The sequence below is a fragment of the Pteropus medius genome, unplaced genomic scaffold, assembly GCF_902729225.1.
Source record: "Pteropus medius unplaced genomic scaffold, Ma_sr-lr_union100, whole genome shotgun sequence".
In the NCBI taxonomy this organism is placed as follows: Eukaryota; Metazoa; Chordata; class Mammalia; order Chiroptera; family Pteropodidae; genus Pteropus; species Pteropus medius.
In genome coordinates, this window is record NW_024350921.1 from 2,994,282 (window position 1) to 3,122,165 (window position 127,884).

The 127,884-nt window shown below is 37.8% G+C and overlaps 1 protein-coding gene and 1 long non-coding RNA gene across 4 annotated transcripts in view; one reads left to right on the forward strand and one right to left on the reverse strand.

Moving 5' to 3' along the window:
* Positions 1-3,138, reverse strand: part of LOC120584421 (uncharacterized) — an 8,365-nt gene extending 5,227 nt beyond the window's left edge. The window contains exon 1 of the long non-coding RNA XR_005648029.1: positions 3,060-3,138. This is a non-coding gene — a long non-coding RNA (uncharacterized LOC120584421). The remainder of the gene's footprint in view (positions 1-3,059) is intronic.
* Positions 3,139-54,774: 51,636 nt separating this feature from the next.
* Positions 54,775-113,045, forward strand: MRPS9 (mitochondrial ribosomal protein S9). Of its 3 annotated transcripts, XM_039840128.1 has the most exons (12): positions 54,775-54,946; positions 63,106-63,285; positions 82,460-82,522; positions 82,607-82,637; positions 92,417-92,496; positions 101,527-101,612; positions 102,415-102,490; positions 104,882-105,050; positions 105,985-106,093; positions 107,575-107,649; positions 109,964-110,133; positions 111,989-113,045. In XM_039840128.1, the coding sequence occupies exons 1-12, from the start codon at positions 54,812-54,814 to the stop codon at positions 112,078-112,080; spliced, it is 1,266 nt and encodes a 421-aa protein (XP_039696062.1). In that variant the 5' UTR covers positions 54,775-54,811; the 3' UTR covers positions 112,081-113,045. The 3 variants fall into 3 exon arrangements, with proteins under 3 accessions (XP_039696062.1, XP_039696063.1, XP_039696064.1); XM_039840129.1 differs by lacking the exon at positions 107,575-107,649 and having other exon boundaries at positions 54,812-54,946; XM_039840130.1 differs by lacking the exons at positions 107,575-107,649; positions 109,964-110,133 and having other exon boundaries at positions 54,812-54,946.
* Positions 113,046-127,884: the final 14,839 nt, after the last annotated feature.

Genomic DNA, 127,884 nt, shown 5'->3' on the forward strand with positions numbered 1-127,884 from the left:
GCTTGTCTTTTTTTTTTATTATTTAAATAATAAGCCCAGATATTTGTATGAGGCAGTGTGTTACAGTAGGAAGTACACTAGACCATGAGACAGGCCAGCCTCTCTGCTGGTCCAGTCAGCAGCTGGACAAACTCGGGCAAGTTACAAGCTCCGGACCGCCTGCGGAGGAGGGCGCCACTCTTGGCTTCTCAGGCACTAGGATTCGCTGTGTAGAGTGAGCCCCGAGCGCACTGTGGGGAACCCCGTTTACGGCGGCAGAAGGGACTCACATCCACACCCACAGCCCACACAGAATTGGTCTAAGCTGAGATGAGTGCTGTACCAGAGCCAGGAATTACATGGGCCAGAGGATTTATAAGGCCCATCCAGCCCCATAATTTTGTGATTTCATGTGAATCAAGGATTTACCAACAACTAGGCTAGTGTTCAGTCACCCACCCTACTCACCAAATGTTGACTCTGCTGTGTTCACTCCTGTCCAGCCTGGCCTTTTTAATGCAATCTACAGGGGAATTGGTGGTGTTAGGTAATTTGGAAGGTTCCACCAGTGGATATGCAGGTGCCATAAAAAAAAAATAATAATAATAATGAAGAAGGAAGGGAAGGAAAGAAGAAGGAAGGAAGGAAGGAAGGAAAAGGAAGGAAGGAAGGAAGGGAAGGGGAAGGAAGGAAGGAAGGAAAGGAAGGAAGGAAGGAAGGAAGGAAGGAAGGAAAGAAAAAGGTGATGCCCTGGCTAAAAGAGTGGACATTCAGCTTGATTCTGTTTCCCAAGAGCAAGTGTATTCTATTCAAAATTTACCCACATGAGTTTAAAATATTTTGTCAGAAATTCATGGGTAAAAGAGAGGACCTGAAGAAAATGCTACGACCTCTTTTCTACCAATCTCCCTTTTTGTGACCCTCCCTCCCCGTGGTTTGCGAGATGGCCTATTTTGTGTTGAGGCTGAGTGTGGGCCCTGGAGTCTGACAGGGCAGGATTAGTCATCTCAGTTCTCTCTTCTGGAAAGTGCGGGTAACAACTTCAGACAGTTGCCTCGATGGTTTACATACATTCGTTGACATATGGAAATATCCCGAAGAAAACACAGCACTTCCCAAATCCTCAGTTGGTGACAGCCATTTTTATTAAGCTAGAAGTGGCATTTAAGCATATAACCAAGGAACCTGTGATTAGTACTAAATAACAAGTATTAGCAAGCTGATCTATTTTAGCCTCTATATTAGTTTTCTAGGGCTGATAGGACAAATTACTACAGATTGGGTGGCTTGAATAACAGAATTTTACTTCCTCACAAATCCAGAGGCTGTAAGTCTGAGATCAAGGTGTCAGAAGGGTTGGTTTCTTCTGAGGCCGCTGTTCTTGCCTTGTAGAAAGCCGTGTCCTCACAGGGTCCTCCCTCTGTGTGTGTGTCTGTGTCTCGATCTCCTCTTAAAAGGACACCGGTCGTATTGGATTTAGGTACACCCATTTGACCTCATTTTAATTTAAGTACCTTTTTCAAGACCCGATCTCTAAATATAGTCACCTTCTGAAGCATCAAGGGTCAGAAATATAACACATGAATTTGGGGTTGGAAGAACTCAATTCAGCACATAACAGCCTCCATACTGATAAAAGCATCGTTTACATTCAATTAAAAAACAGATATACAAATGAAAGAACTCTTGATACACCGCTCCTAAAACAAAGCCATGTGGGCTCTCTTACTGTTTTTCTTGTAAAGAATAGACCCCCAGTGGCTAGATACATTACAATCAAGCAAAGGTGAGGAATTTGACACCACTAGTTGAATTGATAAGGGTAATAATAGACTAGTTGACTCAACTCACAAAGTTTTGCTAACATAAACCAACAGGAATCCTCTTGAACCAGGTATATCCGGGCCAGAAAGGAAGCTGGAAAATTGCCTTGGTCTTTGGCTGGCTCAGCCCACCACCCCCAGTCATCTATATGTCTTTCATAGAGAACTCTGTGACCTATCAATTCATGAAGAGACAGAAGAAATGTTTCACAAATGCAGTCTCACACTTTGTCTCCATAATTTTCAGTGACCGATGGATCCTTGGCTTCCCACTGTGCTCTCCTCTGGAGTTGGTCCCTTAAACACCTTATCCATCACTGCCTTTTTGTACCATGGCTGTGTCACCCTGTCTCAGCACCAGAGAAGTCTTGGCTCATTATTTAACTAATTTTTATTTTTAAATTTCTTCCCTTAATAAGTTTAGATGTCTATTCACTCTCTTTCCAAAAAAATTTTTTTTCTGGGCTCTTTGAGATTCTTGTTTGGGGATTTACTGAATATCCAAGTGCAAAGAAGGTATTTGAGCAGCATATGATTCTGTTAGATATTGGTTACCACATTGCTTGAGCATGAAGCTTTCAAAGAAAATTAAAGTGAAAAAAAAAGTCAGATCTGGTATTGGTTATTAACTTCACCTCAGGGTGACTTTTCTTTAGGGGCAATTAAATAGCAGCTCTGGGCTGTTAAGTTTAGTGGCTTTACCTGTATGTGGCACCTCTTCTTCAAGGACAACCTCAGTTCAGATCTGCTCTGATTTTACGTGATGAAGCTGAGCCCATCCATGGAAAACTGGATTTTACTTGAAATTGTAGGAGTGACCGTATATATGAGCTTCGACCTTACTTCTTTAAGAAACAGGTTTTGCATTACCAGGTAAATGCCCTTTCAGTAGAATTTTCATGGAACACTGGTGACATCCTGTGGTCAGTTTGGTTTAAGGCAGCCGGTCCTTTTCAGCAACTATCTCAGGAAATAAAGAAGTGTCCCACATAAATCCTAGTATGCTTTGCAAAGCCAAAGGGGAAAAAAAAGAAAAAGAAAAAAAGAAAAACATTCTTATTCCTAATCATTTTTACAGAGTGAATACCTCCTTTCTTGAGCTATGCAATTTCTCAACAAATGTGGAAAAAGCAAGTTCTGGTAAGGAGAACTGGTAAGCAAGTTTTGGTAAGAACAGATGTTTCGTAGAAACAAAAGACAGCTTCATCAAAACCAGGGATGAGTGTCATGATATCATTCATCACTCTGTGATCATACCTGGTTTTTACCATCTGCTGTTGTAAGTTCCCCGTACCTTGGCTCAGTGTCTACTCTTCACAGGAGAAACAGCCTTCTGCAAAAGAGCACACAGCATGGCTTAAAGGGAAAACAGTGGGTGTTTTGCATTTTTACACCAGTGACGATAAATTGAAGCCATTTAGTTGTAAATGTGATATTACACTTGACGGTTTCCCCTGGCAAAGCACTAAGTGGCCCACACTGAACAGAGCCAAAGAGATGGAACTGTGTGTCTATGTGTGTGTGTCGGGGGGGTGGGGCGGGGAGCAAAATCAGTCACCAGCGTAACCGACCACAGGGGCTCGTAAAAGCATTTGTCAGTCGTTTGGAATCATAACTCAGCTCGGCACTCATGGTACCAGGAGCGACTGGCTCGGTGAAAGCTGAGGAGAGCAGGCAATGGAGTTTATGTTATTCTTCTGTTTATTAAAAACGGATGGGAGCACTTGACAGAAAAATCAAACTTCTGGTCATGCCTCATTAACCCCGGTTGTATCTGTCAGGGATTTGTGTGTGTGGTGTTCCAAAGAGCCTCTAGAAGTAAGATCACTGCTGAGCTTTGGTGTTTTCTCTCATTTTGGATGGAAAAAGAGATGCCAATCACCTCCAAGGGGAGAGAATAGGAAGTTATTTTTAACCCATCTACTTGGAGGACATTAAATGTGAGTTGGTTTAAGACAAAAATGATTTGGTGAAGAATTTTATTGCCAATATTTCTCATAGGGTTTTCTTCGGAAGAGGCAGAAAGGTAAAGATGAGTGTGGAATAAAGTTTAATATTTCAGCTCTTTTATGAAAAGCACAGCTCTTGGAGATAGATCCTTGGGGAACTTTGCAGGCTCCTTATATCTGCATATAGTCATTGAAGTATAGCCCTCTATTGAATAATTTGCTGGGATCAACCTGCTCCCCTGAGATGGAGATAAGTCCCAGAAGAAAGAACCAACAGAATTCCAGCCCCTCTATTGGAAAAAACGATCCTGTAAGCAAATGCATGTTCAAAGCCTTCGCTCTGTGCCTGACACATCCTTACAGTTGGGAAAGACCACGGGACCAGTAGAAACGCTGTTTTTCCTGCTGATTTGGAGCTTGGGCTCTGAAGTCACGTTTCTGAATCTCCCAGAGGCTCAGCTTCCTTGTATGTAAAAGGTGTATGAGGACAATTATTTAGTATCTGCCCCAAAGGATTTCATAAGAATTAGATGAGATAAGGCAAGTAAATCACTTAAACACAGAACCTGGCCCATAGGAAGCACACAGTAAAAGTTGTTCTGAAATTATTATTAGTGACACCACCATCATCATTGATATGGATAGCATTGTTTGTCTAAGTTATGCTCTCTCCATGCTGCATTCTCAAATGACATGCCAGGAGCATATGAAATAGAGTAGGGTGAGGTCGGAGAAAAGTCCTGCGGGGTCAACTTAGTCTACCGGTTGGGGCGATTATTAAACTAATAATTTTGAATTTTATTCTGGCCTAAACGCTGTGAATGATACAGAGAAGTTTTAAATGGAGTTTCCTCATTCAGTAAACTTAAATCTAATCCATGTTCTTAGATGCAGGAAGTTTTCTGTGTAGGAAACCTTAAGTCAATAGCTTTAAAGCAAGGTAGGCGAATCCCCTGAAGTGATACCAGGGCTGAGTGGAGTGAGAATTCAGGAGGGACTGGAGATCGGACTTGGCCCCTGCTACACACTTGGGTTTACCCCGAGGAGCTAAACTGGAACCATGCCTTCGAGGGTCCTCAGTAGGACCCAGCACCTCTTGTGTATTCCTGTTTTGTTTTATTTTTTAATTCAATTTTTGTTTAGAGACATATATAGTGGATTCCTTTCTTTGCCTAATATTCTCTGTCCATGGATAATTGAAACTGAATCGCCTGAGCATAGAGCAAGTCTGAGATAGAGTAGACCCTCTTATCCACAGGGGATATGTCCCGAGACCCCCAGTGGATGACTAAAGCCTCAGATAGTACTGAATCCTACACATACTATGTTTGTTTCCTGTACATACACACCTTTTCACTTAAAGGAAACAGTTGACGGCCTCTCTTTAGCATAGCCTAATGCCAGTATCACTGCTCTGGCACTTTGGGGCCATTATCAAGTAAAACAAGGGCGACTTGAACACAAACAGTGTGGCACCATGACAGTTGATCTAATAACCGAGTCGGCTACTGAGTAACTAATGGGCAGGGGTATATACAGTGTGGAGATGCTGGACGAAGTGATGATTCACGTACCGAACAGATTTCATCACACTCCTGACAATGGCACACAATTGAAAACTTATGAATTGTTTAGTTTGAGAATTCTCCATTTAATATTTTTGGACTGCAGTTATTCACAGATAACCAAAACCCTGTCAAGCAAAACCACAGATAAGGCGGGGGTAGGGGAGGGCGCTACTCTAGAATTTAGAAGCTTTGATAACTTTTAGCATTATGGCCCTTTCTTCATCTACGTAAGCTCTAAGTAAATCCTTCTAAAAATAGCTACTGAACACCTAGGGTGGTGAATACAATAAACTATATGCCATATCTGGCAGGAAAGACTCATGGCTTTCTGTCAGAGAACCTACATCCCAGGCAGAAAGGAGCTTCATGTACACAAAAGAATATGACATAAGACAGCAAATGTTAGTGACACCCGTGAAGAGCCAGCAAAACAGGACAGAGTTCAGAGCAGAGAGGGAAGATGTCTCTTGAAAGCCATCAAGAAGCTTCTGAATGGGGAGATTTTGTCTTAATGGGGTCTTAGAAGGTGCCAGTTAGGATCTGGACAGGTCTTACTGAGGACTCGAAAGGATGATCCAAGTAGAGGAACTAGCAGAGCAGAGGCCTGAGGCCAAGATTTCATGGTGTCTATACAAGAAGAATATTAGGAAAACTACAAGGTGTCCACTAGAAATCTGTGCTTGGTAAAGGCAAGCAAAAATATTACAAGGAATGTGTTGCATGGGAAACTTAATCCTGCTAATCTTTTCGGAAACAGTTCATTCCACCAAAAGAGGTGAATCAAGATTTGGGAATCTAATTAACCCTGGTTTTTATTTACGTTATGACTCAAACCCATTTACTGCTCCCTTGCTCACTCGGCCAGAGCACACACATATAAGGACAGTGGACAGCAGTGTCATAAAGGAGCATCGCGGCTGAGTCGTATTTTCAATTTTTATTAGCATTTCTTATTTGCCCACAGCCTGATTTCTTTTAGGCTTGACATAATCTGTATGATTGAGTTAATCCAAGTGTGAAATACAGTAGGGACCCAATTCAATGGGTGGCCGGAAAGGCAGCATTATTAGGACATAAAAGAGATGCAGCAGGGCACTGCCTCCCAACTGCAGGTGCAAATAGACTATAATAGGACTCTCAAACTGATCCGCAAAATGGAGACCACTCCAGGGGAATAAACTGTGTGCACTCAGCATCTGACATGCATTTTACAAGACCTGTCTTCACAAAATATCTTTACAGGCTAGGTGTGATATTTGGGGTGGGCAGATACTCTCCATGTGGCATCAAAAGCTCTCAGCCTAACTCCTCTCGCACCCCTTATAAAAGGAGCATTTTCGACATTTTATTTATTTTTAACCTTTTATTTAAAAACAATTTTGGATTTACAGAAAGGTATTACAGAGAGCCCCCATATTCCCTTCACCTACATTCCCCTTGTGTTCACGACTTATGTTACTTCAGCACATTTGTCAAAACTAAGAAATTAAAATTAACATAGTCCTATTAACTAAACTATAGATTTCATTCAGACTTCCCCAGTTTTTCCATTAATATCACTTTATTCATTTTGAAAGAGAAATATCACCCCTCCTCATTTGGGTAGTTATTGTTAATCAACAGAGAAAGTCTCTTGATTCTATTTTCAACCTGATGGCTCTGCTTGACCTTTGGACTGATCAGGTGCAAAGCACACTTCCCACAATGCCGAGCAAAGCCTTGGAACTCCGACGTGCACTTTCATCCCTCCCAGACTCTCAGCCCTTCCCGGAGCATTGAGAAGCCAGGGAGTCAGCTCCAAGGAGCAGCTGTTAATCCAACAGCAAGCAGAGATCTTCAGACCCAAGAGAAAATCTGGAAGGGCTAGCACAAGGAACTCGAAGGAATATCATTCTATGGAAATCTTACCAACCAGCGGTTCTATAGATCTATAGATTTATAGATTTTAATCTAAAAGTTTAAATCAAGATATAAATGACATGGGATGTTTCATTCACTTTAACAATTTAAGAAAAAGCATACTTTGCTGTTGAATTAATTTTATGATGATATATTGTCTCATCCTTGGAGACTGAATGTATATTAAAATACCAGTTGAGATTTAACCACACAGTACTTTATCAAGTGTACTAAAAATCCATATCATGGCCCAATATTTAGAAATCTTGTATATTACCATTTAAAAATTAAATGGCTCATTTTTATAATTTTTGCTTATTTTTTTCTCAATAACAAGATGAGGGAGAACTTGTCACATGGATATCTGTAAAAACATTGTAAATAACGCAGTGAGTGTGTAATAGTTTTAGATTTTTATTTTCTAGTCAATTAAAAACCAAACTGGAGATAGTTTTATCTAACATTGAATTTTTGAGTACTAGTGACATGGTTGTGTGCAACATAAGACATTCAGGAGATCGATGCAGATAATCTTAAGAGGTATTTGCAGACTCAGTATTATTTTATGCTTCTTATTAATAACTCTTTTGCAACATCAACATTCTTTATGTTTCTCTTTCTAGCCAAATTGCCAAATATAAGTTTAAACTGTGCAACATGTGACTAAGAAAAAAAGTCAGTTTAACCCTGCAAGGTCGTGAAAACCAGTCTGGAGTGAGCTGTGTTCAGGTAGGCAACAAATCAGCTGTCATTAGCATGCCCATACAACCCAGAGTTATCCCCAGGCATGCTCGCTTCGTACCTGTGAGAAGACTCACAAATCATTTAAACAGTAAAGTATCCTTAGTTCTTTTATCTGTTAAATCCATTGAACAACATGATGCCCTGGGACACTTGCACATATGTCAAGTCACAGGTGTTGGAAAGGCCCAGAAACAGAGACCTCAAGCTCTGGATGTTTGGGGACAGGGAAGAGAGGAAAGCAGGAGGGAAGAGGAATGGGTTGGATGTTCAATTTCTTGCTGTTGATGGCCTCCCTTCAATCTCATCATCTCTGACCTTCTCTCTTTTGCTTCCTGTATCTGAACATCCTTATTCCCCTGATTCACAAGACATTCCTATCAAAACTCTCTGACAGCTCACTCCACATGGGGAGAGACAGGTGGCCAGATAGGAAGAAAAAAGAGCAGAGAGAAACAAAGTGCTGAAGAAAAACTTACTATAGTCGCTAGACTAGAAAAAAAATGTATAACCTACTTAATCTGGTGGTAAAGCCATTAATGATCAGAATGGCTGAATGCATTCTTTTGTTTAGGGTTTTTAGTGATATTCTATTTCTACTATTTCTTGCAAAAGCACATTTCTTAAAAACAAGGTACTATTCTATGAGCCTCTGTTATCTCAGATATAAAATGGGAATAATAATACCTGCCTTACCTACACCATAGAAGTGTTGTTGGATAGATACAAAAAGTATTTGGTAGCTGAAGTTACCATACAAAAATGTGCAGACAGCACGATCAGTTCCTCCAAATCCATTTTACTTCAGAGGACACACAAAAAGCAATCTCACTAGTAACACACTTGGGGGTGGGCTTGTGACTCAGCCCTCATGGGTGAGTCGTGGTAGTGGGAGGAGGAAGCTTCCAGAGAAGCTTCTGGGGAAAGATTCTTTCTCCTCAGATAGAGCCATAGGAAGAATCAGTAACTCTCCTTTCTTCTAAACAATGTCGTATCTGGGACATCACCAGGAATGGGAGCCATTACTCACTACCAGCTGTGCCACTCCACTGAGAAGAGGTGGGGCTGACATGGGTCCTTAATGACACTATTAATCTGCTGAATCTCCCAACTCTGCAGGCCATCTTTCCCATGAATCTCCAAGTTTGGAAGGTAAAATATTTATTACTTATAGCCTGTTGGATTTGGAGTTTCTATTGCGATTGAAACCATCCTAACTGGTACAGAAGATCAGCAACGATCATGGTGGTGATAGTGATGAATATAGCATTCTAAAAAACGTGCCAAGACAGTCAGAAGTCAGTATTAGAGGTGTTAAGTAGAATCTGAACACGTAAACATTCATTCTTAGTCAACACTTATTATGCATACACACTGTATAAAGCTCTGTACAAACTACCAATGAAATTTTACAGAGAGAGGTTTCCAGGAATGGTCTGCACGTGATTTCTAGCTAAAAGACGTCGGCTCTGATTTCTCTTCTGGGAAATGGTACGAGCCTATGACTTCATGGTCCTTCTTGAATTTGGTTTTCTCTTTAATGTGAAACCATCTTGAAATCTCATTGAAGGGTAATAACACTTATGACTGGAGGAAGCACTGAATTCAGCTGTGCCTCAGGAAAGATTTAGATGACTTCCGAAAATTGTGACATGCCACCCATGGCTCGTAAGACACTGTCAAAAGCACTTTAAGATATACAATGTCTTTCTCATTTGAAAAATAGTTTCTTTTCAGAACACCAAGTAATATAATTCCTCCTAAAAGATATTTTTAAATCCCTGAAATATTCCATATGCACACAATCTTGCATCTAACTTAAATGAACAATCTCTTCATCTTAGATTGCAATAAAAATTACATGTTTTGGAAAATGTAAGAGAATGAAACTAAAAGTCCTTCAGAAAATTCATCAATCTCCAAGATGCTCGTTGGATGTGTGGGTGTGGGGAGTGGGGGTGGAAACAACTACCTACCAGAAAATAGTGAAATTTGTCTCCTTATCTGGGAAGGGAAATACCAGAGACCTAGTCCAAGTAAAGAGAAAGGGCCGAACCAGAAAGAGTAATGGATATGACTGTTAAAAAAGGAGAAAAAAAGGAGGGAGTGGGAACCAGGGCTTAGCTCCAGAGAGTGCCACATTTCAGGTTTTAGAAACATAAATGAGATACATCTGACAAGGGGTTAATAGTCAACATTATAAAGAACTCATACAACTCAACAACAACAAAAAACAAACAACCCAATTTAAAAATGAGCAGAAAACCTTAATAGGTATTTCTCCAAAGAGGAAATACAGATGGGCAATAGACATATTAAAAGATGTTCAAGATCACTAATCATCAGAGAAATGCAAAGTAAATATTACCTCACACCTGTCATATTGGCTATCATCAATAAATCAAAAAATAGCAAGTGTTGGCAAGGATGTGGAGAAGAAAACCCTCGTACACTGTTGGGATTGCAAATTGGTACAGCCACTGAGGAAAACAGTTTGGAGGTTCCTCAAAAAAATAAAAATATAACTACCTTTTGACTCAGCAATTGCACTTCTGGGTATTTATCTAAAGAAAAACAAAATACTAGTTTGTAAAGATCTATGCACCCCCATGTTCATGGCAGCGCTATTCACAATAGCCAAGATATGGAAGCAACCTAAATGCCTATCAACAGACGATTGGATAAAGAAGTTATGGTACATAGATACGATAGAATAATACTGAGCTACTAAAAAATAAAATCTTATCATTTGCAATACCTAGAGGGTATTATGCTGAGTGAAATAAGTCAGACAGAAAAAGATAAGTACCATATTATTTCACTTATAGGCGGAATCTAAGGAATGAAAGAAAGGAACAAATAAAGTGAAAACAGACTCACAGATACAGGGAACAAACTTGTGATTGCCAGAGCGAGGGTGGATTGTGGGGCTGGGTGCAAATGGTGAAGGGAGGAAGAAGTACAAATTAGTAATTACAAAACAGTCACGGGGATTTAGAGTATAGCATAGGTATATTATCAATATTAGTGTAATGGTTGTGTGTAGTGCCAGATGGGTGCTGGAGTAATCGTGGAGATAACTTCATGGATTACATAAATGTCTAACTTTTTAAAATTTATAAAAAGAAAAAAACATAGATGAAGCATAAATGGACACTAGGATCCCTAGAACAAATCAAAAACTAAATGCAGGACACATTATCCAAGATGTCTCAAAAGAGACAGAAGTGCTCATATTTGGTCCAGGAGATAGAGGCTCGTGGAGTTAACCAAGTTACCTAGAAAAGGAAACAGGGAGGCCCAGATGAGAAAAGGAAGAGACTCTAAGATTGATATCGATTTTACTTTAAACCGGTGTGGTATTCTTGGACACCTAGGATATGGCCTTACTTTCAGAGCCCAGGCCCAGCATGACATACAGAAGGTGATAAGTACAGGAATGAGAGAAGCCTAGGATGAATCAAGGCTCTGAAAACATAAAGCCTATGAATAGAAAGGTCCTGTCTTATTGTTTATTGGGATCAAACCATTTAAGGGATGATGGGGGTACTGAAGTCAGATACCAGGAGAGCAAGATATCAGATCAAGGTTCAATGACAGAAAAGATGCAAGCAAGGTCAAGGACTCGGGAGCCAAATCTCTGTGAGAAGAATCTTAAGACAGAGTTTAGGGGAAAGCTCAAGTAACGGTCGGGGGCTCTAAGCAGAAAGAGCAGCTGCTGTGGACGCCTATCTGCCAGAGGACCTCCTCTGAAGACATGGCAGCTCAAGCTGACCAACGCCTTTCTCTCAATCGTAAAGTCCTTGGCATTGGGAAGAACAGATACTGTTTTTGACCCCAAATCCTTATGGTAAAGAACATAAATGGGATTGGCCTATGAAAATCCTGATAAAAATGACAAATTATATGTCTGGATTCAGGCTGAAAATCTTCCATTTGTCCCTCCAGATCCACCCCTCAGCCTTCTCAATCCACTCAGTGACCAGGGAGGTTGATCTGTATGGGCTGCATTAATGAGCTCCATTGTCCTTTGGGTTCTGGTTAGCTTAGCCATCAGAAGACACCAAGAAGTCAGAAGGAGAGCAAAGAGTAAAGGAAGAGCTTTTACTCCCTAACCACCTTCCCTCCTAAGTCACTGTCTTCTGCAAAAGACCCCAAGTCCCATCAGATGATTCACTCCATTAAGCTAATCACACTCATACTTTCTGTGGTCACCCCCGACCCTCTCTCACCCCCCACCCTCTCTCTCTCTCTCTCTCACACACACACACACACACACACACACACACACACACAATACATGCACACACAACCTGGCAAGTGCCCTCCTCTTTTCTCTATTCAAGCTCAGATGTGGTAAAGCTGTTGTTAGTAGCTACAGATACTGTACCATGCCTTACTGCTTTTCTGAAACTTTGCCCGCATCTTTGTAGAGAATCTCTGTATTAAGCTCTGCTCAGTTATCCAGTTCTGAATGTACCCTGAGACAGTATTCTTACTGATACAAGGACTAAACTAACATTGTCAATTTTTTGTTGTTTTTTTTACTTGCAGGATGGATTTTTAAGAGAATTGGTAAAGCCATCTCTTCGCTTGTGAAGAAAAAGAAAGGGCAAGACGACCCCCTTGTGGGAGTCAGTGGGTGGCCGTGATTGAAGGCTGAGCAGATGAGCAGACAGCCAGGCCCCCTGCTTCCACACCGTGCCACAGTGATAACAAGAAAAGTCAGCCTGGAGATAGGGCAGCCCAGTCCAGAGACTGCCACAACCAGTATACACTCTAGTGACTAGGCAAGTCCATTCCTGCCCTAAAGTCTGGCTCAGTGGGACAGCAAGAGCCAGGCCACCAGAGCCCAGTTTTGCAGGAAGTGTGGGTAGAGCAGCTACAGTCTGAAGTGAACGGAAGGATGATCTGTTGCTACTTTTCCGGGACTCGTTGGACCTGTATAAGCTGCTCTTTGGCAAAGCTCTCTCCTTTTCTGGAAGGGATAGTCCCCCTGCTGCCAGCAATCAATTGCATTTAGGAAGTCAACTCAGTGAAAAGGGACAGGAGGCCAGGATACACACCCTCCTCTGACAACCTGCTTCATCTTTACATTATAGAATGTGCATTTCTGCAGGAGGCTGGCACACCCTGACTCCCTGACATTCAACAAGACTCTTGAGTGCCTCTCCAGTGACTTCCAGAAGAAACCTCGGTGCTCTTCGATGAGCTCCATAACTCAGTGGTGAACATCCATCAACAAACGCTCCCTTGCCTTTCTTATAAGCGACATACTGCAGATGGTTCTTCAGGCAATTTAGTTCTCAGAGGTTGGGTCCAAAGAATCCAGTCCACTCTTCCTAACCTAAATTAGTCCATCTCTTTGGGTAGCCCAAATCCACCAGGTGACTGCAGGTATTATTTTAATTTGTGCTGTATAGACCATTCTTCCTTTCATTCACTCATTCGACAGATATTTATGGTTCTCTACGTACTAGAACTCTATCTGGTTATAAGAATAAATAAAGCCTTGGTCCCTCCCTGAAAGAGCTCCAACTCCATCCAGGAAACAGAAACATCAAGAACTGCCTGGAACACAATGTTTCCAGGACCCAGGGAGCCTGTGAACAAAGAGTAATGGAAGAACAGAAAAGGGGCCACTGATTCTGCTGTGGTGGGAATGAGGCCAGCAAAGTCAAATGAGGCTCTCAGAAGTGGCAATATTTCAACCTGGTCCTGAAAGATAAATGGGATTTTACAAGGCCAAAAAAAAAAAGAAGAAGAAGAAGAAGAAGAAGGGAAGGACATTCCAGACCAAGGCAGTAGCAACAACAAGGGTATAAAGTTGTACCTCAGTCAATCCCTTCTAGTCCTTCTCTTCCATACAAACTTCAAACATTGCAGGCCCTTGGGCCTTGGCCCTGAGTTCTCGTCTCTCTTCTCTCATGCATTCTTGTGCATAGCTAATCTCATGCATTTAAATCTCTATGCTGGTATCTTCAGATACTCATAGCCAACTGTTGACTTGACATTTCCATCTGGGTGACTGGCTGTCAATAAAGTGCTACACAGTTCTGAAGAAATCTGAGAGTCTTCTTTTGCTCCTCCCTCACCCCATTCAATCTATCAGTGGGGCTGCCAAAATCTACCTTAAATTTGTCTTCATCCCCATCATCACTCTTTGTGCCTAAGCCACCTATATTTTGTCTGGACCACTGGAATAGTCTGACAACTGGTCTCCCCAATCCTATTCCATTCTCCATATGCATTCAAGCTGATGTTTTAAAAGCATAATTATTTTACTCCCTGGCTTAAAAACCTTAAATGATTTCCTATTGCATTTAAAATAGAAGCCCACACTGTCCAATCTTTTAAGGGCTGCAGAATCTGGCCATGCCCACCTCCATCCGGTTCTTGTAACCTACAGGGCTCTTTCTGGATTCAGGGCCTCTGGGCTGTGTCTCCTCCTCCCAGAGCTTTGTAACTTACTCCCATACTTCATGTGTGAACTGAAATGTTTCCTTTTTAGAAGGGTTCTCCTTGACCATCTTGCCTCAGATGCTGCCCCCTCCACTTATTATTCATCGTACTCCCTCGTTGATTTCTTTTTACAGAACTCACCACAACACAAGCACTGTATGGATTTTTAACTTAACACTTACCATGTGTCTCCCTCACTGGAATGCAGGTCCCTGGGGGGTGGAAAGCTGGCTGGCTTGTGCTCCATCCAATTCCTAGGGTCTGGCTCAGTGCCTTGCACAGAACAGTCCGTATATAAAAAACTGTTACTAAAAGAATGAATGAGTGAATGAATAATGGCTTTCTTTCCTTCATTGTTGAACCCTTACCCCTTCCAAGAGCATCCTCCTGGAAATTCAATCCTGCACCAGTCCTGCACCGACTGATTGAGGCAAGGATGAGTTCCCTTCCAGATTGCAGATGTGGGGCTGACATCACAACATTTGAAGTTCAAAACTTGTTGCCTTTACTGCCACCTTAGTAAAGCCCCAGTGCCGATGAAAACATCTCCTGGGTTGTGTTTTGTTAATTTTTCATCTAAATCAAAGCTTTGCCCCCTCCTCTGCTCCATGCATTCCTCCCCGTTTCCATGATGGCTCAGAGCCTGCACTGACATACCGCCTTGGTCATACGTCCAGCATGTTGGATCGAAGCGCTTTTGATGAGAGATACAGAAGGCCAAAGGAGCTTATTGCATAAGGTCGCACCAGGCGACTAGAACTTCCTGACTCCTGCTCGCACCCTAGCCCAGCCCAGTAGAAAAGGAGGGCAAAAATAAAGATGAAACGCAAGCAGGTGAGACAAGATAGTGACTATTAATATAATTATTTGCTTCCCTAACAAGACTTAAGAGCAGCCTTCTGCTGGTTTCATTTCTACTTCCAAATTTTTTCAAATTTATTTTTAATTTTCAAGGTGATCATAATGAGAAGATGGAGCTATCTGTTTGGGAAATATGTAATTAAATACACTGTTTAACGTAAGCATTAGCTGATAGTCTCCTTTCTCCATTTATGTTGATTATAATCCATTTACTATATGTGTATACAGTACAATTTATAGTGGTTCAACCTTATACATTATATGCTGGGTAATAAGCATATCAGCCATGAAGGATCCAAAAATGAATTAGACGCTCTATGTGTCTTGAAGGAAGTTCAGGGGGCAGGCAGATATGTCAGTAATTAATTAAAACAGTGTGATGCTTGCAATGGTAGGAATGCATTCAAGAGAGGAAGAGGGGAGAACATTTTGCACATGAGAGAAATATAAATAATCTGTGGCCAGAGATCAGACTCTGGCAGTGTTAACCTAAAAATAAAAGGCCTTTCAAAACGAGAGGCAACAAGCATTTATTTGAGATCAAAAAGAAGAGCTATTTGGGAAGCACTGATTCAGGCAGATGTCCAAACAATGTTCCAGTTAGGAGACAGAAACAAGGAGTATTTATGAGAAAGGGAAAGGGAATAATTGCATCAACAGAAGGAAGGTATTTCTGTTGGCGCAGGTAACACAGCAGAGTGATGTCAATTCTAAACAATGTTTTTAATTTTCAGTCTAGTGGTCATCAGTCTGATAGTCATACAGTGTTACTTTAGGCCCTATCTAAAGTTCATTTTGTCCTGTTTTAATATTCCAAAGGTTTGAGGCATACGACCCACAAGGCAGTTCCTCTGTGCTACAGACTACATGGTTTTTACAAGCTCCTCTTCAGCATTTTGTTGTCAGGGTGTTTACAAATGAATGAAAGAATTTTACAGCAGTCCCCTGAGTTCTCTGGTATAACTCCGGCCACAGGAAGTATAATCATGGCTTCTGAAAGGTAACCTAGAGCTTGGAGCTACATTCACTCAAACCCAAAGCTTAAAATTATTTTATATTATCAGCACCTTTAGGAAAAGAAATCCCTCTATATTCACACTAATAAATTCTTAGAAGTGTCCAGCTGAAAAAATTGGCAAATGCAACTTTTCTGGCTTCTCTTTCTATCATTTCTATAGTGCTTCTTTTACTGGACTTTTTCAGCCTATTAAAAATAAAGCAAAGTTTGGCAGGGCGAGAAGAGTCAGCCAGCACCAACTGCGCTAGGCTGCATTGTGGCTTCCTCGTCATGGAAGTGACAAGTTTCCATCTCAGGAACCCCAGGTCCTGATCAATGTGGTCCGGGCTGAAACCTCAAAGCCCTCAAACATCAGTTACTCCTAGCAGCTTCTCCATACTTTACGTGTCACTCAGTGTCCAGCCAGGAGATGGAAACCACATCAGCTATTTTAACAGAGACAATTTAACACAAAGAACTGTTAATTAGATATTGAAGAACTAATAAAGTAAAAAGAGAACATTAAGATATCATAGAGGTAGCAAGTTTGGGAAGTATCTCCCTCCCCCAGGACTGGAGATTGAGATTATTTAAATGTAGGAGCTTGAAGAAGAGACTCCCCACAGAGTTGGGACCCAGACTTCTGGGAAGGGAGTGCGGGCCCTCCGGTGCTGGAGTCTCTGATGGGGTGCGATGAAACTGGTTCCATGAGTGTTGGAAAAACTACAAGCTAGATTCAATAGCTACTACTTGAATGAACTGCTGCTGTGTGAGTGACAAGATGAGGCCAGGGTGACACCACAGAAACAGGTAGCAAATGGGAAGGAACCAGCAGCCTCTTCCACCTCCCTCTAGTACCCCATATTGGCTACTGGGGAAACAGCTGGATTTGAGAGGAGTGGGTCAAGAGACTTTAGCTTAATAACTGGCACATTTAGTAAGAGTTTGAAAATAAAGTTGACACCAGAAACAAACAAACAAAAAATCATAACACTAAAGACACTCATTTGGGAAAATGCTTTGAATTTAACCACTTACTTTTTATATTAAGCCATTGCTTTGGTGCTAGAAGGGGGGGAAAAAGTGTTATGTTATTATTGGAAAGCCTGCATTCCAGTAATGCAAATCTATCTTCAAGTTCATTTAACAAAGTGACATTTAAATTACTAAGAAGAATGGGATAAACTCTATGTTATTTGCACTCTCCCAATACACTGGGATGAAATTGTCCTGGGATCAGCAACTGATTAAGCTGATTATATACCTCATATGTGTAGGATGTGGTTTTCAACCGGCCACAATCAAAATACAATTTACTTCTCTTAGTATAATAATGTCAATGCTATAAAAGGCATCTCTTGGTGAGTGTTCGTATTTACATTTTCCCTACTACTAGCAGGGTATTTCCACAGCCTCCCTCTTTCTCTCCATGTTCTTACTGTGGAATTTCGGGGACTTCTCTGGTCACTATTGTAAGGCGGCCCTGGTTCATGATGGGAAGGCTGCTGAGACACCACACAACACACGCTAGTCTGGAAAATGGTAGCAAAAGGTGAGTGGTTCTTGAAAAGGTGTTGAGTATAAAGGTGTAGACCATAAGGACAGCTCAAACATAGCAAAGTGTAAATGGAAATACCAAGCAAAGAGAAGGCACCCGCTGTGTGCATCTGTTGTCAAGGGAACATGGGCATGGGAGTGGGATCCCCATGGGCAGCGGGCCATCAAAAAGGAAGGAAACTGTGCTCACGTCCATTTGGATGCCTGGTGTAACGCTTATCGTCTCTTCTCTAATCAGCATGATTGGTGTACTGCGTACCTCCTATGATCACCCAGCAGAAAAACTGCAGGGGGTTATAAGCTGTGGGACAACTCTTATGATTTGCTTTTAGTCAGTCCCGGAGGACCACATGTGTACTCTTAAGCCTCTCTGTCTTCATTGCCACAACCCAATCCACGTGTCGCCATTCTTGTCCCTTTCAATTATTCCTCATAAAGTAGCCAGAGTGAGCTTTTAGAAACTCAAATGGGAACACATCCCTCCCTTATTTAAAAGCTTTCAGAAATTTCTATTTCGCTTAGACTAGAAAATAAAAAAAATAGAACTTACAAGGCCTCTCATGACCTCATCCCTGTTTAACTCAATGACCATTCAGTGCCATTATCGTCCCTCCTCACTGTTCTAGCTGCCTGCGGGTTGCTCTAACTCACTCCCATGTCTCTGAAATGTCCTTCCCTCCATGTCTTGTACATGTAACTCTTACTCATTCTTTATCTTTGAGCTCAGAAGTCACTTCCTCGGAAAAGCTCCCTATGTCCCACTATTTCCCCAATTTAGGGACGGTCCCTACCTTGTTCATTTTCTTGCTGATCCTAATAATAACTCATATCCAAGTGCATTTGTTGAGCTAATATCCCATTCTCTGCTAGAAGTTAAGTCCCAGGAAGGTAAGGATTTTTTCTTTTTGAAAATAATGGTTGTATTTCTGGTGCCTAACATAGAGCCTGACATGCAATAAGTACTCAATAAATAGCTGCTGAATGAATTATTGATACAGTAACATTTTGCCTGACACAACTGAGTTCAAAAACTATTGTCATCCTCTGACATGCAGAAGGCCAAGTTTATCCCTTTGAGCCCAACCTATTGGTATCTTTTCAATCCAGCTTTCCCTCTTGGGCATCCTTGCTGCCTTTGCTTTCCTCATCACCTAATATCCAACGTCATACTAATTTATTCTCTGCTTCAGATAAGCTTTGGACTTAGGACCCTAAACTAAGTGCCAGACCTGTCCTTCTACATTCAAAAATTTATTAGGATGATTTGCTCAATTAATAGCTCAGTCTTTTGGTCTCCATCCTTTAACACTACTGTGAGAACCCCTAAACTGAGAGTTGTCCTTTAGCTGGGGTTCCTCGACACTATTTCTGGAAATAAAGAGGAAATCATTTTTTTAAATTAAGTTCTTTTTCTTTATCAAACTCCAGAGCAACCTCATGGAGTCATGAAAAATTTTACTTCCCATTATATATGTGGTCTGTGGGTGGTACCTGAACCCAGTCAGCTAGATGCTTGTTGCAGGACAGGGATTTTGTCCCAAAATTGAGAAAAGCTTAGCCATTTTAAGATAGAGCCTGGATTCACTCATTCAAAATGCCAGGTACAATTCTGGTAAACAGACAGACTCGGCGGCTGCCATCTGGGGCATGCTTTCCAGTGGACGATGGGATAATAGGCAGGGCTTCCCTTTTCCAGGGATTTGGTGAAAATGGAAATTCTGATTTTTAGCAAGGACTTGCCCTCATTGTTAAAATTTCCTAAAATATGCCCAAATATTTTAAAATTCAAGGCTGTATGCTTTATGTCATGAATATTTCACTTCTTATTTTTAAATATTCTAGTTAACATAGGTGTCGTGGCGAATATTTTACCCTAGATAAGGAATGATTACATTTGCATGCACATGCAGAAAGAAAATCCACCCAACAGAGCCTTTATCACATTAATAACGATAACAGTCTTTCTAGTTCCATGGGTAACCAGCAGGATGACTAAACTTCCAAAAAGAAGAGTTTAAGGTGCATAAGTTCAAGGTTTTATAAATGAATGGCCAAGGCAGAAGTAACACTTCGGTATTAACTAATACTAAACTAGTAATAATCTCTTCATTAGAATCGGATGTGCTTTCATCTGCTGACTACAATCCTATTCTAACTTCTCAAATGGAATGCAATCCAGTATTCACAGTGTTATGAGCAAGCCTCTCCGTGAGAAATCCATTGGTGCGACTGCTGTGGCCCTGAATCCTAAATGTAGCAAGGACAATAACAGAATTAATCAGACCTAAAAACAGAGAAAATATGCCATTCTTTTGAAGCCACTGTAAAATGGAAATGTTTGATACAGCAGTGTCAAAAAGGCTTGGGACCGCTATGCTGTGCACATGAAACTAACGTAAAATAATATTGAATGCCAACTGTAATTGAAAATTAAAAATAATTTTAAAAAAGAAAAGACAAGGTCTGGGCGTGTTCACTGTGACTACTCTAAGTGGTTTGGCTTTTTTTTTTAGTTTAAATGCTTAAAAAAGAGATATAGAATCTGAACGGGACAATCACACTTGGAACTTCCATAAGCCCCTTTCTTTCAAAGCCTTTTCCTCTTTTTATACTATTGTGAGCCCCGGGTAGCAAACATGAGCGGAGAGAAAAACAGTGGTCCCTCCCAGGTCACCTGGCCATCAGTGATGTTGGAGGCAGAACCATAGCTCCTCGGCTTTAAGTAAACACTGCACCTGCCCTCCCCAATTCCACTACATTCCGGGAGAAAAAAGGGGGCATTTCAAAACTGAGCCCAGGAGAGGCCTGGTTCATTCCACATTCTGCAATTTAAGAGAATTTTTTAAAGATTTGATTTTTGTATTAGAATTCTTGATTTAAAGAGGTACTTCAAGAAGTAATCAACTGTTTCACTGTCAAATTGAGATAATGGCTACTTCTCAGCTTATATAAACTCAAATAATATTCATATCTTGGCCTAAGCACAGGAGAATGAAGCATTTTAGAACATTTAGAAAGGGTCTTTACAGCTACAAACTCACAAGACCCACTGATCAAGAGAGGACACATACTGATCAAGGAGATGAGATAAGAGGCAAATTTTATCGACATCGGTTTATTTCTGAGTAGTCCATAAACGAGAACGAGAAAAGGAGAATGAGTAAAAGGAAGCAAGAGTGGTGGGGAGGGGGTTGCGTGGTGGGGTGGGGAGAGAGAGAAAGCGAGAGGGAAAGAGAGAGAGAGGAGGAATAAGAAGAGAATAAGGGGTTGTAAAAAAAAAAAATACCCAGCCTACTGGTGTCAAATATAAACATGTCTTTCCTGTTCAGAAAACTCCAGGTTAATTTAGCCAATTTAGTCCATTTTAAAAATTTATTTCAAAATACTTTTGTCAGTATGTTTCCTTTACTGGTGATTTAATTTTCTACTTATTTCTAAAATATGTCCGAATTTTGAGACCAGGAATTTGGGCCCTTATGATGTGTCCTCATTCCCTGAAAGCCGTCCTCCTGGGACAGAGCCAGATCACCCCGGTGAACCGTCAGGGCCTTAAGAGACCCTCCGCTACCAGCATTGCCACCAGTGCTTTTGGTAAGTCGAAATTAAAGAAAGCAATATTTCTTTTGTCTTGGCAAAATGTCATTTAGGTTTGTTTCCTCTGGGAAGGAGACAGTTTCCATGCAAATGAGCAGAATGTCTCACAACGATGGACTCACACCACTGGTGTCTGACAGCTGCTGTGATAAGAGGGACGCCATTCACATGGTGACAGCCAGGATGGTTTATAGAAGTTACACAGGTCAGGCTGACTGTGAAAGGGTTATAACCCAAAACAAGCAGCAATCCGTATGTAACCTGAATGACGGCAAGTTTTCTAGCCCACTACATATTTATCTCCTTTAATGTGTAGATAAAATGACTGGAACCCCCATCATGTCCGTGGATTCTGCAGGGAAGAGAAGGAGTCCAGATTTCCACTTGCATTTCAGTTCTCAAGCCTTCCCACTAGCTCATACTTTATGTCTCAGAAACTCCCTCGGGGTCTCTTCACTCATAGATGCAGACTCCTTTCTCCTTTACTCTCTAAAACTAGTTTATGTAATATTCCCTGCTTAAGGTCTGGGACCACCTAAGGGTGAATTGCATTGCAGGGTGGAATAGTAAACAAGGACAGAGCAGTGTTCCTGCCAGCAAGAAAGGGAGACAGGATATACACGATGCAAAGGCTAACACATTGAAAAGATACATCTCTGCAAATGATAGATACAGAATACCTGTGTTTTTTTCATTTGTACATTCAAAAACAGTCATGGAGTGCCATTATTTACCAGGCAATGGGAGATTGGAAGAGACACAGTATCAGAAAATTTGTAGCAAAATCATGCTTTCTATTAACAGTCATAATGACCAGGCGATTTTAACACATTTTAGTTGGAATTTGCACAATTTCTGTAATAAGATCCACGTTTGCTTCTTTTGAAGAGTTTGAAGAGGTGGTTTATTCTGAGAACGTCTATGAGCGATTACTAATTCAGCAGGTTTCTTTTCTTGAAATATTTAATTTCTGATAGAAAAAAAAAAACCAGTGGGATAATATTTATCAGTACGTATAGTATCATAAATATGTCCCACTGTCAGCCACCTGAACCATCCTGCACAAGTAATGGGACACAGTGGAAAAGGAGCCAAGAGGGCCAATTTGCAATCTCTATTCTTTCACTTACCAGCTATGTGACCTCGGGCAAATCTGATCTTGTGGATCCGTCTGTAACATATGAGAAGAGAAATACCATTGCATTATAAGAACATCTTAAACATGTGTAAATTTCACAGTTAAAAATGCTGTCACAATATTTAGACCACTAGATTTGTTCAAACCCTTGTTCCTCCCAACTACAGATAATACATTAGAAAGTGCTTTGTTAATTTTCAGGTACATTAAACTCTCAAGGAGTTCTAAAGTAAAGAGAATAACATATTTAATTTAATAATGATGTACTATCTTGTATTTGTATAACAAAGTTCTCAGAATGTACACATATGGGCTTCAATCACTGCGCTCATGACAGCCTGCCCGCCCTGCCTCTACACGTGGAATACATAACAGCACTTTACATTCATTTGTAAATTTTTTCCCCAGATTTTAAAGTGTTTTTACCTTTGCCAACATTAGTTTATAAAATCTGCTTATAAAAGAGCAGCCATTTTTCTTCTTCATATTTTGCAGCCTGAAAACAGAAGAGTAATGGGAGTTCCTTGAAATCTCTGATCGAATTATTGGCACAGGCAGAAGAGAGAAAAAAAACAAACTAAACAAACGAAAATTCCACCAGAACACATGGCCTCCAACCCTAATAACATCATTGAAATTCCATTCGGAACTCAAATTAACATAAAATTAAGAATTCTATACTTACAGAGAGCTTTGAAAAATTAAGATGCATTTCTTACTTGATTAAAAAACTTCCTAAATGCAAAGAATTGTATAAAATGTTTCGGCTCATTTTTCATTCATTGAGTAACAAGAGTGGAAGGATGACAAATTGATAAAATCAAGCCGTAGACTCAAAAATAAGACTTATCGTGCCTTTCAGGCTCTATAAAAACACTACGTGTGCCCCTTTAGTTACTCTTCCACACCTGGGTGAGCAAAGCTTAATGCAAATAACTACCTTTCTTTCTGATGAAAATAATGTTTACTTTACATTTCAAGCTGTAGCATAATATGTTGGTTATATTTACAGCAATAATCATTCTAGAAATTTTGACTTAAATTTTTTAGCATTGGAAACGTGTTCAAGAGCACAGTTACATACTTACCGCTCATTTGCATGAGGAAAGGTTATCACTTTAGTCAAAGGAAATGGATGCATTCGTTCACTGATTCATTCACTCATATATTAATTGAGTGCCTACTATGTGTTCTAGGCATTAAGGATCCTGCAGTTGGGGGCGGGGGCGGGAATCATATACATTTACAAATCTCATGTCCTACGTTCTAGCTACGAGAGACAGGTGACAAAATAAATATGTAAGAAGAAGTTAATAAGTGCTTTGGGATAAAAATGAAGTGAAGAAGGAGGATAAGAGCTGGGGGTTACACTTTAAATAGGGTGGTCAAGGAAAGCCTCATTGAAAAGGGTCTTTTTGAAAATATTCCTGAGGAAGGAGGGGGCCATATAGATGCATAGGGGCCAAGGGTTGAGCATCTGGGGCAAGAGGGACCCGGTAAGAGGGAGGAGAAAGGCCCTAAGTGAGAGCGTATTTGGCATATTTGAGAAATGGCAAAAAAATGAGTGTGGCCAGAGAGGCAAATGCAGTTCGGTAGGGTTTGGGGTGGGGGCAGGCAGATCCTATAAAGCCTCTGTAGATCGCTGTAAAGACTTTCCATTTACTCTGAGTGAGGCGAGAACCATTGGAAGATTTTGAGCTAAAGAGATGACGTGATCCTACTGATGCTTTAAGACAGCAGGAGCAGAAGTGGGGAGGTCACTTGGGAGGTTATTGGAACAACCTAGGTGAGATAAGTGAGTGGCCTGAACCAGGTTAGGAGCAGTGAAGGTGATGGGACATAAGTCAGTTCTAGAAATATTTTTAAGGTAGACTAAACAGAATCGGATGTGAGACAAGGAGAAGTCAAGGATGACTCCAGGGTTTTGGTCTGAATGCTGGAAAGGCAGGGAAGATGGAACTGGAGCAGGGCTGGGGAGGGGACCAAAATCGCTGGTTGTTTGGGGGTATGGTAAGTTAGAGACACTCAGGTGGAAAGGCCAAGGAGGCAGTTGGATTTGCCAGTCTGTATTTCAGAGGGGATGTTCCGAGCTGGAGATTTAAATTTGAAATGTGAAGCCTTACAACTACATGAGATTATCAAGGGAAGTAAGTGCAGGTTGAAAAGCATAGAGGTCCCAGGACTGTGCTTGGAACACTCCAACATGAAGATGCAGGGAAATGAGGAGGAACTGGCAAAAGTAGGAGGGAATCCAGGAACGTGTGGTGAGCTGAAGCAAAATGAAGGAAGTGTTTCAAGGACGAGAAGATCGGCTGTGACAGATGCTGCTACTTGTAACAAAGAAGATAATCACTGAAAATCAATCATGCATTTAGCCAGGTGGAAGTCACTATTGGCCTTGCCATTCGAACGAATTTAAGGAGAAGAGCATTCGGCAAATTATACTTATGAAAGAGAGGAGAACTATGGCACAGTGGCTCAGAGGGAAGTGGGGCCAAGGAAGGGGACCGTACCTATAATATTGCCTACATTAGGCCTCCTTGAGAACTTAGAGTTCAATAAGATACTCTGACACAAGTGGAACCAAGGAATTGATGTACTAATAACATTTTTAAAATACAGACTTTATTTGTTAGAGCAGTTTTAGGTTCAGAACAAAATTGGCAGAAAGCACAGAATTTTCTCCATATCACTGCCCCCCACCACACATGCGCAGCCTGTCCACTGCTGACATCCGGCACCGCGCACTACATTTGTTACAGCCAGTGAACCCACACTGACGTGTCATTACCACCCAAAGTCTGTAGTCTACGTTAAGGTTTGCCCTTCTTATTGTACATTCCATGGTATTTTGAAATCATACAAACATTTTTAAAAATGTAAAATAAGTTGATGTGATAAGAACACTTAACAGGAGATCTACCCTCTTAACAAAATTTTAAGTGCACAACACAGTATCGTTAACTACAGGTGCTGTGCCATGCAGAAGCTCCCTAGGATGTCTTCGTCCTGTGTGACTGAACCTGTATACACTGTACAACTTCCCATTTCTCTTCCTCTTGGTTCCCGGCAACCACCATTTTACTCTTTTTCTGTGAGTTTGACTATTATCCAAAAAACAAAAGATAATAAGTATTGATGAGTATGCGGAGAAATTGAAACCCCTGTCACTGTTGGTGGGAATGTAAAATGGTGCTGCCGCTGTGGAAAAGAGTATGGAGAGCTCTCAAAAAATTAAGTATAACTAACACACGATCCAGCAATCCCACTTCTGGGTATATATCCTCCCAAATGAAATCAGGATCGTGAAGAGATTTTAGCACTCTTATATTTACATACCTCGTCACTAATTATCAACAACAACCTGCGTAGTCCAGGCTATTGTCCTGATTATTCAGATGCTGAGACTGAGGTTCAAGGAGGTTTGTAACTAAATGGTTAGAAAGAGGCCATGGTAGACTGAACCAAATTATTGGTGTCTGACAGCAAAGCCCATGTTTCTTCCTTTGCACCTCAATAACACACACACACACACACACACACACACACACACACACACACACACACACACACACCCCAGAAACAAGTAACTTCATTACTCACAAAAAATCTTCCTTGGAAAAATGAAAAATCATGCATCTAAAGGATACTATGTTACTCAAAGGAAAATAGGTGAAGGTATCAGTCTGTATCATCGAATGCATTCTCTTCTTTCCAGAAAATATAAGACAGCTCTAAGGAAGTCCCAGACACAGTGGTGGATAAGAGGACATGTTCAAATACTTTATGAACTCAGCTGGGAAGATCGTAGGTATTTGAACAGTTCTCTACTAAGATTTCTATGAAATGTTACTATGTTGTGGCCAAATGAACAAAGTACAGGCTATCTTTTTTGTTTTAACAATTTGCACTATTCCAGTCACTTACCCAGAGAAACAAGAATAAATAACATTCAGTAGAGTACCAAAATCTGGATAAAATGGATCAAGTTTTCATCATCATATTACACCATATTAAATTGCTATTTTAGCAATAATGTCAGTGATTATATATTGGCGACATACCTAAATGCTGGTTTGCATCTATCATTTAAATACATACCATACTAAATAGTATCATTGTGCAAAAGCCAAAAGGCATTCAGTGGTTGGTGTTTTCTCTCTTCCAGAGATACAAAGAAGCTTATTCTGTTCTCCAGTATCCAGGTGTGACCTTGGAAAATACCTTGAAAATTCCGCCCTTGCGTTTGCTTGGGAAATTAACTGATTTATTAAGTTATAAAAATATACTGGCTTTTCCATCTGAGTGAGTGAATGAAAATGGGTAGAAATGTACCATTTCTAGCTGATATGTTTATATTATTGAAACCCTGAAAACATTTCCAAATAAACAGCCCTAAATAGGCTAATAAACTAAAATATTTGCCATACTTTTTTTGTATTGAACCTTCACTTGTACATATGAAAATTAAATTAAGACTAACCTTTTCATGACATTTGGAACTCATCTTTTCAAAAAGTCACTTGCTATGAATGCAAGGTCAGGAAAACTCAAATATCTTCTTAAACCTAAAGGAAATGTGTTTATGGCAACAAAAGAATTTCCAAAAACATGAATGGGAGATGGTAAGCATGCTAAGTACACCTTCTCTACATACACTGAGTGTCAGACAAATGAGAAGTATTACATAGCATCTGCATACAGTATCGGGAGTTGAACTTGAACTTCATTGCAAAATGGCCTTGGTAGCTGGGGCTGCTTACAGAAAGCCTATTTCAAGTCTCCTGAGCCCAAATTAAACAATCTTAGAAAGTGGTACTTATAAGGAAACAAAAGGTCTATTTGTTTTATATCCTGAACTCAAAAGAAAAGATATGAGTGGCACTAATTATCCATCTTTCCATTTTCTCTCCCCTGGTCTGAAGCAGCACTGTCTCATTAACTAGGTACTCTTACTCAGGATGGTTGTTAAGTGGTCAAAGACGGGGCCTTAATAACTTCTCTTATAGACTAGCTGGGCTGCTGCTGGTCCCCTAGTTTCTGTTACTTGGCTTATTCACAGAGTAGTTGAGAAGAAGGCGTATAGATCTTAAGGCATTGTGAAAAATTGCTAAATGTAGCCACAAATTATTTGTAACTCCAGTTGTCAACAAGCGGAATTTATTCCCTACCTGTTGAATTTGAGATGCTTATGACCTGCTTTGAACAACAGACTGCAGTGGAAGTGAGGTTGTGTGTTTCAAAGCCCAGTTTTCAAAAGGCTCTGCTGCTGCTTCTCTTGCTGCTGGGAACCCCTCTGCCACTATGTGGACAAGCCCAGGCTGGCCTGCTGATCAAGGAAACACCCTGTGGAGACAGGTTCTAGCATCACAGCTGTCTCAGCCTTCCTTGATGAGGCCCCAGTCATGTGAGTGAGCCTGGCCAAGAAAAGCCAAGCTGGGAACAAACCAGAAAGGCTCCCCAATGAGCGCAGTCCAAATTGCCTAAATTCGGGGTAGTTTGTTACACAGCAATAGATAATTGTTACAAGCGCTAGATGAAAAAGCAGCTATGTCCAATACAGCCCTCTTATAATTCCTTCTCCTCTCTCTTTTCCACTGATGGGATGTTGTTTCTTTTTTTTTTTTTTTATTAAATGTGTTGAGGTAACATTGGTTAATAACATTATATAAGTTTCAGGTGTACGATTTTATAATACATCATCTGTATATTTCATAGCATACTCACCACCACCCAAAGTCTAGTTTCTTTCCATCACCATATATTTGACCCCCTTTACCTTCTTCATCTAACTCCCTTCGTCTTTTGAAACCACAATACTGTTGTCTGTATCTATAAGTCTGTTCGTTTGTTTGTCGTTTCAATTTTACATCCCACGAATGAGTAAAATCATACGGTTCTCAACTTCCTCCTTCCTCTGTCTGACTTATTTCACTTAGCATGATACTCTCAAGATCCAACCACATTGTTGCAAATGGCAGTATTTCATCTTTTTTTATGGTTGAGTAGTATTTCACTGTATAAATAAATAAATAAATAAATTGTGTGTGTGTGTGTGTGTGTGTGTGTGTGTGTGTGTGTGTGTCTCACATCTTCCTTATTCAATCAGCCACTGAAGGACATTTAGGTTGTTTCCATGTCTTAGCCACTGTGAGTAGTGCTGCAATGTTTTTAAATCTTTTGGGTAGATAACCAAAAGAGGAATTGCTGGGTCATATGGTAATTCAATTCTTAATTTTGTGAGGAATCTCAATACAAGGCATGCTGGCCAACAAAAAAGAAAAAATTAACTTTAGTCTATTATACACTTTTAACCAAAAGAAAAGTATTCTTCTGAGTTGAAAGTACTACAGATTAAGGTCCTTGGTGACAATAATCTCCAAAGAATCAACAAAAATGCCCCACAAAACAAAGACTGAATTTTAAAACTCTTCCAGGATCAGAGAGCATAACACTGTCCTAGGAAAGTACCAGGAAGGCTTTTCTCCTCCCTCCTCACTCTCCTGCTCTGTTCCACTCTGCTTTGACGAGCAAGTGGAGAACGGAGCTGAGGCGAGAAAGAAAGGATCGTGATCCATTTCCTTGGCCCCCTGTAGAAGACAGCAGCTGGGTGGGGGAGCAATTTTCAATTAATTCAATTTTAAAGACGATTATTGTAGATAGGTGGCTCATCGGAGGGATCTAATCCTTAACTTGATCAGAGGGATCTAATCCTTAACCTCCATTTTCCTGTAGAAGGCCAGGATTAGTGCAGGGCATAACTAGATACAGTTTTGGTATTGCATTTGAAAGGGAAAAACCGGTGTGCTAACCACTTTGACTCAAATTTTGTTTTTGGTGTCCTAAAAATGCAACTAAAATAGAATCCAATAATCACTTGTCTCAGAGATGGCAAATTATTTCTGAGCTTAGTGGTTTCTATAATGTTTCTCGGAACTTCTGTTTTCATATACCCCATCAGTCTTACATGTCAGAGAATGAAGCAGTAAGAAGAAGGAGAAGATATTATGAATGACACCCAATAGAGTCTGCTTGGAACAACAGTCGCGGATTGGTATTGATGATATAACTTATGAGACACATGGGCTTCGCTCAGCACCAAATTTACTCACTTTTTGTAAGTAAATCACAGACTTAAATGTAAAATGCAAAACTATAAAATTTGAGAAAAAATATAGGAAAAAAATGTTCAAGTTTTATATTTGACACCAAAAGTGTGATGTACAAAAGAAAAATTTAATATATGAGACCTCGACAAAATTAAAAACACATGCTCTGTGAAAGATCCTATTAAGAGGATGCAAAAACAAGCTATATAGTAAGAGAAAATATTTCAAAACCACATATCCAATAAAGGACTTATTTCTGGAATATATAAAGGACTAGGAGTGGTGGCTGCCTCCTGCAGTTGCTATTTCTAGGTTAAGCCCGTTGTCTCTTTCTCCATTTTTTATCTTCTAGCATCTGTTTAATCAAGTTCTTATATTAAATTCACTCTGTTAAAATAAATGGTGGAGTTCTGTTTCCCCATGGAACCCTGATAAAAAATCACCATCCTCAGAAGTAAGTAATACACTCCACAGGGCAAAATTAATAATTCCTGGGAGCTAGTTGATGGAACATCCTGGGCTTTAGTTTGATGTGAAGCTTCCAGAAACAGGGAAAGTGATGCTGGATACACCATCATGCAGATCAAAATTGGTGAAGTAGGAGGGAGGGAGGAGGCTCAGCCTTATAAACCGACTGCATTGTTGATATCCCTGGTCCAGTCACAACTAAGAAAACATCCACACAGGTTCTGTTGGAGGAATTCTTGCCAACCTGGAGCATGACTCTGCCTGCTCTCTGACATACACCTTCCATAGGTAACTGGTCCAGGAAGAGCTCATCTCATTTGAAGGGGAGCAATTATCCAAAATTAACCTGACATGTTATATGTAGATATATACTATGCCCATTATGAGAAAACAATAGCGTAAGAAGGAATAAGCAAAAATCTAAGAAAAATATTAGCATATCCAGTCAAGCAGTAAATTTTTAAATGATATAAAATAACTAAATAAAATTTATTTTTAGATTGATGAGATGCTTTGGCATTAAAAAACTAAAAGTGTTACATTAATAAACCAAAAATAAAAGTCAAATAACTAGAGGTGATTTTGTTTTTTCAATAGATACAAAATATTTTATAAAATTCTGCACCCACTTTTTAAAGTGTTTAATAAAAGAATTCTTTTAAAGTATTTTAAGTAGTATTTATAAGAAATCAACAATAAATAATTTTGAAAATTTAAAGGCATTCTAACTAGCATCAGGAAAAAGACAAGTGTGCTCACTATATTATTCAGTGCTACCTTGTTTTTATGAGTTAATAAGTTTTTATGAGTTAATTGCTTTGCTTCCAATTAGCCACAGCTAGTTGGAAAATTAAGATCTTGTTGTGGAAAAATCAGACCAGCAAGAGACCAAGCACCACTTGGAGAGTTAGAGAACTCAGGTTTATTATGCCGACGGTCCCAGAAGAGCTAGCGCTCTGAGGATCTGGGCTGCGAGCTCAGAGGCAACCTTGCTTTTACAGGGCTTATCTGTGCAATTATAGTTGGCATGGGCCGATTGATTAATTTGTCCTCAGGTGGTTACAGACCGCGGGAGTTGTTGTGGGTTACAGGTACCCCAGGAGTTGCTATGAGTTACAGGTAGTCACAGAGTGCGAGATTTTCAGACAGGGACTCAGGCAATACATCTGTTATCCAGACATAACAAGCAAAAGGGAGGATGAGTCTTTAGTTAATTTTGAAGTCACCCTGCCTTTTGGCCTATGCGGCAAGCATATTTACAGAAGCAGAACAAAGAGCTGATTATAAAATTAGCCTTTTGAGTGGAAAATTCTTCTTCAGTCTCATTCACAAAAATGACAACTAAAATAAGTCAACAAGAAAAAATATATAAAAATATAAAGAAAACAATGCAAATTTACTAACAAACATAAAATGAGGCTACAATTCAATGAGAAAACACATTATACTCCCAAATAGGAAGAATCAAATAGCTGTCATTCTTCCAAAAGCAGTACATAAACATAATGCTTTTTCAATCAGAATATCAAAATAGTTTTGAAAGAACTTAATCAATTGATTCTAAATTTCATCTGAAACAATAATTACATAAGAATTACCAATAAATGTTTAAAAAACAGAATAATGAATGAGATATGTCTTATCATTAAGATGTCCTTAAAAACTATTATAGTTAAAGTAGTATATTACTATATCGAGAATAGACAAATAGTTCATGACACCAGAATATAATCTAGAAATATATCCATTTAATACATGGAAATGTGACATTTTAAATCAGTAGGTAAAGAATGGATTATTCAATATATGGATATGGAACAACTGAATATTCATTTTGAGTAAATTAAAGTTAGATTCTTGCCTTGTGAGATGTATAAATATGAGTCATGTTTTATAAAACTGTTACATAATTTTTTGTAATTTTTTAAAAATTTTTTAGAGAATGACTTTCTTCATAAAGTCCAGAAGACAAAAGAAATTGAACATAATTCTTAGGTTTTAAATTTTAATTTTCTCTATGTTGGGAAAGTGCAAGAGACAAAGTAAAAAGGTAAATGGCAGATTAAGAAGAGAATGTTTGCAACTCAGGGGACACAGAGGGGTGAGCAGGGTGCTGCAACCTGCTTTCAACTTGAGGGCATTTGTTGAACTTGGTGGACCTACCCTTCAGTTTTTAACAGTTCAACAGAGCAGGGGTAGAAGAAAAGGCTAGAAGAGGCAGTTAGGTAGGACACTGTTCCCCACCTCATGGAACACCAAAGAGCTACACTCTCCCTGAAGAGTTAAGCTAGAACTGGCACTGGCCCTACTCCATTGGACTATAAAGATATTGCCAGTCTCAAAATGGGTTGTCAAGTAGCATAACTACAACTCATCCTTAATGTGATCATACAGCCTGGATTCATCTAAATTAGGGTTTTCAAAAAGCCTCATGCCAAGAATTTAATTTGGAATGATCCTGGGCTGATAGTGTCCTCAGAAAACTGGCAAAAGAAAACAAAATCTTTCCCAAGAATTTCCCTCCCCTTGCTCTCAAAAAAAAAAAAAAAAAAAATTTCTAAGGAAAATGAGGGACTCTCAGTTAAAATAAAACAGAACAACAAAAACACAAGCACTGTGAGTGAGCGCATCAACAATGGCTAGATAAAACTGACCTACAAATACTTGAGATCAGTTGTCGTCAGAATGTAGACCCTAAACTAATCTCATCAGCATTACGTGGAAACTTGTTGGAAATATGAATTCCTGGCCTCCACTCCAGACCTATTGAATCAGAAACTCAAGAGGCAAGGCCCATCAATCTGTGTTTTAGCAAGTAATTTTGATACACACTCAAGTTTAGAAACCGTTGCCTAGATGTTAAATTAAAAACTCCAATACATAGTGTAAAGAAGTTTGATGTGTTTCTCAAAAGATGCTTGAAAATGTGACAAAAGTGCCAACAACGTTGAATAAAACCAAGCAGAAAGTACGATATCTGGACTTTAAAATTTAATTGATGCATTTAGCAGTAGAGCAGAATATAGTCAAAGAAAGAATGAGTTTCCTGAAAGATAGAACCAAAAAAATGATATAGAATGAAGTATAGAGATAAAGAATAGGAATATGAAAGTGAGGCTAAAAGATATGAAACATAGAGTGAATACGTATTCTGTATTTTACAATATAAAGCAAAATTTAAAATGCTTGTGTGATATAATTAATGCAACTAAATTAATGTGCACACATTGAACTCTCCACCCCTAAAACAGAGAATTCCAAAGACATAGGGGCCTCTTCCTGCACACAGAGTTGGGGAGATTGCAGTCTCTGAGAGAACTCTAGTCTTTAAGCCACTGTCATCCACCAAAGGATAAGAGTCACAGCAAGGGTGATAGTAAAAAGGTAAATAGGTGAGCCTGTGGCAGCATTCCTAGAGAGGAACAGGGAAGAGCACACAGTAGAAAGTCGACAGATTTTTACCCACACCAGACAAGCAGGGGTCTAAACAAGTGGTTTAAAATATTGGGCTAGACTAACGTCACTAGGCTGGAATAATCTTATATTTGCATCGTTTTTAAGAAATGAGTGTGAGAACCATCAAATTTCAATTGGACTTAAAGGGGAAAAGCCAGACTAAGCATCTTGGCACTTTCCTGCAAGAGAATTCGAGACTTGTATTCATTAGTAAATTGAAGAACGTGGATTAGAAGCTGCTCGTGACAAGGAATCAGTACCAACGGTACTCACGGGTAGTTTACAATATGTAGGTTTTATATGTTTTGGAAAGTATATGACTGAAAATTAGTATCAATTATAATGAAAAAAATAAAAACTCTTAGCATACTGTTCTTGGTTTTCTATCTCCTGGACATGATAAAGGATATCTAATTTAAAACAATAGCCAACATCATACTTTCACAAGTTACTCAAAGATTATCATTAAAGAATAGGTCGCAGATGATTGCTATCTACAAAATTACTCTCATCTGAGAGCAAAATAAGAAAATATACTAAACAACTCTACCAAATTAATTTATAGGCCATAAGAATCTAAAATAAGTACAGTTGAATCAGTACATAAGTTTTCTCTTTGTCTTTGAAATGCCTTAATTTTACTATCCTGTGCTTAGATGTAGGATTTTATTACCTATCCTGTGAACTTTTTCAACTGTTTTATCCTGTTTTTTTTAGAATGAGAGAAGATCTTTCATACTTCTCTCATTCTAAAAAAAAAAGGAATATTAAGTTCTATGTAACAATAGGGAGTTATTTTTTAAAAAGAAACCAAGTGGAAATAATGATTGAAAACTATAATTGCCGACATAAAGAACTGGGTGGATGGTATGAATGTCAAAGTGAATTCCACTGAAAGACAATTTTGGAAGCAGAAGATCAGGTCAAGGAGTCATTCTGGAAAACACCAGGAAGTAGTTTAGGGTCGACACTGATATAAGAGTGCCAAAAGGAGAGGAGAAAACAAACAGAGGAGAGGGTGCATTTGAAAAAATTGATAAGGACTGAACATTTTTAAAACTTGCAGAGAGAAAAAGCAAATCATATACGAAGAACCAAAATATATCAGACTTCTTGACAGTATCATTGGCATTAAGAAGACAGTGGTGAGTCTTTAAAGAGACCCAAAGAAGAAAGTCAAATGGGTCTGCACGAAGCATGGCAAGGAATTTCTTTTTTGCTTCAGAGAGACAGGAAGAGAAGAGAGGAAAGATGTGGAGAGAAAAGGCAGTGGTGGAGAGAGAGGTGGTCTGAGTCTGGAGCGGATGTGGTGAAACGCAGCCAGAAGAAATTTATCAGTTGGTAAAGTAGCCAAAGAATATTTAAGGACAACAATTTTTGAGATTCAACTTAAGGTGATTTACAATGTTTTATGGAAACTACTCTCCAATGCCCACCTCCTTGCTTCAGAAACTTATAGTAAGGTATTCTATTCTCTTGAATGATGTGTGTGTGTGTGTGTGTGTGTGTGTAGAAGTAACTCATGGAAGAGTTTGAATGTAATATCTGGACCGATGTGTAATGGCTAAGACAGTCTCGGTGAAATGAAGAGCTTGGAGATCAGGTGACCAAAAAGATATAAGCCCCCAGGAATTTTTAGAAATCTTGGAAGAGAATGAGAGTAGGACTTCTACAAAGTTTTGAGCCAAGCCTATCTGGATAGCCAGTGTAACCACACAAAAATTTCATTTCTTTTATATATATATTTTTTTCTCTGATTCAAGCTGTTTTTGCCCAGATAATGGCATTGTAACTCCCTTGCTTTTTCTGCCCTTATCTTTCTGTGTGTCACCTCTGTATGCCGCTCCTTTAATCATTAAGCCTTAGGACATAAAATTAACTGAGCCTCAGGTCTATAAACATGAGGACTAAAGATAGCATCTTGGCTGTAGATGTGTTTCAGCCCCGGACCCATCGAGGCAAAATAGCCCCATTGGTCACAGGACCAGATGACATGGCACCATGGCTGATTCCAGAACTGGGCACATTGACCAATTAACCCAACCCCGTCCAATCAGTGTGCCCATGATCCCAACTCCCTTGGTTTCCATGACTGATGATTTTCCCTATATAATCTGTCCTCTCAAGACACCTGCGTAGCCGAGTCATTGAGTAATAGCTTGCCTGTGTCTCCGAGACTTGCAATTCTCTAAAATCCTCACTCTCTTTGCTGTGAAACCTGTATGTATCTCATTGACTTAGATGTGCGCAGGCAGACAGACCTCTTTTGCTCTGGCAACACCAGGGCCTGGGAGACTTCGTTTTAGCTGAAATTCGGGTTATGTAGTACTTCCACTTCCAGAACAAATCTTCTCTCTCCAGAGTAGCTCTGCGCCTTGAGTTCCTTCTGTAGGAATCTCCTGATACATGTTTTTTTAGTTCTCAGATCTTACTCAATTGCCTTGTACTCAGCCTTTTATCTTCATTAGCATGTCTTTATTCCCTTCTTTTTGTCAAAACTCAGCATTTTGCCAAAGTTCCCCAAGCACTTCTCTCCTAATTTTCCCAGCTCGTTGATTGATGAGGTCACCTCAGAAACCACCGCTCACATAGTTTCATTTTAAACATACGTGAATTGTCCTGAACTCGAGGGGCCTGAATGTCTGCAAATCCATTGTATGTTTAGAAAAAAAGGTTACTTTTTTATATAACATTGACTCCATGTCAAACTTTTCAAACTTTTTCTGTAAAAGTTTAGTAACTATTTTAGATCTTACAGGCCATATGGCCTCCGTCGCAGTTGTTCAGTTCTGCCATTTTGTGTGAAAGCGGCCGTAGACAACATGTAAACAAATAGTTGTGGCTGTGTTCCAGTAGTATTTTATTTACAAAAGCAGGCAGTAGGAAGGATTTGGCAACCAGCCTGTTTGCTCTACACAAGCACTTGCCAAAATGAATACTAGTCCCCTAGGATATCAAGTACAGTGAAGGCCTATGGATGGCTGGATGCGGGTAATGCTGGCCCAAGCTTCCTGTGAATATTCAGTTCCTCCCCAAACTGTTCACAGATTTCCGAAGGTGAATTTTAGTTCTAGATTTTTGCTTTTGCATAGGTTGCCTCTGGTCTTTACCTGATCTGCCCCAATTTATGCATAAAACCACTCACTGATTTATGTACTTTCTAAACTATTCATACCATATTATGGGGAAAGTATCAGTTTACTAGGGCTACCATAACAAAGTACCACAGACTGGGTGACTTAAATGATATGAGTTTATTTTCTCAAAATTCTGGAGTCTAGAAATCCAAGATCAAGGAGTCCCCAGGGTTGGCTTCTTCTGAGGCCTCTCTCCTTGGCATGAAGATGGCCATCTTCTTTCTGTGTCTTCATATGGTCTTCCCTCTGTGTGTCTGTGTCCCAGTCTCTTCTTCTTGTACAGACAGCGGTCATATTGGACTAGACGCCACCAAAATTACTCTCTTTTAACTGAATTATTTTTTAAAAATGCCGTCTTCAAATATAGTCACATGCTGAGGTAATAGAGGGTGAGGACTTCCACCTCCTTTCAATGTGAAATTGGGAGTAACACAATTCAGCCCATGTTTACGATAATATAAACTTTTAGAGAGTAGTGTGGTCATAGGAAGGGGTCACTATAGGTATTCCATAGCAAAATATTCAATTAATTAGCCATTTCTATTGTTAAAAGTCTTTTTTGACTACTCTGCCATCATGGATTTTAACCAGTTTCTGTGTTCCAAGTGGTATCCATATTTCCACCTTCTTCCCAGCTCCCTTTTTATCCACCCCCTTCACAAATCTTTGCCTCCTTCCTTCTGGATTGTGTTCACACAATTACAGTTCACCCGAAGACTATGGTCAACCACATGGGCAATGACCCAATCATGCCTGTGTGATGAAGACCCAAGAAAGACTGGTCACTGACACTCAGGTGAGTGTCCTGGAGTTAACTGTAGTAGAGTAACTAAAATTACATTGAAAAGAAGAACAAAGGCGAAGGATGCAAACTATCTGTTTTTAGCCTATAATAAAGCCATAGTAATCAAGACAGTGTAATCAAGATTTCGGTGCTGGACAAAGAGATCAATGGAATATAGATTCTAGAAATAGAATTACACATACATGGTAAATTTATTTTCAATAAAAGTGCCAAGCAATTCATCAGGGAAAAAAAGAATCTTTTCACCAAACGGTGCTAAAATAATTGGATAGCCATATGCAAAAAATAACCTCGACTTTTGATTCCCACCAAATAAAAACATTAACTTGAAATGGATTCTATATCTACATATAAGAATAAAAACTAAAAAACAACAAAAATAAAAAAATAAGAGAAAACTTAGTGACCTTAGATTCAACTAAGTGTTCTTAAATATAACACCAAAAATATAAACTATAAAACATCAAAACAATTGGACTTTATCAAAATTAAAAACGTTGCTCTTCAGAAAATAATGTTAAGAAAGGAAACAAAAAAACAAGCCACATACTAAAAGAAATATTTGCAAAACATATATCCCACAAAGGACTTGGCTGTAGAACATATAAAAAACTCTTACAATTCAAGAATAAGACAACCAATTTTTTAAATGGGCAAAAGATTTGAACAGATACTTAGAGAAATAAGATATACAAATGGCAAATAAGTACATGAAAAGAGGCTCGGCATCATTAGTTATTGTGGAACTGCAAATTTAAACCATGAGACACACCCATATACCCACTAGAATGGTTAAATGTAAAAAGACCGACTATACTAAGTGTCAGCAAGGATCCAGGGCAACTGGCACGCACTGCTGGTAGAGTTATGATATGTCAGAACTATTTTGCTAAACAGTTTAACAGTTTCTTAAAGAGTTAAACATACCATGAGACCCAGCTATTCCACTCTTAGGTATTTATCTAGACAGGGGAAATGAAAGCACATGTCTGCACGAGAACTTACACCTACATGTTTACAGCGGCTTTATTTATAATAACCCGAAACTAGAAGCAGCCCAACTGCCCACTAACTAGTGAATGGATAAATCGATTATGATTAACTATCCCAAGGAATCTTACTCAAAATAAAAACAGATAAATTATTGATGCAAAATTGTATGGATGAATGTCTAAATAATTGCCTGAGTTAAAGCACGAAGACCTCTACCCCCTAGAATACATACTGCATAATTCCATATATATAAAATTCTAGAAAATTCATACTCATCTGTAGTGACAGAAAACAGCTCAGTGGTTGTCTGAACTAGGGCTGGATGGTGGGATGACAAAGGGGCACAAGGAAATTTTGGTATCGATGGATGTGTTCATATTATGATTATGGTGATGGTTTCAGAGGTGTATATATATATATATATATGTCAATATTTATCAAACTGTACACCATAAAGATGTGCAGTTTATGTATGTCAATTATACTTCAGTATAGCTGTCAAAAAGAGAACTATTTGTAACATCAAGTAAAAAATCAAAATAAATACATGCATCACGCACAAAAATTTAAAAGGTTATAGCCTGTTGTGCGGGGTGATGAAGAGACTAATTTTCCCTGAGAAGATGCCTTGTCCTTGAGGACAGGGTTTTAGTGAGAGAGTTCTTTGTGACCCAGAGGACAGGAGAAGGTGGTCAGATCAGTGTACTGCATAAGTCAAAGGAAGACAGTGGGGTCAGGGAGGGGAATACACACCTTTCCAGGGCTGAGGGCAGAGGCAGCATCCAAAACAAACCCTGAATAAATCAAACGGAATGGGAACAAAGCATCTGAACAAATACGTGGATTTGGATATGGTTTTGGGTGGGATTTGCAAGCAGTGTCCCCTTCCTTAAACAGCATAAGTTTTGCTCTAAGGATAGTCATATCTGTTGTCATATTATTAATCAAATACTATAGTTTATTTTTCAATGTGAGCCTACATTTGCGAGTCAACATGCTTTGTAGGACACTCATCTTTTTATTGGTACTGCGATGTTTTTATTGCACGTGTTTTTCACAGGAATCTAGTTCCTGGAGAAATTATTTTGTTATTTTAAATATTTTTTTAATTTAAAATTTTATTTTATTTTTTGGGGGGAGTAGGGGAGTTATTTTTAAACTGAAGTTCCCTTCAAGGAAGTTAAATAATACCAGTGGTCTCGAGTGATTCCGAAGGTACACTTGTAGCTTCCTTTAAGTATTCAAAGCATTTTAATATAAAATTACATTTTTCAATTGTATAAGAACTGTATATTTAAATAAAACATTTACAGTACACAGGAAGAAGGAAAAATCTCCCACAGTCATGCTATATTAAACGCCCACTGTTAACTTTCTTGTGTTTACTTCAAAATTTTAATGCACTTCTTAACACAGTGGTGGTGACTATAATACATATACATTATTGTTTCTTGAAAAGAATATTTTTATCTTCGGAAAGGCAATTAATTAGGTTACTGGGTTTATTTCCACTTTATATCTGGGAATTACATCTTGTCAAGTACAAGGGATTTATCAGTGCTTTATATCATTAAGAGGTAGCCTACCTAGAGCCAGAGGAGAGAAAGAGCAATCAGGGGCATTATTTCATAAACTATGTAAATGTCTAACCAATGTACTGTATACATGAAACTAAATAAATAAATACATAATAAATAAATAAATAGAAATTTAAAAAAGAGATAGCCTACCATTCTCACATGGCTCCTTGTCTGATGAGTAAAGGACAAAAATTAAAACAGAATTAGTTACAGATAGCATTTGCTAATAACTTATTCAATAGTAACTATATTCATATGCTTCATTTTAAATCGGCTAATGGAGAGTTAACCATAACCAGACCTGTTTTGAGACTTAGCAAGAATCATCAGCTTTCTGATAAACTTTTAGGTTGAAGAGGTTTTTCAATGAAAATATTTGCATTTGATGAATGCTAATTACACAGTTCCAAATCTTCTTTAGCCAATGCATTTGCAGCCGTTATCCAAGTTATTTTATAAACATCTAAAACAGCTGTCAACAATCTGAGGGGGAAGCTCTTCAATCAATGAATTGACAGAAATGCAATACTTAGATTTTTCTGAGCAGAAGGCAAGAGAACATAATATACATCTATTTAGGGATGTAGCCAACAATGAAAGGGAACGACTGATACTGCCATTGTGTTTTAAAGTGTTGAAAATTTTCATGCTCATGGGCATGGAAAAGACATTATAAGAGCACATTACTGCGGGGCGGCGGGCCACAAAGTCAAATGGGACGTTTGAGTGTCCTAAGGATACAAGCAGTGCAATCTTATTTCCCATCAATAAGAGTGCTTCTAGTGGTATACAGCAACATTGTAAATCATATTTTAATTAAAATTTTAGTACTTGTTGATGTTATTTGTTTATTGTCTCAATAAAACATTTTTAACAGATGACATCTGGACATTTTGCTTAATTTCTCTCTCTCTTTTTTTTCTGTAAAATTCTTTCGTCAATCTAATTGTTGAGAAAGGCATCAAATTGACAGCTCTGGAAAATGAAGCCTTTTTATTCAGTCTTAAAATCTGTGTGTTCAGAGAAGAACTGCCTTCATGCTGTTCTTGGCCTCAGTTCTGCATTAGAGAGACAACTTCTTAAGAGAAGTCTCGGGTCACTTTTAACTTTGATCTAGCATTTATTTCTTTGCTAAAGTTGCAGCTTTGAGTGTAAAAATGAGCAACTCTTATAGCAGTGTTTTCTGGATCCTCATGTGTTAGAAATTAAATTGAACCCACTATGTCTTTCCATCAAGCATTGCTAAATAAATTTGTTTGTTTGTTTGTTTCCAATTAATGGTTTACTCCTTATTATTTTCTCTTTCCTCTTTTGACTAACCAGCTTCTAGGGTTACTTACTCAATGTGAAGAGGAATTTTTACTCAAAAGGCTAATCAGCTATTCTGCTTCTGTAGATATGCTTGCTGCATAAGCTGTACTCAAAATTAACTACTCATCTCCCCTTTTGCTTGTTCTGTCTAAGCAATAAATGTAACTGCCTGTACCCCTAGCAACATCCACACTTTGTAACTCTTTATAACTGCCTGCAACCTATAGCAACTTCCACGCTTTGTAACCATCTGAGGATAAATGAACCAATCAGCCCATGCCAAATAAGTTCTGTATAAGGAATGTCGAAGCTGAGCTCTGGGCCCAGATCTTCAGAACACTAGCTCCTCTGGGACCACCGGCATAATAAACCTGAGTTTTCCAACTCTCCGAGTGCTGCTTGGTTTCTCGCCAGTCTGATTTTTGCAACTTGTCTGCAACAAATGGGTCCAAAAAATGGGTCTAGTTTGGGTTCCCTAGAAGCAGATTCTGAGACACAGATATGTGTGCAAATGATTTATTCAAGAAGTGCTCACAAAAGAAACCAATAAGGGACAGGGGAAGCAAGACAAGGAAGGGGAAAAGGCAAGCGAGGATATGATCTTAGAAAAGTTTGCTGGAGAGGACCAATCTGGTCTGGCAGGGGAACTGGATTATTTAATTTTCCCTCAGTTTATCCTAATTGGAGGCAAGAGAACTGGGCTTTCCTTGGCTGCAGCAGTCAGCCATTGACCAAGGGCTTCCTCAAAGAGACTTGAACTCCCAGGCATTTCCTGTTCTATGTACTTGTGCCCAAAGTGGCTTCAGTAGATGTTGGGCAGACCTCCAAAGAAAGACATAGGTGTGGTACAGAAGAAAAAGCATACAGAAGCCAGGGGAGAGGTGCATAAGAATAAAAGCAAACCAGTTGAATCTGGCCAAGCCTGAACAGTGTCCAATACATGTAGGAATGTTAGACAACATGCCCGGAATTGTGAAGTGAAGATAAATGCTCACTCAGAAACCATGAGCTCTGTCCTAGAAGGATACGAAAATGTCCAAGCAGTCATATCTTGAGTAACACGCTCATTACCATGAGAAAAAGAAGGCATAGAGCAGAGATTCCCATGCTCATTAGAATCACCTGTGGAGCATTTAGAAATCCCAAAGCCCAGGTCATCCAATACCTTTGACCATTCAATCAGAGTTTTTGGGCTTGGGGCCAGACATCAGTGCTTTTTCAACATGTAGCCAATGTTAAGAGCCTTTGGCATAGAATATGGACTCAATGTTGATGGCACTTCCAAAAGGATGGATTTGTTTTTATTAAATGGCTTTTGTTTGTAAACAGAACATTCTGCTCCTTGATATAATAACATTTTAATGGGTAAATGTCTTGCTTTTCGTAAAAACATCAGCCATTTTTCCTATTAACATATTATTTAGTATTTATTTTTAAAATTGTTTAACTGGTACAGGAACAAGCTATTAAGAGTTTTGCAGAAATATAAAGGGAAACTTTTAATTATTTTTAAAATACAAAACAAAGAGGACTATTCCAAGGAATAATAAGAAATCTACCTTTTGTCTTATAAAAATGAAGGAGGGATTCTTGAAAGATGGCAGAACAGAAACCAGTAGGACTCCATCTCCCCACCTAGACAACAATTGTACTGGCAGGATCTGTATCACATAACAATTTTGTAACTCTTGAGTCAACTGAAGGATAGCAAATTTCCAGGGAAAGACTTGGATGGTAAATTGCACTTAATTTCAGTCAATTTCATGGCAGCAACTATGCATCTCCCATCCCCGGCTCCACAATAGGCAGCTGTGCACGTATTTCAGGAGCAGCTTGCATACAGCTTGAAGGAGCCAGGGTAGATAATAAGGACCCTGCCTCCTAATATCAGGGATCTGTACTCTAATTCCTGATTGCTACTTCTGATCACAGAGGTACAGATGCACAGTATGGACACAGACAGTCATTGTTGCACTCTCTCCACTGTTAACCTCTCTTTTTCAGGCCAAAATGACTATCAGGGGTTTTAAAGAGCCAGTGTCTTTTTAAATTTTCTTTTGTTTTTCTTTCTTTTCTCCTTTTCTTCTTTTTTTTCCCCTCTTTTGGAAGCCAGGTATTTAAGGTGTCAGACATTCAAAAGCATATATATATATAATTTAGAAAGTCATCGTGCCTGTCCAGAAAAAGGCACAAGTTCAGAAAAGACCTGAGAAGACCTTAAGTTTATACCTCAAGCTGATCCCCAGCACAGAGATAGCATACAACAATCAAAAAATAAAAACAACAACAAAAATGAAAATCAGCAAACCCTGGAGAAGAGAAAGAATCTGATTTCCAGAGGTACCACATTATTAGTTTTAAATGCCCATTTTTCAACAAAAAATTTGCAGTGCATGCAATAAAACATAAAGGTATGGCTCAAAGGGAAAAAAATAATCCCAACAGAACTGTCCTTGAGAGAGACCACTTACAGGACTTCCTAAACAAATATTTGAAAATATTTATTTTAAAGATGCTCAGAGAACTAAAGGAAGATGTGTAGAAAATCAAGAAAATGATGTACAAACAAAAAGAAAACATTAAAGAGATGGAAAACCAAGAGAAAAAGAAAAAAAAGAAATTCTGGATCTGAAAATTACAATAACTAAAATTAAAATTTCACTAGTGGGATTTAAATGCAGATTTGAGCAAGAGGAAGAAAAAAAGTGAACTTTAAAGGGGGGCAATTGAAAATATTGAGTCTGAGGAAAGAAACAATATTGAAGAAAAGTGAACGACTTAAGAAACCTGTGGGGCACATCAGGCAGATCAACATATGCATTGTGGGAGTCCCAGAAGAAGAGAAAAAGGGGCAGAGAGATAATTTAATGAAACAATGCCCCAAAACTTCCCAAATTTGGTGAAAGACATGATTAATGAACTCCAAGCAGAAGGAAATCATAGAGAATTACACATTATAATTAAATTTGAAAGACAAAGAAAGAATCTTGAAAGCAATAAGAGAGAAGTGACTCTTCACAAATAAGGATCCTCAATAAAATAATCGGCAGATTTCTTATCGGAAACTTTAGAGCCAGAAGGCAGTAGGCTGATATAGTCAAAGTGCTAAAAGAAAAAAGAACCGTGAATCAAGAATCCTATATTCAGCAAAAATGACTTTCACAAGTGAGGGAGAAATTAAGACATTCCCAGATAAACAAGAGCTGAGGGAGTTTGTCACACTAGACCAATACTGCAAGAAATGCTACAAGAAGTCCTGCAGGTTTAAATGAAGGACCCTAGACAGTAACTCAAAGCCATATAAAGAAATAAAGAGCTCAGTGAAGTTAAATACATAGGCAATTATACAAGCTATTACTAATGTAACTTCAGTTTGTAATTCCACTTTCAGTTTTCAACATGATTTGAAAGACTCATACTTTAAAAAATTATTAGTCTAAAAGCTAGCATTGCTTTAAATTTGGTTTGTTACCAAATTCTTTCCACCTAACTTAAGAGACTAATGCGTAAAAAATCATTAGTTTATGTTTTTGGACACAATGTATAAAAATTAATTTTGTGACATCAATAACTGAAAGGGGGTAGGGATGGAGCAGAGTTTTGTACATTATTGAACTTAAGCTGGTATAATTTTAAATTAGAGTGTTAAAATTTTAGAATATAGAATGTAATCACCATGATAACCACAAAGAAAATATCTATAGAACATACACAAAAGTAAATGTGAAGGGCATTTAAGAATTTTACTGCAAAAAATCAACTGAACACAAGAAAGACAGTAATATGGGAAATGAGGGACAAAAAAACTATAAGGCAAATAGAAAACAAATAGCAAAATGACAGAAGTAAGTCCCTTCTTATCAGTAATTAAGTATAAATGTATTAAACTCTCTATTCAAAAGACAGAGATTGGCAGAATAGATTTAAAAACATGATCTAACTGTATGCTGTCTATAAGAGATTCACTTAGGATCAAAGACACAATTAGATTAAAAGAAAAAATAGTAACTACATATCAACATCTTTCACGATAGTTAAAATGTGGAAGCAATACAAATGTCACTGACAGATGAATGGATAAGCAAGAAGTGGTATGTGCATATAATGGAATACTATTTGGCCCTAAAAAGGAAGGGAATTCTGACATATGCTACGATAGAGATGAACCTTGAGGATATTATGCTAAGTAAGATAAGCCAGTCACAAAAAGACATATCATGTGTAATTCTACTTATATAAGTTTCCTTGAGTAGTCAAATTCATAAGGACAGAAAATACAATAGTGGATATCAGGGTTTGGGGAAAGGGAGGAATGGAGAGCTATTATTTTGTGAGTTCAGAGTTTCAATTTAGCAAGATGAGTATCTGAGATAAGAATGGTGGTGATGGTAGCCCAATAATATGAATGTACTTAATGCCACAAGCTGTAGATTTAAAATAAAGAAAAAAAAATATGTTATATGTATTTTACCACAATAAGGAAAAAAGAGACATTGCTATAAAGCTAAAGGAGAGAAAGTTTATGTGGAGAGTGTAAAGTCAATGAAGGAAAATAGCAAGAATATGATAGAAGGAATATCTTAGTAAACTGTTTCTCTAAATCCTCATTTTTACTCATTCTTACTCTGCATTTGGAGAATAAGCTTCAGCCCCTGGCCAAAGGAGCATTTCATAAAACATGGATATAAATAATTAGGGCAAGTTAGTGTTTGTAATGATGAAATTGTTTCAAAAGTCATTAAGGAATTTTTTTCATATTATGCACGGTAATTTTTATTTACTATGTGTGCGTGTGCATGTGTGTGTGAAGAAATTAAGAACATCTAAGAAATTTAAGAGGTGATTCTGTTTTCAAAATCAATCTACCTGGATCGTGTTTTATTTTTCCTTTGAGTATTTCATTTTCATGGTATTAATAGTTTTTTTCTTTCTAAAGATAAAGTAACACTTTTCTATTGTTAATATGTGCTTTTAGTATTCAAAATATGCAAAAGCCAGGGTATCCAAATGTGACACAGTTTCTAGTATGCTTAAAAATCTAATTAGGTTGTTGTGAGAATCGAATGAGGTAAAATATGTAAAAATGTTTTGAAAAATCTAAATTATTGAATAAATACAAGGTATACATTTTGTTCTAGATTTGGTTGTAAATCTAATTTTGGATAAAAACAAGTCTTACAAAATGGAAATTTGTAAAATAAAACATGGAGTTGTGTATAATGTGCAATAAATTCACTCTGATTAATTCCAAAAGCTGCTGGACTTTGGTACTTCAATTAAATTAATCTTGACCACTGAAGAAAGGCAGGTAGGAAAAAAGACAACTAGTGTTTTATATAATCATTCATTCAACCAACAAGCATTTATTAATTGTCTAGTATTGTGTCATGCACAGTTTAGCTGGGGATACAATATAAACAGAACAGACGTGGACCCTGCTCTCAAAAGATTTGAAAAGATGCTTAAGCTCCCTTTTAAAATATCCCCATTAAGTGGTTGTTGCAAAAACCATAGCTTAGCTTGATCAACATCCCTCCCAATTTCTTTCCTTCAATAAACACTTATATTCCAAGTTCTAGGTACTGGTACTGTTTGGAAAACTGTTAGGACTAGAAGAGTAAGCAAAACAGTTTTTAAAAATTACTTCCGTGCTGTACTACTAAAGCTGGAAAGTGAAAGCCTCCCTTGCAGCTAGAGTTCCATATATGTTTTAGCTTCTGCCAATCAGAGGCACCCATGTGAGACTTAAATTTGTAACTAGATTAAATGGGAATAGATGGGCAGAGCATGAGGCATCCATTTGTTCCTCCAACTTCAACTACAGCTTTACCTTCTCTTTCAATACTTTTGTAAATTAGTTAATACATGGTTTAAAAAAAAATCCCACCCACAATTGAGCACAAACTGATAGTGTTACTAACCCAGGGCTTGAGTCTATTGTTTAGCAGACATCCCTCTTTGCTACTAGGAAGATGTGAATCTACAATTCTGATTATGTACGTACAAAAGACAAAAGACGAAAACCAAAACCCCGTTTCTTTTATGTTCTCTCTGTCTAACAATAGGCCAATGTATTTTTTAAAAATCTGGAAGTCATGCTAATTCTACTATTAATTTTCTTTCCCCTGCTGTAAACTGCATGAGTTATTAAATTCTTAAACTGAACTCTTGATTCTGACATAAAGAAACACATTGCTCTGATTAGATAAGTTATAAAAATATGAACATTTGACAAGTGCATGCCATGAGGTCAGCAACCTATATTTAAGAGTGCCAGACATATAAATACGATGACAGGAAAACATGGATTTACCACATAAGCATAAATATTTCTGAGCTTCAGTGGCCATTAAGAATGTAACTGTAATAGTCTTCATTTGAAAACTGAAATGCTTACTTCAGGAATCTGCATTTCCCAGGATGAAATGTTCCTTTGAGTCTCAAGTTAAAATAATATCATGCAGGTGTTTCCAATCTAATTATAGCAAACTTTATTCATCAAGAAATGAGGTAGTTCAATCACACACTAGGCTGTGATATGCTTGTTGAAATTGGACACAATTTCAGGTTTCAGATATGATACTTGATTTTGGTAAACACTTGGAAAATGGGCCAGGAAAGTTTCTTCAATGGAAATAGGAAAGGTGGCATGCAAATATTCAAGAGTCATTTTAAGGATATTGAAGAATAATTTTTTAATCACCCAATTTGATAAATTGAGATAGAAAATTCTACTTTGTAGATATAAAATGGGGTAGGTTAATTGCTCTCAGAGAGAGTTTAGAAGTGGTTCTGCATAATGGTAAAATGAGTTAGATGATTCCCTTATTTTGATTTGCGGCTCTATAAAACATTTAGGAAATAAAACTATCTTGATCCATTTGGCAGGAAGTAGTGTTTTCCTTCTCAAACTCCCAAATTACTTTACAATTCTTTCATGACTATATCACAGTCTTTCTAGAATAATCATATTCGCGTAAATATCTCTTTCCCCCTATAAGTTTATAAGCCGCTGAAAGACAGGTACCATCTTAATACCCAGGTGGTTCCTATCACAGAGATTTGCAAAGTATGTATTAATGAGTATTGGGTAATAGAGATAAAATAGAGTAGTGGTGTTAGGTGTATGTGCTCCACAGCTCTGTCTCCTGGCTCCATTACTTCCTAGATAGGGGACCTTATGAAAGTTATTTAACATCTCCATCTCTCAGCTTCCTATGTCTAATAAGAAGATGATAATAGGGTCTCACTCACTGGGGTCTTGTTATGATTAAATGAGAAAACTTAGAACAGTTATATAATTCTCTCTAAAAATGTTAATGTTTTATATGTGTATTTCTGTGTATATGTATGTAGAATTTATATAATTCTTTTATATTTCTTAGAATTATATCCCATGGTCCATCTAAATCCATATGCTTCTTCTGATAGAGACACTATAGAAATGTTGAGTAAGAATAAAAATTACACTTCAGAACATTTCTCATTTTTCAGATATGGACAATAATCTTCCACCTATTTGCATTTTCAGGCTGCATCAACTTCTTAGGAGCAGTGCACTTTTTAAGTTGCTTCCCTACTGTGTAAAGTGGTACTTCCTCTATTTGTCCTAAAATAGTCTCTTTTATGCCTCGAGAAGTTTACTTTGGTCTGGTTTTCTGAAACTGATTTTTAAGTCTGTATTTATTTTAGTTATGCTTTTAATGATTTTATTGATTTCGATTGTATTCTTTCTTAATGTTTTTCATTCCCAAAGACCTAGTGTCTTGACTATATTCAGTCTATAATCTTGGCCACTGAGTTCCCTTTTTCTAGATCTTCTTTATCTCCACTCAGCATCTATCACAGGGGAGTTCTATATTGAGCTCGAATCCATACTTAGGACATGGGTGAAAGAAACAGCCATATGGTCACAGAACATTTTCTATACATTATGATTGCAAATAGGAGATCCACTCATAATCTGACCACCCTATTGGAATAATTACTTTCACTGTCTACATGCACTTTTTTAAAAATGACATAATCTATGCCAAACAATTATAAACATAGTCAAGGAGATACTGGCCTTAAACACACTGGCCCTGAATTTGTGTGTGCTCCAAGTCATTTTTAATGCATAGCAAATGGTGTGATCAATTTATCTTTATGTTCCATGTAAATTTGTTTTATTTTTGATAACGAAGCCTGGAGAAATGATTCTTGAAGCATCATAACAGCATTGACTGACAGCTCCCTAAGTGCTGTGTCTTTCACAGCAAACATAACTGACAGCTCGTAGGTAAAGAGCATATGTAGATGGATTAGGTACATATTGAACACAGTGGGGAAAAAACAAAGAAGATATTTGTTCTATTTGTTATTTATTAAAATTCAATTAATATGTTAAAATATATGCATCTTGGGATAATAGATTTAGTTTGTAGGCAGAGACAGTGAGTTGTTTTTTTTTTTTTTACTGTTATGGAAGCTTGATAAATAGCAATTACATACTAAAATTACCTCTCTTATAAATATTTTTAAACTCTACATTACTCATTTTTATATCCCATGCATATAGTTTATTTATCTGGGAGTGGTCAAGATCATTAGACTTTTCAAGTTGTAGATTTAAATTCCATTCAAGTTATCTTTTGAGGGCACCTGACAGTATAGGTTAAGTTAAATATCCAGCCATATTAAAAACAAGAATCCTGCAATGCCACTTCTAGGTATAGACCCAAAAGAATTGAAAGCAAGGACTTGAATAGATATTTGTACACTCACATTCATAGCAGCATTATTCACAACAGCCCAAAGGTAGAAACAACTCAGCTGTCACTTGACAGATGGATAAACAAAATATGGTATATACATACAATGAAATATCATTTAGCTTTAAAAAGGAATAAAATTCTGATACATTCTACAACATGGATAAACCTTGAAAACATTATGCTAAGTAAAAAAATACAGGCACAAAAATACAAATACTGTATGATTGCACTTATATGAGGTCCCTAGAATAGTCTGATAAGTAGAGACGAAGTAGAATGGTGGTTACAAGGGGTTGAGGAGAGGGAGAACGGGACTCGTTTAATGTGTTCAGAGTTTTAGTTTGGGAAGATGACCCATTTCTGGAGATGGAGGGTAGTGATGGCTGCACAACGATGTGAATGTATTTAATATATGATGGAAAAGAGAATTGCCACTGGACTAAATGTGGTGTAATTAATCTGACCTACTGTGAAATAAGAGAATAAACTCAAAGATTAAAACAAGAATTCTGACTCATTTGGAGGACTTTATGCTGGGCCTCACGTGCAGATGTAACAGTCTGGACTGGGACCCAAGAATTTGCATTTCTAACAAATTCTCTGGTGCGTTAGTTATCTATTGCAGCATAACATATTATCTCATGTTTTAGTGGCTTAAAACACACATGCGCACGTGCGTGAGCACGCACACGTGCACACACACACACACACACACACACACATTCTTATAACTTCTACAGCCCAGGAATCTGAGATCAGCAGTCCTGGCTCAGGAGCTCTCATGAGGCGGCAGTCAAAGCTGATGAAGGCTGCAGTCACACAAAGACTTGACTGGAAGATCCACTACTAGGACAGCTCACTCTCGTGGTGGTTAGCAAGAGGCCGACTTCTCTATAGGGCCATCCCATTACATGATGCCTGAGTTCCCCAGTGGGTATCTTGAGAGAGAGAGAGGGAAGCAGGAAGCCACAGTGCCTTCTGTGACTAGTATCCAAAGTCGTACATCATGACTTCCACTTTGTTTTGCTCTTCAGAAGCAAGTCATCAAATCCAGCTCATGTTCAGGGAGTGGGGCCCTACCTCTTAAAGGAAAGAGTATCAAAAAATGGTGGACATTTAAACACCAATACATTAGGTATATTCCTTGGAGTGCTGTAAGAAAATCCAATAAACTGAAGGCAGGGGGCCTTAAACAACAGAAATTTGCCTCACGATTCTAGAGGCTAGAAGTCCAAGATCCAGATATCAGTAGGGCTGGTTTCTCCTGAGGTCCACGAGAGAGGATTTGTTCCAGATCTCTTTCCTTGCTTCTGGTGGCCTCAGGTGGTCTGTGGCGTGTAGATGGCTATCTTCTCCCCATGTCTTTCCATTGTTTTCCCTCTGTATATGTCTATCTCCATATCCAAATTTCCTTTTCTTTTTTACAAGTATTATTGTCATATTGAATTAGAATCTACCCTGATGACCTCATTTTAAGCTGATTACCTCTGTAAAGCCCTTATTTCCAAATAAGGTCACATTATGAGGTACCGGAGTTAGGACTTCAACATCTTTTGAGGGGACACAATTCAACCCACAATTCAATCAGGGAATGCCGATGCTCTTGCTGCAGGGACCATGATTTGAGAATCACAGGTCTAAACCATCCCCGCCTCAACCTCCTATTACACTGATGAGAAATGTAGGCTATTGATAAACTAAATGAACCACCAAGTGTCAAAGAGGGAGTCTGTGCCAGGGCTCAGATGAGAACTCTGATTTTTTGATCCACATTTAATGCACTTTTCATGAACCGTTTGGCTATTTTTGATCAAAAATTCTTTGAAGATCTTGCTTATCCATGGAATCCATTAAGCTTCTGTTTTATTTCTAGGCTAAAGGTTTTCATATTAACTCATAAATCTCTGTGGTTAGAGATGTTCTCTAGGAATCCTTTAAAAGGGTGTGTGTGTGTATGTATTTTCTGGGGACTACATCATTCAGTATTTAAGCTATCACATTGGGCAAGAAAAAAGAGAGTAGGGAATGAAAAGGAGATGATAAAGGAGAGAGAAGTAAGGAAATTAGATATGAAAAACATAGGAAAAAGAAATAACTGTACCAATTTGCACTCCTGCCATAGCCTGCCACATCTTTTGATGTGAGTCAGGGTGGTGAGATGAAACACGAAAATTGATTCCTGTCATTTGCATCTATAACAGACGTTTAGAAATTCAGTAATAATAATAAAACGAACACCTGTATATCCACGAGTCATCTAAAAATAAGGAACATTAGCAGGAGTGTTGACGCTGATTCCTGGGTATAGCTTCCCTCTCCTTCCTCCCTGGATATTTACTATCCTGAAGTTTGTATTTATCATTCTCTTGCTTTTCTTTATTGTCTTACTAAATAGACATAAACCCTTAAGCAATATATTGCTTAGTTTTGCCAGTTTTAAACTTGACGTAAATGAATCATACTATGTATATAAATGTGACTGTTTTTTTCTCCACTTAATGAAACTCATTTGTATTCATATGTGTTGTTGTGGTTCATTCATAGTCATTGCTCTGTGTGCTCTTATCCATCCAACCATCCTCCTATCAATAGATAAGTTTTTTCGTTGTTACAAAAAATATCTTACGTATATCTCCTGGTATACTCTGCAAGAACTTCTTCGGGGTATACACCTAAGAATGTAATTGATGGGTTGTAGATTGTTCTCGTCTTAACTTTAGATCATTGATAAGTTAGTTGATTTCAGGAGAGCAGTACCATTTTACGCAGCATCTAACAGTTCCTGCTATCTTACATCTTAGCAACATTTGTTGTTAGTCCAACATTTTGACTCTCTTTATGTTTACCTTACCATCTGACTTTGGAAACAAACTCTCACATTAGACATGACTCCACCATATTAGACTTCTGAGACTTTATGATCCTGGTACCTGGGATACTTGATGCCTATGCCATAATAGATGCTCAGTATATGAGGGAAAAATGGAATGAATCTAAGCTTTAGGTGTTTGGTAAAATTAGTTTTTTTTTTTTATATTTTAAATGTTTATCAGTATATTCTTATTCTAATCTTCCCTCCTGCCTCTAAATTTTGCACAATATCAGTCTACAGTGGTGTATTTGTTCCCAAACTCAAAGGTTATACAAGAAATTTAATGCAGCAGTCCAAGCCTTGCCCCTAGAAGTGGGAAATGTATTACATTTGCTTTACTGTAATCTAGAAAAAGATTGTAACATGCATTTTAGAGAAAAAAATAAAACCTCCACAATTCCTAACCTAATTTCACTACTTACTTAGTTCTTACATGCTCCAATATGTCATTTTTAAAAAATGCTATAAATTCTGCTTCTACATACCTATTTGATTGTTTTCTACTTGATTAAATTTCCAGTTAAGTTTAAACTTTTTTTTTTTTTTTTTACAATATGTAGTAACTGCTGTTTAAAGACATGTTTTAATAAGCTATAAAGTGTGTTTCCCAAATGCCAGTTCATGGACTTCTGCTAATTTCTGATGAAAGTTTTACGAGCCTAAAAGGCAATAATAAAAAGAACTACAGAGTGAGATTTTCATACAACCAAATGCATTCCATTTAAAGGACTGCTCTTTATTCCAAGATTATGTCATTTCCACCTTTTTAATGTTAAAGTGTTCCGTGTTTTAAGAAACGATGGTGATCGTAGGTGGCATTTATTGGCTTGACAACTTTGTGTGACCTCAGATTTTTTTGTAAGTTTGTGTTATAGTTTTATCGATCCTTCAAACCTAAACGTTTGGAAACCTTTCAGAGCTGTTTACTACACCATTTAATGTGTATTCCGTGTAAAGCGCCCGGGGAGTTTCCGTCAGGAGCACACGGCTCAGAAGGTAAAACATACTCATCTCTCTTCAACACCTATTTATTTATTTCTGATTGGGTCTGAAGTAAGGCTTAGTACTAACACTACAGGGACATGCAAAGATAGGACAGCGTTTCGTCCTCACAGGTTTTCGGTTTAGCCTGTTAGTATTATAGTTCAAAAAACAACGTAAGAGTGCCATGGAACCCAGTGGCCTGGCAGTTGCTGCAGGATGGATGGTGGAGACTTTGAAAAATGGAGAAGGGTAGAGAGGAGGGAATACCCATGCTAGGAAAGCAGGCAGACAGGAACCAAGGCTTGGAGTACACTCTTGCGCGAGGAAGAGAGGAGCGTCGGCATTAGAGCGGAGCAGAGAAGAGGAGCATGGAGAGGGAGGTGCGGGCGGGCTGTGCAGGTTCTGCGGTTCAGGGTGAGCCGGTTGAAGGAGCAGCAGTGCCCATGGGAAAGAAGGGTTGGTTAAAGAGTCACATGCAAGTCAGTACCAAGGAGACTTGGAGAGCGACTTAATTCAAGACGTGCGAAATAGGAAAAAGGGCAAGATGTAGGACTCATTCCCTCCACAGCTCGCTGTCAACGCGGGCCAGGGTGTGGAACTGGCCTCGTCCCACGGGCTCAAGCACCCTATCAGCCACCTTCAGCCGCAGGACACGCCCCCTGTTTCAATAATCTTGAGAAAACTTCTACTCGACCACCTCGCGAACCCGGCCCACTGGCGCCTGCGCAGTCCCTAGGCCCCGCCCCCGCCCTCTGCACCCTCTACAGTCAACATGGCGGCCTCCTGTGTGTCCTCCGGCGCTGCAATTTCCTCCCGGCTCCTTCTCAGGGGAAGAGTTAGCCTGGCCCCGGGACAAGGCCTCTGGAAAGCCCCGACTGCTGACTTGCAAACAGGTTTCGCATCCCAGGTAAGGCCTGGGAGAAGCGGGAGCACTGATCCTTATAGCGCAAGGATGTGGAGCCAGCGTCGCCACCTTCCCTTGGTGTCTCGGGTGCCCTCAGACGAGTTCCTAGGGCCTTAGGTACTTAGTAGAGCCTGAGGTTGAGAGAGAAGTGGGTATTGTTTTGCACCAACCACTTTGGAGGTGGTTTCAGGATTTCGCAGAATGCACTGAGGGGCGAAGTTACCTGCAGGAAGAACTAGAGCGTCCCTTCCCTTGACTTGGCTGCCAAGGAAAGAAGAGTCCTTGCCTAGGTATGATGTTGGGTCTCCTCCTTCCCGCGTGCCCCGCGGTCCGGGAGGGAGGAGGAGAATGAGAACTGGACTCCTGCAGTGGCCTGGAAGACTCAATGGAGACAGTCACACAGTGGTGAGGATAGATAGTGACTTTTTAAAGTCCCTTCCTTGCATCTGTGCAGTTTCTGTTTTCTTACATCCATTCATTTATCCATCAAACTTTTCTTTTTACTTTTTATTGGAAAATATGCTGGAAGTTTAAATTCTTTCTTGCATTTCTTTTGACTATGTCCTGTATACCCACAATTATCTATAAAAGGGACTGTAGCATACAGAATATTTTTATCGTTGACACTTCATGTGTGTACCAGTGAGGGGGGTTGCTAACTTTCCCTCTCTGGATTTCCTGAACCTATATACCCTTCTATAACTTCCTCTATGTTCTTTTAGTTATATACAAACATACATGCATACGCATACTTTTTAAAAAATGGATCCCATTGTATTTTTTGCTTCTCTAACTTACATATGTAATAGAAACCTCTCCAAGTCACCTATTGTGTATCTAACTTGTATAATATTCTGTGGTGGGAGTGTATCAAAGTTATTTTAATAATTGATGGGCATTCGCTTTCTTTCCATTTTCTTCTCACTAATAAAATGTCCAGTAAACCCTAGCTTTTATTTCTTTTGAAGAGAGTTCCAGTTGTGAAGTTTTTGCTCTAAAAGATGTGTATGTCTTAAATTTTAATAGCTATTTCCCTATAGCTTTCCAAAAGGCTGTAGCAATTCACATTTAATCCCTGATATATGAGAGTGCCCTCTCTTCTACGTGCATTAGGTATTGTTACTATTTTTTCAATAAGATGAGTGAAAATTTTCTTCTTGTTACTTTAATTTTCATGTCCCTGACCACTCTTGAAAGAAAGCTCCCCCCATCCCCCTTTGGCAAATACTTCTGAGCACTTTACTTGAGCCAGGCACTGTGAAGTAAACACATCATAGTCAAACCAACAATTAGCGAACAGTATCCAACCTTAGTTCTCTCAAGGCATGATCTTGAGACAGCTGAATCCCCAGTTCCTGAATAACACCACAGCACATGTTTTACCATATGAAGTACAGCTCAGATATAACTGAAAGACTTTACTGACCCCATTAGACTTTTAAAGATTATATATATAACTATATAACCATATATACATACACATATATGGTTAAAGACATTCATAAAGCTTTTTCTGGCACAGAGCTTGTCTGTCTTAAATATTAATGTTTCTTCACTTCCGTCTCCAACATTAATAGTTATATTTCTCTTAGGGGCCATGTTTCATAAAATAACAAAAATATTAATCATTTCTTAAGTACCTGAAACACTATACCTGTTATTTTTGGGGTCATAACTGATTAGTTATGAAATCCCTTCAGAGGTTCCAGACAACTTAAAGAAGAGAGGAAGAATAGAATAATAGTAATAAAGTGCTTCTCATACAGTGTAAATATTTTTGCATTTTGTTTATATGTGTAAGTGTGTACAAGGTGGTGGTATAAACAGTAGCTATTCCTGTGGGTCACAGTGAGAACACTGATGCAACAAGGAAAAAGAAACAAGTTTTGTTAAGCTCTGACTCCTGGGTGCTCATTTGGGACCCTTACTAGCAGATTTTTTTCCTGCATGCCAATCTTGTGGCACATGTGTTTCATATTAATGCCACAATACAATTGCAAATATCTGAGTGTCCCAAATTTGGAGTTGAAGAAGGACTCTTACTCATGAACGGCTAAACTTTTTAGATTATAAGCCCGTGAATATCAGGGATCTACGTACAGTGTACTGTGAGGGTTACAGAGGTGAATACGGAAGAGCACAGAAGAGCACAGAAGTGCAATGCTCATTTCAAACGGATTGTACTATGTTGACCCGTGGGCAGCTTCACAGAGGAGGTGACAGTAGAGTCCTTAGGAACTATATGCATAAAGAAATATTCTGTTCTAGAAAGATGTAATAGGTACACAAGGGACAGAGATGTACAGAGTCAGTGGATTCTGGTGACAAACAAATAATTGGGTGTAGGAATTATAATAGGTATAATAATTGATGAGAAAATGGTGACAGACGGGACTGGAAAGTTTTGCAGGGTCCAGATGATGATCTGTTTTGCTGCACTAAAGTACTTGAATTTTTTTATTTGTCACAAATTATATTATTATATAAACTATTATAAGCAATTTATAGTTGTGGTGTACTACAAAGGTTACCTATGAATTCTTAAATCCTCAATATAATTTAATGTAGGAATGCTAATTTAGCTTTCTATAATATTTCTGACTTTTGTAATATGGAAAAACAATAGACCAATTTCTATTTTGAACAGTTTTACTATAAAATATCAATAATACATCCTTTTAATTTTATTTTCTACTAAGCACTTTCTTAGTACTTAAACTTTCTGATTTTACTGAGCCAATATGCCATTGTTGAATTGGACTATCTACCAGAAAAGGGTGATCGATAACATTTGGTGACTTAGCTCATCTGTGTATGTGTGTATGTGTGGGGTTTTTTGTTTGTTTGTTTGTTTTAGTAAGAACATTGCTGTCCTTGTCTTAAGTATCTTCTCATTTCATCTTATGGGCTCCTGAAGGTTGTAATGTTCTATATTTATCACAGCATCTAGTTGGTTTACAGTAGTGTCTTAATAAACTTTAAAAAACTCTTTGAAAAACAAATTTAAAAATTGACTTGCATTTGTATCAAATGCTTTATACAGCTCTGTAAATTAGTTACGTTTTCCTCCACATAATTTTTGAATTTTTTAAAAATTCCAGTTTATTAGCAATGGAAAAGAAAGCCCTTTTGGTAGGATAAGTTATTCTCTTTGATATTTCATCCTGTCCTTTTAAGGATAAATTTAGTGTGCTCCTCATTGCTTTAATTATGGAAAATATCCGGACACTACAATTTGCATTTTCCTTATGTAGCAGTTTACAAATTAAAGAGAACTTAATGATAGCTGTTAACATCTTTCCCACCTTTTTTTCTCTTATAAAATAAAGTAAGTAAAGTTTTTTAAACTGTGCTTTATTGTTGTAATTAGGATGATGAATGAATTATTTATTGCTGCATAATAATTATCCTCAAATTTAGCTGCTTTAAATAACAGATATTTGTTATCTCGGTGTCTGTGAATCAGCGTTCTAGGCACAGCTTAACTGGGTCTCCTGCCCAGCGTCTCCCATAAGGAAGCAGCTCAGGTGTTGGCTGTGTCTACAGCCATCTCAAGGCTGGAGGGTGGAAGTCTACTTTCCAGATCATTCGGTGTGAGTGTTAGCAGTGTACATGCCCTGGTAGGCTATAGGGCTGGCTGTTGCCGTCATTCTTGCCACATGGGCTTCTGGGGCAGCTCACTACAGAGGGCTTCCATCAGATTTTTCAAGAGAGGGTAAAAAAGAGAGAAGACAGAATCTTTCTGTAACCTAATCTCAGAAATGACATTCTATCACTTTAGTAGTATTCTGTTCAACAGAAGAAGGTTGCTAGGTCCAGCTTACACTCGCGGGGAGAGGACTGCACAAAAGTGTGACTACCAGGTGGAAGTCTACCTTCCTACAACGGTGAAAGACCCACACACACTTCTTTTGTTATTGTCTAAGTGTCTCATACGTTTAGGTCTTTCCCCTACAGTTGGTTTGTAAAACTCTTGAGAAAAATAACATAACCTGTATATCCCCCATGGTGACACCTAGCACAGTGCCTACAGATGTCTCCTAGATGCTCACTGATTGTTTCTTGAATTAAACTTGTGAAGAGTTCTTATGTATAAGGATATGTGGGTTTCCATGTGTGTGTATGCACATTTGCGTACGTGTGAACACCTGCTACATTACTTTTTGCCAAGTAAGATTAGTAACTTAAATGAAAAAATTACATCTTTACCATGCCGCATGTTTCTTTGTCTCAGTGTAGCAACATTCTCATTTTTATACCACTAGATTTTCCTTTACAGTTATTTCTGTTAAAATTTAGTACATAGCCTGGCCCATAGTTGCTCAAATTTGTTAATTGAACTTATAAAATAGTTTACTTTTTAGAATTTTATTAGAAATAAAGCATATTCAAGCATATAAAAAAGTAGAGAAATATAATGAATCCTGTGTATATGTCAACCAGCTTCAACAGTTATTAATATTTTGCCAATCTTGTTTCATCTGTCTCTACCTTTTTTTTTCTAGAGGCTTTTAATGTATTTCTCAGACTTTCTGTTATTTTACATATAGGTACTTAAATATGCATCTCTAACAGGTAAAGATTTTTTAAAAAACAAAGTATCCATGCCACTATGAGCACATCTAACAGAATGAACCATAATTTAATATAATCTATTACCCATTCAATGTTCAAATTTCTCTGGTTGTCCCAACAACAACTTTATAGTTGGTTTGCTTAAATCGGGATTCAAACAACGTCCACATACGTCATTTGATTGGTAAGTATGTTAAGTCTCTTAATTTAAGTCGCTTGTGGAATGGATATAAATGATGAGTTTTGCTTAAGTAGTACAGTAGATTTCCTTGTTTGTTTAACCTGGCATTTTTTTCCCCTTTGTAGCGGCACCTCAGTCTCAGGAAGAATGAGTTCTTCCCCACTGGATACAGTACAGAACTATAATCTGTAGCACCTGACCCATGGTAGCTGCATTACATATTCCCTCCCCTGAGCTCTGAGGCAGAGAGACAAGGGTGATTGTAATACCATTTATCTAAATGGCCACATTCTGACTTCACTGAATGTGCTGCCGTGGATTGTTGTAGTTCTTGCTTTTTAACTGCCAAAGATGCTTTGAATCCTTCCTGCTTCAAGTTTTGCCCTATGGGCTCCTATTAGCCTTCTAAGAAGTGTCTCTTTTGTTTAAGTAAAGCAAAGTCAGTTTCTTTTGCTTGAATCCAGAAACCGCTAGTTTTAAAAGTATAAACCTCTTCAAAAAGGTTACCATAATCACTCTCTTGTAGTCCTTCTATTGTTTTTTTTCTACACATTTTCTCTAATCTGACTTCAGTCTTTACCTTTTTTTATTCCTCAAAGTATTTTTTTTACCTTTTCTATTCAAATTAGCAGCAGATTCTTCTTTGTTCATTTTTATCCAGTTGAACAAAAAGGAAACTCCTTAATACTGCTGTAATACCACTAAAGTAGTGCGTAGCCCTGGCATTTGGCCAGATTTGGGGCATCACTGCTTTGTCAGGATGTGTCTGCTTCTTTGGCAATCTGTTTGATTGAAATTATAGTCATCTGACCCACTGATTATCTTAAAAAAAAAACATATCTGTCAAGTTGTAGCTATACAATTTTGTAAAAACAAAGTCAGGAAAATTCACTGTCATAGCTTTTCATTTGGAAATGGAACCATTAAAAAATTTTTCTTGGTAATTATACTTAACAATGGCAAAATAAATTCTCTCTAGGAATTCTTGTTGTTCTTAGCTAAAGATCTGGTCATTTCATACTCAGCTTCATCTTACTTAATAGATTGTATTAATGAATAATGGACTCCTTCACATGTAAGTATTTTTGTATGAATTCATTGCTGGAATAATGCAAAAGATTTAATATATTCAATAGTCTGGTACTTACGTGATGGCTTTGTAACTTTAATAAATATTATGAATTTCCAGAATATCATATTCTTAAGCAGTATGTATAGATATCTTCGAAAAGATTCTAAAGATCCTAAAGAGATTTTATGGAAAGTAGGAAATTATGGACATGTTTTTTTTAAAAGCCCTTTCTAAATGAACAACACTAAAGAAGTTTACAGACATTTTTTAAGCCTCATTTATGTTAAAAGTACGAAAGCTACCACCTCATGTCACAAACTCTGGAGAATATAGACTCTGGAGAATATAGACAGACCCAGGGTAATTTTAAATCAAGTGAAGAAATGAGTCTTCAAGCCAGTACTCAAATTCTTTACTTGAAATGATGCTAAAATGTAGGAACAAAAGAAGAAAAAGAGCAATGTGGAAGAGAGAGACGAAGAAAATATAAGGGAATATTTACTCAATAAAATGCTAGAATTATAACTACTTCACATTGTCAAGAACATTTATTAAAAAGTTTGGGTGAGAGAGAGTTTTATGAAACAGGATCAGACAAGAAGATATGAGTAAAATAAACTATTAGGAAAGAATTTTGAAGATAGAAGTGATATAGGAAGCTAAAAATTCAGAGTGGCTCAAGAATCGACACTGCAGAAAACTAAAAAAAAAAGCCAAAAAACATGAAAAACCAACAACAACAAAAATATGGAGTAAAGATTTAAAAATCATAGACCGCAGAAGGGGTCAAGAATAAGACTAAAGAAGCTGCTATATATTAAGAGCAGAATAATGGATAATTGCTGTGATTGAAAAAGAACAGAATAAGTAGGTGAGAATTCAGTGGATATTGTTTATTTCTGAAGTTAGTAGGAGAGATACATGTAAACATTTTATTCAGAGACATATAGATAATCACTAGTAAAATAAAAGCAGGCCGTATAGTGCTTACCAGATCAAAAGATAAATTTAAAAAGCTACAGAGCATATAGTAAAAGAAAATAGGAAGGAAGGATACAAAAAAGATAAAATGAAAAATAAGACAATATATTAAAACCCATTTAAATGAGATATTCTCATGTATTTAAAAACTCAGATCAAGTCAAAGGAACAGAACCTAAAATGACTCAATTAAAATAAAAAATGTGGATAGTGAGTGGAATGTGCAAATGGAAGTACAAATGGAAGTTTAAAAGGGTTGCAGTGTTATGATCCAACAGAATTGAATTCAAGATAAAAGTATTGCATGGAAATGGAGCACTTTACAATGTTGAAAGGTACAGTCTACCTTCCTGAACTAAATCGTGCATTGACTATAACATTGAAACATACAAGGGAAATTTATAGGAATTGGAAAGATGATCGACAAAATATTACAGAGTGTGTAGATGTAGATTTCTGTTTCTTTGGTATTAATGCCTTGGGAAATTCCTAGTGCCATAGCATAAAAGAGTAACAGTAGGTGTCCTGTCATTACTGATTGTTTAAAAGGATGTGAATGACCTTATTTCTACATAGAATAATGAACCAAATTAATAAGAAATTTCGATATTTAGTGAAGCAGTTTCTTCATTGTGTCAGCTTAAAATAAGGACCATAGAATAAAGTCTCAAACTAAGCCAACCCTATTATTTTAAGGTATTTAAAGATAGGCTGCATTTGTACCCTTCAGAAAGGTATCTGCAGTCTAAGGTGCTGTTCCCAAGTACAAGTACATGCCTCTATACTCCCATGTCTTCTGCTTGCTAGTTTCTGTCTGCAGGAACGTTTGCCTCTTTTTTTTTTTCTTTTAACATTTGCCTCTTTTTAAGGGAGTGGCACATCACTATTCTGTGTGTGTCAAATATCACAACTAGCTGACATTGACCAATCGGTATCAAATGTGGATGCTTGTAGTAGATAAGGAAGTGGCATATCACTTACAAGTAGTTTTGCTTTTAATTGTTTGAAATGAGAGTAGTTTAAACTACTTTGTAAGCATAGGCTTTTAAAAGCAAGCTTTTGAGCAGAGGACAATTTCTAACAGCTTTTTTTAAAAATTTTGTTTTATTATTTTCAAGTATACATTGGTTAGACATTTATATAGTTTATAAAACGATTCCCCTAATTGCTCTTTCTCTCCTCTGGCTCTAACAGCTTTCTTAATAGGACTTTTACCTTGTTTGCAGACGCCTGCCAACTAAGTACCATAATAAAAAAGACAATTGTTTGAATATCCTGTTCTAAATGGAGAAAGTAGCCTACAAGATTGTTGTTTAATTTAATTTTTTTCTTTTTCTTTATATTTTCTGCTAGATATTAAGGCTAAGACATACCACAGTTTTAACAACAAAGAAAAATGTTGCAGCCTTAAGACGTGAAATGTATACAGCGGATTTTATTAAAAAGCAGATTGAGGAATTCAACATAGGAAAGAGACATTTAGCCAACATGATGGGAGAAGATCCAGAAACTTTTACCCAAGAGGATATTGATGTAAGTACAGTTACGCTGTTGGAGAAGTGATTGCGTAGAGTTTTAGATGTTGAAAGCGCCCTTCTTCAGCTTGAGCCCTTTAGCTGTGTGTAAATTTTAATCAAACTGTCAGAATAAGGGAAATGCCACTATACTTTGCAAGTTGAAACTATAGTTTCAAAGAGAGGTGCTCCTCTGTATTTGAAGCATCATAAAACATGGTGAGTTTTTAGATTTTAACTAGAAGTAGATACTTTTCTTGATTGAGGGTCATAGGAGCCACTATGAATGCTTATACACAATTGGAAATACTTAGAGTATAGTCTTAAATCTAGCTTTCTTACTAAATGATAAAACCAGTGGTATTGGAAATAGTCAGTTTTATAGGAAATGCCTTAGTAACCTTAAGCCCCATGTTTTTTTTTTTTTTATCAATTTAACTCTACATTTGAATTTTCAAAGTGAGGGAATGTTCTAAGTGATTTGAGAATAGATTAGACTATGCTATTCCTGTCCCACTCTTGAATTATTATCCCAATAAAAGTAGTAATAATCAATATTACTTTTTTGCTAGGCATGCCAGAATAGCTAGCAAAAGAGCTTAAATTTAACGACTTTGAAGCTTGTTCTAATTTTTTGATCAGTAACATAACATCCCATGGTGATTTATATTTAACTGAAGAATAACATCTTTCTATAGATTTAATATTTTATATGATTTTAAATATATTATTGTTTTAATCATTTTGTGGTTTTAGGCATTTTAGTTTGTTTCTCATATTTTTGTATACCATACCTAGTTACTTGTGAATGGTACTTAAGTACCTCTTTAAGGCACCAGACCAACATCTTTGCTAAGCCAGAAGGATGGCTTATTGCCTTTCTAGGTCCAGGCGATTTGGAGTTATTGACCTCATAGCTGCTGTCTTGTTTTTGAACCTTATGGTAATCTGGACAATATTTGGGATATATTAAGAAACTATATTTTTATAACACTGGTTTTATCATAGGTAGTGTAGGTATTGCTCCATTTTTAGAAGAGAAGGATAAGCATTAAATATATACGTATGGATAAAGGTAAAAGCTCTAAAACTTTAAACTTTGAACCTAGTGTTCCTTCTTCATATCAGCCTTATTTCATAGATAATGGACACCTGATAGTATCTAGAATATATTACCTAATTTTAGCTACATGCTCAAAAAATGATGTCTTTCAAGAAGAATTGAAGAAAAGTACAAAAATAAGATCTTGTCTTTCCCCATTTAATAACATGTATTTTTTAAAAAGATAATGAAAGAGTCAATGTCTTGGCACAATTGTCGTACTATACAAATTGTGTTTTCCAAATTGAGATATAATCTCTACATCTCTGCTCCCTTAAATTTTCTTTCTTAAGACCACTTCTTTTGCTGTTTCCTTTTATTTATTTATTTATTTATTTATTTATGTGGGGGTCTGCTTTATTGGAATGTAATCCACATATCATCTAATTCACTGGTTTTTAGTCTGTCCAGAGTTGTACAGCCATCACTACAGTCTAATTATAGAACATTTTCATCACCCATGATGAAACTTCCCCCACTCACCCAGCTCTAGGCAACTACTTTTTACTTTCTGTCTGTATAGAATTGCTTCTTCTGGACATTTCATAGAAATAGAATCATATAATATGTGGTCTCTTGTGACTGGTTTCTTTCACTTAGTATATTGTTTTCACGATTGATCCATGTTTTATCATGTGTCAATTCAATCCTTTTTATTGCCAAATAGTTTTTCATTGTATGGATATACCATATTTATTTTTAGCCATTCATCAGTTGATGGACATTTGGATCGTTTCCATTTTTGGCTCTGAATAATGCTGCTATATACATGTCTGTAAAAGTTTTTCTGTGGTCATATGTTTTCACTTCTCTTGGGTCTCATACCTAAGAAACCATTGCTAATCCAAGGTCATGAAGATTTACAGTTATGTTTTCATCTGAAGGTTTTGTAGTTTTAGTTCTTACCCAGGTCTTTGATTCATTTTGGGGTAATTTTTATACAGGGTGTGAGATAAGGGTCTAGTTTCATTCTTTTACATGTGGAAATCTGGATATCCGGTTATCACCATGACAGTTGTTGAAAAGACTTGTTTCCCCATTGAATTTTTTTTTTTTTGGTCATCCTTACTGAAAATCAATTGGCTGTAAACATGAGTGTTTATTTCTGGACTCTCAATTATATTTCATTGATCTATATGTTTTGCCTTATGCCAGTATTACACTGTCTTGATCACAAAGTTGTCTAGATAACTTTGTACTAAAATGTTGAAACTGGGAAGTGCTGGTACTCCTACTCTGTTCTTCTGTTTCAAAATCATTTTGGCTATTCTGTACCCCTTGAATTTCCATATGAATTTTAGGATGAGCTTGTCAATTTCTGCAAAGAGCCAGCTAGGATTTTACTAGGGATTGTGTCAAATCTCTAGGTCAGGTTCAGGAGTATTGCCATCTTAATGTTAAGCCTTCTAATTTGTAAATGTGGGATATCTTTCTGTTTATTTGGATCTTCTTTAATTTTGTCGATGATGTTTTATAGTTTTGAGTTTAACTTTGGTATTTTTAAAAAATTTGTTCCTTAGGAATACTTTTTCTTATGCTTATATTAAATGCATTAATTTCTTTTTAAAAAAACTCAATTTTCAGTAAAATTGTATTATTTTATTTTTGGATTCTTTATTGCAAGTGATAGAAATACAATTAATTTTTGAATATTTGAATCCTACAACCTTGCTAAACTCATTTACTTATAGTTTTTTAGTGGATTTCTTAGAATTTTCTGTATATAAAATGTCACCTGTACATAGAAATAGTTTTACTTTTTTTTTTTCCAGTCTGGATGCCTTTTATTCCTTTTTCTTGTCTAATTGCCCTGGCTAGCACCTGTAAAAGTGTTGAATAGACATGGTGAGATTGGACATCCTCATTTTGTTCCTGATCTTGGAGGAAATCTTTTAGTCTTTTGCCATTAAATATGACGGTAGCTATAGGTTTTGGTAGATACTCTTTATCTGATACAGGAAGTTTCTTTCCATTCCTAGTTTGTTAAACTTTTTTTTATCATAAAGGGGTGTGGGATATTGTTAAATGCTTTTTTTTGCTTTTTTTGAGATGATCATGGCTTTTATCGGTATGGTGTGTCATGTTAATTGATTTTTTAATTTTCTTTGTCTTTATTAAATTAAAATAGTAACAACTGCTTTCATGTTATTGTTAGGGTTAAAGAGACAAACAAATCCAAAAAAAGCTTATGACATAACAAATCACAAGTCAGTCATAGAGCACAGTCTCATTTCACCTATAGATTTGTTCTGAGAATGACAGAAGCAAATATAGATGTTTATTTTTTAACATTGTTCAATAACATTATGAATAGTAAAACTTTTAATAATGACCTCGAGCTAACACAAAGTGTTAGGTGTCAGTTAAGACTCATACGAATCAGAGATTTTATCTTGTATCAAACTTAACTAATACTTTAAAGGATACAGGTTATTTGTTTGTTTTTCACATTAATCGATTTGGGTGTTAAACCAACTTTGCATTCCTGGAATAAACCCCACCTTGTCAGTGTGGATAATCTTTTTTTAATGTGTTTCCAGATTTGATTTGCTAGCATTTTGCTGAGGATTTTTGCTTCTAATTGATGCTGATCTTTTAATGTCTTTGATTTTGACATGAGGGTAATGCTAGATTCATATAATGAGTTGAGAAGTGTTCTCTCCTCTTCTATTTTTGGAAGAATTTTTGAAGAATTGGTATTAATTCTTCTTTAAATGTTTGGTTGAATTCATCAGTGAAGCCATCTGGGCCTGGGATTTGGGAGTGGGGGGATACTTTTTTTTTTTCTTTATTACTATTTGCTTTTTAAAATGGCCGTCCCCTCTCTCCGTGTGACCTGCATGTTCCTCAGTAATTGTTCGCAATAGGAGGATCCTGTGACCCAACTGAGTTTACCACTAAGGCTATTTTGAGCATCTCTTTTACTACCTTTTTGGATGTACATGAGGCATATTTAGCTCACTGAGAGAAACAGAATCAGTCAACAGTTTTGTAATTCTATTTGAACGGATAAACATTTTCACAGCATAAGTATTAAAAACAAATTAGATTGGAGTGGTTAGTTCTTTGCTTGGATGTTTAATCAGAATATTAGTTTTGTATGTTAAAATTATTTTTATTAGAATTTAATTTCTACAGATTAGATATCACCGATAATTTAATTTAGTCACCTAGTTAAATGTTTAGGTTTACTGTAGAATTTCCACATAAGTAAATTAGGTGCCATTGTCTTTAGATTAAACCTTTTATTATTTTATGTATTAGAAACTTGTTTTTCTATACTGCTTAATACTCATTTGCTAAAATAATAATAGCCAAAACCATCTATGAAATGCATTTAAGCAAAAATTTTAAGATTTAAAATATCTACTTTCATATATTAAATATCTTTAAATTTTTGTTGTTGTTGTTAAGGTGTTTACTACAGACACATGTTGATGTTTTCATCTAGAATACCTTTTTTATTTTATTTAGAGAAATCTTAAAAGATCCTATCATTCAGTCAGGTAGAAACAGTATGTTAAGTTCTGGTTTTTAAAATATAGGATTGTTTTTCAGAGAAGATATGTTTAACATCACTATGTAAATGTAGGAGGGACAGCTCTTCTGTACTTTAAAACTGTGTGTGTGTGTGTGTGTGTGTGTGTGTGTACAGTGAAAGTAAGTTGATGTTATTTTGTGTCATTGTGGTAATAGAATATAATAAAAATCTCCCATAGATTTAGCAAGTAAAGTAATGAAATCATGAATTAATCTGAAAAAATATCCAATTACTTCTTTAAAATATATAAACTCTTAAAATGAAGCTGAATTTCTTGTGAGGAATATAGATGCAGAATTTGTTAAAAAGATCTTTTTTAAAAAAATCATTATAATTGAAGTGATGTCGTAGGAAGATGCAGAACCTGGGATAAGGAGATATTTTTTCAGTGTAACTAGCATTGTAATGTTTAGGAAGTTACAGCACTCTATTACTTGATTTTCTCATCTCCAAAATAGTAATAGCTGCTTGCCTACCTAAGGATATAACTGAGGAGAATGAGATTAAGGCAATGTGTTATTGTTCTCATTACTATTAATTGCAATAAATAAAATCTACCATAACTTACTAGTTTTCTAATTGCCTTTGTCATACAAATCTTCCCTGCCACCTGAGACCGAATGTTGGGAAAAAAAATCTGAAATTATGTTGAGTACATTGATTTATCACTGAGTGATTTAAACTGGAGGTTGCATTATGTCATAGGTTGGTGTTTTGTCGCCCCTCACTCACTATCTAAAAGCCCGTGTGGGAGTGTTAGCCATTTTCCTTGATACCGGTGACGTAATTCTTTTGTGCTAAACTTACCTGCAAGTGATAGATCTGCTTCAGAAGTCTCACATTTTGTATCAATTAACTCTTTGGACATTTTATTAAATTTAGTGAACTCCCTTTGGCATATGAGTAGATATAAAAGCAAAGAGGACAGTGAAAACCAATTGTCATCAAGGTTTTAAAATTATATACCCATTATGGTTCTTGTTTTCATTTTATGGTTTTGAAACTATTATTTTTGTAAGAGATTCAGTGACATATATAATCTGAGAGACAGTATAACTTTTGAGTCTCATTTAGCATTTCCATACTGATAAAATGCTTAGTTATTTCTAAGACAAAAATAAATACTTTGATATCCCTTTTAAGCTTCCAGATAATCTTTAGAAGATCACTGTGATTGCTGTTACATATTTAAAAATTATAATGCTTTTTATGTGTGTTTGGCTTTTAATATATAAATTAAAAGTAGGTACAGTGATTTTTTCTGTTTTTTTTTAATATGATCAAGACATTAGATATTCCACAAAAGAGAATTTTCCATTAATTTTAACTTATAATAAAAAATACCACCCCTTTTTAAAAACTTCTTATACATGTGCAATGCTGTCTGGGAGCCTTATACACATTCCTTATGGGATAGTAAGTATTTGTTGTTGAAGAGACCAAGGCAGTACAAGGTGATTTTGTATCCAAAGTCTGTTTGGTCTATACTTCCAAAGATTAATTATTTTTAGTAACATTTTCTAAAATGATTTGCAGTTTCCCCAACCTTGTATAGTAGAGTATAGTGAGTATATTTTAACATTACAGTGCCTCAGGATTTTCCTTTTTAGTATGGTTGTTAAATTGTTATACCCCAACTGTGGCTCATAGTGCATGTTTGTGCCTGCACTGAATGGTCTGCCTATGCTTAATTCTGGTTCTTGCCATCTCCTTTCCTGTCAAGGTGTCTCTGCCTCTGTGTCTGCCTCTAGCCACTCTTGCCTGCCTTCCACCCTTCCAGCATAATGAAACTTGCTGGGTTTGTGAATTAAATCTAAGAGCTATTGGATTCAGCATGAGGTTCTATATGCCTTTCCTACTGAATAAAATCATAAATTTTTGTCAGCTGTTTCTGCTCTCCATAGGCCTTTTTTTTGGTTGATGTATAGGTTTATAGCTTTATTCCAGAAAGTTGAGTTTGAATCTGGGCTTTGGCCTTAATGAATGCAGCATACATAACTTATGTGTGAAAAATATTCTTAGCTAATTTAATATGCTAGTGTTTCCTTAAAAAGGCTTTTAATAAGAGTTCAGATGTGAGTTGGTAAAATAAGAAGAAATATAACAGATAAAATTTTGTGAATAAAAATAATTCTGCTTGTCACTGTTGATTTTAGTCATTATTTAGATTTTTAATTATTAAAACTACAGACTATATATCTACTTGTTAGATTTTTTTTTGCAAAATTTGCTATATTTAATGTTCAGTCTTGCTATTAAATTTATATGAAAAAATTATTTTTAGTTGGTAAAATACCAAATTAACTAAAAATAAATTAGTCACAAACAGCTATAGATTTTCTCCATTTCAAAAAGTTTAATTTTTCCTGATTTTTTAAAGTATATCGAAAAGAAAGAAACCACTTTTTGCTCTTTCCCGCTGAACCACTAACCGATAACCTTCAGAGGATCTAACAGGAGGAAAAACCGGTCCCTTCTAACAATCAGTAGTGCATATGGTGACTTGCTAAAAAGAGCTTAAAATGCATACTGAATATTTTGAAAATAGGTCTTAATGCTGCAGTTCTCAACCCCTGTTCCATAAACCTTTCACAGGTATCTTCCAGATGTTGATCCATGTCTAAGAAGTATTTTTTGTAACAGTATATATATTGTGAGGAGGAATCTGTCAAATAAACATTGAGATGAGTGGGTTTTGTAATTCGATGTAAAGCATACTTTGATCCAAAGGATATTCTGTGTGTGGGAACTATAAAGAAATAAGCCCCAAGTATGCAACAAGGGCAGGGTATAAACAAATGTCCTCAAATCATGCCCCAAGGCTAAAGGCTGGCTGGGTATGTAGTGCAGTCAGTGCCCATGGAATTCTGTAGACACTATCACACATTGTTACATTAGAGTGGACTTGGAATGACCGTTATTGCTAATCTGTTCAGTACTGTTGAGTCTTTTTTAATCTTTTCAAATGTACCATCCAAAATGATTCCTCCAGAAATCACGCCATAAGCACACAAAGTTAAGGACCACTGGTATGTGCATTTTCATTTTTGAGTTAAGCAGTATCTGTTATAAATTTTAAGGTGGAGACGTTGTGGTTATATAAAATATTATGAATGTGGAATTGCACTTGCATTTACTAATGTCTTTATTTGGGAATTAAAAGTTAAGTTCTATATTACTATAGAATTTCAGGAAAAAAGCCAGCAAATTGATATATAACACTGCTGAAGCCTACCAATTACTTTTTAATTGGTATTATAGACCTCATTCTGAAACCAGAATGTTTTATTCTCCTAAGTGTGAATGTGCTGTATGAAGTTTCTCTAATTGATTTGCTGTGCCCATTCCATTTGATGTATCATTTTTCACAATATTTCATAATTTGTGCTCACTTCTAATGAACAGAGTCGTTAGGACAGGCATGTCTAAGTACAACTGACAGCTAACATTAGGTGCCAGATGCAGTTTATAAAGCTATGTAGAAATGTAGAGAACAGTTTAAATAAATTAGCACCTGTACATTAGTCTCACTTGCTAGTAATTTATAAGCGAATCAGTAGAGATGACATTTAGGTAAGTCATTGATCAAGTTAACAGCTGCAAACCCCCTGCCCAGCTGGGATACCTAATTAATTGAGATTGCATTCCTGACCCTGTGCTTCTGGGCTGAGTCTGCAGTCCTTTTATACTTTGACATAAACCAAAGAATAGAGTTAAATACTTTCCCTTCATTTCAGGGAACCCTTCCATTACCAACATTCTAGGTAAAATCTAAAAAATCAAGAAACATGTTTACAAATGAGAATCATATTACTCTATGAGTTACTTGGATTAACTTGTAAAAGTTTACATTCTTTATTTTTGTCGGTATTTTTTTATTTTAGATTCAAATAAATCATGCTGCAGTCTAATAAATTTATAAAGGATTCTCTCTATACTTATCATTAACTGTATACATATGGTTTTGGACTTATGAGAGAGTTGTATTTTGGTAAACCCAATGTTAAGTTGAAAATATTGTAAGTCAGAATACATTTTTTAAAAAAAGAAATTTAATACACCTAACCTACAGAACATAATAGCTTAGCCTGGCCTACCTGAGACATGCTCAGAGCACTTACATTAGCCCATTGTTGGACAAAGTCTCTGTCACCGTGAACACACTGTCACGTACTGGTTGGGCACCCTGGTGATCACGTGGCCAGCTGAGAGCTTTGGGCACTGCCACTGTCCAGCATCACGAGAGTACCGTACTGCCTATCAGTTGAGGAAAGGATCAAAATTCAAAACTTTAAGTATGTTTTTCTGTGAAATGCATATCTCTTTTGCACCACCATGAAGTTGAAAAATTATAAGTTGAATCATTGTAAGTTGGGGACTGTCTGTTCTCCACCTTTTTTTTTTCCCCAGAAGAAGCAGGGTTTTTGTTTTTTGTTTTTGTCACAACCAATCATTGAACCGAAGCCATATATGTAACAATTTTTTCAAATGTGGGATTAGTTAAAAACATCCAAGAACTTTGCCAAGTTGAATTCCATACAAATTCAAGAACATAATATAGAAATTGTTAAGGTAGAACTTACTATGGGAAAATACCCTGTGTTTCCTTATGGCTCACATTTTCTTCGGAGTGAATTTAAAACTGAAAGATTAAGGCATCAACAACCTTAAATCAGAGTGAGGCAGTGATTTTGCACCTGTTTTAGTATGTGTTCATGGGTGTCGATGGTGTTTGAATACCTGTTTGTTAACTACAGACCACGTCCAAATTCTTACTCCTAGACTGAGAAAAGGTCTCTTGAAATAAATGTTAAGCCTAAAACAAATAAAATATTAGGCTAGTAATAATTAGGCTATTTTCAAGCTTTTTGAAGAATCATTAATCGAGTTCCAACTGATATACATAGTTTTGTTTTTGTGGAAGGATTGTTTTTCTTGGTTTAAGTAAGTTTTTCATATAGATTGCTTAGAAGTGAAAAAGTAGTTATTTCAGATAATTATGAAATTTCTGCTAATTCTGTCCTGGTTGATAAACTTGGTCCAGGTGGGCCAAACCCCAATTCCGATATGAAATGCCAATTTTCCTCTGATTTTCAGGCAGTCGAGGGCCATTTCCTGCTGGGGCTTTTTCTCTAGTGCCGGGATGAGGCCACACTCGTGTCAGGGAATCACAGGGCACAGCATTTGACAGATTGGTCAACATTAACAGAGCCAGGTAGTTCCCACACCACTTCCTCCAGTGACTTTCTGGTTACCTTAATTTCACCTGTCCTTATATTTAAATTCTGCCTTTTTTATCATTCTAATATAGGTAGTTCTGAATAACATATCAGAAAACTGCTTTAAAAAACTATTTTAACACTTCCTTTGCCTTTGTGTTTCTCATTTTCTTTTCTAGTTATACTTCTGAACCTTTCCTAACCAAATCTTTACCTCAATTTAAAATTTTATGTGAAATTGCCCAGCTGTCCCCAACCATTTTTGTTACTAACTCTATATTATAATTATCTTATTTAAAATACTCTCCTTAGCTTTATGTTGAATTGGGAATTTTATTTTTAGTCATGGTGTATTTTGGGAAGCCCCAGGGACTCAAGAAATCAGCCCATGGAAAACTATCTTCCATGAAGTGTTGTCCAGTATGGGGCAGAGGCTGTCAGGTGTGAGGAGTGAGGATGAAGTCTGTGGCTTCAGGAAGAGCAAGGGGAAGTCTCTTGGAAGAGCCTGTGGCTTTTAAGGGAAACTGCTCGAGAAAGCCAAAGGGCAGTGGGGGTGAGGATAGAGATGGAGAGTTAAATTTTTATTTCAAAGAGCTTGAGCAAATGCCCTGCTACTAAAATAAATGTCAAGTTCCAGTACCCTAATAGACCAACTTAGGGGCATAGGGTGTACCTGCCACTGGCCTAATTTCTCCTAGCCTGGCTTTGAGTTAGGGCTAGGTAATCCTGGTCAGGGAAGGCAAAGACTTAATCTTGGGCTACGGGAAAGAAAGAAGGTCTGAAAGGATAGAAGCAGGATACTGTTATGCTCCCTGAGAGGGTCTTGCTCCCATCACAGGGTGGTTTGGGGTCAGTGTCTTCAAAGCTGATACTGAGCTGCCCATAATAACAAGTAGCAGTTACTTCAGCAAGACCACGCTGGTGACATGGGTGCTGAAACAGCCGACTGCAGCACACATGTCTGTGTGCTTTGTAGTCATGTAGACTTTCCAGTAGCTACGTCATTGGCAATGGCAGGCTTTGGAGAGAAAGATGCTGGTGGGGAGACTTACTCTGGACCTAGACTGAAAGCCACACGAGAGTGAGCAAGAGGAGGTGCCCTGGAAGACAATTTGCAAACAAGGCCCTATTCTCGCGGGCTCCCAAGGACGATGTTGTTTCTTCAACTGAGTGTTCCTATGACACAAGAGGAGGTAGGCACTTGTCATTTTTGTCATTATGTTTGGTGACTTTTATGCTTTGTTTCTAGGAGGAAGGAGTTGCAAAAACATGCAGAAAGAGTTTTCAGTATCTGTTACAACTCGATATTTTTATCTTTTTCTTTCCGTTAGCAAGATTAACAAGGGAAAAAGAACAAAAGGGTGGGGGGATAACAAGAGCTGTGACAATAAGGACCCTCAAATTAATGAAAACTACAAGAAGACCAATTGGGAATCTGGAGACTTTTGTGATATTACTCTCATTTTCACCCCATATGCATATTTGTGGGTATACATGCACTTAGATTTTCTGCTACTTCCAGTATATAAATGTTTCTCTCTTCTGCCCCAGCACTGAAATCCAGGCTGAAATGGGGTATACGATCCAAATTCTCTTACCTTAGGCCCATTCTGCACAGGCCGTTCTGGTCAGTGGCAGAGGGCCTCAGCAGTGCCAAGAGAGGTGTCGGGAACACCAGCTTTCCAGGTGGTTTCCATGATGGCGTTAACCCATTCAAGCCTCGAAGAATCAAGTCACATTTCTGAGGTGTTAAAGTGCTACCGTCCCACCCTCTTACCTCACGAAAGAGAAAATCAGGAACAGTCATCAAGCCTAGCTTCATTGTGGAAATGTATTCAAAGACTATCTGGTTACTACTCTGTTGTGGCAGTAGATTTTTGCTTTTTAACTTAAACCAGTAAAATTAAATTGTGGACTTTGTAACAATTTAATGAAATTTAAAAGCCTTGCTGAAATACACATCAGTAGCATCAGTACAGTACTAGCTGTACTGCTTGAAGGCTTTGGTCAAAACAGCCTATAGCTGTGTGGTTTCCCCTAGCTATGTGTTGTTTAAATTAAAGTTAATTGATATTAGATAAAATTTAGTTCTTTGGTTGTACTTCTAACATGTCAAGTGCACATTAGTCATGTAGGCTTATTGGCTGTCGTATCAGACAGCACAGATTATAGACTAATTCTGTCATTGGAGGAAGTTCTGTTGGGCAATGTTGCCTAGACCATTGCTCTGACACTTCCCCTCTAAACAAGAATTTGTATTTTTGCCTTGTTATTTAAAAGAAAAAAATACTTTGGAAGTATAAGTAATATTCTGCATTTTCATTTTTATATTGTCTTTCACTGAAACAATGTAAAATGCCCTAACTGCTTTGGAAAACAGCTCAAAAATACTACAAAAGAATAAAGAGAAATTTAGAAGTGTAGAAAATGGTTGCTTTTATCTGAATGAAACAACAGAGGAAACCAGCATTTGAGTGGGGAACAGAGATGTGTTTAGCAAAGACAAGAAAAAACTTGCAGAGATATAGGAGGGGGCATAGCTGTAAAAGAGGGGAAGACAGCGACCTCATATGGAAGAGACCTGAAAAAAAGTCTTGAGATTTGAAAAGAAGCCTTGGTGACTCTTGACCAAGCAGTTGCACATCTGGAATTATGGTGAGGCCAGATTGAAATCTGTTGGGGGAAAGAATGGAGTGTTACAGTAAGTGAGCCTGTGCTTCTGAGGATAGGAATGGGAGTAGGAATTGAGGGTTGTTTGTTGGCTCGGATGACACCAGGAGTCCTGTTTAGATGACCCTTTCACGTGAGCACTTGGCATGTGAAAGGAAAAAAGTACATTTCAGCCCTTTGTGATTGCTCCAGGTAATGTGGAAGTCGAAGGCAGAAACAAGGATGGGGAGAAAATGGCCTGGCCATACTGGTCTGGCCAAGATGGAGGAGCAGTAGGAAAGCATGGCACGTGCGCTAATAGGGGTGTGAATAGAGAAGAGAGTAACGGGGTCCTAGAGGGGTCAGGGAAGTGGTTGCAGGCAAGGTGGCGTTTGATGTAATTCTCAGAAGACAAATGGGAATGTGTTAAATGGAGAAATAGAGTAAAGGTATTCCCGGCAGGGAAAACAGCATGTAAAGGCACTTGTTTAGAAAGGCTAAAGTGACTTAAGAAAAGCCGAATGAAAAATATCACTGAAAAAAGTAACTGACCACCCTCCTCAATACGTCATGTCTTATAATCATGAAAACATTTTTCAAGTACTGGCACTTCCGGTGATTCTGGTTTGTAAGGACATCAACTTCATTGTTTCTAGGGATTAAAAAGGTATTTATAAAAGCATAGCACACAGCAGGTACTTGATAAATGTGAGCTCTACAAAAATGTTCAGTCTGTGTTAAGTACTTGCCCACATTCTTATAACCTATAACCATGTAACCTATAAATAGTTCTGTCACACGTCCTGTGTATATTACTTTATTATGTCATGTGATTTTACGTATCTCTTGTAACAGCCCCTGTGTTTGAGATTATGTGCGCATCTGTCTCCACTGCTATGAGTGAGGAATCATATCTTTTACCCATCTTTCTAAACTAGCAGAGCGCCTGAAATTGGGTGGGATAAATATTTAGTGAATAATATTCGTCAAGGTAAATGGTCACTTAATTTTCCTGTAAGCACATTTGGGTTTTACTTGTAATTTTGCTGCTAAATAGCTGCATGTCCTTGATGTCAATGAAGTAAACCTGTTTTCTGAGAGAATTAGATTGGTTCTCTGAGATAGCCAAGGAAGAAAGAGCATGTTCCGAAATTAAATCTCAGAAGGTTCAAGTTTGAGCTTTGCCATTTATTTCAGTGTGATCTTGGGCTAGCTGCTTTAACTGCTTCTTCTTCATCTGTAAAATAGAGGTAATGAATGCATGACTATAAGTCTTAAAAGAATGTGGGCAAGTGCTTCACGTAGACTGAACATTTTTATAGAGCTCACATTTATCAAGTACCTGCTGTGTGCTATGCTTCCATAAATACCTTATTTAATCCTCACAACAAATGGATGAAGTGCCGTCCTTACAAACCAGAGTCACCGGAAATGGTGGTCCTTGAAAAATGTTTTTATGGCTATAAGACACAATAAGGATTATGTTATTTACATATTCATCCTATTTTCATGTTTACCACTCCCTTTCTTCAGAATTCTGAAATGCGATGAAAGCAAGGGTTTATAACGTGTAATGCTGTGCCCAGAACATAGTGGTAGGCTGTTCAACTTAATACCAACTCTCAGAATTTTCTCGTTCGTAGAAATATTTACTGTTTATTTCAATCAAAAGGGTATTCACCGACTTGAGTTTTAACAGCTGTGTGTGCTGACTGAGTTAAGTAGGCACAGAAAGCAGCAAAATGCCTTTTTTCATAAAATCCAGGTAGTCCTTTGTTTGCTTCAGAATTTGTAAGAAATCTGATTTAGTGTGCCCACAGGAGATCAGTGGGAGGAGCAGGTAGGGTCGCGTTGATGCTAGTCCACGCGTACTGAACAGAAGCAGAAAGCATACCAGGAGCGTGTCTTTCTCTTTTCTGTATTTAATTTGGTTAAAAAACAACTGGTTTATTTACTGTTCCCTCTCTTGTTCCTTTTTTTCCATCTTATGGTTTTCATTGTTTTTACTGAATTTAAGATTTTGCTTTTTATCTGAAATGGTATCCTTTGCTCTGTGGACCTTCTTCATAGTATTTGGTACAAAACCTAATATATTTAGGAACAAATATCATATAGTTGGTATAATATAGCATAGTGTATATATACTATATTACTAATTACCGATACAGCATGCAGTATATTATGTAGCATAGTATAATATAGTTGGTAAATTGTATTATTACAACCTGATAGAGTGAGGAATTATAAATTAGTAAATGTTAATTTATTTTAGCTGAGGTTTTCTTTTTTAAGGCAAACCCACTTTCCCTCATCCTTTCATTGAATTTAGAATACTTCCAGCAAATTCTTTATTAGCTTGTTTTCTATTTTTTTTTTTAATTCAGATTGCCTGTAATACCTAGACGTCCTTTGCAATTGACAGTTTATTTTCACGTTTACCAGTTAACTTACTTGTGACTTTTCTAAGTCATCTTTTTTCATTGGAAATCCAACTGTAGGATGGAATTCTTCACATTTTCATTTCCCTCTAGGACCCTATTTGGTGGTCATCTAAGGTAATAGTCATTTTCACATTTGAAAATGCCAGTGATGTCTTGAAACCAACTTGAAAGTCATTTGGATTTCCCGCCTTGTAATTATGGTGAAGAGTTGAACTGAGTCTTCGACGTTGTTTAGTATTCTCACCCAGGCCTTGGATTCAGTACTTGCTTTGCTTCTGGCCAGCTTGGGGCTCCTCTGTATCTCTGTGAGAACCAGGCCTGAAGTCCAGCTGGCTCACAGATGCTGTAGGCTCCTGGTACACTCTACTGAGACAGGTTGGGCTTGGGAAAACCACATTTACTTAATTTTTAAGATTTTTCCCCCAACTTTTTATTTTAAAGAAAATTGAAATTTTCAGAGAATTTGAATATAGTATGGACACAAACGTGCACCACATCTGCACACCCTTCACACAGGTTTCCTTGGCATGGATTTGCCAGTTGTTAATGTTCTGCCACCTTTATCTCTCTGTATATATAAATTTTTTTGAGTGAGCCATTCAAAATGCAGATACAACACTTAACCTCTAAATATATCAGCATTTATTTAAAACCTAAATACATATACCCTTTATACCATCGTCTCCCACAATACCACTAGTACATCTAATACAATTGCAATTCTGTAATGTTATATGTAATCAGTATGGAAATGTCCCCACTTTTCCCCGAAATGTCTTTATAGCTGGAGTTTTACATAACCCAGACCACCCGTCTTGTATAATTGTCCCTCATTCTGGCTTTCTAATTGCTTCTTTATGATCAGATTTAGAATGTATAAATGACACTACTTTACTTACATGATATTGTAGTTTTCTCATTGCCTCACACCAGGAGGCATATAGTCAATTTGTCCCACTGTTGATTGTCCGTTTGTTAAGGTGGTGACCACTAGACCTTTTTATTGTAAAAGTAGTTTTTCCCTTCTGTAACTCGTAATCTGTAGGGTGGTATGTTGAATCCATGTGAATATTCTATTCCCCAATAACCTTTCAGCCAGTGACTTTAGCTTCCACTGATGATCCTTGCCTGAAATGAATAATTACCCTGGAAGTCGTAAAACAATAATTTTCTACTTCTGTCATTCCTTCTACTTTTATTAACTAGAATTGTTTTTATAAAGAGGCTTTCCTTTTCTCCTTGTCTACCCTTCAGAATGTGTGTGTATGTGCATGCACACTATTAAACATAAGCATACCCCCCATGTTGAGTGTGTTATAAGGCATTGTCATTGTCATTGTTCTTTTCAGTGTTCAAATTGTCTCATGTTGGCCTGTGTCCTTTGAGCGCTTCCTTGTTTCCTGGCACAGAAGATGCCTTAGGCTCACTTTGTACTTTCCCTGCCTTAGGCCTGGAATCAGCCTTTTCTCCAAGAGACTCTGTTCCTTATACTAGGAAATCATATTTAGAAACCAAGATTTGAATGCTAGGGGCCACCCACACTGCTCCTGGAATTCTATTGCTTCTATGCTCTGTCCGGGGACAGAATTAAAAAATAATATTTTAAAAATATTATAGGAGTAATATAGGAAAGAATGTTTTTTAAGGATCATGAGTTTATATTGATTTGTGTAATTCAAACTTAACATTACTTTTATATTTTTATCTCCCGTAAAATTTTGGTTATTATAAAAAATATATTTACTTATTTCCTTTATGCTGCAATATATACAAAATATTTCAGAATTATATTACTATTAACAGTAAGCCTACCATGTGAAGTTGAAGATTTACTTGTAATTATTTTTGTCATTAGAAATAGGTTTGTTTCTGTTTGTATTGTTTTAGAGTTTGTTTTGAAAATTTTTGTCTTTAATATATAAAACATTTACATACTTTAAAGTTTGAGTATATATGGAAAGGTATACTCAGAGAAGTCTTACTCTCATCCCTGTACTTTTCACCCTGCTCCCACCTATCCCTTAATAGACAATGATTTTTATTAGTTTCCATTTTATTCTTCCTCTGTTTATGTTTACAAAAAGAAACCTTTGTGTATTTTTCTCCTATTTTTATATGTATTTTCTTATTTCTATTTCTCTTCCTTATACCAGTGGTCTCATTTTAAGTACATTCTTTTTGCATCTTGCTTTTCTCAATCTTTTTTTTAATGGCTATAGTGCAAGGGTCTGATACCGGTCAGTGGCCTGTTAGGAACTGGGCCACACAGCAGAAGGTGAGCGGTGGGTGAGCAAGCGAAGCTTCATCTGTATCTGCAGCCGCTTCCCAATGCTAGCATCACTGCCTCAGCTCCACCTCAGATCATCAGGTGTTAGAATCTCATAGGAGCACCAGCCTCTGGTGCCAAAAAGGTTGGAGACTGCTGCATAGAGTACTTGATCACATGGATGTACCATCATTTATTCAACCAAACTCTTGTGTATGGGGATTTGGTCATTTCTAATATTTTGCTCTTAGAGATCAATGAATAACCTGTGCTTATGTTGTTTGTATTTATGGGGGGAGGTACCGGCAGGGTAAATTCGTGGAAGCGGGATTGCTTGGGGAAATGTATATATAGTTTTGTTAGATAGTGCCAAACTTCCAACCTTAGAGGTGGTACCATTTGACACTGCCACCAGCAAGGCGTTAGAGAGTCTCTAACCTGGCCAGCAGAGTGCTGTCAAGCTTTTGAGCTTTTGCTAGTCCTCGTAGATGAAAAATGTTATTTCATTGGTTTTAATTGCACTTTTGTTATTATGAATGCATTTGAAAACAAAATTTTCTTTTTTTTATGTAGTTTAATTGATTAGTCTTTTTTTACTTCTAAATTTTGAGTCATAGTTAAGACTTTCTGACGTCTGCATTTTAAAGGAATTCACCCATATTGTCTTCCCGTACTTGTTTTTTTTGTTTCGTTTTGTTTTTCATTTTCTATTTGTATCTCTCTGACTCATTTGGAGTTTATCCTGGTGTGAGGTTTGGATTGTTTTATCCTTTTTCCAAATGGCAATCAGTAGTCTCACATCACTTATTATAGAATCCATTTTTTTCTTCTTCAGAGAAGGAAGGGAAAGGTATGCCTGGTTTTAGAAGGGAACAGTTCACAAAATTAGCATTCTGATATAGAAGATTTTTTTGTGTGTAAGTCAATTTTATTGGCAAAAAGCTGAATGAGAATGAAGCTTGACCCAGAGACACAACTGGACTCCCTAATGTAATTGAATTTATACCTCACCATTACAGGCCCTGACTTTTCAGGAGCAGGACTGAATCCAGCACACTGGCTGTGTGGTGGGCAGAGCAGGCCCTCCCCAACCACGGGCTCTCCAAAGGGCAGCACTGTGCCCACACGACCTGCCAGTTCATTCTGAGGCCAGATAGGGCGCTCAGATCCAGGGCCACAGACTTTTACCTGACATCATCCAACAAAAATGAAAGTTCAGTTTTTTCGTTTTTGTTTTTAATTGTGAGAAAGGGGATTGGAGAAGACACGGTAATTGTTTTCCAGTTGGTAGTAGTGCTGCTGCCTCGGAAGTAAAGGACATTTGGAAATGTGTAGGGGTGAGATTTGTCACAAGCGCTGTGGATGTCACTGGCTCAGATTTTTAGAAAAGGGCTAGGGATGTTAAATGACCTGCAGTATTAGGGAAAGTTGCCTACATTGGAGCTGTCACATTCAAGTGCCAGTAGTAGCATCTCTATTGAGAAACAGACATTAACGAGAACTTGTTTCCCTGCCCATTTGTCACTTACTAGCCATCTTGGTTCACAGATCCACTTTTGAGATATCACAGTGTGTTCTAGTCATCCTTATTTCACTTAATAGAGGCTCCAAAGCAGTGAGGCTGGCAATTTGGGTATGCCAAAGAGAAGCTGTGAACTTTACCATAGTTGTGTATGTGTTGGAAAAAAACACAGAATATACAGGGTTTGGTGTTATCCATGGTTTCGGGCATCCCTGCGGATCTTGGAACTATCTCCTTTGGATAAGGGGACACTACTGTAGTTACAGATTTTTTTTCTTTTAGAGGATTATGTATGCAGTAATTTATGCTTTCATTTAAAATGTTTTGAAATGAAATAATGTATTGAAACTCTTAGTTCGGATTCTGGCACATAGTAAGCACTCAATAACTATTAGTCGTGACATTAACTGGTTTTTATAACAATTGTTAATGAACCTTTATGTATATTTTCAGAGAGCTATTGCTTACCTTTTTCCCAGTGGTTTGTTTGAGAAGCGAGCCAGGCCAATAATGAAGGTAATTACCTTAATATTTTAAAAAATTTCACTTAGGTTTATATGTTACAATAATTATCTGATGCACTTTTAATTTATTTTACAGCATCCTGAACAGATTTTTCCAAAGCAAAGAGGTAAGTTTGCTCAAGAGTTAAACAAACAATTCTTTTTTACTACAGTTTTGTTGCACATCAGCACCCACTCATGTATTACGGCGACGCACTCTCATGTCCTGGCAGAGTCACATCGTTGGTCAGAAATAGTTTATAACTAATAACGAATGATGGGAGTTTGTAACCGATTTCTTCTTAATTAAGTAATATTAAAATTAGATCAGATTAGAGTTTATGCCTATAATAATGTCACATTAATTTATTTGCATTCTAATATGCTTTTTATGAAGATGTTTGGTACAGATCTGAAAACTAATTCAGTGGTTTTTTTTTTTTACATCAAAATTAAAAATTTTTCTTCATATTTTCACTGAATATAGATCCTCCCATTTTTTGGTCTTTATTGATGTGATTCCATTGTCTTTCTCACATTGTTTCTGATGAGCAATTAACCATATTCTTACCTGTCCCCCGCTATCTCCCTCCACCGTTTTCTCTGGCTTCTCTTAAGATTTTCTCTTTATCTTTTAAATCTGTAAGATAAAATCTTGAAGAAAACATACAATAAGACTTAAGGTTGCCAGGAAATAATATATTTACTATTTTCTAGTTTACATTAGGAACCTCTTATTCATTGTGGGTGGATGATAGTTGTCAATTCATTTAAAAAGTTTTAAAGCAGGAAATTATTTCTCAAAAACACTAAACATATAAATTTATATTTACTTATCAATCTTTTGCCATAACCCTAGAGGTTTTTTTTTTCTTTGAGTATGTATTTCTTCCTCATTTCTTTTGCGTAACCCTGCCACTGATACATCATCAAAGATTTTTAGTTTTGATTCTTTACAATGGAACGAAGAACTTGAACTTCCTAACAAATCTGAGTGCAGAGTATTTCTATATTTCTACAGATTTTTCCCTTTACCACACTGAAGTTCAACAAACTTTTTTTAGTGACTTGCCTTTGAGTCTAAAGCAGCCAACTTAGTTTTCATAGAAGCAACAGCTGTCTTTTCTGTTTTCACTCCTATTTCATCTGTTTTTATAATATTTAGTTTATGTAATTATAGAAATAAATACACTGTGATAAACAGCGATAGTGATTTTTTAGGTGGCTCCTCTGTTTTTCAACGTCTCAGGCTCCTCACTTCTCTCTCTTCCTCTCTTTGTTTTACATATCTCTACTAATTGCATCTCTTTTTATATATCCGCCCCTCTAAGGCTGGTTCTTTCTGTCAAATTTTACCAGCTTCTCAGCATTAGAAGTTTATTATTACTGTCAGCTGGGCTTAACAACTGAAACTTCTGTACATTCCTGCAAAATGCCCATGTGTTATTTTAGAAATACGTCACTGTTGGTAGGATTTTCTTACATTGCAGTTAACTATATTTAACCATGTTTAAACAATACTCCTTTATAATCAACAACATATTTTTCGCCACCCACCTACCTACCTACCTACCAATTTTGCTATACGTTGTAAATATAGGTCAAACTGGTTTTTATGTTAAAAGATGTGAGTGAATTTTATATTTGAATAGATTATGACACCTGTAATGTGCTGCTGCTTCCCTTATTAAAAGATGAAAGCTTCCAGATTGAGTTAATATAAAAATCCTGCTTTACTGTTTAAAGCAAGTGATAAAAATATTGAGAAGAACAAAGATATATACTGATTGATGACAGAAGCAAGGAGTAGTACGTAATACTAGACAAAATGGAATTCAGAGAGATTAGAAAATGGTTCAATGAGACAAGAATGTTAGTTTATATAGATAAAACCAAAGGTTCATGGATCTGACGACCATGAACCTTATTGTACCAAGCATTTAGCATTGAAATGTTTAAAGCAAAAGCTGTTAACTAAGGCTCTAAAGAATTTGAATAGCATAGCATGATTTTATAGATACAAGTGCAAGGAATACATTTGCTATGCAGATGCCAATGGAATATTAATAGAATTATGATGTAATAGGTTATAGAGAAAACCTAACAAATTCCAAAAGGGTAGATATTATATAGATTCAATTTTTATGACTTAAAAATCAATAGAATCATTAAAGAGGAAATCAAAATTGAAATTACAGACTGTTTAGAAATATATGACGACAATGAGCACAGTTCCTATCAAACCATATGGGATGTGGACAGTTTGTAATTCAGAGGCAAACATGATTATTAGACCTTAAGAAAGACTAGAAATAAACGAACTAAGTATTTAGTTAAAGAGGCGGAAAAGAGAAGTAAGTTGATGAACAAAGTGAAGAAATTTAAAAGAAATGGTTGGATAAATAAAACCAGCTAGTTCTTTGAAAATGCCAATGAAATTAATCAGATTTTGGCAAGTCTGGTCAAAGAAAAGAGGGAAAACATAAGAGGACAATATTAATTTATTTAAAAAATTTTTTATTAAAGTATAGTTGGCATACAACATTATATTAGTTTCAGGTATACAAGTGATCCCACATTTTCTTACGATGTGCTCACTACACTAGGTCTAGTAACCATCTGTCATCGTGCGAAGTTATCGCAATATTATTAACAGTTTTCCCCTTTACGTTTTTCACTCATCCCTCCATCCCTCCACCCCTCTGGCAACCATCAGTTTATTTGTTTCTATGAGTCTGTTTTTGTTTTATTTGTTCACTAGTTTTAATTTAAAAAACTACACATATAAGTGAAATCATATGGTATTTGTCTTTCTCCATCTTATTTCACCTAGCATAATACCCTCTAGGTCCAACCATGTTGACGCAAATGGCAAGATTTGGTTCTTTTTTATTATTGAATAATATTCTATTGTATATAGGTACACATCTTTATCCATCCATCGATGGCTACCTAGGTTGCTTCCATATCTTGGCTATTATAAATAATTCTGTAACGAATGTAGGGGTTCATACATCATTTCAAATTAGTGTTTTCAATTTCTTCAGATAAATACCCAGAAGTATTACAGGGGCTTATGATAGATCTATTTTTTAGTTTTTTAAAGAATCTCCATACTGTTTTCCATAGTGGCTGCACCCATGTGCATTCCCACCAACATTCTCCACATCCTCGCCAGTGTTTGTTATTTGTTGATAATAGCCCTTCTGACTGGCATAAGGTGGTATCTCATTTCTCTGATAATTAATGATGTTGAGCATCATATCTTCTTTGGAGAAATACCTCTTCACATCCTCTGTCCATTTTTTGACCAAATTGTTTATTTTTTTGTTACTGAGTTATATGAGTTTCTTATATATTTTTTATATCAACCCTTTATTGGATATATCATTTACAAATATATTCTCCCTTTCACTAGTTTGTATTTTCATTTTGTTGATAGTTTCCTTTGCTGTGCAGAAGATTTTTAGTTTGATAAAGTAGGTTTGTTTATTTTTGCTTTTTTTCCCCTTGCCCAAAGACACATATTCAAAAAGGTATTACTAAGGCTGATGTCAAATAATTTAATACTCTGTTTTCTTCTAGGACTTTTATGTTTTCAGGTCTTGCATTTAAGTCTTTAATACATTTTGAGTTTCTTTCTGTATACGGTATAAGAGTGTTCCAGTTTCCTTTTTTTTTTTTTACATGATCTGTCCAATTTTCCCTACACCACTTTTTGAAGAGACTGTTATTTCTCCATTGCATATTCTTGCCTCTTGTCATAGATTAGTTGATCATATAAGCAAGAGTTTATTTCTGGACTCTCTGTTCTGTTCCATTGATCTGTGTTTCTGTTTTTGTGCCAGTACCATACTGTTTTGATTATTATAGCTTTTTAGAATAGTTTGATATCAGGGAGCATGGTACCTTCAACATTGTTCTTTCTTCTCCAGATTGCTTTAGATATTCATGGTCTTTTGTGACTCTGTATAAACTTTAGGATTATTGTTTTAGTTCTGAAAAGAATGCCATAGGCATTTTGATAGGGATTGCATTGACTCTATAGATTGCTTTGAATAATATGGTCATTTTAATGATAATCGTTCAATCCAAGAGCACAATATATCTTTCTATTCATTTTTGTCCTCTTCAGTTTCTTTCTTCAGTGACTTATAGTTTTCAGAGTACAGGTCTTTCACCTCCTTGGTTAAATTTATTCCTAGGTGTTTTGTTCTTTTTGATATAATTGTAAATGGGATTATTTTCTTAATTTCTCCTTTTGATCATTCGTTATTAGGATATAGAAACATGATGGATTTCTATATATTAATTTGCATCTTGCTGCTTTACTAAATTCATTTATTCTAATAGTTTTTTGGTGGAATCTTTAGGGTTCTCTATATATAATATCATGTTGTCTGCAAATAATGGACGTTTTACTTGGATGACTTTTATTTCTTGTATGATTGCTGTGGCTAGAGCTTCCAATACTATATTGAACAATAGTGGTAAGAATGAGCATCCTTGTCTTCTTTCTGATCTTATAAGAAAAGCATTCAGCTTTTTATCATTGAGTATATTAACTTGGCTTCTCATATATGACTTTTATTATTTTGAGGTAAGTTCTTGCTATATCCACTTTGTTGAGAGTTTTTATCATTAATGAATATTGAATTTTGTCAGATGCCTTTTCTGCACCTATTGAGATGATCATATGATTTTTATTCTTGGTTTTGTCACATTAATTGTTTTGTGGATATTGAACCATCCTTGCATCCGTGATATAAATCCCACTTGATCGTGGTGTATAATCTTTTTAATATATTGTTGAATTCAGTTTTCAGTATTTTGTTGAGAATTTTTACATCTGTGTTCACCAGGGATATTGGCCTATAATTCTCTTTTTCTGTATTATCTTTGTCTGATTTTGGTGTCAGGATAACGCTGGCCTCGTAGAATAAATTCAGAAGCATTCCTTCCTCTCTAATTTTTTGGAAAAGATTGGAAAGAATAGATATTAATTTTTCTTTAAATGTTTCATAGAATTCACCTGTGAAGCCGTCTGTTCCTGGGCTTTTGTTGGTTGGAAGTTTTTCAATTAGTGCTTCAATTTCATTGCTAGTAATCAATCTGTTCAGACTTTCTGTTTCTTCCCGGTTTACTCTTGGAAGGTTGTGTGTTTCTAGAAATTTATCCATTTCTTCTAGATTGTCCAATTTGTGAGCATGTAATTGTTCTTAGTATTCTTTAAAGATCTTTTGTATTTCTGTGGAGTCAGTTGTAATCTCCTCTTTCATTTCTGGTTTTATTTATTTGGGCTCTCCCTCTTCTTTATGAGTATTGTTTGTCAATTTTATTAATCCTTTCAAAGAACCAGCTCTTAGTTTCATGTTCTTTTTAAGTGTTTTGGGTTGTTTTTGTTTTTGTTTTTTGTCTCTATTTTCTTTATTTCCACTCTGATCTTTATTATTTCCTCGCTTTTTCTTACTTTGGTGTTTGGTGTCTGGTGAGACCCTGCTTCCTGGTTCATAGACAGCTGTCTTCCCCTGCGTTCTTACATAGTGGAAGGGATCAGGGATCTCTCTGGAGTTCCTCTTATGAGGGCATTAAGCCTATTCATTAGGAAATAGCCTTAATTACCTCTCAAAGGTCCCAAATCTAAATACCAACATATTGTGAGAATTAGGTTCATATGAAATTTTTGAAAGGGGGGAAACAAACATTCAGTCTACAGCAAGTATGTAGTATAAAACAAGTTAAAACCATTTGTGTTTTTTAACATGCAAACAATCTTCTATACTTCAGTAGGTATACATATGTAAATGCACCAAAGGAGTCCAGAACAATAAACTCTAACCTTGCCTCTGGTGGGGGAATTCTAATATTTATTCTTTATAAGAAGACTAAGCAACAGCACTGCTTAGAGGAAAATTTATAACATTGAATGCATACATTAAAGAGAAGATCTAAAACCAATCATCTAAGCTTCTGTCTTAGGAAAGTAGAAAAAGAAGAGCAGATTAAACCCAAGATAAGCAGAACAGAAATAATAAAAATTAGAGCAGAGATGAATGAAATTGAAAACTGGAAATCAGTGGAGAAAATCAGCAAAACCAAAAGCTGGTTCTTTTGAAAAGGTCAATATAATTAATAAGCCTATAGCTGGGCTAACTAAAAAAGAGGAGAGTACATAAATTACTAATATCAGAAATGAAATAGGAGACACTGCAACAGATCCCATGGACATTAAAAAGATAATTAAGAAATACTATGAATAACTCTGTGCCTACAAATTTGATAACCTTGATGAATTGGACCAGTTCCTTGAAAGACACAATCTGCCAAAATTACACGAGAATAAGTAGATGATTTGATTAGGCCTATATCTTTTAAAGAAATTGAATGAATAATTAATAACCTTAGGTTTAGCCATGGCTTTTTAGATATAACCAGAGGCATGATCCCTGAAAGAAAGAATTGATAAGCTAATTTCATGAAAATTAAAATTTTCTGCTCTGCAAAAACTACTGTCAAGAGAACAAAAGAAAGCCAAAGAATGGTAGAAATTATTTAGGAAAGGACTTTTATCCAAAATATACAGAGAACTCTTAAAACTCAACAATTGGAAAACAACTTGGTTTAAAAATGGGCCAAAGACCTTAACAGACACGTCACCAGAGAAGATACACAGATGGCAAGCAGATGAAAAGATGCTCCACCTCAGAGAAGTCCAAATTAAAGCAACAGTGAGAGACTACTACTCACCTATTAGAATGGCCAAACTCCAGAACACTGACACCACCAAATTCTGGCAAGGTTGTGGAACAACGGGAATTCATTGCTGTTGGGAATGCAAAATTGTGTGGCCACTTTGGAAGATAGTTCGGCAGTTTTTACAAAACTAAATATACTTTTATTATATGATCCAATCATTGCGCTCCTTCATATTTATCCAGAGGAATTGAAAACTTATGTCTACATAGAAACCTGCACACAGGTGTTAGTAGCAGTTTTACTCATAATTGTCAAAACTTGGAAGATATTCTTTAGTTGGTAATTAAACCAGTACATCGAGACAATGAAATATTGTTCGGAACTAAAAAGAAATGAGCTACGAAGCCATGAAAAGACCTGGAGGAACCTTACATGCATATCACTAAGTGAAGGAAACAGATCTGAAAAGGTTGCATGTATGATTCTGACTATATGACTTTCTGGAAAAGGCAAAACTATGGAGACAGCAAAAAGGTCCCTGGTCACCAGGGGTTAGGGATAAGGAAGTAATGAATAGGAAGTGCACAGAGGATTTTTAGGGCATCAGAACTACTCTGTTTGATATTGTTGTGGTGGATACATGTCATTATAAATTTGTCCAAACTCATAAAATGTATAACACCAAGAGTGAACCCTAATATACTCTATAGACTTTGGGTGATCGTGATGTGTCAGTGTAGGTTCATCCATTATTAAGAAATGTACCACTTTGGTGAAGGATGTTGATAATGGAGGTGGCTGTGTGTGTACATGTAGGGGCGGGGGTATATGAGAAATCTCTGCATCTTCCTCTCAATTTTGCTTCGAACCTAAAACTAAAATATGAAGTATTTAAAAAATAATAGAAGAGTGTGTTGTATAATCAATGTTATAGAAAGTATAGATAACTGAGGAGCATTATCAAGAGCAACAAAAACAAATGCAAATAAAACTTAGAAACATAGATAAGAGGTTTATATGAAAATTATAAAACTTTTAGGTCATAAGTGAAAATCTAAATAGCTGAAAAATGATTTCATGTTCCTGTAAGGAAGGATAATATTGCAAAGCAAGTACCTTCAAATTTTTTAATAAATTTCACTCAAAATCCTCATAGGACTTTTGAGAGAAATTTGTAAAGTTTATTTTAAAAAGTAAATGTGCAAGAAGCAGTGAGAAATTTTTAAAAATAAATAATAAGGAAATTTTGATACTATCAAGTATCAAAATGCAGCAAAAAGCTGATTTTAATTAAATGGCGTTTGGTGCAAATAGACAACTGATTAGCGTATTCACTGTCACCATTTGTTTGTTTATGCCATATTTGTGAGTCCTAAGACTCAGTATTTCAAATTTTAACAATTTTGGCAACAGGATTCATTTTACAATTAATGTGAACTGTGAAGTACGCCATCTTTTTTTCTCTCTTTGTATAAGATACATGATGGGGCATCTAAAAATCTGTGACATCTTTGTTTGAATGAAATCAAGTGTATATATATGTAATATATATATGCATATACAAACATACATATGAAATCAAGTATGCACCTACGCAAATGAAATGAGACACAACTCAAAAATCACTCCAACCTTTATGGTAGAGTCTCACGTGCAATCATGATATTTGTCTTTTTTGGTCACCGTCTGGCTGTTTTAACAATACAGTGAAAATTGATTGCATAGTGAAGTTGTAAATACTGGAAAATATGCAGGATTTCACGACGTCTATGAAAATGATTTTGGAGAAGTATTTAATTCATCCGTAAGCCATAGCCAAATAAGAATCTTGTTTTATTTTTCAAGATAAACTCTCTATCAGGACTTTTTTTCACCATTATGAAATTTTGGTCTTCATTATAAGTGTGTCCACTTAAAGTGGCCCATGTGTAATGCCAGTTATCCTCAGAAGGAGGTAGTATTTCAACGGAGAAGAGTGTAGTATTTTAAAAACTAATGGGTAACGACTCTTTGCTGGACGAAATACTTGAATTTATGTTTCACAAATATAAATTCCAGATACAATAAATTTCTGAACATAAAAACAAATAAAAATTTCAGAAGAAAATATAGGAAAATAGTTTTTAGAAATCCCAAAGTATTAAAGCATGCTTTCTCAATGAAGGTGGTGCTTCCCGCAAGGGGGCGTAAGTCGGTTCATAGGAGGTGAAAGAAATCTCAGCTTTACAGTGTTCCAGCCCTCCAGAGGGCTACAGTACATATGAACAGACATGTGCAGTAGTTATCTGTGGTATGAAAATTTCATCGGGAGGGAGGCAATTGCGGGGAAAACTGTCTCAAAAGGCTTCGTAGTAGGGACGACAATGAGAAACAGTTTAAAAACATTGCCATAGAGGAGATGTAACAATTTCTACAAATATGTGTATTTTAAATTTCTTCATTACAAAATTAAAAAGCAAGTGACAGATTGGGATTGGGACAAAAGAGTTTACAACTTATGAAATGGACAGAGGAGTGTAATCTTTAATGTACTGGAGTTCCTACAAATTGTTAACAGAGAAATAACTCAATAGAAATATGGGCAAATATGGTTTATTTACTACAGAGACTCCATTTGTCAGTTTGTTTGGTATTTATTAGAAGTGAATGACCATCTGTATTTCAGAAGGAATGACATATAACACCTTTTTAGGGCCCCTTCTGTTTTAGACGTTTTAAACTCTCAGAGGTATGTCACCATGGAGTTGAAACAGATAATGTGGCACGGAAAAATCCATTTCATTTTTTTCTTTATTATATTATACCTGTTTGTAATTTCCTAAATGAACTACATTATTGACTCTCCTCTGTTTTCCTTTTTAAGAGTATGGGAGTGCATTGTATTTACAGCCAAACCTAAATTTTTTTGTTGTAATGGGATGATTTTGCTAGTTTTATGTGTTTATTTAAAACGTTATATAAATTCTGATGGTGAGATCTTTAGGAATATTTTATCAAATATAAACATTTTTTATGTTAATGGATATTAAATATCCTAAATATTTACAATTAAACATGCTAAACTAAATATTAAAATTCTAAATATTAGTGCTTTTTTGTTATTTTCAAAGTTAGAATTGTAAACATGTCTCATAACTGCAGTTAAATACAACTATTTGGTCTCCATATATTTTTATTTTTGTTTATTTGTTTTCCTCTGGCTTTTTATTAGCGACCCAGTGGGGAGAAGATGGCCGTCCATTTCATTTTCTCTTTTATACTGGCAAACAATCGTATTACTCATTAATGCATGTAAGTATATTACGTTTATGATAGATAATATGAACTGTAAGCTAAGTAACTGATTGTACCAGAAATTTTGCTCAGCTTTAGCATTTACCTAATATGTTTCCTAATGGACAAAATCAAGACTTCTAGAGGTAAGACAGTATGTTGAAAGTCTTTATATTTTTATTTTTGCTTAAGGTAAACATCATAGAATTTAAAACAGAATGGTTTGTCCTTAAAATGCTTTCACTTACAGGCTGGGATTGTGGTACGGAGATAGATGCTCAACACCGAGAAAGCGCATGTGTGTGCAGTCCCAGCAAGATGTGAGGTGGGAAGGGGGCTGCGCACAAAACCCTGTCAGGGGCCGGAAGGCATTCACCTTGGGAGACAGTCAAACAGTTATCTTCCTTTTTGTTATTCATAAACAGTTTTGCTTTTCGTAGGCTAATGAAGTCTGTGGGTCTAGAATTGGGGTCCTGCCAAGAGACCTAAGAAATGGTTTTTATTACACTCTGACTTCCAACTGCACTGGAGTGTGTACTGGGAAGTTTTTGTTTCAGAGCTGTAATTGTTTGATAGCGTGCAGATTTGAGAGTTCCCTAGAGTTACTTTAGGAAAAAAAGCATGGCTAGTTTAATAGCCAAATTTCAAGCAACAGAAACCATTTTCTTCTTAGAACATTCATTGTGTAATTTTTTTTTTAAGTTATAGAAATATTCCCTGGGCTTCCCCCACCCACAGTCAGATTTTACGTCGCTTGAATCCCATGCACACATTTCCTTTGCTTTTTAGAACTGTCTGGTGTGTCTTTGTGCTCCGCAAACCCAAAGGACAAAATCCCCACTTGTCAGGTACATTTATTTCTTGGGGAGAAAAAGAAAACCTCCTTTTCGTTTTTTGTTGACCTTGGGCAAATGAGCTTCTTGCCCTGGCAGAAATGAAATGAATGATAAATGTAGAGTGTGTCTTTGCTGAGTAATGGAGCTGCGGTTCAGGCTTTCCAGGGAGGTTATCTCCGCACCGCCCGGGGCTGCCCGAGGACCCCTGCTGTTCATTTAAATAGGTATGTCAAATCTGCCTGCAAACGCCGCTGGTTTGATCTGTGGTAATATTTGTGAAGGTTCCATATGGACTTGAGCCCCCTGCAGTGCTAAGAAATAATGTACAACGCTTCATGGTGCAGACGCAAATTTTCTCTGAAAAGGGATGCAGTGCTGCGTTTTAGCTGTCGGAGGGGATGATGGAGCTGACGCGCTAGGCCTGTCAACTTGTTACACGGATGGGTTGCACGCAGCGAAGCTGTGGAAAATCTGTGCCTTTTAACTTTTCTACTTAATCACGGTTGTAGCATTGCCTTTAGACTGTATGCTACATTAATTCTCTTCCTGCCTTCTGCCTTTCATCCCAAGTTTCACGGAAAAAAGTAAAGCATGCAGGTCTTGTAGGGGAGCCTTATCAGACAGCTGTCATCTGACAAGCCATTTGCATTTGTTTTGGCTGAAACTGAGCAACCCAAGGGCAAGATATTTTGTTGTGTTCCATGGTAATGAAGAAATTACACATTGTGGAAGAGGCTTAACTTTATTTTTAGTTTGTTTATGTGTTTTAAAAGGTATTACTCAAGAAATGGGTTGGTTTCTCAGTGGTTGAAACACTACCATAATCTAACTGAAGTCAAATTACACCTGATTAATAAATATTTTTTTCTTTTTGAGTAATATAGTTTCTGTTATAGATAGGAGAGTTCTTGGGCTTTAATGTTTTAGTTAAATTCAGTAATTTAGGTCAGTTTATTTTGCTGGGGATTTTGACTCCCCAAACCATGTGGGGTTTCGCATTTGTTTTATTGCTCATCAAAAGAGTTTACACATAAGGAGTTACAGATATTTTGGTTTAATTTGAGCATTTTAATTCAGATAATTACTAAAACCTTGTATTTTCAAAAATGCCTTCTATGGAGTTTTAAAGTAATTATATGTATGGCAAAAGGGATAAATGTTTTCTAAATATATGCCAGTCACTTTAGCATTGTGCACAGCAAATGGTATTAATACAGCTATAGTCATGCCAGTCTCATTTGCTAGAGGATGCAAAGCAACATCATCCCAGATTCTGTTTGTTCCTTTGAAATAGCATGTGACTTAATACTCACTGTTTGGCTTACAAACGTGGTTTTATAGTGAAGTCATGCATTGCATATAAAGTAAAACAATAAAGCTTGAAAACTGCTTCATATGTTAGCTCCCTCTTTTGTTACACTGTCCCTTGGTGGTGGGGGGTGGCTGCTGTTCCATTCTCTGTGTGACAGTCCACTACTTCTCACTGCAAAAAGGGAATATACCCCAAAGACTACAGTGAATGTTAAATAAAATACTTGGAAATGAATCATTGATACCATTTGTTTTAGTTGATATAATTTCTTCCCCATGATGGTAAAAGACACTGAGCCAGACTCGGTTTTTCCTATTTGTTGACCACCTATATTGTGAGGCATGGCAGTCATCCGTAGCTTTTTTGACCAAGAACAGATCTAGAGCATGCGTAGTTCTGTCCCAGGAGAACCTTCTATTTAATCGATTAGCCATTTTGTCTTTATGTCCAAATCTTTTTTAGTATTTGGTCATTGTTTGCATATTAAGCTTATATATTACATTTTAGCAATTAATAAAAGATAGTCCCAGTACAGCATACAGTTAAGGATAATATATGATGCTTTAGTAGTGAACACTTTCCAATTGGCCTGTAATTAGTCCATCTAATTTTTGTGGAGAAGTGGGGAAGTTTTTGAGGGAAGATGAGGACAGGAAGGAAGAAAGAATATATTATTCCTGCTCAAAAATGAAGCATGGTAGGGGAGTATAAACTGAAGAAAAAGGTACTAGTCCATGAGGATTTCAGACTCTGCAAATGTGGTACGTTTAAGGGTTTGTTAGCAGGTCAGTTGAAACTCCCAACAGTGACACCCGCCTCCAGGTTCCTGGGAAAGTCAGAACAACTCATTTATTTTATATCACAGTGAATATGATGTACAAATGTAATGAAAACAGTATAAAACAGTACTAACAAGTAATTTCTTAAGCGGTAAAAAGTAACTTAAGTAAGAAGAAATGAGAGACTTAAAGAGTTTCTCAAAGGACCATTGAGTACTGAAAAGGGGGCTCCATGTCTTTTTTTACCAAAAATTGCTGGCTTTCCATTTCCTTAACAGCCACTTAACCAGTAGAACTTGTATACTATTCAGACATGATTTAGAGTTTCAGTTAAAGGTTCAGGAGTGGGATGAAGAAATAGAGAAAGAATAACAGGTTTCCTGAAATAGCTGAGCAAAAGTGTAAACGAAAGGGGAGAGTTTTTGAAGAGCAAATGCCGTTGAACAACTGAGTTGTGAACAGCCTGGGTCTAGGTGAGGGACAGGTAAGGAATAGGCCAGATTAGCGTGCCATTTGGATCTGCCAGCCTGCCGGGGTCCCCGCTGTCCACAGCAGCTGGAGCCTGTCCGGGCCAGCCACTCTGGTGGTGACGAGGAGAGTGACTGTATCGTGAGCAAGACGTTGGCGACCTGGGTCGTCGTGGTTGAGTTTGTGCAAGTCCTTTAATCTTAAGAAAAATATTAATTCAGTTTTACTCATTTTGTTAATGCACATGTTTCTGAAAAATGTTAAATTCACTCGTTAAAAGTGAGTTGGAAATTATTTAAAACTCATTATGGGAGATGATTATTCACTCTGAAGTAGGAACTCGTCTATAAAATATGATTCATTAAGTCAGGGCGTGTCTGCAGTGCAGCCTTTCCCAAAGGGCTTTCTGAGGAACACAGGTTATAAAATACTCTTCAAGGAAGGGCCTCTAATGTTAAGTTTGGAAATGCTGCACATTATCACCTCCTGGGGAACTCTGATGAGGAGATTCTTATTAGCATCGTAAAAGCTGTGAAGTCCTTCAATAAAGAAACCTGTTGAGTTAACCCACTGCTGCTCAGACACGCTGGGTCACAGAACCCTTCCTATCCAGTGCACCTTGTAAACAATCCAGTGAAACCAGTGCTTGGGAAAGGCTGTACAGACTGTTGAAAACACTGTAAGTTGTCACGTACATTAGGCATTTTTTGAAATTTTACATAAGTTTACCCCTCCCAATCTTCAAGATAAGGTTAGGCATCTCTAAAACCGCCACTGGGAATCTAGCATCTTAAAGAATTCTCATTTATATATTTAAGGACGAGCTTTACAGTAAACAGTGGAGTATTATTATAGTATTTCTGTAAATTGAAGGAATTACATGGCCACAGATGAAATTTTTACCCCCCTCCCAAAAAAGTATAAAATTAGAGAAGAAGATCATGATACACTTCAACTACAGTGCTGGACTAAAAAACAAACAAACAAAAAAACCATTTTAAATATGAAAGAAAACCAGGGAATTCTAATTTTGAGAACTTATGCATAAACAGGATTCATTTGCCTTTTGAAAGAAGCTCCTGGCTTATTTAGAAATCCTCCAGTTTGTTGTGAATGTGCAGTGAACCATCCATGTTCACGTTGGTGAACCCCGGGATGAGCAGCCCCAGGAGACCGCGGCCTCACTGGGCAAAGGTGCCAGCCTCTGTGAAGCACAGGCCCTGGGGACTTAGAGCCACAGAGGTCGCTACTTCGTTTATGTCTTCCTGGTAACCTTGTGGTAAATGTTTAAAACTCTCGATGTAGCGCTCTTATCTTTAAAAATGGAATGAAAATAGTGACCCTTCTCACAGTGAGCTGTTGTGAAATAACTCCTTTACAACTATGTAAAGTGCTTATTTTTAATAAGCTACAGACTAGTGCTGACATATCTGCATGCTGTGTTAAGACTTTCCTTGACAGCAGGAGTTAATTCAGTAATTAATTCAGCAGTAGAAATTGCTGTTCCAGAAGTATCTTAAATATACATTTTCCTCACATAGGAGTAAATGTAACAATTAGGAAAATTAATTTTTAAAAATGGATTCAACTTATTGCCTCTGTTGTTTTGATCAGATTACTTCTTTTATAATGCTATAATTGCTATTATAATGTATGGTGGCGCTTTCATTTAAGCAGTAAAAATATATGATATCTGAATTACAAGCACTTTTATGTAATTACTCCTGGGTGTGAACTTTCCCGGAGTGCTTTTCTACATGACCTGCATACGAGACTGTTTCCTTTCTCACATCGACTAGCATTACATGATGTATAAACTGGATAGCATAGTGTGTTTACAAACTGATAGCAAGGGTCTCCAGTAGAAATGCGTCACTTGGAACTATAGATAAATAGCAGAAACCCTGATAAGTGAATTATATTTATGTTTATTTCATTTGATTTTATACATGCCAGTATCCAAAAAAAATTTAGAAGATTGTTATTTAGGAAATTGATTTTCTTTGATTTTTAACAAGACAAATATATATTTTAAGTCATTTTTCTGTTACTGAACTAGTATATAAGATGATAATTACTATTAGTACGTTATTGTGTATTTGTTTGTGAAAATACAGTTGACTTTTCCTTTATCACTCTCCCAAGAAATGTTATTTGCTTACTCTTCTTAAAAATGGAATTTCTACATGACTAATATAAACAAAACATTTTAGAAGAACTAAAATCAGATTTTTAGACCAAAGCTAATACTGCTCACGCTCTTAGAAGGGTTTAGTTTAAACACTTCTTTTCTGCAACCTGAGCATCTGGTATTTTCAAATTAGGCACCTTCTAAATTTGACTCATACATTATGGAAATCTGATGACACGAGGGGTGGATAGGTTTGCTTTGATTTTATGAAATATTAATCATAGCTGTGATTAATGATTCAGCATTTCACATCTGGGTTATTCCTGTCATATTTGAAAATTATACTATTAAACACTGTATATAAACTTAATGTAGGTGGGTCATACTAATTCTCTAGTGTCCCTTAAAAATTAAGCGGAAACTTAACAATATACCAGAAGCTACCAGTGATAATCTGTGATGTTGACAGTTCCTGGCATATTTTATACCCTGAAGGATTTTTTTGATGTAAATTAGTACACATCTCTTCGGGGAGTTGAAGCTATAGAGTCTACTTTCCAGAGAACTGTTGTTTCTAACTAACCAAGATAGAATTTCAAGAGTGGTTTACTATGCAAAAGAGAAAGAAAAATAGAAATGGCACACCAATAAAGTTATTTCTCAATTATCCGACTCTCGAATGCCATACCTCCTCACCCCTGCTATCATTTCTTGATGGGTCAGGCACTGTGCTAAGTAGTTTTCATATATTTTCCTATTTAAAGAAGTAAATGGGGTGGCTTAATGAGCATTATATAATTTGATGGATTACAGCCATCAAGTATAAACATTGTCATAAATGAATAGAATTTACTATGTTTGAAATTTGACACGTACTTTTCATGGGTGGTTTTCTCATTCCACATTGTTTCTTGATTATTCTACTGGCATCTTTTATAAATTCTCCTGGAACTAAATATAACACACGCTGGTAAGAGCATAGTGAAAGAAATTTTTAACAAAAATATGGACTTAAAAATTACTCAGAAGTCACTGGAAAATGATGATGAATTTAGCAGCCTAACTCTGACTTGAAACTTACCTATGAAACAGGTCAATTATTTATATTTTAGTTGCCTTGGTTATTCCAGAAAATTAAATAAACATTTACAAGCAGAGAAAGGTATCTTATTACTGTTGTTGGTATTCTCTTGGATTCATGTTTTTTTTTTTTTTTAGCTAGATTTGGAAGACACATCAGCCCTGACTTACGCACTCTCAGAATCTCAACTGGAGCAGACCAGCTGAGAGACTGGCACCATCCTTTTATAAGAGTCCCCAAACGTAGCAGTCTGGCTGAGGCCCTGACTGCTGAAGGGCTATGCTGGTTGCACAGTGAAATGCTATTTGTACTGTGTCTGTCTACTTTATACAAGTAGGGGAGGATTCATTTTGGATTCCCCCCTCCCTTTATTTTACCTGTTCAAAGCACTCAAGAATTGCTTTCTGGAAATAGAGATTCATAGAAATTTTTCTGATATACTATTCAGTTGAGGTCACAACCCACTATCTGAGCCTTTAGAAATGAGTAAAAAGTACCCTAACCACAAACAGTAAAATGAGTCATAATAATTCTTGGGGGAGCAAATTATAAAATTTTATATTAAGTCGAATAGCGAGTACATGTTCTATATGTGAATGGTTCACATTAGTTCTTGCTTCCTTTATGGTGGGCATTCGTTTGTTTTAAATTGTCAGATACATTCTTCTGCTGCTACAGTTGATGGATTTGTAATTTGGATATAGTTGTAGAGATAGTTGTCCTTTGTATGGATGCTGGAATGGAATTAACTTAATTTGTCCTTTTGCTATCGTGTTGAGCTAGGCTCTCTAGTCCTAGTGGACAGATCCAGATGTTAGTGCATGTCACTTGGAGGCATCCTTATTATTGATCGCCGGGCCCCAGCCCAGAGGTTCCTTCTCAGAAAGTCTGATGTGGGGCCTGAGAATTTACATTTCTAACCAGTTTTAGGCTTGGTGCTGGTGCTGCTGTCCTGGGAACTTACCTTTAGAATTGCTGATTCTAAACATAGATTGTTTCACTATGTTTGAAATACTAGGGTCCACTGTTAGAATCTGTCACTCACCCCAGTTTTATAGCTTCTAACTCACCCCAGTTTTATAGTTTCTTTTTTTTCTTTCTGCTTCTTCTCTTTATCTCTACTGAGCTATTGATTGCACTACCCTTATTGAAATACAAAAGAAAAAACACTTTTATCAGTCTCCCCAGCCACAAGAAATGAACTTTCAAATCTTTATGATTGTGAAGTCTTAGCCCATTGAGTATAGCCTCAGCTTTTCTCACCTATTTGTATGAAACTCAGAGGTGCAATCTTTACATCTTTTTTTTTTCCTTTTTAAAAAAATATTATTTTCCCCATGAGAGAAATGGATTTCAGAATGAAGATGATAATAAAATGCAAGCACTGGTAAATACAAAGACAGTGGCAAAAGGACACTTCTATTAGAACAAGCTCTTTATTAGCAACATCATGATATAATATGGCAGTCTAATCAGAGCCCATAAGAAATTGTCCCCTCCCCCAAAACTCGAAATGATTAATTAAGACTCTTTGAGATATGGATGAACATCTCTATCAGTAACAACTTGTGTCTTCCGACATTAGCTAATGATATTGGAAGGTGTGATTAGCAAGAAAAAATGTCATTTATATCATCTCTAACATCCTTTTAAAAAGACTGTTTGTTCATTAGGTATTAGTATGGTAGAGTATGTGTAAATTATAAATGAATACGCACATATTGGATGTGAGTCTTCAAATACTTCAGTTTGCTTAAATAAAAAAAATTCAGAGACAGTTACACTATTCCACTTGTTATAAAACTCACTTCCTGGAAAACGTATTTTATTGATAAATTTTATTCCCACGCTCTAACAAAATGTCAAAATTTCCCCTATTTACATTACAATTTAATAAGTGACATACATTCACAGACTCTTTTAGAAAGTAAATTAACAAAAGAAATCAAATGATAAAAAGTAAATGTAATAGGAAATTTTTTAAGATACAAACTACATAGTGAAGGACTTAAATATTTTGTAAATAGTTAATATTAGATAAGTAACTTATAAGTACCATAACTTTCATTTCTCTAAGTTAAAAGTGCATATTGCTATATAAATTAAGATTTTTCCCTAAAGAAAACATTCCTGTTTGTGGAATTCTAAGGAAAATAAATAGTTCGAAGCTTTGGTTTATTTTTACCAAGCTCATTGGAGTTATTTCTTAGAATAATTTAAAAATCAATTTATGTATGATACTAAATTCTTATTGAAAGTACTCTCTTCATTAGTTTGAATGAGAAATAGTATTATTAAAAAGCATTCTCAATATTATTTGCTGTGACACTAGATTATTTGAGGAGGTCACTTTCAAAATGAGAGTATTCAAGGGATAATACAAAGTAGAAGTAATAGTGTACCATCCTCTTATTTCAGCATGTATATCTTATTTACCATAGGACACGTATGGGAAGCTACTCGATGTAGAAAAACATCAGAATCAGTTGCGGGCCAAAGGTCTATTTTCAGAAAAAGCTAAAACCAAGTAAGTTGTTTTTTAAGCATACCTTAAGCCTAAAAATTGGTTCAACATTTCAACATTAATCATTGCAGTTAGGGGTCAAAATAATAGGTGATTTTTTTTTGTTTGGGAGGAAGTAAATATTAAGGTTATTATTTCTCTATTATTTCATTCCATATTTATATGTTAAATGATATTTCATTACTGTATTTGAGTATGATATCCTCAGAAGTTTTCTGTATATAGCTGCACATTTACTTAACTTTTACATGCTTTAATTTTGGGAGATACTTCAAGGTTCCGCTTCCTTTTAGCAAACAATAACAGGCGAGGTACATCAACCTGAGCAACCAGTTTTAAATCTTGGCCTAGTAATTCACAGACTTCTTATGCAGAAGTCACAAGTCTTTGAATATACCTTGTTTAAGTCGTAAATACTTCCTAGCCCATTGTTTGGACTTTATTACTACTTTTCCCCATTGACAGGTTAACTTGGGGTCCATAACATCTCCTTTGAACTAAATTATGAAAAACAAATGACATTTACATTTTTAAGAAATCTTGTGGCTTTTACTACCAAATGAGTTTCACAATGGTGTATTAACTCTTCAAACAAAACATTTGCTAGACTGGGTATCTTTTCTAAAGTAGATTGAGGAAATGAAATAGTATGTCTGAAAAATAGTTTACTTGGGTGAAATTTTACAGTGATATAATACAGAAACTTGCTTCCCAATCAAGAATTGCTACTACATGTGGGATCTTTTGTGATATAACTCTAATTGCACGGTTAATTTAAAAGAGAATATATGTGATATTTTAACAGAGACCTGATTGGCAGCAGATGGCTGATTAAGGAGGAACTAGAAGAAATGTTAGTGGAAAAACTGTCAGATCAAGATGTGAGTAATTAATCTTTTTAATTTAAGGGGACCTGTGCCATAAGAATGCAGACAATTGCTGTATTTAGGATCCTAATAGTAATGTTCCTCAGAGGCAGGTGTTTCTAAGACAGTTTTCCTTTTTAAAACATATTTATAGTTGACTTCTGCCATGAGAGAGCCTTATCTCTCTCTGGTCAGGAAAGAGACATGCCAGGTCTCCAAATCCTCCTTTTGTAAATGCACTTGCGTCCTCTGCTAGTCGTTCTAGGGAAATGTGGCAGATGTCATTTTTCATTGCCTTCAGTAAAGCAGATAGCTAATTTTACAAGCTAATGATAAGTGTAAGGAGCTATTACAGGTTAAGTAGAAAGGGGATGAAGCACACAATTACCTCCATACAGGTTCCTACTTCTAGGCTGACCCACCTTTGTGCAGTTTCTCTAAGGCTACTATTTTTCGTCTTGAAAATACCACTTGTATTATAATCACTTGGATTGTTGGTTTCAAAATATAATATTATGATTCAGACGTTGCTGAGAATTTCAGGGATGTCACCCAGGAATCCATATTTTTAACAAGCTCCACAGGCGAATGTTATATCCTATAAAGTTTGCGACTCCTGCTTTAAGTCCCAATCAGAATCTTGTTTGGCTAACCGTTCTAATACGTGCCAGCATCATCAGGGGAAATTTGATGTTTTAAATATTTTGATGTTCTAAAGTTAGATTATTTCTAGGAGATTTGAATGTGGATAAATTTCAGAATTGTTCCAAGAAGAATGTTTTTCTTCTGTGGCAGTGGCTAACGTTGTTAGTGCCTTGCCACCACAGAATTGCCCTCTAATAAAATTGCCCTTTTTTTCATTTAACATATTAGATAAATTAATGACTTGGAAAAGTTGGAGTTTGCTTAACAAAGGTGCAAGGCATTTGGTGAAGGGTAGATCTGGAGTTAATTTCTAATATCCTAACTGCCAAGACAGTATTGCTACACTTAGATCTAACTGAAAACCTCCCTTTGCCTTTTCGTTGAATGCATCATTTTGTTGTTTCCTGTCTTTTCCTCTGATTTTTATAATGCAGGGGTTTTGGTTGTTTTTTTTCCCTTCCTCATTTTGAAAACATCCCAAGGACTTTATTACAGGTGTGCAGCTGTGAAGACAGAACAAACATATACATACATATATGTCTTCTGTACTTTTGGGGTACTGGCTATCAGAAGAAATCCTGAAGCTGATGTCTGGTATCAAGATGAGGGAGGCAGCAGCGGCCAGTGACCTCTTCAACAGTAATCCTAGTTGATGATGTCATATCTGTAGTTACCTCTTGGAAGGTTCACTGGTAGTCACAGTGCGTGTGATAAAATTGACAGAATAGCTGAGAACAAAGGACACAGGCCCGTAAATGGAGGGGAAGAATGGAGTTTTAGCAGGTCTAGTACCACAGGTGGCTAAATATTTCCCCCTTACTTAGAAAATTGCCATCTCTTTTGTTGTAATATCACAGAAAGCAGTAATTGAAGCAGTCCTTTTAATCTTACTGGTGAGATTTTTATATATTTTAAATCATTAATGGCAGATTTTCACCATAAAGGCAATGGTAACAAAGGTGAGTGTGATTTTTAGGGTTGGCAAAAACATAAATAAGGTTATCAAAACTTGGGTTTCACACTCCATATTAACTAAGGATCTCGAGTATTAGTTGTTTCCTTCTCTGTAAACACTTTAGAATGATTATTCTGGCTTCTAATTTTAAGGGGTTAATACCAAGTTGTTTACTTTCTAATCACATGTTCAAGAACTATTAAAAAAAATGCACAGAGTAGCAAGGATAATTTATTTCAAGAGGTTGCCCTTTAAGTCAAGTATCTCTTGAATTTTTAAATAGCTTGATTGTTCGGTTTTAAAGGAAATCATAAACATTAAAGTAACACAGCTTGAACAGCTAAAGATATATTTGCCAAATGTATTATGAAATATAATTTAAGAGGTACATTTTCTCAAAATCAAACTCTTCCCATTTTACTATACATAACCGACTGAAAATTATTTATGAAGCTCCTCTTGATACAGTTCTACTAAAGGAGTAGAAATTATACTTGAAGATCATCTAAATATTTTTTGAAAATGAATATAAATCTCAACTTTATACAATCAAAATACAGAGAATCGGACTTTTCTTTGAATGATAAATCTCTTTGTTTCTTGAAAGAAAGAGTGAATGCTAAAGATCCACAGGGCAAGTGCTGCATCTGCATGCTATTTTAAAAGCAGCGTGAGGGTGCAGAAGTGTCATCCTGTCAAAATTCATCAAGAAAAGCAACATTGGAAAGATCAAGTCTATAAAAATAGAAAAAATTTAGCAAATGCAATTACACTTGCATCTTTTAATGAATTTTTATTGTCTGCAGTATGCGCAGTTCATTCGGCTGCTAGAAAGGTTATGGGCATTGCAGTGTGGTGACACTGAAGAAGAATTTGTACGGAGCTTCCGTAGGAGTGTAACTATTCAATCAAAAAAACAGCTGATTGAACCTTTGCAGTATGATGAGCAAGGAATGGCCTTCAGCACAAGTGAAGGTAATGACATTCCGTGGAGAGAAAATAAATTTAGTGATGATTGAGAAACTACAGTTATTTTTATTTGCTGTTGCTCTCTGGTATCCATTTGATTTGTTTTTGCTACATTGGATTTCTTCATTTTAAAGATTCTGTTGAAGTTTTTAAAAACAGAAGGAACTTTATACCATCGCAAGAAAAAATGTGGACACATTCCGACACAATCATATTAATCCTTTTTATTTCCAAATATTTATGTTAAATCTTTTTATTTTCACATTTTCAACTGGCAGAAACAAATATTTATAATGAAGATTTTCATATATAAAATGAAAATGCTCAGCGAATCTGTATATTGGATGCTAAAACTGTGAAACATGTGAAAACTTTAGATCTTCACATTTTCCATATACATTTACAAAGACATTTGACATAGTCTAACTTTAAAAAATCAACTTATTAAATGATACCTTGCAGCTCTTAAAAATTTAACATTATTGCTTTGTCATTTTCAGCTGTGTTCAGAGAAATGTGACCATTCCTGAGGATTACTTTCATTTCTATCAATTATATTTTATTGTACTTTTCAAATATTTTTTAAAATTATGTGACTAGATATATTCTTACTGAATATAAGAGAACACTACATAAATTGTTTTTTTTTTATTTTAAGTAATATAAATATGAATTACTTTGTTGGTTGTGAAAACTAATTTAAAATCATTGTGGTGTTCCTCAGATGGAATTAATGAACAAAATTACCTTATAAGTAGCTTTAATATATTGATTATGGTGTAGCTTACCTGTTCTAGAACTAATAGTTCTAGAACTTTCCTATGTACAGAGTGCTATGTATTGTTATTCGGGAGAAGAAAATTTTAATGTAGCTTTATTGTCTCAAAGCATTGGTCTTTCAGATGTTTACTAATAGAAATTTTATGTTACGTTTTTTAAGGTAAAAGAAAGAGTGCAAAAGCAGAAGCAGTTGTTTATGAACATGGAAGTGGGAGAATAAAAGTTAATGGAACCGATTACCTACATTACTTCCCCGTGACACAGGACAGGTTAGTGTCTGCTTTTGCTTTTGCTTTTTGTTTTTAGAGAAAATGTACTTCGAAATACATAATGATCAATTCATTAAGGCTTGTAATTTTCTGATTATATTTGTCTGAGTGATTATTTCTCTTTACCAGTGTAATTTATCAAACTCGCTAAAGGGAAGCTATCACTATTTTTTATATAGTTTTCCAGATTTTTTAAAAGCATCTCTAGGATTTTTCATTAATTGAATCTTCCTCCTCTTTCCATCAGATCCTACTGGAAATTGAGTGTTTCAGATATAGCTTATGTTCTGAAATGCAAAATGTAAGAAAAGTAGATTTTTACTTTATTTCCCTAGTTTAGGGTTGGGCATGCACAAAACAAAACAACAAAAATCAACCTTGGCACTTGCCATCATAAATATTAGAAAAAGACTGCTCTGTCACTGGATTTTTTCCTATTCAGCGGAAATTGATTATATATGTATACTATATAATACACACACACACACCTGCCTTTACACACACACACACACATAGAGAGAGAGAGAGCAAGCAAAGAAACCTGCCATTTATATATTAAAATAAGAGCGCATCAGGCCTTGCTTAGTTCCCAGTGCTAAATATGGCAGTCGTTTTCTTTGTTTTTTTAACTTTATATCCCACGGAGAAATAGACACAAATCATAAATGAGTGTTACAATTCAAATCCTCTAAATGGATTTATCTTAGGTCTCTTTGTAAGTCCCAGACAAAGACCTCTTCTTGAGATGGTCATTATTTTCCAGTGGTTACTGTCATTATCCACTAGTAGCCGAAGTTCTGCATGATTAGTTCCTCCTTTTCGCATCCTCCTCCTTTTCCTGAACGTGTAGTGGTTTTAGGGTCAATAGGGGTAAAGCTCTTATGCTCCCAGCACTTCCGTAAGGAAAAGAGGAACCTGCTGATGCCGCATGCGCTTCTGGGCAGAATGATTGCTTCGGGAAACGGATGTGTGTTTTATTTGTGTGTGTGTTTGTGCCACTCTAACTCCATTTAATATGAATTAAACTAATTCTGCCATCATCCTCACAGAAAAACAGATGGAGGAAGCTCTTATTTCCCTTATGAAAAGCCAGAGGGACACATAACTTTGGCGTTGGGGACTGCTAGGACAAATGGCATTTGACTGATGCCTGTCTGTTAATTTGTTTTCAGATATAACTGATGATTTAACACCAAATCTCAATTTTGGCTTGATCTCAAATTCAGTTCTTAGAATTATTCTTCATTTTGAATTCAACAGGCGTTTATTGAGAATTGTCTGTGAGTCCAGTCTTGTTCCTGGCATTGTGAGATATCACAGCTGTTTAAGATGTGATTTCTATCACGGAGAAGCTTCTTGTCTGACTGGGAAACCTAAGGCTAGTCCCGCAGGAGTGGGCGCCCAAACCGTCTCATCCTCTTTGAGTAGTCGTAGGGGTTTAGGGCAGCTGTGCTGGCTGTGGACTGGCTTTCCTCTTGCAGGAGCAACTCAGGAGCTTACGAGTTCAGCAGCGAGGTGACATTAACCAGTAGGAAGAACGCTGAACCACGAATCAGGTGATCTTGATTTTAGGTCCAACTCTCAGCTCCGTGACCTCAGCCAAGGTGCTTAAATGTCACCTCCTTAACTGGTAAGAGGGAGCTGAGATGCTTGCCTAAAAGTCAGTTGAACTGCTTACTTATATTTTCAGGGACTTTTCTTTCGGCTCTTTTCACACAAACAGCAACAGATCATTGGGAATGTTGGTGATGTGGCCTTCCCAGCACCATCAGAAACTCTTGATTCTTTCGTTCACTTACATGACAGCCACTTATTACTACGTGCCTGGTACTATGCGAGACAGAGATTAATAACCTTTCTGATTTGGAAAGTCCTTTGCTCTATCAGTCAACCACTAAAGCAACTCTTAATTGATCATCTGTACAAAAGAAATACATTCCTCACACAGCACTCACTGTGTAGCAGAGGAGATAAGGTTAGCATTTTAAGCAATTACAGAAAAGTGAAAGAGTCTACCATTATATATATACTAAGTTACATGCCAATAGAATAGGTGCCATAGGAATAGCGTTCAGAGAAGATAGAAATGAGGAAATTGTTTATTTTTGTTCCATAGTAACTTCGATTATATAACAAGGAACAAAATAAATTTGATTCTTTTAGCGCAGGATTTCATCTGGGATCCCTGAGAGGAGAGAAGATGAATTGTGAAGTATTTTCATGCCACGTAACTGTTTTTGCATGTACCAGTTTGCAGTCCATATTAAATAAAACCGATAGCTCTATAATCATTTTAGACTATTACCCTTTTAGTATTTCTCATCACTTATAAATTTAGCACCTCAGTGTGCACCAGCTCCCCGACTCCCAGCCTCCTTTTCCCTGACCACTCTGGTGATGTGTCATGAGTAAACTACAACGTATATTTTCTCCTGGATTTTAGTCTAAGTTTCTCTAATAAGCATTTGTTGGGGGAATCTTAAAATTTTAGGAATTAAGGCAGAAATGTTTAAGCTCCCAAACACATGGGTGACCACAGCGTCTTAGTAATGTCACTGTGTCACTAACTCACCTGTGTCAGGCAGTGCAGAAAACTCTGTGACATGTGCACATAATAACCCCACAGATGCTATCTTGGCCTCTTGTTTCCTTGCTGGGAAAAAGAAATGATGGAATTAGATTATCAGTCTCTAAATTATCACGGTAATATGGCTATTATTTGTAACAGTAAAATTTTTATAACATTCCTTGTTTTGATTTGGTTGCTTCAAAACATTTATTCAAAAAAGCAAAGTATAAATTTGCGTTGTTTCCCTACTGAAAGAGAATTGTTACAGAGTCCAGTGAATTGTGCCCTCTGAAGGCCCTGTCCTTACTACACCTCTCGGCATGCGATTGCTTGGCTAGTGTCGTCCAGGGATTAACATGTAAATGTCTTGTTTGTATCCATCTTTCAGGTTCCTTGTGTTTATAAGAAGCTTTATTTTGGGTCTACAAAGCTACAGTGTCAGACAAAGCAAGCAAAATGCAATATAAATTGACTTTTCTAAATAAAACCTCAGCAGAGATATGAAGGCAAAATAGCAAAATCAAAGTCCTTGACAAAGGAGGTGGTGAACGTTGCGCTCGGCACATAACTGGCGTTCAACAAATACTTGTTCAGTTGAGCAAGAGAAGGTCCAGAGCCATGTTCTGTCTGTGGTCCATTCTTTCATCCCGCGGTGCCTGCTGGGGACCGCGTGGGCACTTACTATTGAGGGCAGGAGGCCTGAGTGGGGTTGTGCAGTGTGTCACCTGCGCCAGGCAGGTAGCAGGACCCTGCTGTTTAGAGAGCTATTAATATGAATATGTGTTTCGGTGGGAGTGGGGGAAGATGGGTGTGGTTTCAGTAACTTTAAGAACTAACCATGTCAGGATGAGCGTTATATATGTTATACAAATGCATATAGTATACTTTAATTAATGAGTCCAGATGGCAATTGATAGGAAAGACTATTAATGGTGTATATGATCATTGAATCTAGAGAATTAGATTCAGTTGGTTAATGGAGTTTCCTAACTTTAGGACTTCTTTATGAGGTTATTTCCAAGCCTAGCAAAGTTCTCATGACAATCAATAGTGAGCAAGAAAAGGAGAAATAAACCTTGCTGTCAGCAAGGCATTTTAAATATGAGAAATATCAGTGTTTCTTCGTGTAGTGGATAGATTAAAAAGTATGAAAATGTAATAATTAATTGATTGAGAAATATGAATGCTGGCATGCATAGTATGGGTTTTATAAATGTTCAGAATGTGAACAGTTTATAAAATCATGTGTAAATGATTTTAATCATGGTAAACTTAACTATCTTTCTTGTGATGTGCTTTAGAGAACAGTTGATGTTCCCTTTTCACTTTCTCGACCGACTTGGAAAACACGACGCGACCTGTACAGTCTCGGGTGGTGGGAGGTCGGCGCAGGCTGGAGCCATACGCTTAGCGTTGGCCAGAGCTTTGTGCAGTTTTGTCACCGAGGAGGAGGTCGAGTGGATGAGACAAGGTATGAGTTGAGGTGGGAGGGCCATGGTTGTCCCCATTCTATCTGTAGATTTGTTTGATTCTTGTGCTACTTATCTGAAATCAATGAGAAAACACGTAGCTAAATATGCATTATTGCAGTTTGCTGGCTTCTCTTTTCATGCTCTGGGACTGTATATTATTTTTCAGTTTTGAACTTGAATTTTAAATGAAATGAACTTGAATTAGAAAACAAAAATGGAGGCATTCCCAGCATCAGAGGAAACTTACATTGACCTTAAAGCATACATAACCTTTTGTCTAGTTTAACCAGTGCTGCTCAGTTGTGTTTAACAGATGATTTGGCTGTTTTTATTTTGTCATAGGAAGTTATAATTATTCAGTTTAATGGTGAAGCCCTTAAGGTATTTCTTTCTGAAATTATTGGAGATTTCCAGTTTTCCATTGTGATGTGGAATTTTATGTTCTCTCTCACTTTGTGTAACTCCATCACCCAGTCGTGAATATGAGAGGCCGCATGGTGTGAGAATGAATATATAGTCGGTTGGTTCCTTAGGGCACTGCTGTGGCATTTATAATAACTCAGGGTGGTTCTAGCTGGAGGTTTTCTTCACACTGTTTGTGAGAGGAGGACAGTGCTGTGGATGCTGCTAGGAGGTACGGGACCTAGGCCAGCCCCTCACTGCCTGTGGGCCCGCAGATACGGGCCGCCTACGGCTTAGCCTCTTCGAAATCTATTTTCTTATAAACAGTTCACTATTTTGTGGGATTCTTATCTGGTCAGTAAAATAATTTAATAGGATCTTACTAACTGTTCTGCTAGTTTGAGTTATTGCGCATATTGAAAAGTAATAAAGCATTGTTACTTACATTTAAATTAGAATTTAAAAAGGTCTTGTCTGCATTTTGCTCAAAATATTGTTTCATTTCATACCCTTTACGTACAAGTAGATTGCAAATGCTGTGGTTGTATAATAAGCACTTGAAAGTTTCCTTTGCTGCATGGCCATTGGAAGACCACAACGAAATGCTTAAACCTTATATATACATTATGAAAAGAAGCATGAGTATTGGGAAGGTAAAAATAAAAATTAAAAAAAACACACCAAAAAATCCAATGAAACTCTGGTTTATTTACATATTTATAAAAGCACTTTAAAGAGCTTTCTCATCACTGGTTTTCTTGAAATCTGTGGTCGTTATTAACATACTCTGGCTGCAGCCACTACCGGCTGCTTCATTTGGGCCGTGGAAGCTTCCAGTTTAAACTGACTTCATTCTTCCAGAATAAACTGCTTATACTGAGAACACACCCCAAACACTTATTTTTTAGATTCTGAAACAAAATACCAGGGATGTTATTGTCACACAAATTAGAATAATACATTTTTCTTCTCAAATATGTTTAGTAAGTCATATTATATGTGCACATATATTCATGTAACTGTTAATATCTGGTGTGCACAGACTTCCTCATGTTTTGCTGCACAACACATTTGTCTTCTCTGCCTCATGTCTTCATTACAACTTTCACATCTGTAGTAACGAGCACGCAGGATAAATGCCATCGCGGTGAATGAGGCTGCCCACTCAGGAGCAGCTTTAAGTTGGACAAGCTTAAAAACCAAAAAGGAGTCAGTACTCCTGGATAAGGAAAGCAGATAGAAAAATGTAGCTGGCTTTTGTCTTAAATTGGAAACACATCCTGAAAGAGGGAAAGCACACTCCTGTCAGGCTGGCGATTCACCGTAGGTCTGGTTGCTTTCCCCTAGAGTTTTGCTCTGAAACAGCACCTGTACGTTCACACAGCTCACCTCGTCTTCTGCTAGGCAGATGCGTTTTCGTGGTTTGTAACAACTTCTCTCTTTATACTGCAGCTGGACTGCTTACAACCGATCCACGCGTGAGAGAACGGAAGAAGCCCGGCCAAGAGGGAGCCCGCAGGAAGTTCACCTGGAAGAAACGCTGAGTGTTTCTTCGTGGGAAAGGAGAGAAAATGCTGTGCACATGTGTCTCCATGTGGTGGACAGGCATTAAATATTTGCTGGCCACTGTGGGCAACACTGTCAGACATTTGAGTTGTGGGAAGATTTATTTTTAAATGCTACCTTTAAAGGTTACCTTTTAAAAATAATTTTAAAAGTTGTTTGGCTTCAATCTGCTAATTTTTAAAATTTTTTTCAGAAGATAGTTTTAGACATGTAATTCACAGAATCTTGGCATATTAGACCTGAAGGGAACATTGAGCAAAAAAACCTAGTCACGTTAACCTCATTTTGCAGATGAGGAGGCCCAGCCCAAAGATTAAGTAACCTGCACAGCCACACTGCTAATTTAATGCTAGAACTAGACTTGAACTCATTTCTCCCAGTTCTGTTGTTTTCCATGCGACGATTGTTACAGCATAGCTTTCAATGTGGAGACTCGAGAGGGCTTGTCCTGGAGAATGAAATTAGTGGAGCGTCTTTGTCAGGAGCTCAGCGGAGCCAATTCCCCCGCCCCTTAGCCCCTGGCAACCACTGTTCTCTTCTGTTTCTGAGTTTGACTTTTTTTTTATTTTTTACATTCTGCATATAAGTGATGCCATGCAGTATTTGTCGTTCTCTGTCTGGCTTACATCACACAGTATAACACCCTCCAAGTTAGGTACAAACTTTCAGTTACAAGGTGAGTTAGTTCCAAGGATTTAACCTACAGCATGGTATCTGTGGTCGATAACTGTTGTGTCACTGAAGTTTGCTAAGAGGGTAGATCTTAAGTTCTCACCAGAAAAAGAAGATATGAAGTGACATGTGTTAACTCGATGGTGGGACTCCTTTCACATCGTATATGTATGTCAAATCCTCATGTTGTACACATTAAACGTACTATAATTTTGTCACTTGTACTCGGTAAAGCTGAAAAAAAAAAAAGATAAACCAAATGAGAATAGTAGCCAAGCCTGTAGTCGCTAACTGCTGTTGTATAAGAAGAGACCAAACCAGAAAAGTGCTCCCTGTCTCCAGTCCCCAGGAGGTCTCAGTCGGGGTGGAGTCAGAGTCCCTGGCCGCAGCCCCCCTCAGAGACGGCCCTGCACTGGCTGTCCTCGACAGAGGAGGGGAGGGCAGCCCCGCTGGGAGGCCTGCCCAGAAACACCTTTGTAATTGCCTGTGTTTGAGTTGGAAAGGTGACACACAGGTTTCGGAGCAGGAGCTGGACTCCTCAGTCCCAGCTAAGTGTTAAATGGAGGAGTTCGTTGTAGGATACTTAAGGTCCCTTAAACTAAGAAACTTTCACATTTTAACTTTACTGCAATTTTGCAGTAGGTGTTTGGGGGTGGGAAAAGGCAATTGGTGACAGGGGTACTTTAAATCTCTTTCAATATAATCGTTTTAATTAAGTAAATATATCACTTCAAGAATTAGGCTCTTCGTGCTCAATTTTCCTTTATGTAGTTATACAGCACTGATTTCTTGATAAATTTATGTTTATGAGAAAGATAAGTTCTAAAATGTGTGAGCACATATCAAATCCTTATGCAGTAAAACAACACAGTGATGGGAAATGAGAGTGTAAGTATGATTCAGTAGTCCCCGCTGCATTATTCATCTCAGGAGGTATTATAAAGTATGTCCTGTGGTTCTTTGCCACAGTCATTCTCTGGCGAAACCGTCCGTGGCAGGTTTTGTTCCACCTCGGTGTATTGGAGCATATTTTTACCACTTCAACAAGAAAGAAGTGACAAGTGGATCCTCCGTGTGCTGTGGGTATGTTGGGATCTTGTACACGGCCAAGTGGTTCCATCAGGATTTAGCGAGCACTTGCTACACTCTTGGTAACTCTGGCAATGAAGAACTGAAGGGAGTGTATGCTGTCTGGTCCTTGCTTCAGGCCCTCCCAGTGTCGTGGAGGGGACAGACACACAGGAATCTAATGGGAAATCACTACTGTTATGATTAAGCCAGAAATAGAATTAAAGGCCTGGGCCTTGAAGGATGGTGACGCTTGGCTGAAGAGGGTGGAGCGGGAGGTAGGAGTGTGAATTCAGACAATAGTGAGGGAAAGGAGGAGGAGCAGTCAGGGAATGTTGGGGAGCAGGAACACCGGTGAAGGGAGGGAGCTGTGTGGAAACAGGCCGGAAGGACGCTGGGGCAGGTTTTGGAGGGCCAACGTGTCACGAGATTGTCACTGTGCTGTCAATGGGGGATCACCAAGTCTTTTTTTTCTCTTGAAAGTATAGCAATGGGGGTTGAGACTAGAACAATGACTTCAAACTATTTTAGCAACAGGAGTGTATTATTTACTTCAAATATTTAGTAGGAATAAAGTATATAACATGACAACAAAATCTAAGGCTTGTTAAGCTCCATCTTCCTGCGAGGCACCTCTCAGGAGCTCAGTGCTGCAGGGAAAATGATTCAAAGTGGGGACACCTGTCAGGAGGCTGCTGCACTGGGACCCGGGGTGGAGCGCCTGGGCCAGGGCAGCGGGAGGGAGAAGGCAGCAGTGGCTCAGAGGGACGTTTCCGAGCTGGCATCAACAGAGTCCGGACTGACTGAGCAGGCGGGGGTGGAAGTGATACATGAGATGGAGCACACAGCTGGTAACACCGAGAACCAAGAACACTGGAAGAGAAGTTGCTAGAAGAGGGGGAAGTGACACCAGACAGGGTGATCTGGCTCTTGCTGAGTTTCACTGAGGACCACCTAAGTAGAGATGCCTGGCACACAGGTGAGTGTGAAGGGCTGTGACTCGGGGGGACAAATCAAGCGGGCACCCGATTTGGGAGGCTGTCACTTGGGAGAGGGTTTTGGAATCTGGGCTGGGGTCAGTAAGGTGGAAAGTACACTGGAAAGAAGACTAAGACTCAGCTCGCGAGAAGTAACCACCAAGTCTGAAGGAGGGAGGAGGTGTGATGGTGGAGGAGGAAGGAAACCCAGGCAGAGAAGGAGGCTGCAGCTGCCTTTACCCATGGGGTCTGGAAAAGTCCTGGCTCCAGCAGAAACACTGGCTTCATGAACTGGATGGGTCACTCTACCCCTGGAGTCTGAACCTCCTCACATCAAATTGGGGTCATCTGCCCTGCCAGCTCCACCTGCCCTTCTGTGAAGATCAAATTAAATGAAGTGTGGAAGCGCCGGCAGGCGGCTCTCCTGCAACTGTCATTTGAGGCTTGGGTTTCTAGAAGGTGGTGAGGGGAGGCAGGCAGAGCAGACGGTCACAGTAGACCCAAACTCTTGTGTCTTCGCTCAACATGAGGCTGGCTCCTTTGTAAAAAGGCCTTTCTGCAGGAGCCAGAGGCGGTTAGCTTCCAGCCCCAGGTTCTTGACCTTCTCAGTTACCTTAGTGGGAAATACATACTGGGAGGTATTTTCCAAATCCCTGCTGCACACACAGCACGGGGAAGGGCTTATAGGGGCTGTTTTTTTAAAATGGGCATTTGACAAAATTATTACTTTGAGGTAACAGAGCCAAGGCTTCTATAGCTTCTACTCTGCCAAATACCTAAACACTTTACGAATGAGAACTCATTTAATCTTCACAGCAACCTTATGAGGTAGAGATTGAGAAAAATCAGTGCCCAGGGAGGTTGAGTAACTTGCCCAAAGTCACGCAGCTGGTGAGTGGCCAAGCCAGGCTGAAATTGGAAAACTGGCTCAGAGTGTGCTCTGGAACACCAGGCAGGATAGGACGCGGTCCGTGAGCCGCTCAGGCGGCCTGTGCTGGATGGTCTGCGTAGGGAGAACACTGACAAGTCAGAAGACTTGATGGCAGACATGGAATTTCAGACAACTCATGAATGGGTAAATATGGCTTATTGATACTATGCCTTGCGACCAAGCTAGAGACGTCACATTCAGGGCGGGGTGTCATAGCCAACGCCATTGAGGTGGGATCATTATGAGGACAACGAGTGGGCCATCTGACTGGAGGAGAAGGTTCTGGGTGAGATAGGATCCACTGTGAGAGTCCAGTGAAATCACAGTGATGTGATTACACCAGCAGTTTGCCCAGATGGCCACAGCTTAACGCCTGTTGTCTCTTTGTAGCTGGTAAAGAGTTCCTTTACTCTCCAAGGTGTCCTGCTTTGGGTAATAAGTTATATGGTCACTCTAGCTTTCGGAGACTGTGAAAACGTTGAAATACTGTCCAAAGTTTTATTATGTATCATTTTTTTTTCTAGGTTGTATATTTTCATCACTTCCACGAGAGGCCTACAAGGGTCCATTCCTATGATTTAAGAACCACTAGCATAAGGAGGGGTTTCCTGTTTTTTTTTTTTTTTTAAAAAAAATAAGTCTCCCTTTGTGTGCGGCCCTGAATGGGTGTTGGTAGGACACCACAGTGAGAGGCCTGCACCAGGTGGGCGCTGACGATCAAGGGTGTTGGTGGTGATCTTTATCGCAAGCTGGCAGGTGAGTCTAGGAGTGCCACTTTATTATACCTTACAAATGTGGTTTACATGGTTTTTATTATAAACTATTTTATGATAAAAGTAAATAAAAGACCATCCCGAGGCAGGACGTGGAAATCTCAGAACACGGTCTGGAATTGATGGGTGGCCTTGGGCATGCTGACCTTATGCCTTGACTGCTCACAGGAACTGCGGGGAACAGCAGTGTTTCTCTGAGGATGATGAGAGTTCAATAAGATCCATGGGAGCCATGGAGCCCAGAGGAGGTTCTCTGCAGATATTGGTTATGATTCTCATCAAAAAAATCTCTCTTTGACCTCTGTCATCTGGTCAAACAAAATGCGCGGTGGTCTCAGAGTTTGGCAGAGGAAAGGCACAGAGGCGATGGTGTAAACTGTTGAGTTCCTTGAAAATGAATGGCACCTGTTCAGTATGTTTCTCCTCCTTTTGTAGCACTCAGTTTATTGACTTGGCTACTCAGAAAAAACAAAACATGACAAAATTGGTGGAGGAATTTGCCCTGCAGACATTGAGTGTGTTCCGCCTCTCACGGCCATCAGAATCATGGGAGGTGCAGCCAAGTGAAGAACTTACAGATGTGGATGAGGAGGAATCAGTATATTGTATTTTACAGATATCGAAGTCGAATGCTGTTAATAGAAAGGCTGTAACACATTCCCCAAAATCAACCAGAAAGGAACCATAAAAATAAAAATCATCATTTCACAAAAATCATTGCCACGTTCTTTGGTGAACAACTTTATAGGCTACTGAACTTTTTTATTTTTATTCTAAGCCTTTGGTTAAAACACACAATAAACTTGTTACTAAAAATTGAAAGTGATCTTTGAACTTTAAGGTATAAAAACTACTGAACTTCAATACTGAGAGCAAAATCTTATCAAAGAATTTTGTCTACCCTTTCACAGAAAATATAAATTACTACTGAAGTGCAAAATATGATAAAATTTTTAAAAGAAAAATTCAAGTCATATCACTGTATTACTTTTCCATCAACTCAGGCCATTAGCTTTTTAAACTAAATAATCAAAATCAATGTTATATCCAAAAGAAAGTGTCATAGATAGACTCTAAATATTAGAAGACAAAGATCATGATTTGTGGAGCTAAGGCCTGGATCAGCCATGTGTCTCTGATGCTTCGACCTCTGGAGTCTCGCTGACTCAAGGGAGTACCCCTCCCCGGGCGAGTTAATTCGTAGCGATGCCTGCCAGCCCACCTTCCACCTGCAAGCCAACCAAGGCAGTGTCTATGGCCCCAACCACCTCCTTTGTCCAGCTCTCACGCTCCAGGCCACCGAGCATCTGCTCTAATCCCCTCTAATCCCCTCAGACAACTCGGGACAGCCTCCGTGTCCTAGAGCCTGCTGAAATCATTCATGCTAGCCAGTCCTAAGCCTGCTGACGCTGCCAACGCGTCCATCCCTTGGAAACCACAGTGGGCCTTTGTTATTAGGTTTTTAGTCATCAAGCATGTATTTACCAAGGTTATAAACATCAACCAGACAAGCTCCTTCTTGGAAATTTGTTTGTAAGGATGGGAGGAGAGCCCTTTATTAGATGGGAAATTCATATGACTTTTCACCAAATCATTGCCACTTAAGCTTTAACAAAATTTAGGACCACTTTCGGATCTTCCTTGAAAACTGTTCATGAGAACTCCAAATGTATTCCTTTTTCATTTTCCCGGGACTTGATTGCACTTCTCCTAAAAAAGACTGGAACCTCCCCAGGGGGCCAGCTTCTCAGCTGAGGCCTTTATCTCCCAGAATGAAGGGTTAACACAGACTCCCTGTAACTGTATCTAACCGCGCAGCAGGCTCTCCCCCGAGGTCGCCATCATTACTTTTGTGGAGTAAACTCTTCCTTCACAGTGTCCCCACTGTTATGTCGAACTTCTCTTTAGTAATTCAGAATATGCTTCTTAGAAGTGAAGGGAGTAAATGGTGGAGGGAAGATGTTTTTTTTTTTATCGTGGTGTTTAATGGATAAAGGAAGCTGAGTACCGCGTGTCAGTCGGTGGTTGTACTAGATTATATTATGATTCTCTTGGTTGCAGGTTGCACAAGCTCAAAACTTGGACTGTCTTTAAACTGAACAGAGGATTGTGGGGAGGGTGTCTGACCGACTCGAGAGAGGATTTGGCCAGCCATCCTGCAGGAAGGCAGCAGCTGCTCCGGTGTCAAGGACAAAATGCTCCTGGAGCTCTCATTGCCCTTTGCTTCCTTCCCCTTAATGTGTAACTGCTGCTTCTGCCGGCAAGAAACACTCCCTGTCAGCCCCCACACTTAACATCTCACTCCGTTTCTTAGGGTTCTTCCAAAAGATGCCAGGAGATGGTTCCTCAGCCTACCTTGAACTGGCTCTGGAGAGCTCGGATCGTGTTGGAACGATGGCAGCTGCCATCGAAACCAGATGGCTGGCCTCAAACACCGAAACTCCTCAGCACTTCCACTTCAGCTGGGGCAGCCACCTTCACTGACCCTCTGCCCATGAATGACTCTACCTTCCCACCAGACCCACTGGGAGGCCCGGCCCCGCTCCCCCACCACGCTCCACGTCCGCGTCACCTCTGCGTCCACAGCACGAGCTCCATACACCTGCCACAGCTCTCCTCATGCAGTAGAGTTATTGGTGTATATTCTTCCATCAGACTGAAAGCTCAACAAAGGCGGGGAGAATGTTCCACTCATCTTTAGGCCCCAGCGCTTGGCACACAGAAATCACGGGAATAAATATTTGCCGCATAGTGCAAGGGCTTTGTTACTGATTCCTCGTACAAGTGCTCAGGTAACAGAAGGGGGCTATGCGCCTGCCCACCTGCCTTGTGCAGTCCGATTCTTCTTTCAGCCCACACCTATTTACTGGTCACTCCTTTGGGGCCTGCAGTAAAGGGGTTACAAAACAGAGTTTACTCAGAGTTTTTGATCTCAAAGCTTAGAGTTTAATTAGAGAAACACAGCCAACAGAGAAAACAACCAGAAGGCAATCAAGTCCTGCTGGGAAGTGTTGACTTTGAGTGTGATAATGACTCAGAGCTGAGGGTGTGACCTCACCTGTCAGGTTGCGCTTGGAGCATGAAACTTAGCCAACAGGAGCCTTCCCTCTGTCATCGCAGGGGGCTCGGGTGGGAGCGGCCTGGCTCGTAATAGTGCTCAGGAACTGTGGCTCTGCCTTCACTGGGCCTCGGCTTTCTGGTCTGAGAAGAGGAGACAGTAGCCCCACTTCGCAGGGCTCTGTGGGTCACTTAGAGAACTGAGGCATGATATTTAGCAGAGCTTCTGAAACAGACAGGTTCTTGGTAAATAGGTGTTACCGGTGTTGATCCAAAAGTCAAAACTGCCTTGAGGAGAAAGTGAGCCCTGATCTGCAGGTAGTGTTTAGAGAGGCATGTGACAGGGATTTTCGTGGCCAGCTTGCTCTTTTCAGGTTTACGGGGCCTGTCCTTCCTGAGAAAAGCATCACTAGGAAATGAACAGTAAATCGATATTTCACCAGGTCTCCAAGTACTGCGCCCTGATTATTTGTTCACCTGTAACTTGGCTTGGCCTGTTTGGAATTTGTTGATATTTTCTTTTCTAGGCATACTCCTCGATCTTAGCTCTCTTCACCTTGACTTACCTCGCCGATTATGACAAAGGATTAGTCAGTGGTGGGCTAACGTCTTTACAAACAAAGGTTGCCCAAGCCAGCGGCCATCGTGCATACCACCGGCATTTATTTTCTTTCAAAATGATATGAATTTAAACTGCAGAAAGATTCTACTAGTCCATGTTGGAGTAAAGGAATTAGATGAAAGCAAAGGACCTAGAAAGACGTTACATGCAAGCAGACCATATACTAATGCGGAGGGATCCACAGTACCCCTGGAGTCCACCCACGGACTGGGGGTTCTACGTACCATCAAGCTAAGTATTTCTGTTCAGTTCATTACTATGATGGGACAAATTCAGAATTTTATAATCAACTCATTTAATTTCTGATAGTCTTGTTCCTACCTTTAAAACACTTGTTTAAAAAACATAGTGGATTCATTTTGATCTTTATACATAAGCTCCCCGAATACAGTAAGTCCTCACTTAATGTCATTGTTAGGTTCTGTGACTTTAAGTGCAACGGCATAAAACAAACCAATTTTACCAAAGCCTAATTGATATAAACAAGAATTAAGCTCCTGTGCATCTCATCGATGTTATAATGAAACCACGTTATTTGCGGGCCTGCTGTGTGAGCCCCAGGTAGCATCATATGGTACTTCCAGCTGCCCGTGAGGCATCAGCATCTGAGGTCTCCCCCTGTCCGGCACTACCCAAATTCCCTCCACTTCCTCCCCTCCACCCCCAGCCTACCTCCTGTGTTTGGGATCTGAGAGAAAGAATGGGTGGTACATTGGGCAAAGGGGCAGCTCACCACCATATCCTACCCTCGTCTGCACACGCTGCTTCTCTGAGACTGCCTGGCGTATTGGTAGAAATCTTGGCTCTCAGAGGGTTCGAAGAGAGAATTCAGAGATGAATACTAAGTCATCTAAAATTCCAAAGCAGATTTACAAATTTAGCTCTCTCCACACAATGGGTCACCCAAGAATGGGAGTCGAGATGTCACACTGTGCTGGGAGCATGACACAGTGCCAGTGAGGTTCGAAGGGTGACAGGGCACGAGTGGCTCACGAGGAAACTATTGGGTAGTTTTTGTTTTGAACACGCCTAGTATATGGCTATTGCTACTCATTGCAATATAGTATTAAAGTCTTAGGATGTGCTTAAACGATCTGCTTAAGTTCTGAGCTCAAAAAGCAAAGTAACAATAACTTGCTTGTGGCTCGGTAAATCTATTTCCATTAAGTTAGAAAAATTAAATTAAAAATTCTAAACATTAGATAATTTATACAATATTCTATACTATTAATCTAACTAGCAAAATGAATCCTTAGCCTTAATATGAAACTGGAGCAACCTCCAGAAGGGAGCGTGGCCTGCCTCCCCCCGCCCAGATTTTAGCCCCATGAGAACAAACCTTCAGCACTGGACTTCTAACCGACAGAACTGCAAGATAATAAAACTGCTGTTTGGGACCATTAAGCTTGTGGTGATTTGTCACGGCAGCCATAGAAAATGAATGCAGGTGTGTAGGAATTATGTGATATTGTTTATACCAGAGTCTCAGAAAGAATGAGATCAGGCTGGTGCAAGAACGAGGTGCGGGCAGAGGTCCTGGTGGGGGTGGGGGGTGAGTGTCTTCCAAATACATGGGAGTCGGGAGGCAAGAACTTCTGGAAAAGATCTGTGTGCGTCGAATTGCCAAATGAAACACCCAGAGATTCGGCCTTCTCTTACGACAGTTCTGTGGCCAGGTGGCCTGAGGGAAGAGCTTTTGTGTGGGTAATTTTACACCTTCTGATGGCTCTAGCATAAATATTTATTTTCAGAAAGAGATTCCATGATGTGCAAATTTAAAATTAAAACCAAAAGATCGAAAGACTCTCCCCCGCCCACCAAACACATATAACTTTATTAGCCCCTCTTGGCCCAAGCCTTACGCGTGGCTCATGGATGGACTCGGTGTGGCTGCCTGGGGCCCTGTCCTGGCAAGACTTCAACCCAAGTAGGGCCAGACAGGAAAGAGCCCCCTGGATTCGAGAGAATTGCCCTAAGGGCCACGTTCACACGTCTTGTCCCCGGTCTAGTGCAGTCTTAACTGTTCACAGGCTGACACCCATCCTGCGTGAAGGAGTCCAGATCCCGCTCAGCCAGCCCCACCCTCCTCACCCCACACTCTTTCCTTCACCCAACACCCAACTCGTGCTTCTTGGGCACTGTGGTTTGCAGCTGCCGTTAAGAGCTTGAGGATGTCCCCGTGAGCAGAAACAGAATTCCGGCTCTCACTGGGCTCACATTCTAGCCGGGAAACAAAGTCAGGTACCTGGTAGTGCACGTGGTGGCAAGTGTCATGAGGCAAAGAAGGGGACAATGGGGGAGGGGAGAGTGGGGTGGAGAGCTTGCTACTTTAATGGACAGGTCAGGAGAGCCATTTAAGTGGAGACGTGTTAGCTGCAGCAAGGAAACAAACAACACACGTCTGGGACCAGAGGGCTCCCGGTAAAGGGCTGAACTAATGCAAAGCGCCTGAGGTGGGACCAGGAAGAGGAAGAGGCAGGTGTGGCTGCAGCAGAAAGTCAAGGGTATTAAGAGGTGAGATCAGAGAGATGGTAGGGACCACGTATGGGGCCTTGAAGTTGTTTAAGGCAGTGGTTTTTCTTGGAGCGGGAGATGCGAACATGGAGGTATTGAGCAGAGATTGGTGCACCTGTGTCAAGGAGTGACTGCAAGGCGAGGGGGGGCGGGCGGGAGGGGAAGCAGGGAACCCACAAAAGGCTTCTCTGCACCAGGTCAGGTGACAGGTGATGGTGGCTTGGACCTGAGTGTTAGCAAAGGAGGTAGAGAAAGGGGTCTGACCCTGGATTTTGAAAGCCAAGTCCAAAATCACATCATTAAAGATTTATCTAAAGTTTATGTTACCACATCCTGTCACTCTATCAGAATTGCCAGTAACTGCCAGATCAATTAATATTGTAACCCAACTTGTGAACAGTTGAAATGTAGTAGTCTTATCCTGTGTGGAGAGGAAAGTTTGAAAATTAATGATGTGATGGTGAAAGATAAATGAATAAAAAAGAAGGGGATGTTTCCAGCGATATTCCAGATGAGTGATTCTCAACCTTGATCACCTAGAAAGCTTGGTAAGGCTCCTTCAGTGGCCCACCCACTAAGTTTCTGAGGCAGGAGGTTGGAGAGAAGGCGTGAGGGTTTGCATGGCCAGCTAGTTCCCAGTTGATGTTGGTGGGGCTGGTCCAGGGCCCAGGCTTGGGAAGCACTGCCTGGGTTTATCAGCAATTCTCAGGATAAGAGGAGAATCATCAAATGTCTCAAGTGGAGAGGAACTTAGGGAACTTTTAATCCAACTTTGCAAACCAAATGTTTCCCCAGGTAGACCACATAAAGGCGTGGAACAGCGTAAGACCACGGGCACCAGAGGGCTGGGGACCCCATTCTGAAAATATTCCGAGTTTTTATTCCAACCTGCTAACATAACCTGAAACTGATCACCTCTCATTCCTGAATTGTGTTGAGATGGTGATTCACTTGAAGTGTAAAAGGCAAATGGTAACTATTTCTTTTATGTAAAAAAAAGCATATATTTTATGCCTATCTTTGACTTCGAAATTGTATGTGTATAGAAATCTCTAGACAATAAAATTATGGATAATTTTTACTTTCTTCTTTTATGTATGGGTTGAGTTGTTTAAGTCTCATTCGTAACTTTTGTAACAGAGAAGGAAATACAGTGATATTGGCTGTGAAAATGAGCGTCTGGATTTTTAGTTATTAGTTCTCTTATTTAACCACAAGATGGAGCAGTTTACAACCGAATAAGCAGCTAAATGCAGAGAAAAGTGGAAGGGGGAGGGATTTCTGCCCCCTTCCTGAATATAACCTGTGTGATTCCTGTACACTGTAAAGCATCTTAGGAAAGAAACATCAGGTGTATTGATTACATCTCTAGATCCATCTATTGCAAACGAATCTCTAAATTCTGATTTATTTTTATAGTACACTTGAACTTATAATTTCTTGTGTATTAAATTGATTCCTTTTAATGAAATGTAAATTGTTAGAGAAAACTAGAAACAAACTTTTAGTGCTTACTGAGCAGCAGCTTCTTCTTAGGAAGGAAAAGTCTTGCAAACGGAAGTCTAGTGTCCACTGCTTGCTCCTCAAGCTGCCCTGTTCCCAGTATAGAACGGCTACCATTTGACAGATAGTTGTCATTTCAAAATGGTCATTTACATCAATGCCTTGAATCCTGACAAGAAACAAATCGTGAGATGCCCTAAATTAAATTACAGCTGGCTGGAGGGTGACAGGAAGAGACAAGGAGAGGTTAATCAGTTAACTGCAACAAAACCAACAAAAGACCCTCACACTCCTGAGTGTCCCTTGGAACTTTGAATTAATTCTCAGATTACTGTTTCCTCGATTATCTAAAGAGACTAGCCAGGTGCCATTGACCATCAGGTGCTTTTGCTTCTTGCTTTCACGTAAACTTCTTGGACTTTTGCCCACAACAAACCCAAAGGAGCAAACATGTCTTCCTTACGGACTCTGCACCATCTCAGAACTAACCTCTCTTCACTTTCTCCCACCCCCTTTTATCTAAGCCAGTGTGAGTTCTTTCAAAACAACCTGTCTCTCCTCCCCAAACCGTTTTCCTGAAGACCTGGTCTGCTCCAGGACACGCACATGTTGCCTCCCCCACTAGGGCTGCTGCTGGTGGTTTGGTCCGCACGCCCAGAACCTCATTCTTCTCCAGCTAGCGTTTGGCTCAATAAACCCTTTCTATCAGAAACTCTTTCAGCCGTGAGGTTTTTTGTTTGTTTGTTTAACAACTGTTAATAAACTCTCTAAATGTTAGTGTATAACAGAGGAGAGAGAAAAAGAGAGAATTTAACTCAAAATAGATGAAGACATATATTAAGAGAGTCTCAAAAACAACACGTTAGAACTGCATTTCACTCTGAGACTTGGGTGAGAAGGAGATGGGCATAAAATGTGGGCATGCTGGTGGGCTCTGCCAGGGACGTGCCCTGGAGAAGGAAAGCTACACTGGCCATGTGCCGGGTACAGATGGAAAGAACAGGCCCCTCTTCCCTTCCCGGCCTCTCACCCACTACCCATCCTGGCTTGACATGTGGGCCGAGAATGTTAAAAGTTTAGCCAGTGTGTTTTCCATCAAAAGAATTGGATACACTACACTACAAGATGAGTGAGGCTGCAGTGGTAGGAAAGAGGCACCTATTACTGTCAACACTCAACCTCGACATCAGATGGGATTGAGTGACTCTGATGGAATCTCTACATCACATAAGGACAATCTTATTAGACCCCAATACCATCAGAGTACAGAGGGAAAAAATTCAGTGTGTTCTCTTTTGAATAAGGTAATAACTAATAAGATATACGGTTACTTTTTTGTTGTTCTAACCAGAGCCGTAGCATTAGGATTCAAAATGAGTTTTCCAAATGGAGAGAGAAAAAAAAGATCACCCATAATTTTACCATTATCCCCAACCAATAGCTAGTATCATTTTTAGGAATTCTATTATAGTATATCTTCATGGGAAAGCATATTTCACATAATTACAATTAGAATATAAATACGATTTTAAAACTGATTTCCCATTTATTATCATAACCATTTTTCTGTATAGCTGTAAGCTTCATAATTATAATTTTAATGACCTCATAATATTCCATCCATTGAGCATATGTTCCATAATTTACTTAACTAGTTTCCATACCGTTAACCACATGTGCTTTAAAAATAAAAAAATTGTAAATAATGTGCCACAAGCATATTTGTAAGTATGCATGTTTTTCCATTCATTTATCCTGAGGGTAAATTCCCAAAACTAACTTCATGGAGTCAAATGGGCACAAACTGTGACTAAAAAGTAATTAAAACTGTGACCTATTGCCAAATGACTTCCCAAAGAAATTTGCCATTTCCAGGGTGTGAGTATACCAGTTTCACTGTGTCTAGATCAGCATTGAGCATTTTCATTTTCAAAAGGCCACATTAGACAAACTTGTTTATTTGTTCATTTAATCATTTGTATATCCATCCATCCATTCATCTATCCATTCATCCATCCATCCATCCATCCATCCATTTGTTACCCATCTATTTGCCCATCATCATCTCATCCATCCATCCATCCATCATCCATCCATTCAACATCCATTCATTACTCCATCCATCTGCCTGCCCAGCCAGCCAGCCAGCCAGCCATCTATTCTTTCCCATCCATCCACTCATCTATCCATCCACCCATCCATTCACCCATCCATCCACTCTTTCATTCATTGAGAGGTGGCATAGCTAAGAGTACAGATCTGAACTGCTTGGTCTGAATCCTGCCTCTGCTACCTGTGTGTGTGATCTTGAGCAGTTTATTTGCTGTCCTGTGCCTCACTTTCCTTATCTATAAAATGGGATAATAATACTATTTACGTCATAGGGTGTTTATAAGGAATAAATTGATTAACATATGTAAAATACTTAGAATAGTGCCTGGCGTATAGTAAGTTGTACAAATCTTTGATTCCACAATAATTTGGGGAGAAATACCTCCAGTTTTGGAAGACATAATGCACAGGCTCGTCTGTTTGAGACTCTCTCCCACCATTGCTGGCATCACTAGTGGTAATGATGAAGAATGTGTCTACCTGTCAGGCAGAGAAGCCCAGGTTTCAGAGGGGAGGAGTGTGGAGTCACAGGACATCTCAGTTCATTTTAGTGCCCATGTGTCTCTGAGCTTCAAATCAACTAAGATAAACGCATGTAAGATATCAAACAATATTTTGATATTATGCAAAGATGACAGCAAGGCTTATTTAACAACATTAGTGTAAGTAAAATATAAAGTTTAATGGGTTTTTCTAATGAGAAAGTCAAAAAATAAAGCCAGGTGGTAATTTCTGATGATTTGTCTAGATGATAAAAGGTGTTAGGACGTTGTCAGGGAAGAAGTGTCCCCTCTTGGCTGTGGTAGACAGAGCCTCTGCATTTAATCCAGAGGGATTTCTCTCTACTTCTTTTTCTCAAAAGTCATTTTGGGTGTTAGAAAGTCTTCTTTGAATATTAATAAATTAAACAGAAAACTTTCTTCCATATCATACAGAAGCTTCTCCTGATCGTCCACTAATTTGCGTCTCATACAAATTAGGAAAAAAATTCATAAAAAGCATTTTTAGCTACTGATTTGAATTTGTTAAGCACATGTTTTTATCTATGCTAATTTAATTTTTTTTTCTCTAGCTGAAAATACCTTTTACTCCAATGTGAGGCCTAGTAAGACTGCTGTGAGCACCCACATCCATGTTTCTGTGTGAACCTGTCTTCATTTGTCTGGGACAGATGCCAAAGGGTTCAATTGCTGGGTCATGTAGTAGTTTCATGTTTGGTTTTATAAGAAACTGCCAAACTGTTTGGCAGAGTGGCTAAATCATTTTACATTCCCTCCAGCAATGTGCGAGCGACTCGGTTTCTCTGCATCCTTGCTAGCAATTGGTGTTGTCACCATTTTTTACTGGAACCATTCTGATAGGTCTGTAGTGATACCTTATTGGGGCTTTAATTTGCGTTTCCCTAATGGTGAATGATGTTGACCATCTTTTCATTGCTTATCTGCCATCTGTGTACCCTTTTCTGTGAGGACATGTCATGTCTCTTTTCATGTCTTTTGCCTGTTTTCTAATTGTGTTGTTTGCTTTTTACTGTTGGTTGTTGAGAGTTCGTT

Bases quoted from the DNA above. Each gene is read 5' to 3' on its own strand.
- MRPS9 (XM_039840128.1), top strand. From the start codon at position 54,812: ATGGCGGCCTCCTGTGTGTCCTCCGGCGCTGCAATTTCCTCCCGGCTC. The intron at 105,051-105,984 runs GTAATGACATTC...ACGTTTTTTAAG, and splicing joins GGCCTTCAGCACAAGTGAAG to GTAAAAGAAAGAGTGCAAAA. The intron at 110,134-111,988 runs GTATGAGTTGAG...TTTATACTGCAG, and splicing joins GGTCGAGTGGATGAGACAAG to CTGGACTGCTTACAACCGAT.